Source organism: Hyperolius riggenbachi, chromosome 3, assembly GCF_040937935.1.
Source record: "Hyperolius riggenbachi isolate aHypRig1 chromosome 3, aHypRig1.pri, whole genome shotgun sequence".
Taxonomy (NCBI): Eukaryota; Metazoa; Chordata; class Amphibia; order Anura; family Hyperoliidae; genus Hyperolius; species Hyperolius riggenbachi.
Genome location: NC_090648.1, coordinates 33,732,966 through 33,877,144, shown reverse-complemented (window position 1 = coordinate 33,877,144; position 144,179 = coordinate 33,732,966). Strand labels below are relative to the sequence as shown.

Genomic DNA, 144,179 nt, shown 5'->3' with positions numbered 1-144,179 from the left:
CGCCCCCTGATGGTCTGTTTGTGAAAATCATTATATTTCTCATGTAAAAGGGGGTATCAGCTACTGATTGGGATAAAGTTCAATTCTAGGTTGGAGTTTCTCTTTAAAGAGAACCAGAGATGAAGCACCCTCTTGTATTTTACCTTATAAATCAGTGGGAACATGACAGTAAACACCTAATCTGCCCTTTGTTTCATTGTTCTCTGTGTAATCTGACTGTTATCACGTCTGATAAGAATCCCCGACTGAGAAGTCAGGCTGCTCCGTCTAGCTTTGCTACAGAAAGATTATAGCTAAGTCTGTATTCTGTGGTGTTATTTCAAGCCCAAGCCTGCCCCCTTGTGGCTTTGCTATAATGACTCAGCTATAATCATTCCCAGCAAAGCCAGATTTAATTGCTCAGTCTGGGATTCTTGTGACTGCTGTTAACAGACACTTTTAGCAGTGAGGAGGAAACAGAGAGCATGGTAAGTGTTTTCTCTAGTGTTCTTACTGATATACATGGTAAAATACACAAGGGTGCTTCGTCTCTGGTTCCCTTTAAGGGATGTTATATCCACAACATATGTTGGGCAGCCAGGTGGTCCGACTCCCGCCTTTCCTGCACAATGTATGGATCTCTTACTCTAAATTACATAAAAACCCTTAACCACATCCATGGACTGATCAGAAATTGGAAGATTTTGTCCAAAATACCACAGCTTGGTAATTTTCAGACCAATGACAGAACTCTGAAGCACTGGCCCAGAGAATGCAGAAACAGCTGTGAAGTATTTGGCCAGAGAATTTTAAAAAAAAATATTCTAACAAAAAAAAAAAATCCTTCTCCAAAATCCACTGGATGGTAAGATACCCAATTTGGTATTACACTTCAAATTCACTAAAGTTTTCCGCAAAAGGGAGAGGTTTGGTAATTTACCAAAAAAATATGCCCCAATTCACTAAGCCCTGCAAAGTGTCACTTACCAGCTGTGTAGCAGGTCAGTGGTCAGGCAGTGTATACTGTCATCCCTTTAGATGTGCTGCAGCCACCAGGGGGAGGTCTGCTGTCACTGCACTGGCTACCAGTAGAATGGAGAATACTCTTCAAGATTAGACTGCTGAAATTCAATTCCCTGCACAATCTGGGCCCTGGATACATAAAGGACCTGCTGAAGCTGCACCACACCTCTCACAACCTCAGATCAGCAAGTTCTATAAACTTGTTCACTCCCAGAGTGCACCTCAAAAAAATCTGGAGATAGAGCCTTCTGTTATGCTGCCCCTACTCTTTGGAACTCCCTGCCACACCCAGTAAAGACAGCACCATCCCTGGAGCTATTCAAATCCAGACTGAAAAGCCACCTGTTTAGCCTGGCATTTCCAGACTTATAAAATTCTTCCTCTGTACCACAATGGTCTGAGCCATGCTTATGCGCTTTGAGTCCTATGGGAGAAAAGCGCTCTACAAATATTTGTTGTTACTGTATGCCAGAATACAGATTTCCACATCTAAAGGGATGCAAAAAAAAGCATCCAAAAAAGTCACTTTCCTCTGCTTTGATACAGTCAAACAACTCACCTGATACCTCTTTGTAGGCTGGAGAATACTAAACACTTTCACACAGCAAACTGAATGCGGAAATCTTTGTGAATTGCAATTTCCAATTTACTAAAAAATATAGGGTAGGGGCAGGTGGCATTGCTTAACCCCTTAAGGACCGGGCTCAGATCTGTGCTGCATGGGCTCTCCAGTCCGCAGCACAGATCGTGTTAATGGCAGGGCGATCGGACTTCCCCCCCCTTTTTTCCCCACTAGGAGATGACCTGTGGGGAGGGGGTCTGATCGCTGCCGCATGTAGCCGAATGGTGGGGGGGCTCCTCAAAGCCCCCCCTCTGCAGCGCAATTCCTCCCTCCCCTCCTTGCATGGGCGGCGCAGGACGGAGATTCGTCCTGCGCCACCTCTAATAGGCTTCAGCCTATCACACGGTGGGGATCCCCAGCCAGGGGCCAGCAGCACCGTATTGATGTAAACAGCGGGGATTTCTTCCCCCGCGTGTTTACAGTTAGCCTGCAAGCCGCGATCAGAGGCTCGCAGGCTGTTCCCGGAGACACTCCGTGAACTGACATGGAACGGCCGCTCAAACGAACGGCCGTTTCCATATAAAGCCACTTACGACCAGCCATCGCCCATCGGCATTAGCTGGTCGTAAGTGGTCAAGAGTGCCTACAGCCGATAGCCCCATGTAAGTTTCACCCCATAATCTCTAGCTACGCTGGATGCGAACAATTTCAAGTTAATTGATTAAGCAAATGTATGCAGCTTAACATTGGACTGAGTCACCTCAGCAGGAATTGGTTCCTTATCAAACTGTATACAAAATTTGCATAACACTTAAACTCAAAAACCTGCATCTCATTGACCATTCCAATACAAAAGCATAGGTATATAGGAAGTGCTTCCAATGCTAGAACCAGGAAAGTTACCATAAAAAGTGGGCATCCTAAATAGTTTACTGTACATCACTACAGGGCCTCTTTAAACACTCCCTCTGTCAGCATTCAGTCTCTTTCCTAACAGGAATAGATTACCCAGCAAGCTCATAGGGAGTCAGAACTCCAGGGAGTGTGTAAGGGGCTAAAAAGGACCAAAAAGCCCTCTTACTAAAACATGTAAAACCAAAGCGAGTAGTAGACCAGTCAGCTGACAATTACCTGGACAGGGTTGCTGCAGGCCTGCAGGGCGTTCTGGAAGACGACAGTATCAGCAGTCTGGGAGGTGGGCTGGCAGGATTGGGGTCCCAGAGTCAGATCAGAGGGCTTCACCAGCTTCCCATTGCCATAGAAATTCCTGCTCACACTGACCACCATGACATCCTCTCCACACTGGAGGCTGATGGGAGAAGACTGGGACACTGCTTGCCTGGGGAGACCACCAAAGCTAGACCCCCACCCAGAGGGAGAACCACCTCTTCTGGAGCCAAACCCAACCACTGGGCGAGCAAAGTCCCTAGCAGAAGCTCTAGCAGAGCCCTGAGCAGGTGAGAACCTCTGGTACTCCCTCCACCAATCCTGCTGCCGCCTGTCTCTGCTCAAGGCACCATCCCTAGCACTGCCATACCCCAGCCCATAGACCAAAGTCAGGACCAGCAGCCAACTGCACCATCTACTTCCACCCAGACCCATCCTGACTGCAGGAGAAACAGCACAATGAGGGAGGAGCAGAGACCTTCTCTTTATACCCCTCCCATCAACTTATAACTCCTCCCCCTGCTCGCACAATTCACATACTGGATTATGCAAATTTAGACATCTTAACAATGGACCAATCAAATCTCTCAAGGGGAAATTCGATTGGTCCATTTTCAAGATGTAGCTATTTGCACACACAATTTGCATAATCCTGTATCAATTAGGGATGATCAATGACATGCAATTTTTTCCAAGTTGATGCAAATTTATGCAAAGTTTTATGCACATATATGCTGTGCAGTTTTAAAATGGACCAATCTAATTTAAACCCAGTTTTAAACTGATAATTCTGCGTACACACTGGCGACTATGGTCGACTATGGTCGTTTGAAACAGCTCATTAACGATCGTTCCGCCGACAATCGGGGAAAGAACTTTACCCAACGATCATTAACACGAACGACAAAAGAACGACATCGGGAAGATGAAAATATCCAACCTAACGGATCGTATCTACCGACAATCGTTACAAAACTATAGTGTGTACAGACTATGTAACCCCATACCTAAGCTAACCATTATGTGCATCTTTGCGCAGTTTTACCAAGCGTGACCCCTGTCTAAGGCCTCTTTTCCATGGACTGTTGATGGGCAGTGAAATGCCTCTCAAATGCTATCAACTGCTCACTACTGCCTGGTAACTGCTCACTACTGCCTAGTAACTGCTCACTGCTGCCTGGTAACTGCTCACTGCTGCCTGGTAACTGCTCACTACTGCCTGGTAACTGCTCACTGCTGCCTGGTAACTGCTCACTACTGCCTGGTAACTGCTCACTGCTGCCTGGTAACTGCTCACTGCTGCCTGGTAACTGCTCACTGCTGCCTGGTAACTGCTCACTGCTGCCTGGTAACTGCTCACTGCTGCCTGGTAACTGCTCACTGCTGCCTGGTAACTGCTCACTGCTGCCTGGTAACTGCTCACTGCTGCCTGGTAACTGCTTGTTGCTGCCTGGTAACTGCTCACTGCTGCCTGGTAACTGCTTGTTGCTGCCTGGTAACTGCTCACTGCTATCTGGTAACTGCTCACTGCTGCCTGGTAACTGCCCACTGCTGCCTGGTAGCTGCTCACTGCTGCCTGGTAACTGCTCACTGCTGCCTGGTAACTGCTCACTGCTGCCTGGTAACTGCTCACTACTGCCTGGTAACTGCCCACTGCTGCCTGGTAGCTGTTCACTGCTGCCTGGTAACTGCTCACTGCTGCCTGGTAACTGCTCACTGCCTGGTAACTGCTCACTGCTATCTGGCAACTGCTCACTGCTGCCTGGCAACTGCCCACTGCTGCCTGGTAGCTGCTCACTGCTGCCTGGTAGCTGCTCACTGCTGCCTGGTAACTGCTCACTGCTGCCTGGTAACTGCTCACTGCTGCCTGGTAACTGCTCACTGCTGCCTGGTAACTGCTCACTGTTGCCTGGTAACTGCTCACTGCTGCCTGGTAACTTCTTGCTGAGCACACAGCTCAACAGTTCATGGAAAAGAGGCCTAAGAGCTTAGCGATTGCGATTGCATTTTGCATTGTGAACAAAGCCATAGAGATGGTCAACTGGAATGCGAATTGTATGCAGCCTGAAAAAAAGCCAATTACAATAGGCAGGATATAGGGATGATCAATAAAATGCAAATATTTCTGAGTTTATGCAAATTTATGAACATTTGTATGCAAATATATGCAGATTGAAAATGGACCAATCAAATCCCACCCAGGTTCAAATCGATTGGTCCATTTTCAAGCTGCATAAAAACTTACATACATTTGCATAAACTCGTAAATATTTGCATTTCACTGATCATTCCTAGGCAGGAACTGCATCAAAATGGCCCAGTTCCAAGTTGCATACAAATTACTTTGAGGCTAGGAACACACTAGGCGTAAAAGGTTGCGTTTTGCTGCATGAGGCTGAGTTCACATATGACATAGAGTGAAAAAGGAGCGTGGTTCTTTTCCGTTTGCCGGGCACATCCACTAGGTGGCGATAAAACTCCACAAGAGTTGCATCTTTCCCTACTATCCATGGCGGCCTGGAGGGGCAATAGTAATTAACGCCACCTGGTGGTTGCGCCCGGCTAACGGAATAGTACCAGGAGCGTTTTATACAGGTGCGTGTGCAATTTTGTAATGCGTTTTTACTGCATTTTTGGTGCGTTTGCATTTTTTTTACGCAGATGCGTTTTTCATCTCTTTTGCATGCATTTTAATGCGTTTGTGATTTGCATATGTAAAACGCATATGCATTTTGTATGCATTTTTAATTTAAATTTATGCAAATCACTAGGAAGACAACAGGAAGTGGAAACACATCAGAAATCTTTATTTAAAAAAAAAACGCGTAAATAAAAACGGCATCACAAACACATACAAAATGTAATACATTGCGCTTCCATTGACTTTCATTATGTGCGTTTTGGACGTTGTCCTGAATAGTATGCAACAAAACCAGCGTTCTCGAAATGCATACTGTAAATCGCAGGTCTCTGCGTTTTTTTCTGCGTCCCATTGACTAACATTGCTGCATAAAATGCAGCGTTTTATGCAACCATAGCGTCTCTGCTATATGTGCACCCAGCCGGAGCGTTTGTGCGTTTTTTGTCATAATGAAGTGCGTTTTGAGTGTGTTTGTGTTTCGCACATTAGGAAGTTAACAGGAATCAAAAATGCATCATCAAACTTGTTAAACGTGTCAAACACATTAAAAACGCAATAAAACGCTATACCTCTGCGTCACCACTGGCATACATTATGTACGTTTTAGATGTGTTTGGGAAAAAATATGCAGCAAGTTCTGTATTTCAAAAACACACATTGCAGAATGCAAACATGTGTTTTTTCATGCGGCCCATTGACTTACATTATGCACATTAATGCTGGCGTTTCTGCCTAGCGTGTTCCTACCTTAAGGACTGGAATCCACTAGGAATAGCTGCAGGACTTTTAAATCACGCAAGCGCTGTGTGCAGCGATTCCTAGGCCGATTGCGACAGCGTTTGGTTCCGATTTGGAAGCACTGTACAGTAAACTATACAGCACTTCCGATTAGGGTTTCATATTTACCCAGTATCCCGACATCTGGCTTCTGTCTGTAGCCACGCCCCCTTGCAGAAGAGGTCACAGGCGCTTCTCTGATTGGTCCTAGAAATGCATCTATGTCCTCTTCCATTAGGGGGCGAGGTTACGGACGGATGCCAGATATCGGGACACCTAGTAAATATAATAAAGCTTATTTAACCACCCTGGCGTTCTGATAAGATCGCCAGGGAGGCTGCGGGAGGGTTTTTTTTAAATTAAAAAAAAACTATTTCATGCAGCCAACTGAAAGTTGGCTGCATGAAAGCCCACTAGAGGGCGCTCCGGAGGCGTTCTTCCGATCGCCTCCGGCGCCCATAATAAACAAGGAAGGCCGCAATGAGCGGCCTTCCTTGTTTTGCTTAGATCGTCGCCATGGCGACGAGCGGAGTGACGTCATGGACGTCAGCCGACGTCCTGACGTCAGCCGCCTCCGATCCAGCCCTTAGCGCTGGCCGGAACTTTTTGTTCCGGCTGCGCAGGGCTCAGGCGGCTAGGGGGGCCCTCTTTCGCCGCTGCTCGCGGCGAATCGCCGCAGAGCGGCGGCGATCAGGCAGCACACGCGGCTGGCAAAGTGCCGGCTGCGTGTGCTGCACTTTATTTGATAAAAATCGGCCCAGCAGGGCCTGAGCGGCAGCCTCCGGCGGTGATGGACGAGCTGAGCTCGTCCAGACCGCTCAGGAGGTTAACCCCCCTGGCGGTATTCCCGAGCTGTGCTCGGGCTGAGATTTAGGTGCTGGAAGCGGTAAGCCCGAGCTCAGCTGTTTTCCTGGGTCCCGCGCGCGATCAGCGCTTGCTAGCGGGACCCATGCTTCTCCCCGCAGCCACCGGGATCCCCTTACCTCCATTCTCTTTCCGGGGATCCTGGCAGCCAATCAGGACGGCTGAGCGGCGGTGTGCGGCGGTGCGGCGAGATGTCGGGCAGCGTGTTGTCATCGGGGGAGGCGTCAAATGTTAACCCTCCTGGCGGTAACCCCGAACGTAGTTTGTGTAATTTTTTGTAATTTGTGTAATTTTTTTTTTCTGAACGCAGCTGGCACTTTGCCAGCTGCGTCAGCACTTCGATCGCCGCCGCCCCGCGCTCGATCGCCGCTATCTGCGTCGCAACACAGCCCCCCCCCCCTAGACCCCTGCGCTGCCTGGCCTATCAGCGCCAGGCAGCGGCAAGGGGTGGATCGGGACTCCCTTAGACGTCACGACGTCCATGACGTCGGTGACGTCATCCCGCCCCGTCGCCATGGCGACTGGGGAAGCCCTCCAGGAAATCCCGTTCTTTGAACGGGATTTCCTGATCGCCTATCGCCGGAGGCGATCGGCGGGGCTATGGGGATGCCGCTGAGCAGCGGCTATCATGTAGCGAGCCCTAGGCTCGCTACATGATTTAAAAAAAAAAAAATAAATAAAAAAAACGGCTGCGCTGCCCCCTGGCGGTTTTTAATAAACCGCCAGGAGGGTTAAAGTGGACCCGATCTCTCGCACAGGGCAGTGCGCATGCCCTGTAGCATGCGAGAGTCTAGCCTGCCTCTATCCCCCATCTGGACCTAGAGATATAGGGCTCTATTCATAAAACCTTACCGCAAGTTTTCCGCTCAAAACAGCGGATTTTCCCGTCCATTTAGCAAAGTCGGCATTCATAAAAGCTGTTCCCGCATGAAAATCTACAATCCCCCAGCAGAGCGAGAAATTTCCGCCTTCTCCAGTGTTTTTCTAGATTTATCTAGAAAAAAGTAACAAAATGGCCATTCATAAAGATTAGAGGAAGCGGTATGAGGACGGGAAATACCGCTTCCTCTGATTTTGCGGATTACATACAAGTGAATGGGACAGACCTCCCAGAGAGAGCAGTGCACGGAGGGACTCTGCCGGCTGAAGTGTTTCCGCATGCCTTCCGACAGCTTACCGCCAGCTTTCAGCGGGAGATCTCCGCTCTTGCATCGCAGCTTTCAAGATTTCTTTGAATGACCACCCAGAAGTGTGAAATACCGCTGCGGTATTTTCCCTCCAGGAGTTTTCTCGCAACAACTTTTTTATGAATAGAGCCCACCGCCATTTGGTTCCCAACTGCTTCTGAGCTAAGTGCTTCTGCATTACTGTTACCGATTTCTGCCTGGATTTTGACTACTCTCTGCCTGCCGCTTGCACCGACCTTGGCCTGGATTTTGACTACTCTCTGCCTGGCGCCTGCACCAACCTCGGCCTGGATTTTGACTACCCTCAGCCTGCCACCTGCACCGATATCTGCCTGGATATTGACTACTCTCTGCCTGCTGCCAGCACCAACCTCAGCCTGGATTTTGACTACTCTCAACCTGCAACGACGTCTGCCTGGATTATGACTACTCTCTGCCTGCCGCCTGCACTGACCTCTGCCTGGATTATGACTACTCTCTGCCTGCCGCCTGCACCAACCTCTACCTGGATTTTGACTACTCTCTGCCTGCCACCTGCACCGACCTCTGCCTGGATTTTGACTACTGTCTGCCTGCCTTATTTGTACAGTTTCACAATTTTCTATGTATATTCATAAATTTAATTAATTGAACAAATTTGTGTTCTAGTCTTTTATTTATATGCAGAATGTCTACCAGGCTTTATTCTGTCATATTTTGGTGAGTTATGACTATTTTACACTTAGGTCCACTGCACACTAAACGGATTTAGGTGCGATCCGCCGGCCGCATCCGCCCGTAAAAACGCTTGGCTAATGTATTTCAATGGGATGTTGCACACCAGTGGTTTGAGTTTTTTTCCAAACTGCAATCGTGCCTCCTGCTGCAAGTTTGCTGTTTTCTGAAGCATTTCGTCCTCAATGTAAAGTATAGGAAAAGCGCAAACCGGTCTGGAAAACGCTAGATCAGAGCGGTTTTCCAGACGTTTTTGTTACAGAAGCTGTTCAGTAACAGCTTTTACTGTAACAATACAGTATGTGTAATCTGCTACACAAAAACGCACCCAAAAACGCTAGGTATGTTTAGAAAACGTCTCTAAACATGCCTAGAATCGCTTTGAAATCAGCTCCAAAAACCGCTAGCGCATTGCGGATCTGCTAGCGGTTTTGGTGTGCACTGGGCCTTAATCATTTTCTCTCAGTTATAACTAAAAGAAAACTGATTTTGAAAGTATTGCTTATGGTTTCCTATGGCTCAGGTCACACGTAATGTGTTTTAACTGAAATATGCACTGCCATGGAAAAAACGCATACCAACGCGTACTAATTAGTGTTGGGCGAACATCTAGATGTTCGGGTTCGGGCCGAACAGGCCGAACATGGCCGCGATGTTCGGGTGTTCGACCCGAACTCCGAACATAATGGAAGTCAATGGGGACCCGAACTTTTGTGGTTTGTAAAGCCTCCTTACATGCTACATACCCCAAATTTACAGGGTATGTGCACCTTGGGAGTGGGTACAAGAGGAAAAAAAAATTTAGCAAAAAGAGCTTATAGTTTTTGAGAAAATCGATTTTAAAGTTTCAAAGGGAAAACTGTCTTTTAAATGCGGGAAATGTCTGTTTTCTTTGCACAGGTAACATGCTTTTTGTCGGCATGCAGTCATAAATGTAATACATATAAGAGGTTCCAGGAAAAGGGACCGGTAATGCTAGCCCAGCAGCAGCACACGTGATGGAACAGGAGGAGGGTGGCGCAGGAGGAGAAGGCCACGCTTTGAGACACAACAACCCAGGCCTTGCATGAGGACAAGAAGCGTGCGGATAGCATGCTTTGTACCACCATGCAGGCATAAATGTAATAAAGATAAGTGGTTCAATAAACAGGGACCACGCGGCAACGCTAACCCAGCAGCAGCACACGTGATGGAACAGGAGGAGGCGCAGGAGGAGAAGGCCACGCTTTGTGAGACACAACAACCCAGGCCTTGCATGAGGACAAAAAGCGTGCGGATAGCATGCTTTGTACCGCCATGTAGTCATAAATGTAATAAAGATAAGAGGTTCCATAAACAGGGACCGGCAACGGTAACCCAGCAGCAGCAGCAGCAGCAGCAGCAGCAGCACACGTGATGGAACAGGAGGAGGCGCAGGAGGAGAAGGCCACGCTTTGTGAGACACAACAACCCAGGCCTTGCATGAGGACAAAAAGCGTGCGGATAGCATGCTTTGTACCGCCATGTAGTCATAAATGTAATAAAGATAAGAGGTTCAATAAACAGGGACCACGCGGCAACGGTAACCCAGCAGCAGCAGCAGCAGCAGCAGCACACGTGATGGAACAGGAGGAGGCGCAGGAGGAGAAGGCCACGCTTTGTGAGACACAACAACCCAGGCCTTGCATGAGGACAAAAAGCGTGCGGATAGCATGCTTTGTACCGCCATGTAGTCATAAATGTAATAAAGATAAGAGGTTCCATAAACAGGGACCACGCGGCAACGGTAACCCAGCAGCAGCAGCAGCAGCAGCAGCACACGTGATGGAACAGGAGGAGGCGCAGGAGGAGAAGGCCACGCTTTGTGAGACACAACAACCCAGGCCTTGCATGAGGACAAAAAGCGTGCGGATAGCATGCTTTGTACCGCCATGTAGTCATAAATGTAATAAAGATAAGAGGTTCCATAAACAGGGACCGGCAACGGTAACCCAGCAGCAGCAGCAGCAGCAGCAGCAGCAGCACACGTGATGGAACAGGAGGAGGCGCAGGAGGAGAAGGCCACGCTTTGTGAGACACAACAACCCAGGCCTTGCATGAGGACAAAAAGCGTGCGGATATAGCAGCAATGCTTTTTGCCGCCATGCAGTCATAAATGTAATACAGATGAGAGGTTCAATAAACAGGGACCGGAAACGCTAAACCATCCCAGATGTTCATCGGTCATGTTACTTGGTTGGGGTCCAGGAGTGTTGCGTAGTCGTTTCCAATCCAGGATTGATTCATTTTAATTTGAGTCAGACGGTCTGCATTTTCTGTGGAGAGGCGGATACGCCGATCTGTGATGATGCCTCCGGCAGCACTGAAACAGCGTTCCGACATAACGCTGGCTGCCGGGCAAGCCAGCACCTCTATTGCGTACATTGCCAGTTCGTGCCAGGTGTCTAGCTTCATGCCCGGTTTCAGGTCCAGCGGTGCCAGCCACAAATCCGTCTGTTCCTTTATTCCCCTCCAAATTTCCTCCCCTGTGTGCTGCTTATCCCCAAGGCAGATCAGCTTCAGCAACGCTTGCTGACGCATGCCAACAGCTGTGCTGCACTGCTTCCACGATCCTACTGCTGCTGGTGCTGGGTTAGCATTTCCGGATGAGGTACAGCTTTGAGATGCGTTGGAGGAGAAGGAGTCAGAGAGGTAGGTGCTGCTGTTGTTATCCAGCTGTTTGCGGCGTGGGCAACACCCGCGCCGTAGCAGGTGAGGAATCGCTGCCAGGCTCCACAAGGTTCACCCAGTGCGCGGTAAGGGAGATGTATCGACCCTGGCCGAACGCACTCGTCCAGGTGTCAGTGGTGAGGTGAACCTTGCAGGCAACGGCATTCTTCAAGCTTCGGGTTATTTAGCTGACCACGTGCTCATGCAACTCAGGCACTGCAGAGCGCGCAAAGTGGTAGCGGCTGGGAACAACGTAACGTGGGATGGCCACTGACATCATGCCCTTGAAGCTGTTTGTCTCCACCACTCGATATGGCAGCATTTCGCAGGCCAGAAGCTTGGCTATGCTGGCTGGCTGTTACTGCCACGGCCCGGGGGTCATTTGCTGGCAATTTCCTCTTGTGCTCAAACATCTCAGAGACAGACAACTCAACCGTAGCGCTGCACACCGAAGGGCTGTTGGTTGTTGTGTTTGATGAACACTGGGAGACCTCAAGAGCACTAGTCCGGAAAGTGACAGTGTCAGCATCGTCTGATGTTTGTGAATGTTGTGAACCACGCAATGGCTGGGCTACTGCTGCTGCTGAGGCGGGTCTGGTGGTGAGTCTGGTGAACCCAAGGGAGGCAGTGTTGCTGGTGGTACCCTGTCCTGCCGCGTTTGCCCACAGAGTGGGATGTTTGGATAGAATGTGGCGGCTCATGCTGGTGGTGGAGAGGTTGTTAATACTTTTCCCCCTGCTCAGGCGGGTCTTGCACACCTTGCAAATCGCCATGGTAACATCCTCAGTGCAGTCTTCAAAGAAAGCCCAGACTTTAACTGGCTGAGGACTCGGACCTCGTGCGTGATGTGCTGGTGCTGCTTAACCCACTGCTGGACGCTTGAGAGGTCATCCAAGTAATTATCTGGTCCTGTTCTTTTGGATCTGTGAGGGTTGTTGTCCTGGACAACATGGGCAGTATTGAGTGGGTTTTCTTGGGTGCTCCCCTGTGGCCTGTACGTGAACCGTCAGGGGAAACACCTCTTCCCTTGCCCCTCCCTCTTTCACCGGATTTCTTCCTCATTTCACTTATCCTTAAAGTACACGCTGACTGGCAGCAGTACAGTGGCAGTACAGAAATGCTATACAGTGGTGGGTGAGCGGTGTACCACTATTGTCAGCAGTGACACAGAGCACAATGCTATACAGTGGCGGGTGAGCGGTGTACTACTGTTCCCAGCAGACACAGAGTGGAAGTAAACACAATGCTATATAGTGTGGCTGAGCCGTGTACACAGAGTGGCATTAAACACAATGCTATATAGTCTGCTATATAGTCACCCCGAACAGGGTGATGTTCTGCAGAACCCGAACAGTGGCAAACACTGTTCGCCCAACACTACTGGGAGGGAACGCAGATTTTAGTACCTAAACACACGATACAACATGTTTTCCGGGGTCGGACTCTGAGGCACATACAGATGGTCCCGATCATCATCCTCATCATACAACTCTTCTCCTGAGTCTGACCCACCCACCACCTCTGCCACCCCAACATCCCCAGACACAGACCCCTCATCGTCCTCAACATTAACTTGGGATGCTGGCCTGAGCCAGACCTCCTCCTCCACATCAGGCCCCATCATCTCCTCAATGGCAGCCCTCATTAATCGCTCTGGCGACGGACTGATGGACACAACGTTCTCCTCCGGGGAGGGCTGCTGCTGACCACTGGCTGCTGGGGTGGATGTTATAGCTTGCGTGGGGCGTTGGCTGTTGCTGTTGTTGGGAGTGCTGCTCACAGCGGAGGTCTCTGGGGAACTCATGTTGAGCTCATATAGTGGTTGACGGTGAGTGGAGTATTACTGATCCCAGCAATATACACACTGACTGGCAGAGTACGCAATGCTATATAGTGTGGCTGAGCGGTGTACACAGAGTGGCAGTAAACACAATGCTATATAGTCTGGCTGAGCGAGCGGTGTACTACTGTTCCCAGCAGAATCAGAGTGGCAGTAAACAATGGTATATAGTCTGGCTGAGCGGTGTACACAGAGTGTCAGTAAACAATGGTATATAGTCTGGCTGAGCGAGCGGTGTACTACTGTTCCCAGCAGAATCAGAGTGGCAGTAAACAATGGTATATAGTCTGGCTGAGCGGTGTACACAGAGTGTCAGTAAACAATGGTATATAGTCTGGCTGAGCGGTGTACACACAATGCTATATAGTCTGCTATATAGTGTCAGTAAACAATGGTATATAGTCTGGCTGAGCGAGCGGTGTACTACTGTTCCCAGCAGAATCAGAGTGGCAGTAAACAATGGTATATAGTCTGGCTGAGCGGTGTACACAGAGTGTCAGTAAACAATGGTATATAGTCTGGCTGAGCGAGCGGTGTACTACTGTTTCCAGCAGAATCAGAGTGGCAGTAAACAATGGTATATAGTCTGGCTGAGCGGTGTACACAGAGTGTCAGTAAACAATGGTATATAGTCTGGCTGAGCGAGCGGTGTACTACTGTTCCCAGCAGAATCAGAGTGGCAGTAAACAATGGTATATAGTCTGGCTGAGCGGTGTACACAGAGTGTCAGTAAACAATGGTATATAGTCTGGCTGAGCGGTGTACACACAATGCTATATAGTCTGCTATATAGTGTCAGTAAACAATGGTATATAGTCTGGCTGAGCGAGCGGTGTACTACTGTTCCCAGCAGAATCAGAGTGGCAGTAAACAATGGTATATAGTCTGGCTGAGCGGTGTACACAGAGTTTCAGTAAACAATGGTATATAGTCTGGCTGAGCGGTGTACACAGAGTGTCAGTAAACAATGGTATATAGTCTGGCTGAGCGGTGTACACAGAGTGGCAGTAAACACAATGCTATATAGTCTGGCTGAGCGAGCGGTGTACTACTGTTCCCAGCAGAATCAGAGTGGCAGTAAACAATGGTATATAGTCTGGCTGAGCGGTGTACACAGAGTGTCAGTAAACAATGGTATATAGTCTGGCTGAGCGGTGTACACAGAGTGTCAGTAAACAATGGTATATAGTCTGGCTGAGCGGTGTACACAGAGTGGCAGTAAACACAATGCTATATACTCTGGCTGAGCGAGCGGTGTACTACTGTTCCCAGCAGACACAGAACAGTGAACAGAATGCTATATAGTGTGGCTGAGCGAGCGGTGTACCACTATTCCCAGCAGACACAGAACAGTGAACAGAATGCTATATAGTGTGGCTGAGCGGGCGGTGTACCACTATTCCCAGCAGACACAGAACAGTGAACAGAATGCTATATAGTGTGGATGAGCGAGCGGTGTACCACTATTCCCAGCAGACACAGAACAGTAAACAGAATGCTATATAGTGTGGCTGAGCGAGCGGTGTACCACTATTCCCAGCAGACACAGAACAGTGAACAGAATGCTATATAGTGTGGCTGAGCGAGCGGTGTACCACTATTCCCAGCAGACACAGAACAGTGCACAGAATGCTATATAGTGTGGCTGAGCGAGCGGTGTACCACTATTCCCAGCAGACACAGAACAGTAAACAGAATGCTATATAGTGTGGCTGAGCGAGCGGTGTACCACTATTCCCAGCAGACACAGAACAGTAAACAGAATGCTATATAGTGTGGCTGAGCGAGCGGTGTACCACTATTCCAAGCAGACACAGAACAGTGAACAGAATGCTATATAGTGTGGCTGAGCGAGCGGTGTACCACTATTCCCAGCAGACACAGAGTGGCAGTAAACAGAATGCTATATAGTGTGGCTGAGCGAGGTACACAGAGTGGCAGTAAACAGAATGCTATATAGTGTGGCTGAGCAAGCGGTGTACTACTATTCCCAGCAGACACAGAGTGGCAGTAAACAGAATGCTATATAGTGTGGCTGAGCGAGGTACACAGAGTGGCAGTAAACAGAATGCTATATAGTGTGGCTGAGCAAGCGGTGTACTACTGTTCCCAGCAGTGACACAATGACAGGGGGGACCCTGGCTAGCGTGGCTGGAGCGCGAACTACCCTGCCTGCCTACCCAAAGCTAAACCCACAGACAAATGGCGGAGATATGACGTGGTTCGGGTATTTATTTACCCGAACCACGTGACCGTTCGGCCAATCAGAGCGCGTTCGGGTCCGAACCACGTGACCCGTTCGGCCAATCACAGCGCTAGCCGAACGTTCGGGGAACGTTCGGCCATGCGCTCTTAGTTCGGCCATATGGCCGAACGGTTTGGCCGAGCACCGTCAGGTGTTCGGCCGAACTCGAACATCACCCGAACAGGGTGATGTTCTGCAGAACCCGAACAGTGGCGAACACTGTTCGCCCAACACTAGTACTAATGCACACTAACGCATAACAACTGATTTAAGAAATCGAGGCCTACAATTCTTGAAAAAAAGTTCCTGCTTTTGACTTATATTTCCAGACAGAAATGCACCGCCAGGGAGGTTAGATAAAAAGCAAAAATGCTATTGTGACCTATTGTGAGCCCAATCACCCTAGGAATCGCCGCACACAGCGCTTCTGAGATTCCTAGTGGATTCCAGCCCTTAAAGTGGACCTGAACTCTTGCACAGGACAGAAGGAAAACAAAGAAATGCACCCTGTATGTATTCAGAGAGTTTAGCCTGTTTAAGGGTCGGTTCACACTTGTTTCAAAACTGTATCCGTGACTTTGGTTTTTTTTGCCCTGCACCAAAACTGAGTCACGGATACCAATGTTAAAAATAGCGGCCATCTTCATACACCTTTAGAAAACTGAACCAAAAGGCAACACAAACACGGATCTCCCTTCACACACAGAACTTTGCACACAGAACGGATGCCAAAGCAGATTGCCTACTGTCTGCTCCTCCCCTCAGCGTCTACTTTGCGGCCCTCTTATCCAATGGAAACACACAGGAAGGAAGGAAACGTTTTTGACATATGTTTAAACGGACTGGAAACGTATGCTGCAAAAGCACAACATTTTGAAAAACGGATCAGTTTTTAGAAAAACTGATCCATTTAAAACGCATTCCAATCTGCAGCCTGACAAGTGTGGACCGAGCCTAATGCTGCTGGGTACACACGATGCAATTTCCCGCCCCATTGACGGGAAGCGATAGATTATTTCCAACATATCCGATTGGCTCTTGATCGATAAAGCGATCGATTTTGCACATATCATTAGAACATTTGTCGATCGGGTGCACTTTGGACATGTACACACAATGCAACTTCCCATTTCATCACCCATCAATCGTGCGGGAAATTGCATCGTGTGTACCCAGCATTATATTCCCCCTCATTTGTGTCTAATCACCAGTTGTAATTTGATCTCCCCCCGTGTCACATGACTTCCATGGCAGAGATGAGAGATAAGCTCATTTGAAAGCACAAGATGTTAAAGGACAACTGTAGTGAGAAGGATATGGTGGCTGCCATATTTATTTCCTTTTAAGCAATACCAGTTGCCTGGCTTTCCTATTGATCTTCTGCCCCTAATACTTTTAGCCATAGCCCCTGAACAAGCATGATTAGACTCTAATGGGCTCTATTCACAATCACACATGCGGTAAAAGATTTTTTTACCGCTATAATACCATCAGTGATAATTTCCAAATTTTTTCCACATTCACTAAACATTTTCTGCATGTTTTTCGCATGTGGGAACAATGCGTAACAAAAATTGGGAAAACATGCGTAATTACATAGTAAACATGCGGAAACAATACGGAAAAAAAGTGGACTAAAAAAATAATAATTAAAGTCCAGCAAACACAGTGCCCAAGGCTCCAGACTACATTTAAGAACCCGAGGTGGGTTCTAACAATGCTAACCGCATACAGAGGCTGGGTCTGCTTACACTGCCCAGCCTCTGTTGCTATCCAGATTCCCTCCTTACCCCCCCCCCCCCCCCCCCTGCGCTCTGCTAACCCCATAAATCACAGCCGGGACCGGTCCGGAGCTATGCAGGAGGCGGGGAGGCATGGGGGATAGCAGAGCGCAGGGGGGGGGGGGGGGGGCTTAGGGGGGATCTGGATAGCAACACAGGCTGGGCAATATAAGCAGACCCAGCCTCTGTATGCGGATAGCATTGTCAGAACCCCACCTCGGGTTTTCTTTAAGTGAATGGGAAGGGAAATATTTCACCAAGTACTTGTAGTTAAGTCAGAAATACTGCGCTCCTTTTTCTTTGTAAATTTCGTTTTTTTTGTGGGAATTACCAACTTGCAGACTTTTACCGCACTGTTTATGCATACGGGAAAAGAATGCGCACAATTTTACGCATGTGGTAAATAACCATGCGTAAAATTGTAAAAGTCAAGATGGTCTTATTTCATTCGGGAATTTACCGCAAGTGCATTTCCGCATGCAGAAAATGATTGTGAATAGAGCCCTATGAAGTCCTTAGTGCATAACATTTACACAAGTGCCTGGGATGGGCGGAGCATGCAGGACCACTACTCTATGGTTAACTCGATGGGGTGCATTGCAGGGTAGGGCTGAACTAGTCAGCACAAGCACTGCTGGCAATTGTTTTTCCTTTACCTGTTATAAAATTGCCATAAACCTTGCTTGTTGCTGCAGAAATCTCTTTGCACTTTGAGGCCTCATTCACAGGGGGACGTTGCGGAGCTGCGTTATAAACTCTTATAACGCAGCTTTCCCAGGGCCGGCCCTGGACTTTTTGCCGCCTGAGGCAAATTTTGAAAAAATTGTCGCCGCCCCCCCCCCCTCGTGGGGGGCCGCCGAGCTGGAGGGGTAGCGGGCAGGACGGGGGTATTTGACCTAGCGGTGGGGAGGGGGGTCGGACCCCCCCTCCCTCGCCTGGGTCCCCCGATCTGCGCTCCCCTCCAGCTTTAAATAGCGAGTAAGCAGCCGTCCAGCCGACCAGTAAGAGGCACGGGCAGGGGATCACTCACCTCTTCCTCGTTCCAACGTGCTCTCCACTGACGTCACTTCCTGCAACGCCGGCCACGTATAATACAGTGGGCGGCGTTGCAGGAAGTGACGTCAGTGGAGCGCACGCTGGAACGAAGAAGAGGTGAGTGATCCCGTGCCTCTTACTGTCAGCTGGACGGTTGCTTACTCGCTATTTAAAGCTGGAGGGGAGCGCAGTTCGGGGGACCCAGGCGAGGGAGGGGGGGGGGGGTCCGACTCCCCTTCCCACCACTAGGCCCAATACGCCCGTCCTGCCCGCTACCCCTCCAGCTCGGCGGCCGCCCTCCCCAGCACCCACGGACGGGCAGATGCCGCCCCTAGAAGTTTGCCGCCTGCGGCAAAAGTTTCACCCCGCCTCATGAGCGGGCGGGCCCTGAGCTTTCCGCACTGCAATGCTAATCCTATGTGACGTTCACAGTGTGACGTTAGTGTCACATTGTAACTTGTAGCGTTGTCTCTAAGGCTACTTGCACACCAAGACGTTGCGTTAGGTGCTACGTTAAGGTCGCATAACGTGCACCTAACGCAAGGCCTGGTGCTCTTCGTTGTGGACGTCAGAGTGAGCCGCATTGTGCAGCTCACTCTGGCGTCCGTGATGCCGTGATGCGTACTCTTGTGCGCATGCGGCATCACGTGGTCCCGCCGGCCAATCGCCGCACAGAGCGGCCGCTCCAGGAAGTAAACACTGCACGTCACAACGTGCAGTGAATATTAATTAGCCATGTGCCTGGCCGCTCTGTCTTAAGAACGTGCAGCGTTACATGTAACGCAACGTGGGCAATGTGAACAGCCCACTTGTGTTACATTGCTGTGCATTGGGGAGCGTTACAGACTGCACTAACGTGCGCCTGTAACGTCTTACTGTGTAAGCAGCCTAAATGCACACATTACCAGGTACAAGGAAGCATACTTTTCAATTATTATTATTATTAAGTATTTATATAGCGCCAACATCTTCCGCAGCGCTGTACATAGTATATATAGTCTTGTCATTAACTGCCCCTCGAAGGAGCTCACAATCTACTCCCTACCATAGTCATATGTCTATGTATGTATCGTGTAATGTATGTATTGTGGTCTAGGGCCAATTTTTTTTTTTAGGGGGAAGCCAATTAACTTATCTGTATGTTTTTGGGATGTGGGAGGAAACCGGAGTGCCCGGAGTAAACCTACGCAGACACGGGGAGAACATACAAACTCCCTGCAGATGTTGACCTGGCTGGGATTTGAACCAGGGACCCCAGCGATGCAAGGCAAGAGCGCTAACCACTACGCCACCGTGCTGCCCCCAATGCCTGTATGCTTTACTGTACCTACTGTATGCGACGGTAATGCAGTGTTAATGTGCGTTACCACCTTTTTTTCGCGTTGCGTTGTAACTTGACATGACAACGCAACATCCCACTGTGAATGAGGCCTGATATTATTAAAAATTGTGAAAATTAAATGGGGGCTGCTATTGATGCTTGTGGTGTACATCGTGTAGACTAGTCACATAGGTTCTAACCAGTTTTTCTGCAGGATTGATTAGCTGCACAGAGCAGGAGCCTTTGTTAATCGTTCCCAACAACCGCACTCATCCAGTAACACATACTGACACACTGTGGAATTATGTGCATATAAAAATAATGTAAGAAGACTGATACAGTGGCTGCCATTTATTCTTGCAAAATACAAAGTAAAGGTGGCCGTACATCTGGCAATTTGGTGTCAGCCAACCCATTAAATAATTATTATCGAATCTGATGAAAACAGGTGCTGCCAAAAGTATGCTGGATGGATAATTTGACCAATTTCAGGCTGAAAATGTCTCGATTGGACATGCTAAACAACAACAAAAGAATTCCATGACTGACAAAATCCACAAACACATGCTGCTAGTGTAAAGAATTAATAAATGTTTATTAAAGGACGTATCCAAAGTTATGTTAAAAACAAAGCCTGCCACTGGTCACAAACGCTTATATCATAAATAGAATATAAATACAAACATGTATCTACAATAAATACACTACCCTAGGGCAAGCTGCACAACTAGCATATGAAATACAATGATATCTGGTGGTCAAGAAAACGACTGCATCTAATATTAAATAGTTACAATAAATAAACACTCATGTTGCATGACATAGTAATGAAAGCTATTTAATGTTTTTATCTCCGAGGAAGCACCCGAGAGGTGCGATACGTGTGAGGTCAGGCCTGACACTACCGTACAGAGGTATCCTGACGTTCCTAGGTGGTAAGCAGCATTATTTTGCTCTGGCGCTCTCATGAAATATTATATATATGCATGGAGAATACTTTGGATTGAGTTGCGTCATATGCTAGTTATGCAGCTTGCCCTAGGATAGTGTATTTATTGTGGATACGTGTTTGTATCTATATACTATGCCTATTTATGATATATGCCTCCGTTTCCGACCAGTGGCAGGCTTTGTTTTTAACATAACTTTCGATACGTCCTTTAAAGCGGTATAGTCACCATAAAAATCAAATTTCAACAGCAACTGGTCTGAGTGTATTAAGTGATAAAGATGCTAATCCTGCATTCAGAACTTTTTCTGCTGTTATGGTTTGGAGTTATCACATACTTTAGGAGCACTGGCCCTAGTGCCAAACAGTGGCAAAAAGTTGAATGCTGGGAGTTATTTTGAATGCTGGGAGTTCTTTTTATCTATAATATATTCCTCCTCTTCCATTTATTTCCCTGCCTAGCTGATCACTTGTTTACAAGCAAGGCTGAGGTGACTCAGTGATTGGATGTGTAAATAAAAAAAAGACTCTGAGAGGAGGGCAGCTAATGAATACACAATGAGCAAGAGAAGGGAGGGGGGGAAACAAGAGTCAGGGAGGATATGATGTCAGCATTAGCTTGGCAAAATGGCCACTGCCTGCAATAGGATTTTCTGCTTTTCCTTTATAAAATCCACAGGAATCATTACGTGGATAGCACAATACATCTGTTATGTAAGTAGAAGTAGTATTTATCTACTTATATATGTGGTTTTTTATTACTAGGTTAGCATGGGTGTCACTTGTTCTTTAACATTTATTAATTCTTTATACTAGCAGCATGTGTTTGTGGATTTTGTCAGTCATGGAATTATTTTGTTGATGTTTGGTATAGATTCATTTCCATGACCATGGATTGTTTTTTGTTGCTCTATTGTTGTGTATATTACTCGATCGGACATGCTGGGAAAACTCAGGCTGACGCATTCGATAGGGTGCGTGGTGGTAATACAAGAAACGAAACCCCTGCTGTCCTTCCCAAATGACATATGTGCCCCCCCCCAAGTTCTCGAGCATTAAAGAAAACCTGTAACTAAAAAAAGTTCCCCTGGGGCGTACTCACCTTGGGTGGGAGAAGCCTCTGGATCCTATCGAGGCTTCCCCCGTCCTCCTGTGTCCCACGGCGGTCTTGCTCTGGCCCTCCGAACAGCGGGGATGTAAATATTTACCTTCCCGGCTCCAGCGCGGGCGCAGTATCGGCTCTCCGCTCGGAGATAGGTGGAAATAGACGATCGCTGTCGGTCCGCTCTACTGCATCAGCGCAAGTCTCCTGCACCTGTGTAGTAGAGTGGACCCGACAGAGATCGGCTATTTCCACCTATCTCCCTGCTGAGAGCCGCAACAGCGCCCCCGCTGGAGCCAGGGAAGGTAAATAAATCAGCGCTTGTCAGGCTTGTCGAGGGAGGATTGCGGGATGCTTCTGGGAGCCAGCGCTGGATTGCCTGCAGCTACAGGGGAGGGGGAAGCCTCATTGGGACCCTGAGGCTTCCCCCTCCCGAGGTAAGTACCCCCCAGGGGACGTTTTTCTATTTTTTATTTTATTACAGAGTCTCTTTAAGATACTTTACCTGCCACAGCCACTAGCGTCTACCGCTGTGTCCACCGTATTTTTGCATTTGGGCCCCACGTAACTACTGGCCTAGGGCACGTGGGGCGCATGTGTGATGTCACAAACGTGCCCCACCTGCTATAACTCTGCCAACCACATGGGGCACCAATGCAGAAGTACGGTGGACAGGTAAAGTATCTTAATGCACTGGCACCGGGGGACACATAGAACATTGGGAGGGGCGTAGCCGGGGGTGGCTAGGCGTCGTCGCTAGGATGATTCCCTAGAGATTTCATGCTGACATTGATCGGGAATCGGCCTGTGGTGTATGGGCAGCCAACAGATCTCTCCGATCAGATTCCATCAGAGAAACAGCCGTGTCTTGGTCGATCAGCTGCCAAAATCGCTTGATATATGGGCACCTTAACATGAGTTCATTGTCTTTTTCAGAACATAACAGTAGTTTTCTTTTAAAAAGGAACGTTACACAAAAATAGTAGTAGGGGCAGGGGGGAAGGGGGGGGGGGGGGGGAGAAGAGGGGGGGAGGGGCAGGGAAAGAAATCAATTTATTGCAAAGCGAGAAGTTAAAAAAATAGAAATAGTAGATAGATCAAGAGATGATTGATACACTCTGTGTAATTAGGTCGTGTTTTTTGATCCATCGTGAACCGGCAGGTCCATCATCTTTACTTCTGGTAGACATAAAAAAAAATTAAAAAAAATTTAACTGCTCATGCTTGCAGGTTTTTAATGGCCACAGCTACAGCAATAACAATAGAGTATTGTAGCATGTTAGCCATCAGTAAAAGCAAAAAGTTTTGAATAGGGATACTACCATTTATTGGCTAACTTAAAGCCAATGTGTACCGATTAAAAAAAAAAGTCAGATACTCACCTAAGGAGAGGGAAGGCTCGGTCCTAATGAGCCTTCCCTCTCCTCTCCCGGTGCCCGGTGGATCCTCCGTTCAAATCCCCCGCCGCGTGGGACTTCAGAAGTCTTCGGGAGCACTCGGGCTCCCGAAGACGGGCCGCTCCATACTGCGCATGTGCGAGTGCCCACTATGACGCACTCGCGCGGGTCTATGACGCACTCGCGCGTGCGCAGTATGAAGCGGCCCGTCTTCGGGAGCCCGAGTGCTCCTGAAGACTTCCGAAGACCCCCGCAGCGGGGGATTTGAACGGAGGATCCACCGGGCACCGGGAGAGGAGAGGGAAGGCTCATTAGGACCGAGCCTTCCCTCTCCTTAGGTGAGTATCTGACTTTTTTTTTTTAATCGGTAACCATTCACTTTAAAAAAAATGTCAATAACTTGCAGTTACAGTGGAATTCGATTATATTCATTTTCCTGGCTGGACATTATGATGATTCCGATGACCATTTTTCATTGTTATAATGTATCTTTTTTTGTCATCATTGTAAAATGGCTGATGTGAATGTCCTCTCCAGGTCCCTGGGCTTAGCCTCAAGGACCAACATTCTTGTCACCCCAGAAGATGAGTGGTCCGCGAAGTGGGACGTGATGGCCTCATCACGTACAAGCAGTATCTCATCCTCATCCATCGGCACTCGTAGACTATAGCGAATCAGACGTATGTTGGGCTGCTTCTCCGCCACCTCTTGGTAATTACGGAAAAACTGGGCATAGATCCACACCAACAGCAGAATCACCAGCATCTGGGCTAGAATAAGGAAAATGCCCAACATATAGAGGATTAGGTGAAGGAAACAGCAATTTTTAAGAATTTTGTACTCCAACCAAGACATGCCATGTGCTTTTGCATGGGACTCTCTTGCCGGTGGCATGGTATATGACGAGGATGCTTCTAACCCTGTAGAGGTCCTAAAAGATGTTGCTGTGGTAGTGGTTGGCACAAGAGCAGATGTTCTAAAATGCTTTTGGGTCGGCACAAGGGTGGTCATCAGCAATGTACTGGGTTCTTCCTTTGTCTCCAAATGATGGCTAGTTGATTGGTGAAGAGCAGATGTTGGATTTAGGGTCAGAGGTGGAGCAGAAGTAGATGCTGATACTTCTGGGGTGTCCGAAGTTGTTCTTTCTCCAGAAGTTGTAGTTGTAGCAATTGATGTTGAACTTTCGTCAGTGGTCAGCAGCACAGGTGTAGTCATTTCCTTGACCACTGGTGGTAATACTGTGGTCACTGTATGTGTTGTCAAAACCTCAGTTGCCAATGTTGTCTCTGGCCTTTTTGTTGAGGTCATGATTAGCGTGGTCACTTCCCCAGCTGCTGTAGTTGTAGCAACTGATGTTGTACTTTCTTCAGTGGTCAGCACAGGTGTCATTTGGGCTGTTGTCCATGTCAGCATGGTTGGAAAGGTGGTCATTTCTGTTTCTGTGGTGGTTTGCATCAGAGTTTTTGATGGTACAGTGATCACACCAGCGCCCGTGTCACCTCTACCTTGTCTTTTGCAAATGGACATATCATAGTATACAAGTAGCATTTTATTGCTGCAGACTAGATCATTCTTAACAGGGTTTCCATCAACCATTTCATAGATGTTATCCGTATTCTCCTTCACCCAACCCTGTAAATATTGGAGGGCACAGTTGCAGAGCCATGGGTTCTTGTCAAGATACACATAAAATAAAAACTCCTGTTCTTGAAAGAAGTCTTCTGGAATGTTTGTCAATCGGTTTCCTGTCAAGTAAAATTTTGAAAGCTGTGTAAGACTCGAGATGAGATTGTCTGAAAGTTGCCACAGCTGATTGTATGATAGGTCCAAGACTTCGAGCTTCTCCAAGTCTTTGAAAGCCTAACGAAAGAAAGGAGGAACAGTTGTTTTTTTCCTCAAAGGAATTGGATAAAATAATTCACATTTTTATTCATATTTAGTAAACATTTGTTTAAAATATTCTTGATAAACTGAGAAGAGGTTAAAAAACCTTCTTGCAGCTGTCATTGGGAGGTTACAGGAAGTGCTTGAGTACGGAATTGGGCCCTGAATTTTACCTTGTATAATAGAACTGGCAAGGGCCATGCTGTTTACCTTGTTTGAGGCTTGAGGCCTAATAAATTCTCTAATTATTTGAGGTTGTCACATGAATGGGATATTGAAGGTGCAATAAGAAGTGGATAGTATGTGATTGTGGTGTTCAGGGGTGAGCTAGGAATATCCCCAACGCGCTACTAGACCCTGGCGGTCATTGCGGCCACCACCTTCCATGTCTCACTCTCTCTATGTGTGTGAATGGGCCATGCCCTGATCTAGCGCAGACCAACACTGCCTATCCAAGCATCCCAGCTGTCATGGTGCCCCCAGAGGGGGTGTGTAGAGCCTTAAACACACCCCTACAGTTGCACTTAGTGATAGGAATTCCGGCTCTTCTCAGAGAATCGGCTCTTTTGAATCGGCTCCCATTAAAGAGCCGGCTCTCACGGCTCTCAATCGGCTCTTCATTAATTATCACTAGACACCACTCAGAATCGGAGTAAAAGCCCCGCCCCCGTCTCCATGACAACTCCAGACTGCTTCTCTGACTGGTGCAATCCCTTCTGCTACTGCTCTGCTCCGCCCCATACACTCCTACAAGCTGCGAGAGGAGGACTACATCTCCCAGCATGCCTCAGCGCCCTTTATTACAGACCAAAGCAGGGCTGTGTGGGGCGGCTGAGGCATCGGCTCTTTTGAAACTGAGAACCGGCTCTTGTCGTTCACAGCAAAGAGCCGGCTCTTAGAGGCGGCTCGTTCGCGAACGACCCATCACTAGTTGCACTCCTCAGTCTCCTATTGGTTAGCATGCAAGAGTGTTATTGAGTCCATGGTGACTGGAGTAAACAACACTCTCTTAGTCGCTAAAGTCATAGATGACCGTCCTTGATGATCAGGGACAGGGAGCCTGCAACCAATGGTCAGGGACCCTGTGTCAGGCTGGTACATAATGGAATGCTATATGCCTGTACCATCCGGGCAGCCAGCGTGTACCGGAGGATCGTGCGTCCGCCATGCATGTATGCTGACACCGGTAAACGTGTACACATCCTGCAAAACCTGCAAAACCTGAAAGCAGGTGTGTGGTGATGTGCTGGTCTGGACCGGGACATGGACACAATAACACTCCTGCCTGCAAACCAATAGGAGACTGAGGGACTGCATAGGCACAGGAAGTGATATTCCGGATGTGATGTCACGGGTGGCTTGCCTTGCATGAACATGCTCCGTCCTATCCCTGCTACTGTCACTCACAGTGCTGGTTTGTCGCTAGATGCACGGCCTTTGGTAGATGCAGATCACACACATATACTAGCATATGCATGCGAGACATGGGAGGTGGGGACTGCACACGCCCAGTGGGTGGGGCTTGCTACTGGCTTTCAGGTATTTAACCTGCAGCCTGACAGTGGCTACTCAGCTCTGACCAGGGCTTTTTTTTCTGCTGTTAGGAGACTTTGCTATGTGGTGGCAGGTGAAGGGATGTAAATAATTGTTGTTTTGCACAGTACACTGTTTTTTGCACTTCCTGATGAAGCACTTTGGGGTGAAACATGTTGAAACTTAGTGTCCCTGTAAATATTGTGCACCTTTTTTTCCTATGGCTGAGTAAAAACATTGCTCTTAAAGCTGGCTGACTATCCATTGACTATTGACTGGAACTTTAGCTAAGGGTTTTCTCTTGCACCCACGGACAAGTGCATGGGGACAGCTGCTGTCCTATAGGGCATTGGGGCCCAGTGACACGGATACACAACTAGAAGTCACACGGCATATACTGCACACTTTACAGCGGTGCATCGTACTGATATTGTCAGCCCGATGATACAGGTGATTGATAGATCTTACTTTTAGTCATCACGTTGCTACACCCCTCCCATATGCACCACCAGTATTAAACCAAACCCGGGATACGCATTTTATTGAATAAAATATACTTAATGTAAAGAGACTCTGTAACATCAGAAACATCCCCTGGGGGGTACTCACCTCGGGTGGGGGAAGCCTCCGGATCCTAATGAGGCTTCCCACGCCGTCCTCTGTCCCACGTGGGTCTCACTGCAGCCCTCCGAACAGCCGGCGACAGACCCGACTGTAAATTCAATATTTACCTTTGCTGGCTCCAGCGGGGGCGCTGTGGCTGCTCTCGGCTCCGAAGTAGACGGAAATACCCGATCTCAGTCGGGTCCGCTCTACTGCGCAGGCGCCGGAAACTTGCGCCTGCGCAGTAGAGCAGACCCGACGGCGATCGGGTATTTCCGCCTACTTCGGAGCTGACAGCCGTGAGAGCGCCTGCGCAGGAGCCGGGAAGGTAAATAATGACGTAATTTTGCACGGAGGGCTGCATCGAGACCCCTGAGGGACGGAGGACGGCGTGGGAAGCCTCATTAGGATCCGGAGGCTTCCCCCACCCGAGGTGAGTACCCCCAGGGGACGTTTTGACGTTACAGTTCCTCTTTAATGTACAGAATTAGGGGTGTCCATAGGACCACATTTTGTAGTTGTATTTACCTAGTATGCTATTTGGGATATTTGCACAATAGAGTAGGTAAGAGCGAAAGAGATTAGAATCAGACTCACACCGCCAGCGATATGCTCTTTGAGTGCTATGGGAGAAAAGCACTTTACAAATGTTAGTGTATTGTATAAAATCGGTCAGCATGTAGCAGAGTTTAAAAAGGAGCATTTCCACTATCCTGTGGAATCCATGCCACAAAGAATTGGGGCTATTTTGAGGGTGGAGGAAGATCCTACCCAGTCCTGGAAAAGTGTTGATAATAAAGTGCTTAGTGAGTGCATATGGGTTCAGCAACGTGCATAGTTCCCTTAGATGTGTTGCAGTAGAGGTCTGAGATGTACAATTAAATAAACAGCACATTTTACTTAAAGAGAACCTGTACTGAGTAAAAATATTTAAAATAAACACATGAGGTAACTTCTAATGAACATTACATAGTTGCCTTGCCATCCGTTCCTCTCAGAAGCTCACCATTTTCTTCTGACAATAATCCCATCCAGTTCTGACAATATTTTGTCAGATCTGAAATATATCAGTTGCTGTCAGTAAAATATCAGTTGCTGTCAGTTATAGCTGAGAGGAAAACGGATGTACCAGGTAATGTTCATGTTTCCCTATGGCTCAAGTGGGCGATGTTACAGTTTAACTGTGTGCTGACCAGAAAGCTGTTATGGGGTAATGGCTATTTTCAAAATGGAGGACGGAAATTTCCCTTGATCATAGTGAACAAATAGGACGCGGGACAGGAGAAAGACACTGAGGAGTAGACTACATGGAAGGTAAGTATGACTTGTGTATGCTTATTTTGACTTTTATTTTCAGTACAGGTTTTCTTTAAAGAGGGATCCCACTTCAGGTTTGATAATTACCTAAATAGAGGGAAGACTTCGGATAGCATAAAACCTTCCAATCCCTTCATCTAACCCAATGTAGCTATTCAATCCACTCAGTCAAATAGCTGTTTGTAAATACTGGGGTAATGGGTCATCTTCGGAATTACTCACATTCTCAAGTAGTTTAGAGGACGAGTCCATCCTTTTCATTGAGCATGCGCCAATCTGAACTTGTGCATTGTACAACTTGGTGGGCATGTAAGCAGTTCCGAAGATTACCCATGTACTTTACTAAGAGCTGTTCGGTGGAGGAGCTACACAAGAGGATGGTGCTGTAAGGATGAGCTTGACGGAGTATCAGGAAGGCTCTATGCTACCTAGAGCCTTCCCTCTACTTAGTTAAGTATCAAGTCTGAAGCGAGTTTCCTAATTTCAGGTTTACTTTAAGATCACCTCTTCTGAAATGGAGTTGATTTTGTTCTTCTGGAGTATCAAATATTCCAAGTTTTTCAGTCCTTTAAAATCTGTATCCTCGATGCTGGAGATAAGGTTGTTGGTCAAGTCAAGCTTGGTCAGGCTGGAGAGGCGAGACAGATCTGGGACACCCTTGAGTGAATTGTTGGCCAGGATGAGTTCTTTTAACATGACTGGAAGGTCCACCTGAAAACTGGTCAAAGAATTGTCAGACAAGTCCAGCTCTTCTAGCTGCTTCATACTCTTAAAGCTGGAGGTGGAGACTGACTTCAAGGAGTTAAATCTCAGGATGAGGACGGCGGTGTCCGGGGGTATTTCCTTCAATGGGATGTTGGTTAAGTCAAGAGAAGTGCAAGACGTCTCCTGCTTGCCCTCGCTGTTCTTCTCTGTGACACAAGAGGACTGAGAGAAGACTTTGGCGGCAAAGAAGAGGGTAAGGAACCCGTATAGAAGCACAAGACCCGTCGTGCCCATGGTGATCTTCCAATGCGTTAAAACAAGGCTACTGTAAGAAAAACAGATCAATAATTGGGGAGATGTTTGGATAGATAGTTAGAAAACATTATAGCCCTGTAGTTAATGCACCATCATTATTTATTTCCTGTACAGCTGTAACTTAAAAGGGCACTATGGCAAAAATTTAAAAATTTTAAATATGCGCAAACATATACAAATAAGAAGTATGTTTTTTTTCCAGAGAAAAATTAGCCATAAATGGCTTTTCTCCTATGTTGCTGTCACTTACAGTAGGTAGTAGAAATCTGACAGAAGTGACAGGTTTTGGACTAGTCCATCTCTTCATGGGGGATTCTCAGGGATTTATTTAGTTTCAAAAGCACTTTGTGAAAGGCAGTTACTCTGTCCAACTGCCAAAAAAACTGTGTAGTGAGCAGGGAAGCTGACCACCATCATTGTTTAAATCCTTTTTAGGTAATATCTTTATAAATAAGAAAAGCCTTGCTGAGAATCCACTATGAAGAGATGGACTAGTCCAAAACCTGTCAGATTTCTACTACCTACTGTAAGTGACAGCAACATAGGAGAAAAGTAATTTATGGCTCATTTTAGGTCTCGTTTCCACTATTGCGGTGCGGAATCGCCTGGATTCCACCGCTGATGAAATCGCATGCGGATGCGATTCCCCATGCGTTTTTTGCCGCGAATTCGCATAGGTGAGGGTATATGCGATTTTAACCATGTCACTGCCTGTGTGAATTTACATTGGTACCTATGCGAATTCGCGGCAAAAAACGCATGGGGAAAACGCATGCGATTTCCCTATTAAATACATTGCATGCGATTCGCATGCATTCCACTCGCAGGCAAATTCTGCGGCTCTTTTGTGCGTTTTTTCACCGCTGAAAAATACGCACCTCAAGAACGCTACAGTGGAAACAGGCCCATCCACTTGCATTACATGTGCGAATCCGCATGCGTTGGACGCATGCAGATTCGCGATAGTGGAAACGAGCCCTGACTCTAGAAAAAAGTCTTTTGTCATTTGTCTGTTTGCCCATATTTTGAATTTTACAATTTTTCACCATAATGCCCCTTTAAAGGGGAACTGAAGAGAGAGGTATATGGAGGCTGTCATGTTTATTTCCTTTTAGATAATACCAGTTGCCTGGCAGCCCTGCTGATCCTCTGCCTCTAATACTATTAGCCATAGCCCCTGAACAAGCATGCAGCAGATCAGGTGTTTCAGACTTATAAGTCTGATCTGACAACACTAGCTGCATGCTTGTTTCTGGTTTTAATCAGATACTACTGCAGAGAAATAGACCAGCAGGGCTGCCAGGCAACTGGTATTGATTAAAAGGAAATAAACATGACAGCCTCCATATACCTCTCTCTTCAGTTCCCCTTTAAAGGCAACCTAAAGAGAGGCTTTTATGTTTATTTCCTTTTAAGCAATACCAGTTGCGTGGCTGTCCTGCTGATCTCTTTGGCTGCAGTAGTGTCTGAAGCACACACCTGGAACAAGCATGCAGTTAATCCATTTGGGACAATTAGGCGAGTAATAGGGGAATGGGATTTATATTTTATATTGAAAGCATATTTCGCGCTGTGAATAAGCTTGACTGAGCTGAGATTCTAGACAAAGTTTCTTTTTATTGTTTAACCCTCCTGGCGGTTTGTAAAAATCCGCCAGGGGGCAGCAAATACGTTTTTAAAATTTTTTTTTTTTTTTCATGTAGCGAGACGAGGTCTCGCTACATGATAGCCGCTGCTCGGCGGCATCCCCCCAGCCCCTCCGATCGCCGCCGGCGATCGGAGATCAAGAGATCCCGTTCAAAGGGATCTCTTGGAGGGCTTCCCCCGTCGCCACGGCGACGGGGCGGGATGACGTCACCGACGTCACCGACGTCATCGACGTCGTGACGTCAAAGGGGACTCCGATCCACCCCACGGCGCTGCCTGGCACTGATTGGCCAGGCAGCGCACGGGGTCTGGGAGGGGGGGCAGCTGCGGCGACGCGTATAGCGGCGGATCGGCGGGTAGCGGCGGCGATCGGACACTGCACGCAGCTAGCAAAGTGCTAGCTGCGTGCAGCAAAAAAAAAATTATGCAAATCGGCCCAGCGGGGCCTGAGCGGTGCCTCCCGCCGCTGCCCGTGCTTAGCACGGGCTTACCGCCAGGGAGGTTAAAAAGCATTTCTTGGAAAGAATAAATGCAAACAAGCAAGTCAGCCTGCCTACTCATGTGCTACTATTCTGGCAGCTGGACTGTGCCATTGTCATTTAAAGGGAACCAGAGATGAAGCACCCTCTTGTATTTTACTTTATAAATCAGTGGGAACATGACAGTAAACACCTAATCTGCTCTTTGTTTCATTGTTCTCTGTTCAATCTGACTGTTATCACCTCTGATAAGAATTCCCGACTGAGCTCAGTCTGGCTTTGCTATGGAAAGATTATAGCTGAGTCTGTCTCCTCTGGTGTCTTTTCAAGCCCAAGCCTGCCCCCTTGTGGCTCTGCTATAATGACTCAGCTATAATTATTCCCTGCAAAGCCAGAATGAACGCTCAGTCCGGGATTCTTATCACAGATGATAACAGACACTTTTAGCAGTGAGGATGAAACAGAGAGCATGGTAAGTGTTTTCTCTAATGTTCTTATATGTATAAGTATATATGGTAAAATACACAAGGGTGCTTCGTCTCTGGTTCCCTTTAAGGAATGTCTTTGAAATCCTGAGAATCCCGCATGAGGAGACGGACTAGACTAAAACCTATAAGTAGGAGGTTCAGCGTTTGTACAATATAATGCCTGCTGTGACAGCTACATAGGAACTAAAATGTGTAGTTTTTCACCACAGTGCTCCCTTAAATAAAGTTTTCTTCTGTACAATAATTAAAGTGAGATTATACTCCCAAGATTAAAATTTCAGTAACTACAGTTACATAAAAGAACATTTGATAAACATCTGAAAGCATTCCCAAGTATTCCCTGTGTGTAAAATGTGTGGAGGACATTGTAATTGTGACGAGGGACACAGAGACTAGTATGGGCGGGAAGAATACCCGGGTAAGTAAAGCTGCACTACTTTCTTTCCCCGTCATGTATCCCTTAACAATATTTTCCATGCTCCCACCACCAGGGGGCGGCCTGCTTCTCTGCCCCCACCCCCACATGTGCACAGAGCAGTATCTCTATTTGTAATCCCAGGAATCCAATAAATCCCAGGACACCTCTTCAGCTTCTGAATAAAACACATTAAACTGGTGGGATAGAAATGCCCATGTCGAAATAGTGGAGGTTTTAAGTATAGGCATGCCAGGCAGATGCTTAAAGAGAACCAGAGATGAAGCACCCTCTTGTATTTTACCTTATAAATCAGTGGGAACATGACAGTAAACACCTAATCTGCCCTTTGTTTCATTGTTCTCTGTGTAATCTGACTGTTATCACGTCTGATAAGAATCCCCGACTGAGAAGTCAGGCTGCTCCGTCTAGCTTTGCTACAGAAAGATTATAGCTAAGTCTGTATTCTGTGGTGTTATTTCAAGCCCAAGCCTGCCCCCTTGTGGCTTTGCTATAATGACTCAGCTATAATCATTCCCAGCAAAGCCAGATTTAATTGCTCAGTCTGGGATTCTTGTGACTGCTGTTAACAGACACTTTTAGCAGTGAGGAGGAAACAGAGAGCATGGTAAGTGTTTTCTCTAATGTTCTTACTGATATACATGGTAAAATACACAAGGGTGCTTCGTCTCTGGTTCCCTTTAAGGTGACACTGGGGGTGGGGGGAATAGTAGTTTTTAACACCTAATTGTTTATCATGGCTACTATGCTGCACAAAGGAGCCTTGAATAGTATAGCTATGATATGGCACTTGCTAAACAGTCTCTACAGGTTAAGGGATTGGGGCAGGGCTTTGGGGGACCTCCGGGTTCCTACACCCATTCCTTCCAAAACAAGGGCCCCTCTCTCTCTTTCTCCAGAGCAGGTGTTTTCCTGGGTAGAGGAGTCCTGGTGGCCACACTTATTTAATGACATTTTTGACAGATGGGCCTCCTTGGCCACCCACCACGGGGAAGGAGGTTTGAATGGGAGTCCCATCAAAGTTTTTCTGTGGCCCCCGCCATGTCTTGGGAGGGGGTGTGTCTTTTCCCATACAAGTTTTCACAATAAAATTGCTCAGCTTGTGAGATATGCAGGGCCGGGTCTAGTAACAGTGGGGGCCCCCAAGCAAAGTTAAACCAGGAGCCCAATGACAGACCCCCCCCTTTCCTAAAGCAGAATTAGGGGCCCTTTGTTTCTGCCCAATTCTCCACCCCTGCCCCGAACCAGCTGCCAGGTTCCCCCAGGTCACCCCCCCCCCAACTCAATTGTGTTCCCCGTGGCCCCTGCAGAGCCTTTAGCAGAGTAGCGACTCACCTGTCCCGGCAGGCGTGTTCCTCCATTGGTCCATGGCTACATACGATCCCATCTTCATCCTCCATGGATAGGGGAGTCGTGGTGGCCACACTTGTTTAACGGCATTCTTGACAGATGGGCCTCCTGGCTGAGGGGCCATCACGGGGCAGGAAGTTTGACTGTTGGGAGGCCCATCACAGTTTTCCTGCGGCACCCCATGTTGTGTGAGGGGGCGTGTCTTTGGTCCATGGCTCCGTACGATCCCATCTTCATCCTCCCAGGGCTGCCTCTCCTCCGTGACTCGATGCATGTTATACATAATAACCTCGAGTCAGATGCAGCCAGCGGTGGATGAAGACAGAGGAGCATGGTTCCATGGCCTGACAGAGTACAGCGGCCACTGGGAAAGGTGAGTGGTTACTCTGCTGAAGACTCCACAGGTGTCCCGGAGAGCAGTTAAGTTGGGGCGGGGGTGACCTGGGGGGTCCAGCAGCTGGCTTGGATCCTGGAGCATTAGCCGAGGTTGCCCATATGATAGCACTGTCCATGGAGGTATAATATGCCCCCTTTTGCTTCCTGCTACTCATTTCAGCTCATATCCAGGGGTGTAACTACAGCAGCAGCAGCAGCGAGTGACCACAGGGGGGAGCCGGAGCTGTGAGGGGTGCCAACTAATACGTCACTCCCTCAGATAAAGGGTTCCATCCATCAGTTCAGATGTTTTTGTGGCTACACTTGTTATAGGTGCGTGAAGACTATGATGGACATACCTTGCAAGATTGAACGCCCAGAGTATGAGGGTCACCAGGGGTAGACAGTTGGAAGGGTGTGAACACTGGGGAGGCATTAAAGCTTTGCAGGCGGGCCCCACAGGGGCGTTGCAAGGATCCTAAGAGATCAGGGGCACTTTTGGGCACTCCAGCCAGAAAATGGGTGTGACCATACACCAGAATGTGGGTGTGGTCATGGGTGGAGCCAAATTTACCTGAACTTACAGCGGTATAAGTAGGCCTGCCCAGAAAAGTTTTGTATGAAGCCCCCTCTCCATTAATACAAAAAAAAAAGTTCAGCATATCACATAAATAGGCAGAGTTACCTGGCCTCTGTGCTGGCTGGTCTGGCTTTCTGCTGGGAGGGCTGACCTGCTGCCAGGTTGTCTGGCAGTCCCTCCATCGCATACCCTGTCCTTCTAGTGGACCCCCTCCCATTTTCCCACGGCCTCCCATTGAGGCACCACCTCTCCCAGCATGCCCCCATACAGGCTCCACAGCTATATGGGTGTCCTCACTGTTCCTGCCCCCGACCCCACCCCCAGCAGAGTAGCACAGTGGGCGGAACTACTCATATCCTCCGTACACTTTCCAAGTCTGGAGACATCTTCTGTAGCTGGTGATAATCCCCGTAGCTTCTGAGAATCAGATATTTGGAGCTCTAGTGTCTGATTCATTCTCAGATACTAGGGGGAGAAGCTGGGAAGGGAAGATGGCCCCTATTCGATTCACTTTTCCTCCCAAGTTTTCTCCTGGGATATATTTTTTCACCTTCTTTTTAAAATACTGGAACTTTTCATCACTCTGCATTTAAAAAGTACCAAAAAGGAGGTGAAAAAGTACTGCCAAAATTATTTTGAGTATTTTCTTCCTGGGTGGTGGCTTAAAAAAACAGTATTGATAAGGTGCAGTGGCGTAGCTAAGGAGCTGTGGGCCCTGATGCAAGTTTTACAATAGGGCCCCCCAAGCAATCTATACATAACAATTGATATAGCGCACCAAAACCTGCCAATGGCAACTATAGTGTCAGAGGTGCAAGAAGGGGATGGGGAACAGCTTGTTAATGATCACTACTATTCAAAGCATCTATAGAAGTGATTATTATGATCACAGGACCAATAGAGAGCTAATACTGTAGTTGAGGGAGGGCCCTTTGGGGCCCCTCTAGCCCAAGGGCCCCGATGCGGTCGCTACCTCTGCACCCCCTATTGCTACGCCCCTGATAAGGTGGGAAAATATCACAAAGGAGAAAACTTTGGAGTGAACTGAATAAAGGCTGATGTCTTGCAGAATATGGAGATCAAGCAACTCTGCCTGGGGGACATCCGGGGCACCCCAGAATAGGTCCGTCTTTGGGGCTAGCAACGCCCCTGAGCCCCCATGATTTGTAGTTATGCCACTGCCCCATTACTTGGAATTTTTTTCTGAGGAGGTGACTGCTGTACACCGATGTGAAATAAATACCACAAAGCGGCTACTTCTATCTGACTGGCAAGCAATGGCATTTCCTTCGATGTGTGGAGGTCCTTATTCTCCGAGCACTTTGGGTGAAAGCTAAGGTTAAGCAATGCTGAAGTTATTACAACGCGCTGTACTCACCTCCCTCAGAAGAAGATGCTGTGGACTGGTGGCGAATGATGATGCCTCTTGTTTGTGACTTCTTATGCACTTCACAAGATGACCTCTTATCTTGACTGTCTGCTGTTTCCTGACCCTCAGTTCATCGCATGAGTTGGGGAAATGGCTGAAGTTCTATCTCTGAGGCTTGCGGAACCTTGTCACTCCTGTGTCAAAGCCGCAGAGCAAAAAAACAAAAACGGCTTTATGTAGGAACTTAGATGTTTCCATGACAGGGCGACTAGGACATTTTCTCTACAGAAAATTGTCTGCTTTTCATTTTGGCCAATTCGCAGTGTCTTCATTCCATCCCATCCCATTTCTTTGTATCTTAAAAACTAAGCATACATCTAGAACTGATAGTTTCTAGGACACCTGTAGCTAGCTCGTAAAAACAAGGAACACCAAGAGCCCCAATAGTGTAATATGTACTGGTAAATGGTTACTAGATAGAGTAAATATTAACACTCACAAACCAGGGTTACCATTAGGCAAGCACTGTAAAGGCAGGTGGGGAGATTTTCCTGACCCCACTCAGGAATAAGAAGTCGCTCTCTGTAGATGAGAAAAAAGGGGGTTCAACCCTCCACCCAGGGTGGACTCAATATTATGCAGGAGAACAGAGGCGCCAAAAGGATAAAAGGAAGCTAAATGAGCTAAAAAAACAAATTCTTGGTAAATAGAGGAGGTAGTGGTGGACTTACCTCCTCCAAGTAGACACACAACGACTGTAGTAAAGACAGTCAATATATTTTATTTATGAACTCCAAATATGCAACGCGTTTCGCAGGTTTGATCCCGCTTCATCAGGCAATAACAACGGAGAAATAGCATATGTGGTCAGTAGAAGAGCCAGGCACCTCTGTGTAGCTAGCTCATGTTACTGAGCCATGTAATCCAACATGCGGTTGGCTGTTTCAGGCTATTTGGCATTCATCAGGGCAAGTTATAGGTTGATATAGCTCTGTGGCTCTGGGCAGTACTTATAACTAGTACTGGAGAACAGCACCTACAGCCACAGGGTCATAAGGGGCTCAACTTCCTACCCTCCCGCCAATAGATACCACTCTCCCCTATGGATCAAGTGTTGTTGTATCCACATATACTGTATGTGTGGAGTCATGGTGCTTGCTTTTTATGGGATGGCCTGTAGGGTCGAGGTGGCCACAAGTGTTCTATAACTTCAGGCAGATGGGACTTATTTTTGGAATAGGGCTTATATTTCGAGCATCCTTAAAAATCCTTAAAGAGACTCTAACAAAATGTTCATCCTTTTTTCTTGTATCCTATAAGTTCCTATATCTGTTGTACTGTTCTCTGTCTAACTGCAGCCTTTTCTAGTTGCACTGTGGCTGTATTATCTCTGTTATATGATCTAATCTCCTCTCCTCTGTCGGGCTGAGGCAGTCAGGCTGGATTGTGTTGTGCTGCTTGTGATTGGATAGAAGCTATACACACCCTCTCCAGGCCCCCTGCACACTCTGTATGACTCACACACTGACCTACTCTCAGCGTATCACTTGCTATGTCTTTTGTTTGTAAACACTGCCTAAAAATGGCAATTACAAGCCAGGATCGCAGCAGGGAGTGGCAGAAACAGCACAGAGGGGCCTATGAGAACATAATGAATTGAATGGTATGCTTTTTATTGTAAGAATTTTAGAGCTCTCTAACTTGGCATCAGTGTATGTAAGAGTCCTGTCACAGCCAGTATAGTGCGTTGCCTTTTAATGCGTAGTGTAGAACTATGTGTTAAAGAGGAACTTTAGCGAAAAGGGTGAAAAATAAATAAATACATTGAAAATTTAAAAGTTAAAAATAGAAGAAAGATAAAAAAATGACTGATATTCGGCATGTAATGTTGTTCATATTGTTTGATCCACAATTACTCTGCATATAATCATCTTTACTATTGGCAGACATGAAAAAAACTAGACAGCACCAAACCAACTGCCATTACTTATAACCACACCCACTAACAATGCGATAGGCTAAAAGATTGTTTTCTTTTTTTAAATAGATATGTAGTATATATGCACAGAGGTTGCTTGTCTGGTAGTTGGAAACAGCTGTCAGGGCCTGTTTCCACTAGACGCAGATTGGATGCAGAAAAACTGACTCCAATAAAAGCCTATGGGCCTGTTTCCTCTAAACGCAATTTTTCTGATGCAGATTTTCCCCTAGGAATTCATTGGAATCACTATTTCTGCATCCATTCTGCATCCAATCTGCGTGTATTGGAAACAGGCCCTTATTTCCCACAATGCAATGCAATGAGGTTCACAGACAGCAAACTGAGGGCCCTTTTCCACTAGCAATCGCAATCACAAATCACAAACGCCAGCGATTGCGATTGCGATTTTTCATTAATTCTGTTATGCGATTGCGATTTGCATTGCATTATCATTGTAAAAATCGCTCCAGCAAGCGATTGCGATTTGCGATTAGCGATTTCCAAATCGAATCACTGTAGTGGAAAATACTTCTCGTGATTTCTATGATAAAGTAACAACTCTAGCGATTTAAAAATCACTAGCGATTTGCGATTTTGCGATTCAGCAATCACAATCGCTCTAGTGGAAAAGGGCCCTCAGGACCTATCACACTGTGGGAGGAATATCAACCATACAGATCGCCTCCCCCAGATGATCTAGTCGAGAAAAGGTAAAGCTTTCTCATGGGAAAGGGGGTATCAGCTACTAATTGGGATGAAATTCTATCCTTTCTTACAGTTCCTCTTTAAAGGGACTCAGAGATCAAATACAAAATATATACATACCTGGGGCTTCCTCCAGCCCCATCCGCCTGGATCGCTCCCATGCCACCGCCCTCCGGTGCCCGCAGCTATGAGAACCGGGTCCCGTCACTGACGTCATCGGAGCCAGCCTACGCAGGAGAAGTGCGCCCTCTACGTATCTCTCCAGCGGCTGCTGGAGAGATACGCAAACAGTGCACTTCTCTTACGCTAGACTGGCTCCGAATGATGGCAGAGACGGGACCCAGTTCTCATAGCTGTGGGCAGCGGAGGGCGGTGGCATGGGAGCGATCCAGGCGGATGGGGCTGGAGGAAGCCCCAGGTATGTATATATTTGTTTTATTTTTTTGATCTCTGGTACACTTTTTTTTTTTTTTTTTTCAAAACTTTTTATTGAGTTTGCTCATAGTGGAATATAAAGAACAACAGTTAGCAATAATAGCAAGATACAAATGAGACAAACTATACATTTTCTGTTTTCACCCTCCCTTAACCCCTTAATCCCCCCCCCCCCCGAAATTCCTCCCCCCACGAGTCACTTTTTAGGGTAATTCTCCCGTATTCTATATCCAATTAGGTTGGGAATTTAGCGTCTAGTAGGTACTTTCAAAGCACCTAGAGTTTCTCCAATGTCCTCCAAGCAATACCAAGAAGTGTACATAAAGTCTCTGGTACACTTTAAAGTGGATCCGAGAAAATGTTTTACTCATTGCATAGAGGTGTTCCTTTCATATAGTTTATAGGGAATTCCTCAAGACAAATACTTTTTTTGTTTTGTTTTAATACTCGAATTCCCTATAAACTAAACAAGCCTCGCCCACAGCTCCAGTGCCTTGGCACTTTGAGACAGATGTAGCAAGGGCTTATGGGTGCTCAGTCTGGGCAGGAGGAGGAGGTGTTACTAGCCAGAGATTTCAGAGGCAGAGGGGAGGAGGAGATGGGAGTGAAGTTTTCACAGGCTGAGGGCTGGAGTTGCTATCAGCTTGCCTGTGTAATGTGACAAGCAGAGCATGGCTGCCCTTATTGTATCACAGGAAGAAATAATCATATACTGTTGAAGCTGTTTGCAACTAGATTTGCTGTGCAAACGATCTAAATTTTAGATAAGATATAAAGACAAGTTACTTGTTATAGTTAGTTTTTCATCTCAGATCCGCTTTAAAGGGGGCCATGTTTACTTCGTAAATGTAATGCAGTGCAAGTTTTGCAAACAGCAGATATCTGTAACCTAAATTAATGTCCAGCGCTGCATAAAATGTTGGCGCTTTATAAATACAAATAATAATAATAATAATTCATCATGATGTGTAGGATCGGTACTGCACTACTACAGAAATAGCTGTGTGTTGTGTTACAATGCAACTCAGCACAGTGCCCTAGCGAGCCGTTCCTCTCCAGCAACCGTGGACACAGGGGCTTCGGGAGACCAAGCATGGACACAGGGGCTTCGGGAGACCCTTTTAGTTAGTATAAACAATTAATAGTCACCAAGCTTTTAAAGTTCATATTTATTGGACAGGAGCCTTTCAAGCCTTCAAATACATTGAATTCATGCCTATTGTAATTTCTGTCTTCTGGCAAAAGCGCGGGAGGCAGTTCTGGCGATCCAGACAAAGATCCTGGAACCTATAACGTAGTCTGTGAAGATCAGATCTAGCAGGTACATCTGGAAAACAATACAGACACATCAGGGATCAATGTCAGCCATGCACAGCTTTTTACGGGTGATACTAGATTAAGACAAAAAAGAAAGACAAAGACTTATATAGCGCTTTTCTCCTGCCGGACTAAATGCGCCAGAGCTGCAGCCACTAGGACGCGCTCTATAGGCAGTAGCAGTGTTAGGGAGACTTGCCTAAGGTCTCCTACTGAATATGTGCAGCTTACTGAACAGGCAGAGCCAAGATTCGAACCCTGGTCTCCCATGTCAGAGGCAGGGCCCTTAAAGGACTTACGAGGCCAAAGTCCTTAAAAAAGTCAAGAACCTGGAAGATGTTTATAAGCACAGAGGACGCCGTCCGCGCCCTCCGTGCAGTTCCGCCGGGTCCCCTTCCTGAAATCGCCCCCCGTGCCGATCGCGACCCTGCAGGCCGGGTCGGGCTCTCATGCCGCTCCTAATATGGCCGCCGGAGCTGGCCGCGGCTGCGCAGTCCGCATTGCCCCGAGTGCGGCTGCGCAGCTCTAGGGCCAACCCCTCTGAACCACGCACTGTAGCTTACTAGCTGAAAGCTTACTTTTTTTTCTTTTAAATTAGCCACTAAGCTAGACCTTGTATTTTACAGACAGGAAGCTTTGAATCAGGATAATAATGCTTAGCTGTTAAGATAAGGAATTATACACACAGTGTTTTTGTCCCTCCTGCCTCTTCCCCCTCCCCTTGCTTGTAGTAGTGAGACACAGGCTAGGGGCTGGAATGATTTGTCTGTGATCTGTCCATGCAGGAGCAGCTTGCTAGTAAGTAAGGGTTAAAGCATGGTAAATGGTGGAAGCAGCAAACGGTCAATTTAACATTGGAGGAGATATACTTATTTGATAATATGAATGAATAAAGATTAAAGCATGTTAGCAAACTAGCCAAATACCATATTTTTCAGACCATAAGACTCTCCTGACCATAAGATGCACCTATGTTTAGAGGGGGAAAAAACAGGGGAAAAAATATATGCTAAACCTGGTGCATCCATGGTGAAGGGGCATCTTTTGGGTTATGCCCCGTTTGTACCTCCTGCCCCCTTGTACCTCTTGTGTCCTCCTATGTTCCTCTTGTGTCCGTCTCTGTTCCCCTTGTGTCCTCCTCTATGCCATTTTGTGTCCCTCTGTGTCCTCTGTTTGTCCTCCTGTGTCCTCCCCTGCATGGGCACAGTACATGGAGTCCCTGCTCTGCTCAAAAGCCTCTGAGCTTTGTTTGTGATGTTTACATTTGGTTCATATCATGGCTGAACTAGCTAGCCTTAATTTTATCGCCCAAGTAAAGCAAAAAATAATATAAAGCTCGCCATACAAACATCTATTAAGTTGTATCATCCGTTTGAGATTACTCAAGCCCCTGACGAGTCAAATGGTTGACGAAACCAGTAGGGGGAAGCAGGGCCGGGCCAAGGCAGAGGCTGAAGAGGCTCCAGCCTCAGGGTGCAGTGTAGGAGGGGGCGCACAATTCATTCAGCTGTCATTCCCAACTGTGTTTGAAGCACAAAGAAATAAGAAAAGGGCATACATAACAGTGACTGCAAGCCAGTTAACTAGAGATTAAGGTTGGGGGCCCTGGGGCGCCTCTTAGTCTAATAGCAATCAGTGGGTAACGGCTGGGGTGGGAGGTATGTAGGGGTGCAATTTGCTGTCTCAGCCTTGGGTCCTGAAGGACCTTGTCCCGGCTCTGGGGGGAAGGGAGGAGAGAAACATGCTGGAGGAACACAGGATAACAGCTGCGGTACGCCACGGCATGAAGTGAACCAGAGAGCCGGTGACATATGATTTGCTTTTAAAAGAGAACCCGAGGCGGGGTTCTTACATCGCAATCCCCACACACAGGTTGGGTCTGTCTATAGAGCCCAGCCTCTGTTGCTAGTTAGTTTCCTCCAAAGCCCTCCCCCCTGCGCGCTGTCAGACCCCATAAAACACAGCCGCGCTATGCGGCTGTGTTTACCTCATGAATGTCATGTCTTGGCTGCTCCCCCGCCTCCTGAATCGCTCCGGTCCCCGCCCGCGTCCCTTCCATCCAATCAGCGGCGAGGGAAGGGATGTGGGCGGGGACCGGAGTGATTCAGGAGGCGGGGGAGCGGCGAGACTGACAGTAGTGAGCTAAACACAGCCGGCTGCGACACGCTGCGTGTCGCCAGCGCGGCTGCTTTTAATGGGGTCTCGCAGCGTGCAGGGGGGGGGGGGGGGGGGGCTTTGGAGGAAACTAACTAGCAACAGAGGCTGGGCTCTATAGGCAGACCCAGCCTCTGTATATAGATTGCGATGGAAGAACCCTGCCTCGGGTTCTCTTTAAAGATTCAGTTATATGCACATGCATTCATTTTATATTTCAGATAAAAATTGGTTTTACACATACTAGTTTTCTGTTTCAAAGTACTGTGCTGCAATCCAACAGAGATGGACTTTTAGTTGTGAGAATAAGCTGCTTTCAAAGAATTGTGGTGTCTGACTTTATGGAGATAGCTTTTTGAGAAATGACAGAGGAAGTTTTGCCTACTATTCGAGGGATGTATTTGCAGTGTGACAGAGGGGGTTATTTGTAGTGCAGTCCGCTGGACTATACCATTTTGAACTGTGTCATTGAAGTGACACTGAAGTGAAAAAAAAGTATGACACAATGAATTGTATGTGTAGTAATAGCAAAGAAAAAAGTCTCATATTTTTACCTTCAGTTATATACAGTAGCTTTTTTTTTTTAACATTGCATGATTCTCTAATGTTTGCAGTTAAGAAACCAAACCCTAATGACCCTTTGAACTTCCCTACAGTAAGACCTTATTTGAACCTGTCTCTCGCTGTTTCTTTAATGTATAAGCGCTTCAGAAAACAGGACTGTCTCTGACCCAAGTTGGGTGGAAGAGCTCAAAGAAGCACTTTTGCATCAATAACAACTGAAGTTCTTTTTTCTTTAACTCTTCCTGCACTAGCGACATGAGAACCTTTTCTTTGCTTCTTATGTTCCATCTCAGCTGTACTACACATAAAATTCATTATCACATAAGTTTATTCTCGCTTCATGATTGCATTAGGGACTGAGTGAAGCACAGCCTAGATTCAGTGTATTGTGTCATCAGTGTGATGTGCAGCGTTCTGCCTCCAGTGCAAGAGTCGGGGGAGAAAGAGGAATGGGCTTTGAGGTCATGTGACCCCAAAGATTGGGATCTTCAAAGGGTATGCAATTTTTTTATTTTAACAGGTAATTTACTCAAGTTGTCTGGAGCTATGTTAGTGGAATTTTTTTTAAATCTTGGGCAATTAGTTGAATCTTGTTTAAGTGTTGGACAGCATAGTGGTGTAGTATTTAGCACCTTGCAGTGCTGGGTTCCCCTTTCGAATCCCATTCAGAACACTATCTGCAGGGAGTTTGTATGTTCTCCCCTGTCTGTGTGGGTTTCCTCCAGGCACTCCATGTTTCACCCCACATCCCAAAAACATACAGCTAAGCAGGCATAGACTTACCTCCAAGTAGCCTATAGAAACAGATGTCCTGGCACCTTAGACTTTGCCCTTTAGGAGTCTACAACCCCCCCGCTGAACCGCACTGCAAGTGTGCTGGCTGGCCCAGCTGTCCCTTATCCCTTACTTCCCTTGCCCATCATAGGTAGCTACAGGTGCCCCTTAGTATTAGATACCTAAAAGTACCCTCAAGATTAAGTAGCTACAGGAACCTCAATATTAAGTAGTTAGAGGTGTCCCCAAGATTAGGTAGCTAGAGGTGCCCCTGTTTGAAGGGAGATCTCTTCAGTTGAATGCCAAGAGCAGGGTGAGTAATCTCTTATTTACTATCTCATCATCAGGACTCTGCATAGGGAATGAGGGAGGGAGGTGCTAGGGGAGGGAAGTGGGCCACCTTTCCATCATCAGGCGCCTGTAGGCATGTGCCTACAGTGCCTTATGGTAAAGCCAACCCTACAGATAAGTTAATTGGTTCCCCCCTAAATTGGCCCTAGACTACGATACATACACTACACGATACATACATAGACATATGACTATGGTAGGGATTAGATTATGAGCCCCTCTGAGGGACAGTTAGGTGACAATATACTCCATACATCGCTGTGGAAGATGTCAGCGCTATATCAATACTAAACAATAATAAGAAAAACACTAATAGTTGGAGGAGTTGCTTCCAGCAGCTCATCTTAGGAGGCCTCCATGAAGCTGGCGGACGATTCAGAAGCCATGTTGTACCTGGATGGCGTGGACGAGACAGCCGTTGTTGCGGTGGGTCAGGCCTACGGTGTTCAGAGCCTCCCGGGCAAAATCATCGGACGTCTTCACGAGGAGGTTAGCTTTTACATTTCCCGACATGTTGGTGGAGACCGCAAGTGGCATCACACTCTGTGGAGAGAGACGCCAACAGCTATCAAGTCCACAGTGAGGCAGCACTGAGAACAACCGCACCTGTGTTAGGCAGAGACTTAGGTGCATTGCTTCTCCAGGCTGAATACACCCAAAAACTCTGGTTAACAAAGAAATTATGTGTATGTTAATAAAAGGAAACCTGGAGTGGAAGGGTTATGAGTGGTACTATTGCTGTCTTGCTTTTAAAGCAGCAAGGACAGCCATACTATCCCAGGAAAAAAACACACATATAAGTAGATAAATAGTTGTTCTACTTACATATATGTATTGCACGGTCCACGTTTTCATTTCAGTAAATGTTATATTGTAAATAAAGAGAAAACTGTTCCAGGCGTTTTCCATCTTCACTGCCTCTGACTGCCAATCTTGATGTCATTTCCTCCTTTACTTTTTGTTCCCTCCTACCTGAAATGGTGTATTTATTGCAAACCATCCTCCCCACTTAGCTCTGTACTATACTAGAAACGGCATTGCCCTGTCCAGCTTGCTTTGTAAACACATGTGAGCACAGCAGCATAGATCGTGTTTCAGCAGCTTCTGCAGAGGGCTGTGGTATTTCCCTTCTCAACCTCGTGTGACTCTGAACTGCCCTCAGCCAATCAGTGAGGAGCAGCAATGTGGGAGGGGAGATAACAAGCTTCCCTCTCTCCAGCAATGTACGAGAAAAGAGCCAGGCCGACTGAGATAAGATTTAGTACAGCAGACACATTTATGATTATATTGAATGTTTGCAATGCAGAGTCAGGATGTAGACTAAATAATAAACACAGAGCAGTGGGTAATTGGAATTTGATTTTATGGCTGACAATCCCACTTTAAAGGACTTACGAGCCCAAAAGAGGGAAAAAAATGTCTTTACCTTTGTGAATTTGTAACGCACGGAGGACGCCATCCGCGCCCTCCGTGCAGCTCCGCCGGGTCCCCGCTGCTTTTGTCCCCCCCGGCCGGACCCCGACCCCACAGCCCGGGTCGGGCGCTCCTTCCTCCACAAATATGGCCGCCGGAGGAGGCCGCGGCTGCGCATTCCGCACCGCCGCGAGTGCGGCTGCGCAGCTCTAGGACCTCCCTCCCCGTTCCACGCTACGTAGCGTGGATCGAGGAGGGAGGACCTAGAGCTGCGCAGCCGCACTCGCGGCGGTGCGGACTGCGCAGCCGCGGCCTCCTCCGGCGGCCATATTTGTGGAGGAAGGAGCGCCCGACCCGGGCTGTGGGGTCGGGGTCCGGCGGGGGGGGACAAAAGCAGCGGGGACCCGGCGGAGCTGCACGGAGGGCGCGGATGGCGTCCTCCGTGCGTTACAAATTCACAAAGGTAAAGACATTTTTTTCCTCTTTTGGGCTCGTAAGTCCTTTAAGCAATATTTCTTGCCTAGCTATAAAGGTGACCATACACTCATAGATGTTCTCCAGATTCAACCACCAGATAGATCCATCTCTAGATTTTGATCTATTACTGCCAGGCCCGGATTTACATCACAGGAGCCTATAGGCGCAGATGTCCTGGCACCCTAGACTCCGCCCCCTCCATAAACCTTCAAACCCACAAACTGCACCGCAAGGGTTCTGGCTGTACCAACTGTCCCTTCTCTCTTATTTCCTTTACCCATCATAAGTAGCTATAGGTGCCCCTTAGTATTAGGTAGCCAGAAGGACACTCAATATTAAGTAGCTAGAGGTGCCCCCGACTGAAGAGAGATCTCGTCAGTGGAATGCAGAGAGCTGGGTGCTCTGCATAGTAAAGGAGGGAGGCACTCGGGGATGGGAGGGAGCCGCCTTTCCATCATCAGGCGCCTGTAGGCTTGTGCCTACTGTGCCTTATGGTAAACCCGGCCCTGATGACTGCCATACACTTCGAAATAAAATCTATTCAAAATCTGTGGAGCCGCCACCACCTGATTGGGCCCCCAGGTCTCCCCAAATCTAATCTGCTCTCCCTGGGGCCATTCAGAGTGTTGGCAGTAGAGTCACACATTACACTGACAACCACGTGGGACACACAAGTATGTAAGGAAGAGTGCGGAGATGGAGCCAGTAGCGGACACCGACAGGTAAAGTATTCATCGCTCGTCCCGATATCTCATGCCGTTAACGTTGCAGCACTTTGGCCCGTCGTTTTGCAGCATGATTGATCGATATCTTCGACCAATTTCAGCCCTGAAGTTGATCACATGGGCAAGCGGGCATGCTTTCGGCGGCACCGATTTTGATCTGATTTGATTCTAATCATCAAATCGGATGGTCGGTCATATCGCCTGATGTATGGCCACCTTAAAGAGAAACTCTGACTACGAATTGAACTTTATCCCAATCAGTAGCTGATACCCCCTTTTACATGAGAAATCTATTCCTTTTCACAAACAGACCATCAGGGGGCGCTGTATGACTGATATTGTGGTGAAACCCCTTTCACAAGAAACTCTGAGGACAGTGGTACTCCTGGCAGTTTCCTGTCTGTGAATCTTGTTGCATTGTGGGAAATAGCTGTTTACAGCTGTTTCCAACTGCCAACAAAGCATGCAGCAGCTACATTACCTGCCAGCAGTAAAAATGTCACCATGTGATAAATGTCAGAATGTAAATCAGGGATTTAAAAGATTTTACAATGGGTAAACACTGACTAAATCATTTATACACAATTATTGTAAAAATGAAGCACTTTTTTTTATTATATTATTTTCACTGGAGTTCCTCTTAAAGTTTAGCTCCTATTTACAAATCACCACTATTTTCCAAACAGCCATCAGTGCAGAACAGTGAGGTGGCCACCAGCAGTGTATATCAAGAGGTGCTCAATGCAGAGGCGTATCTACAGGGGTACAGATACGGCATGTGCCATGGGCGCCTGGTACCGGGGGCGCTGCTCCATAGCATCCTTGATGTTCTTCCATACAGATACTAGTTTTTATCTGGGGTACATACTGCTGCCAGGCCCGGCCCTAGACTTTTTGCCGCCTGAGGCAATCTTTAAAGAAATCAACGCCCCCCCCCCCCCCCCGTGGATGTAAGGGGCCGCCAAGCTGGAGGGGATAGTGGGCAAGGAGGGGGTATTGGGCCTAGCGGGCGGCGTAGCAGGAAGTGACGTCAGTGGAGCACACGCTGGAACGAGGAAGAGGTGAGTGATCCCCGTCCGTGCCTCTTACAATAGCCGCAGCAACGTAACTTTTTAAAGCTGGAGGGGAGTGGAGGACGGGGGACCTCCCCGCCGCTAGGCCCAATACCCCCTTCTTGCCCGCTATCCCCTCCAGCTCGGGTGGCCCCCCACACCCACGGATGGGCAGGTGCCGCCCCCCCAAAAGTGCCACCTGAGGCAAAAGTTTCACCCCGCCTCATGGGCGGGCCGGCCCTGACTGCTGCCTGGCTCCATCTTTTAGGGAAACAAGTTGCCTAACCTTTATTTGGGAGATATTTACAGGATGGCCCATTCTTACAGGCCATGCCTCACTTCAACTTGAACACAACCAATTCAACCGATTTGGAGGGTGCACACCCTCCCCTCCCCACCCATACAAACACACACCCTACCCTCCCCCCCCATACAGACACACACCCTCCCCTCCCCACCCATACAGACACACACCCTCCCCACCCATACAGAAACACACCCTCCCCACCCATACAGAAACACACACTCCCCTCCCCACCCATACAGACACACATCCTTCCCTGGGGGATGATTTCAGTCTTTGCCATAGGCACAGTTTTCCCTAGATACACCTCAATGCACTCATTCTAACAACGTACCATGTGGACTTACCTGCACATCAATCCCCAACGGACTATACTCGAAGCTCAGGCTGCGGGTGAAGAAATCCATGCAGGCCTGCAGGACACAGAGAGAGACGAGGATGTGAATCTGCCCCGCTATTGGGAAGGTGCTGAATACAACAGAGACAGAGTTGTGATCTTGAAGGGGAAACGTCTTCCTGATACAGCGCTGCATGCCAAGGCCAACAAAGCCAGTGTGCAGCATTTGTGTGTGGTGGAGGTGCGATCCATTCTCATACATAGAAAGCAGGCCCGGATTTATATCATAGGAGCCTATAGGCAGGGCCCCCAACCGTCCCGTTTTCGGCGGGACGGTTCCGATTTTGGGTGGCCGTCCCGCTGTCCCGCGCTGCCCCCCCCCCCCCCTTTGTCCCGGCCGCTGGGGAGAGAGGGGGGAAAAAAAACCCGATCGAGGCACCAGCCCGGGGATGCGTATGCGGCATAGATGCCCGCCGCTATTAAGCTTCTCCCTCCCTCCCTCCTAATGTGCCCCCTTCCCCTCCGCAGAGTAAACAAATGTGCAGCGGAGCAGGCTGTAACTTTACCGTTGCCTCTCTGCTGCGTACTGGGATCCCATCTGCTCTTCTCGCGGCTTCCTGTCAGGTTTAGCCAATCCTGTCAGGTTTAGCCAGGATGCAGCGGCTTGCTGTCAGGAAGCCGCGAGAAGAGCAGATGGGATCCCAGTACATAGGCAGCGGAGAGGCAACGGTAAAGTTACAGCCTGCTCTGCTGCACATTTGTTTACTCTGCGGAGGGGAAGGGGACACTGGGGGCACATTAGGAGGGAGGGAGGGAGAAGCTTAATAGCGGCCGGCATCCATGCCGCATACGCATTCCCGGGCTGGTGCCTCGATTGGGTTTTCTTTTCCCCCCTCTCTGCCCACCCACGGCCACCCTCACCACCCTCCTCCCCCTCCCCCCCCACCCACTGGCACCCTCCCTTTCGGGAGTAATTAATAAAAAAAATTTAATTAAATAAATAAATAAATAAATAGTGGGCGTGACTATGGGGTTGGGGGTGTGGCCAGGGGTGTGGCCTAAGTGTCCCGCTTTCGACACTTAAAATGTTGGGAGGTATACTATAGGCACAGATGTCCTGGCACCCTAGACTCCACCCTCCGTGAACCTATAAACCCCTGCTGAACCACATTACAAGTGTGCTGATTGTCCCAGCTATCACTTCTTCCTAAGGCCTCCTTTCCACGGACTGTTGAGCTGTGTGCTCAGCAAGCAGTTACCAGGCAGAAGTAAGCAGTTATTATGCAGCAACAAGCAGTTACCAGGCATCAGTGAGCAGTTCACTGCCTATCAACAGTTTGTGGAAAGGAGGCCTTACTTCCCCTGCCCTGGGTATGTAACCACATGTGTCCCATAATACTGAGTGCTCCTCTGGCTACATAGAATTAAAGTGGATCCGAGATAAACTTTTATTCATTGCATAATTGTGTTCCTTTCATATAGTTTATAGGGCATTCCTCAAGCCAAATACTTTTTTTGTTTTGTTTTAATACTCTAATTCCCTATAAACTAAACATGCCTCGCCCACAGCCTTTCAGAGAGCCTTAGCACTCAGTCCCAGGTAGCAGGGGCTTATGGGAGCTCAATCTGGGCAGGAGGAGGAGGTTACTAGCCATTGATTTCAGAGGCGGAGGGGAGGAGGGACTGAATTTACACACAGGCAAGCTGATAGCATCTCCAGCCCTCAGCCTGTGACAATGTGACAAACAGAACATGGCCGCTGTCATTGTATCACAGGAATAAATAATCATAAACTGTTGAAGCTGTGTGCAGCTAGATTTGCTGTGTAAACTATCTAAACTTTAGATAAGATATATAGACAAGTTAATTGTTATAGTTACTTTTTCATCTCGGATCCGCTTTAAGTAGCTAGAGTGCCCCCGACTAAAGGGAGATCTTGTCAGTGGAATGCAGAGAGATGGATGAGTAGCCTCTCATTTATGGTCCACGTGAGTTGGTAAGGAGGAAGGAGACACTCGAGGAGGGGAGTGAGCCACCTTTCCATCATCAGGAGCCTGTAGGCACGTGCCTATACTGCCTTATGGTAAATCCGGCCCTGATAGAAAGGGGGTCCCTCCACGACCAGCAATGGCACTGCGCATTGTGTACAGTGTTGCACCGCAAGTAGTGTGAACAGGCCAGTCACATCAGGCTATGCCACCTCAGCAGCTTTGTAGTAACAGTGTAGCAAACTAACCAGCATGACCCCAAAATAACATAATTAAGCAGACAAGTCCAAATCAGATTCACTATTTTATTTTTGTGTTTTTAGGACTAGCTTGGCATGTGTAGCGAATTTGGTGGCTATTTACCCATTGGATCCCCAATATAGCAGGAGATGGAAATGGCCTCTTGGTCAGTCAGTAAGTTGGATGTAGAGGGACTGCAACCACCACCAAGACAGGTCATGTAAATACTTTCTTATATGTTTCCCTAGGTTACTCTGCATGGGGGGCTTGGGGAGAACTGGAGAGACTGCTGGGTGGGAAAGGGGTTACTAGGTGCCCTCACATAGGGCTCAGGGCAATATCTCTGCTGGTCAAGATTCTGTAGTGTATGTACATTTCAAGGAGAAGAGACACACTTCTCAGGGTAATAAGGTGCTCTTTTTGGATAGAGAAGAAAACTGGTCCATAGGAAGTGAAAAGGACCTAAACTAGGGCGAGGACATTCGACACCATTTATCACCGACATACAGTAACTACAACACTGATTTATGCACCTTCAGATGGGCAACTTAAAGGAAACCTGTAATGACTTAAAAAAAAAATAAAAGAGTTTCACTTACCTGGGGTCTCTGCCAGCCCCCATCCCGTCGCCCCGTACCAGGTTTTCTCATACCGCGCCTCTGCAGGGCGCAAACAAGGACGGGCGTGGCCAGGGCCGCACAGGCGCAGTGGCCTTCGACTTGCATAAACAAATAAAGAAATGTATCTGTGGCGGTGGACCGAAGGATCTTTCCGTGGCGGTGTGGGCACAGGGAGTCTGCAGAGGGCTGGCAGATGCCCAAGGTAAGTGAAAGTCTTTTCTTTTAAAGAGACTCTGAAGCGAGAATAAATCTCGCTTCAGAGCTCATGCTAAACCACCGCTATAGCGCCGCTAAAGATTCAGTTTTAGCTTTTTTACAGGTACCGGGGGACCCCTTTAAAGTAATTTCAGGTTTCCTTTAATTAAAGAGGCACTATAATGACATGTAGCAGAATGCAGTAAATTATTCAGGCGGAAGCCTAGGCGTGACATCACAGTGTGGGCGGGGTTACAAACCAATATACACCAGTATACAGCTATAGGAAGTGTTTCTAATGCTGAAACCAGGAAAATTACTGTAAAAGTGTGATGTCACGCCTAGGCTGATTAGCTATATGCCCTGCTTCTCCCAGTGCACTCTGTTTCTTTCTATTCAGCTCAGAACACACTAAACACAACCATTCCTCAGTGATGCACCTGCCAAAAGTAAAGATGTCACCACCAGCAATACATTTCTGAATGCAAATCGGGGTGAGGAAAAAGTTCACAATGGGCAAACACTGACTAAATAATCTATAAATAAATATTGTAAAAAAAAATAAAATAAAAAAAAAAGCAATTTTTTAAATTCTGTTATTTTTACTGTAGGTTCTCTTTACTTACTAAATATACCCGAAGATAAACCAAGTTTTTTTTGGCCAAAAATGCCCTCTTGTCAAACCTTGGTTTATGTTCAAGTCAATATACAGTAGAATGTTTCCCCCGAGTGTCCTCCAGCTGCCACTAGTGGCTGTGATGGTGTTGGTTAGATCCTCCCAAGAGACCCTTCTCTCTTCCAGCTTGGTCTCCTCCTTTCACTCTCGCATCCAGGACTTCTCACGGGCGGTCCCTCTCCTTTGGAACTCTCCCCCACAGCCTGTCCATCATGTTCCGAGCCTGGAAACCTTCAAAAGTACTCTAAAAACACACCACTTCAGACAAGCCTATACGATGCTATAGGTACCATTGATGGTTCAGTGCCTCACCTATTAAGCCCTGTGTCTCCTTCCCTATTGTTTCCTCCCCACAACCCTCTAGATTGTAAGCTTGCAAGGGTGGGACCTCCTCCAAGTGTTTGTTATTCTGCTGTAATTTACTATATGAAAGTTTATCAATTTTAGTAATTTCTAAATTGTCTGGATGTCCTGACTGTACAATGTCTTGAGCTTCTCGTGCATATACTGTATGTTCTCCAATGTTTGTTTTGTACTCTGTACTGCGCTACAGAAGATGTTGGCTCTATATAAATAAAAAGTAATAATAATAATAACGATCATACCTTAGTGCCACAGTACAGGGAGTACCTCGGGAAAGGGATAGCTCCGAGCCCAGATGATATGTTTATTATTAGGCCTTTCTTCCTGGGAAGAGAAAGGAAGGTGGTGTCATTTTTGTTTGTATGACCTGCCCTGAGAACCAGCTCACAGGATGGTTAAACCTATGGTGACCAGGCGTCCCGCTTTAGTCGGGACACATCCTGGGTTCGGGGTCCCCGGTCCCAGGTTGCAAAGTGTCCTGGGAAACGTCCCGGCCACAGGATTCTGGACACCGTGCGGGAGGGTGCGGCCACACGGCTACTCGGCCGCATCAGCCTCAGCCCCAGCCTGCCTCCCTGCCCACACACCAATAGATCGGCCGCATGGCCGCTTTAGTTCCACCCCCCCACCTACAATGCTCACTCTCCCTGAAGCCGGGTATGCGTATGCGGCGCATACTTCCGGTTCTGCGTTCCACATGGACCGCAGGAACCGGAAGTAAGTTAAAGGCGCGTGACTCCCAGCAGAGCGACCACTCTCCCTGCCCGCCTGGCTACTTCTACTCCCGCTCCCTGCGTCCTGGCTACCTATACCCCATTCCCTCCCAGCCCGCCTGGCTACTTTTACCCCCGCTCCCTGCGTCCTGGCTACCTATACCCCAATCCCTCCCTGCCCGCCTGGCTACTTTTACCCCGCTCCTCGGATGGCTACCTATATCTACTATGCTGTATACTGGCCTGGGACACCTACCTAGTTTCCTATTGGGACACCTAGCTACCTATGGGGGCACCTACCTACTATGCCTAGCTACCTATACTGGGACACCTACCTATGCCTAGTTACCTATTGGGACACCTACCTATGCCTAGCTACCTATACTGGGACACCTACCTATGCCTACCTACCTATTGGGGCACTACCTATGCTTGGTTACCTATACCGGGGCACCTACCTATGCCTAGCTACCTATACTGGGACACCTACCTATGCCTAGCTACCTATTGGGGCACTACCTATGCTTGGTTACCTATACCGGGGCACCTACCTATGCCTAGCTACCTATACTGGGACACCTACCTATGCCTAGCTACTTACTGGGGCACCTACCTACTATGCCTAGCTATTCATACTGGGACGCCTACTTATGTCTAGCTACCTATTGGGGCACCTACCTATGCCTAGCTACCTACGGGGGCACCTACCTACTATGCCTTGCTACCTATACTGAGACACCTACCTATGCCTAGCTACCTACGGGGGCACCTACCTACTATGCCTTGCTACCTATACTGGGGCACCTACCTATGCTATGCCTAGCTAGTAGCTACCTATACTGGGACACCTACCTATGCCTAGCTACCTATTGGGGCACCTACCTATGCTTGGCTACCTATACTGGGGCACCTACCTATGCCTAGCTACCTATACTGGGACTCCTACCTATGCCTAGCTACCTATACTGGGACCCCTACCTATGCCTAGCTACCTATACTGGGACTCCTACCTATGCCTAGCTACCTATACTGGGACCCCTACCTATGCCTAGCTACTTACTGGGGCACCTACATATGCCTAGCTACCTATGCTGGGACACCTAATAATAATTCTTGCATATCATGTGTCGGAAGTAGGGGTTGTTGCATATCATGTGTCAGAGGTAATGGTTCTTGCATTTAATGTGTCGGAGGTAACGGTTGTTTCAGTTTATGTGTCAGAGGTAACGGTTGCTGCATTTATTACTTGATGGCCAAAGTTGGCTACATTTGCTGCTTTCGGATTATTGTTACAGCATTTGACGTTTTGTTGTCTCATGATTACTAAATGGTATGCTAATAAATAGCATCAGTTTCTGCTGATTTATCATCTGCACATCCATGATGCAAATCTTCTGTCATGGCAGAAACACTGCTTCCTTATGTGTTTGTGGAATGATGTCTAATTACCCTTAGGGCTCGTTTCCACTAGTGCGGTGCGGAATCGCCGCGGAGGAAAAAGCATGCGGGTGCGATTCCGCATGCGTTTTTTGCCGCGATTCTGCATAGGTAAGGGTACGTGCGATTTTAACCATATCACTGCCTGTGTAAATTAACATTGATTTTTATGCGGAATCGCATGCGAAATCGCGGGGAAAACCGCATGCAAAAACCGCATGCGATTTCCCTATTAAATACATTGAATGCGATTTGCATAGCGGTGTGCGGGGAGCGAATTCTGACGGCTCTGCCCTGCAGATTTTCCCCGTACACAAAAACGCTCCGCACAACGCACAAGTGGAAACAGGCCCATCCACTTGTATTGGCTGTGCCACTATAGTGGAACGAGCCCTTAGAGTCACTTTGCCTAACTGTTGTGGGAAGAAACTCTGACCTGCCGCCTCACTGTTATGCGTTACATTACCGTTAGCTCCGCCCACATGACGTCATTACCAAGCCCATTTTTTGCCGCACTGACGTAACTTAGCACCTATACTGTCCCAGGTTGGGCCCAGGAAAATCTGGTCACTGTATTAAACCACATAGCTGACCATTGGTTCTTTTGTCAAACAACTGTTCATCAACTGCCACCTCCGATTCCATGAGTGTAACAAACTGGCCGCGTGGGGAGTCCAGACTGGTGGTTGTTCAGCAGTTGTATACTGGATGTCTAGCGGCTGGATGAAAACCCCTGGATGCAACATCTGATGCCCACTGAATAGAGAGGAAGGAGAGATAGGAGCCAGGGATACTGAGAGAGAGAGAGAGAGCGAGACAGAGAGAGAGAGTAAATAGGAAGAGCGTATGTGTCTTTGGGGAAAAAGGTTAAAGAGGACCTCCATCCAATAGAGAAAAATCCGTCTGCGCTGTTGTAATGAAAAGTTATATTTACCTCCGGAGTCTTTTCCCACAAAGCCGCCCCAAAGACCCCGCATCACTACACTTCCGCCCAGAGCAGGGACAAGGTCCTCCAGCACCCAAGGCTGAGACATCAAAGTGCACCCCTCCATCCCTCCCACCCCAGCTGTCACACACTGATTGCTATTAGTCTAAGACGGCCACAGGGCCCACAACCTCCCCAACACCTTAATCTCTAGTTATCTGGCTTGCAGTCACTGCTATGTATCCCCTTTTCTTATTTCTTTCTGCTTCATACACAATTAGGAATGACAGCTGAATGAATTGTGCACCCCCTCCTACACTGCGCCCTGAGGCTGGAGCCTCTCCAGCCTATGCCTCGGCCCGGCCCTGCAAGTTCCGCCGCTTCGCTCCACCTTCCTTCTCTCCTCCGAAAAAACGCCCGGCAATTTACTGCAGTAAATAGCTTGGTGTTTTTCTCGGAGGAGAGAGGGGAGGCGGGGCCAGGCGCAGGAAGTGGAGTGAGGCAGGGTCTTCGGGGCTGCTTGGTGGGACAAGACTCCAGAGGTAAATATAACTTTTCATTACAGCAGCGCAGACAGATTTTTCTTTTTTGGATGGAGGTCCTCTAAGTAGAAATGAGGGTGCCTAAGACTGAGAGAAAGTAAACAGGGAGAGAATGGGGTGAGAGGGGCTGGGTAAATAGGCAGAGAGTGGGGAGTTGGGGGGGGGGGAGTAAATAGGGAGAGATCAGGGAGGCCCAATACAATTCTAGAATTCCTGGTGATTGTTATGTGATGTGTAATTGGCATGGCTCAGCTACCACTGCACCGCTCACCCAACAGTGTGACAGAAAACTGCTTTGGACATTTTTGTCTTGTCCAGAGTTTTTCTCTTGTTTCAGTTAGTGAATTAGATGTGAGTGGTTGATTAACATGTTAACTTATCATCTGATTTACCCAGATGATTCGACATAGGGATCATCTTGCAATGGTGCTTCCTGCAATTCATTTCTTTTCTCTTTTTTTTTGCTACGTAATGTAGCAACCCTCCTGCACCCCAAACTTTGTATCCACCTCCCCGGTGCTGGAAATCCTGGGACTGCACCACACATGTGGCGGTAAGGTCCAGAGTAGGGGAGGAGCAGAGGAGTTTATGGTAGAATCTGGGAAGCCCCTTTAATAACAAGAGGATCCCCAGATCGAAACAGAACAAACGGCGCAGGGAGATCCCCCATAAATCACAGCCGCGCTGCCGACACGCAATGTGTCACAGCGGGTTGTGTTTATCTCTGTACTGTCAGTCTGCCGCTCCCCCCACCTCCTGCATAGCTCCTGTCCCCGCCTGCATCCCTTCCCTCCCCGCTGATTGGAGGGAAGGGACGCAGGCAGGGACCAGAGCTATGCAGGAGGCGGGGAGAGCACGCAGAGTGACAGTACAGATGTAAACACAGCCCGCACAGCGCGGCTGTGATTTCTGGGGCCTTAGCAGAGCGCAGGGGGAACTTAGGGGGGATTGAAATAGCAACAGAGGCTGGGCAGTATAGGCAGACCCAGCCTCTGTACGTGGATTGCATTGGCAGAACCCCGCCTCGGGTTCTCTCTAAGGCTATAGAGGCACTCAGACAGTGATTTGGGCTCCGTACAAAAACAGGAAAAAGTTAATTTCAAAACAGCGTCATTCGTCCGCCAGTACTAGTTGGCAGCTGAATTGCATCTTCCCTCCAGCGTACACGGCGGCCTGGAATAGGGGAATGGTAATTAACGCCGCTGGGTCTTCTGCATGAACAGGGTGAGCTTTTTTTCTCGGCTTCAACCCTCGCACAAATCTCCCGGTGCCATTTTTCCATGTATACCTCTCAAATTTCCATCTCTTCCCGGATCAATAGGTGGAGGAGGTCATTTTTGACAGGATGAAAAGCAAAAGGCTTCATTTTTTTTTCTAGTCACACTTTTCAGTTTGTATATTTTTTCTTCTGTAACCTTTTGTCTTCTTTTGTATACTTCTATTTTCTAATGTCTCCTTTTTTTGTATTAATTTTTTTATTGCTGTAAAAATCAATTGAACTTTGCACCAGAGAGATGACAGCATCACCTGGAAACCTTATAAAATGCATGCTGACTCTGATTTTTTTCTAGATTAGATAACACAATCTTTCTTAGAGGTTTCTGGTTTCCCCCTTCCGATAATACAAAACAGACATCATTACCTCACCACCATTCTCGGGAGCACAATGCGAGTCATCTACAAACACAAAACAAATTGCAGTAATTATGCAGAGCTGAGACATTGGGGGAAATTATTAAAGAGGAGCTGTCAGCCATACTATCTCAGAAAAACCCCCAACACATATATAAGTTGATAAATACTTGCTCTACTTATGTATTGCACTGTTCACCGTTTGACTTTAGTGTTTTTTATACAGTAAAAAAAGAGAAAATCCTTATTAGCATTTCCCATTTTAACTGTGGCTATTTTGAAGCCAATTCTGATGTCATTTTCTCCCTCACTCTCCTCTGCCTGATTGTGTATGTATTGCCCACCCTCCAGTATAGAAAGTGCATTGTCTCAGCATGAGAAATATTGGCCAATCAGAGAGAACCAGGGGCGTGGGAGGGGAAATCAGAAGGGAAAGAGGCTTCAGCCAATCAGGCTGCATTAGTTAAGTCTGAGGGGAAGTAGAGAAGCAAAATAGGACAACCCAGCATGCCCTGCGACTTCATTTGTGCGGCAACGTACCAATTAAGAGTCAGGTAAACTGGGGAATGATCATCTATCAACAAGAAAAGTAATAGTGATTTTAACTTTTGGAATGCCTGGTTACCATCCTTATTACTTGTTTACCGGATAAAAATAAAGAATTGATTTTTGATTTTATGCCCGACATACACAACCAATTTAGCCTTTTGGACATGACTGTCACGTCCAAAAGGCTGGTGCTGCGGTGGTGCCCCCATGCCGCCCCCCGTTAGCCTGGAGGTCAATGAATTGGAACATAGTTATTCATTGATCTAATTTCCAATTTATTGATCTAAGTCCCCTGTAGAAAAACCGACAGCTTCTCATCAGAAGCCGCGGTCTTTCTGAAAAATATATATAGTTCCTGTAAGCGAGTGTGCTCACTCACAGGATAGAAAAGCAAAAAAACCACTGTGGCCATCTTGTGGCCAAATACATGCACATACATTTTTATCACAAAAAGACACAATAAATTACATTTAAAATTAACTGTTTACCTCCCACAGCCCAAAAAAAACCCACATAACATTTTTCACATTAAAAAAAAATAAAAAAAATCCAATTTAAAAAACAAAACAAAACCATAAATAGTTACCTAAGGGTCTGAAGTTTTTTTTAATATGCATGTGAAGAAGGTATACAACTAATATTTTTTAAATGATAAGCTTGTAAATAGTGATGGACGCAAAACTAAAAAAATGCACCTTTATTTCCAAATAAAATATTGGCACCATACATTGTGATAGGGACATCATTTGAATGGTGTAATAACTGGGACAAATGGGCAAATAAAATACGTAGGTTTAAATTATGGTAACATGTATTATTTTAAAACTAAAATGGCCGAAAACTGAGAAATAATGCATTTTTTCCATTTTTTTCTTAATATTTTTTTTAAAATGCATTTAGAAAAAATAATTTTTAGCAAAATGTACCACCAAAGAAAGCCTAATTGGTGGCGGAAAAAACAAGATATAGATCATTTCAGTGTGATAAGTAGTGATAAAGTTATTGGCGAATGAATGGGAGGGGAATATTGCTCAGATGCATAAGGTGAAAAATGACTGAAGGCTGAAGTGATTAAAGAGAACCAGAGATGAAGCAACCTCATGTATTTTACCTTATAAATCAGTGGGAACATGACAGTAAACACCTAATCTGCTCTTTGTTACATTGTTCTCTGTTTAATTTGCCTGTTATCACCTCTAAGATAAGAATCCCGACTAAGCAGTCGGTCTGGCTTTGCTACAGAATAATTATAGCTGAGACTGTGTTCTTTGCTGTCTTCAAGTCCAAGCCTGCCCCCTGCTGGCTTTGCTCAGGAATCATTATAGCTGAGTCATTATAGCAAAGCCAGACTCAATGCTCAGCCCGGGATTCTTATCTCAGCTAGATAACAGACACTTTTAGCAGTGAGGATGGAACAGAGAGCATGGTAAATGTTTTCTCTAATGTTCCCACTGATTTCTATGGTAAAATACACAAGGGTGCCGTGCTTCGTCTCTGGTTCACTTTAAGCAAGACAGCATCTGACTGGCACAGATCTATTGCAAATCAATCAAGTCAATATTTGTGTATCATCTGCTTTAAAGGAAATCTTTAGGGCTCGTTTCCACTGTAGCGGTGCAGAATCGCCTGGATTCCACCGCAGAAGAAATCGCATGCAGGTGCGTTTTTTTACGCGTTATTTTACGCGATTACGCATGCGATTTCGCATAGGTTAGGCTATGTGCGTTTTTAACCATGTCACTGCCTGTGTTAATTTACATTGGTTCCTATGCGGAATCGCATGCGTAATCGCGTAAAATAACGCGTAAAAAAACGCATGCGATTTCCCTATTAAATACATTAGCGGCGATTCGCATGCATTCCACTAGCAGGCGAATTCGTTGGCTCTTTTGTGCGTTTTTTCACTGCTCATAAAAACGCACCACGCAAACGCTACAGTGGAAACAGGTCCATTCACTTGCATTACATGTGCGAATCTGCATGCGTTGGACGCATGCAGATTCGCGATAGTGGAAACGAGCCCTTAAGAAAAAAATCCCCCTGGAAGATACTCACCTGGGGGGAAGCCACTGGATCCTAATCAGGCTTCCCCGTCCTCCTCCGTCCCGGTGATCCAGAGCATCGGAGAGGTAAATATTTACCTACCGCAATCCTGCACAGGCGCAGTAGAGCGGACCTGATCGGGCTAGGTTATTTCAGGGATGGTTGTAGTCAGCCAACTTCGCTACGCTGGAACTACACGTAGTTTTACGCAATTACGCTTCGCCAAACTACGGCTTCGAAATCAGATATTCGCTTCGTATGCATTTCGTAGACTACGCGTTAAAATACGCAATTACGCGTAGTGCGAAGCGTAGTGTATGCTGATGCTTATGCCCGTATGCAGAACATTTTATGCATTAATTCCTCCGTAAATGCTGACACTGGGAACTCTTCTATGCATACATTCCCCTTTCCAGTGTGTAAATATGTAAGCATACAATCGTACGCGGAAAATTAGAGAGTAATGCATTCTTAGTTCACTATTCAATACACATGTTAACTACGCATAGTCGGCGTAAGCTATGCGTAGCGGTACTTCGCTATGCGTAAATTCGTAAGCGTAGTTTTGAAACTTCATCTACGAACTACGATGCGTAGATGCGAATTACGATGCGTAAATTCGCACTGCCGTAGTTTCTGCTCATCCCTGGGTTATTTCTGTTGGAGCCCATGGGAAGCCGCTATTGCAACTGCACTGGTGGCGGGAAGGTAAATATTGCCGCGCCTGCGCAGTGTTTGTCGGCGCTTGTTTGGGGGAATTTTCAAGGGGGAGCCAGCGCAGGATCCCCAAGTCTATAGTCATTAGGACCCTGAGGCTTCCCCCCCACACCCGAAATAAGTACCCCATAGGGGCTGTTTTTCTTTATTACAGGTGTACTTTAAGGCAAACCTGAAGTGAAAAAAAAAACATATGATATAATGAATTGTTGTGTAGTACAGATAATGAATAGAACATTAGTAGCAAAGAAAAGGGTCTCGTATTTTCATTTTCAGTTATCTAGCTTTTTATTTTTTTTAAACAACATTGCATCATTCTGTCATATTTGCAGTTTATAAACCACACTCTGTCTTTTAACTCCTTGCCGACCGCTCCATGCTAATTGGCGGGAACGCGGCGGCAGCCCCAGGACCGCTCCACGCCGATTGGCGTGAATGGCCTTCTATGGGGGTAGCAGGAGTTTGCGCGCGCATCTCCTCTTGGAACTCCCAGCGACGATCGCCGCCTGTTGGACGGCGAAACCGCCGTCTATAAACATTGTACAGCGCTGCGATCTGCACTGGGGACAGCCGTTGTGCGGCCCTGCAGCTTGGCATTAAAGCTGCAGTGGCCAATTAGTAAAAAATGGCCTGGTCACTAGGGGGTTTAGCACCGCGGTCCTCAAGTGGTTAAGCTATAAAACAAAGCAGAAATAATGACCCTTTGACCTTTCCTGCAGTAAACCCTTAGCTGTCTCTCATTGTTTCTTGGTTTAAGTGCTTCAGAAAACAGGACTGTATTTCACCCAGTGGTGGGTCACATAGCTCAGTGAAGCCCTTTTCATAGATAACAACTGAAGTTTTTTAACTCTTCCTGTACTGGAAAGCAACATGAGACTTATTTTCTTTGCTACAAATGTTCTATTTATTAGCTGTACTACACATACAATTCATTATCTGATTTATTTTCACTTCAGTATCGCTCTAAGGCTTATAAACACTAATCAATGTTCCTGTCAGATTAATTTCTAGCATGTCCGATCTGCTTCTGATCGAGAAAAGGATCGATTTTATGGAGTTCTGATCTCAAAATCTATTTATTCTGTGAACGTAAAGTCAAACAAAATTGGTCATTCTATGTTAAATGGTCTAGGGCCCTTCATACTGTTTGGCCTGGAGCATCTTTGGAGAGATCACATTTAAGGGATGCAGGGGCAGATTGCGATCCTTCTGGGAATCGTGTACAGTACTCTATTACGGTACTCAGGGCCGGTTTAAGCAACAATGGGGCCCCAGGGCAAAATAAACCTGGGGGGCCCCCCAACTGATACCCCGGAACAAAAATCAGCATTAAGGGACCTTTTTTGCAGCTGGTATAGTCAGGGTGTGAAGCCCCAATCGGTTGGAGCTCCACCTTCTGGCTACCCCAGCCTGCATGGGGGACAAGGGGTTAAAAAGTTTCAGGAGGGGGGACCCCACAAAAAAATGCCAGGGATCTTCATACAGCCATATTGCGGCTGTATAGCAATCCCTGGCCAAAGCGCTGCGGCTGCGTATGGACCTCCTGGAAACCCCGTCAGGAAATGTATTGCTCTTTCTTTTGATACATGTAAAATCACACTACCATTAGGTTTGCTACTAAAAGTGACATTTACCGTATTTAAGGCTGCTTTCACAGTGAGACGTTACAGGAGCACGTTAGAGCAGCCTGTAACGCAGCCCACCGCACAGCAATGAAAAATCAATGGGCTGTTCACAGTGCCCACGTTGCGTTACATTGGAACGCCGCAGGTTAAAAGAAAGTGCTGCATGCTGTGCGTTATACCTTAGACTGTAGCTCAGTGATGTTGGAGGAGACGGTCTCCCCTCCTCCACCGCGGCCAGCCACATGGCTAATTAATATTCACTGCACGGTGTGACACGCAGTGTTTACTTCCTGGAGCGGCCGCTATGTGCAGCGATTGGCTGGCGGGACCACGTGATGCGAATCACGTGGTCTCCGCATTGCACAGCACAAAAAAGGCGCAACAAGAGCTGCATAACGCGGCTCTTGGTAGCGTCCTCCTCCAGCACCACTATGCGTTGCGTTAGGGGCACGTTATGCAACCTATAACGTCCCCTAAAACGCAACGTCCTGATGGGAAAGCAGCCTAAAAGTATACTTTTTTCCTTCAAAACTTTAAAATCGATTTTCTCAAAAACTATAAGGTCTTTATGAAAAATGTTTTCCTCTTATTCCCAGTGATCTCCTTAACATATCCTGCAAGTTTAGGGTTTCTAGCATTTAAGGTGGATTTTCTATTAACCGTTAAAGTCGGCGGGTTTTTAAATGTGTATTTTTTTTTCCTTTGAAACTTTAAAATCGATTTTCTCAAAAACTATAAGGTATTTTTGTAAATTTGTTTTTCCTCTTGTAGTCACTGTGGGCCCCTACAAGCTCTGGGGCCCTGGCGCAATTGCCTCCTTTTCCTCTATGGTAGCGCTGGCCCTGACGGTACTTTGATATTTAGGAGGCGGCAGCGCATCTTCCTACTTGAGTGGCTTCTTACTACAGCTTTTCATGTAATATCTGGAAACAAAGGATACAACATACCTGCAGCATTGACTGTGCATTGCAGTTTAACATATCAGTTATCCCCTAAAACAGAAAACAATAATGTCAGTTAAAGCAAGTATTATAACTACATACCGTACTATTAAAGATTAAAGAGGAACTCCAGTGAAAATAATGTAGTGAACAAAAGTGCTTAATTTTTACAATAATTATGTATAAATGATTAGTCAGTGTTTGCCCATTGTAAAATCTTTTAAATCCCTGATTTACATTTTGACACTTATCACATGGTGACATTTTTACTGCTGGCAGGTGATGTCACGGGAAGGAGATGCTGCTTGCTTTTTTGGCAGTTGGAAACAGCTGTAACAGCTGTTATTTCCCACAATGCAACAAGGCTCCCACAGTGTGATGTCAGAATCATGGCCCTGACATCACACTGTGGGAGGGGTTTCACCATCAGCCATACAGCGCCCCCTGATGATCCATTTCAAAAAAGGAATAGGTTTCTCATGGGAAAGGGGGTATCAGCTACTGATTGGGATGAAGTTCAATTCTTGGTTACGGTTCCTCTTTAAATTGATACGCTCTGGACTTACAGGGGTTACATCACAACTATCTGCAAAACACAAGTTTGCTGTCTTCAAACAGAAAGTATTGGTAATAATTCAGGCTGGAGTGAGTATATGATGTCCCACAATGCATCACTGCTGAATATGCAAATCATCATTTGTTGTTCCTGTAAACTAGCCACACCTCCAGATCTGCTGGAATACAATGATGCATACCTCCCAACTTTTTGAGATGAGAAAGAGGGACACTTAAGCCACGCCCCTGCCACACCCTCATCACACCCCTAGTCATACATACCATAAAGATTTCATAAGAAAAATATGTTGTTTTATCTTTAAACCACACTGGTCCTCTCTATCCTGGTTCACTTTCCTTCATAGTAACATTTACAAATTAGTAACATATCAATTTAAAGGATGGGAATAAAGTTTAGAGTCAAACACATTTTTTAGAAGAGAAATATATATATTTACATAGAAAGAGGGACATAGTCCTGAAAGAGGGACAAATGAGGAGGAAAGAGGGACAGGGCTCCCAAAGAGGGACTGTCCCTCCAAAAGAGGGACAGTTGGGAGGTATGAATGATGTATCAGCTTGTTAAAGGTTTATCTGAGTTTGATTAAAGAGAACCAGAGATGAAGCATCCCCCCCAACTGAGAAGTCAGGCTGCTCCGTCTAGCTTTGCTACAGAAAGATTATAGCTAAGTCTGGCTTCTGTGGTGTTATTTCAAGCCCAAGCCTGCCCCCTTGTGGCTTTGCTATAATGACTCAGCAATAATTATTCCCTGCAAAGCCAGATTTAATTGCTCAGTCTGGGATTCTTGTGACTGCTGACAGACACTTTTAGCAGTGAGGACGAAACAGAGAGCATGGTAAGTGTTTTCTCTAATGTTCTTACTGATATACATGGTAAAATACACAAGGGTGCTTCCTCTCTGGTTCCCTTTAAACAGACCTTTTATACATTTGTCATTTAAAGTGCACTTAATGATTGACTGTGACTTGAATTATCTGGATTTTCTGGAGCTTCTTTGGGCCAAACCATTTCCAGAGACTTTGGCAGTGTCATTCTCTATTGCATTCCTTTGCAAGCAACTGTTGCTATTCCATTATTGCCATAGCTGTGAGTTCAGATGCTATGACCTATCTGTTAAAACATATTGCTAGAATGTAAATGTTTAAAGAGGAACTCCAGCCTAAACAAACATGTCATTAAGTTACATTAGTTATGTTAATTAAAATAGATAGGTAATATAATCTCTTACCCACACTGTTTTAAAAGAACAGGCAAATGTTTGATTTCATGATGGCAGCCATCTTTTTGGTTGAAAGGAGGTGACAGCCAGGGAGCATGAGACACAGTTCCAACTGTCCTGTGTCCTGATCACCCCTCCCAGTTTTCTTTGATTGGTGGAGCTTAGTTAAAAATGCAGCAAAAAATGATGCTTTGGTAAGAAAAACAAAGTTCTGATGCTGTGAAACTGTGAAAGAAACACCAAGCCTTTTCAGTTCTGCTGAGTAGATTTTTAGTCCGGAGGTTCACTTTAATTTTATCTTTATTACTGAGCCTCCGGAGTCCGGATCCAATAAAATTGCTTAGCATTATACTGCTGGTTTATATGGATCACTGGAGGTTGTGGGTGTCACCAGAGTTGGACAAGAGCAGGGCCCATCTAACACAGCTACACCCAGGCAGGCGCACAGAAGGGGGCTCGGGGTGTTCAAGCCCAGCCCTAGGCTGGATGGAACCCTAGGCCCTTCCATCAGACTTATTGCGAGTGTGGAGTCTGTGGTGGGGAGTGGACTGGAGGGTTGCAGCAGACTTGCAATAACTAACTCACTGGTCACCGACAAATGCAGGGCCCAGTCAGCATAGGCATCAACAAGCAGGAAGTTCCATGAAGCTTGGCGTCTCCATGGTGTTATGTAGCGTTGTTGCCAGCCTGACGTCGTGACAGTGGAGCCGTGGCTGCCAAGGAGACAGAAAAGAGGAGGAGCGAATGTGTGGCCACTGGTGACAGGTCTGACTGACTCCACACCATTGAGCCAGCCCCTCTGTGACTGAATGTGTGTGCCAAGCGGAGGGGCTCGGGGGATGGTGCAGGGGAGGGGGGGCGAGGGAGTTGGCCCCCTTTCTGAGTCTTTTAAGGACTCTCTGCACAGCCCTGACTACACATACGGGTTTTGCTACATCTGAAAAACAGTACCTGATACTTACTGGTATTTCTAAATTAATTAACACTCCACCAGGTCTCTAGCAGGGAAATCAACACTGTTGTCACCCTCCCAGGAGAGGAGGCCAGCAAACATCACCCCAAAAGCCCTGAATTTAGGTGCAACCTCACTTTGATCACACACTGGGGTCGAGTCGTTAAAGAGAAACCGTGACCAAGAATTTAACTTCTTCCCAATCAGTAGCCGATACCCCCTTTTACATGAGAAATCTATTCCTTTCCTCAAACGGATCATCAGGGGGCTCTGTATGGCTGATTTTGTGGTGAAACCCCTCCCACAGTGTGATGTCAGCCAGTGGCGGACACAGCCAGCAGTGGGCCCCTGTGCAAAATTGTAATTGTGGGCCCCCCATGACCTGCGGCGCGCGTAGCGCGCCGCGGCAAAATATGGCCGTGGCTACAATTCGCGCGCCGCGGCAAAAATTAGTGGATAGAACCTGCGGCGCGTAGCGCCGCGGCAAAAAAATGGGCGTGGCAATGACCGGATGAGGGCGGAGCTAACTGTAACTTAACGCGAACCCGGGGTGAGGGTTTATTTCCTTTTAAACAATACTAGTTGCCTGGCGGCCCTGCTGATCTATTTGGCTGCAGTAATAAACTGAATTACACCAGCAACAAGCATGCAGCTAATCTTCTCAGTTCTGACAATATTGTCAGAAACCCCTGACCTGCTGCATGCTTGTTCAGGGTCTATGGTTGAAAGAATAAGAGGCAGAGGACCAGCACGGCAGCCAGGCAAATGGTATTGCTTAAAAGGAGAGAAATATGGCAGCCTCAATATTATTCTCACCTCAGGTTCCCTTGAAAAGTGCAACGCAAAGACAGTGGGCCCAAGTTTTGGTGACCCTTTCCCCAGAAAATTCACATAATTGTGCAGGTTTTCTCAAGAAAATACACATATATGCCCAGAAAATACGTGCAATCATGTCAGCAGATATGCCCAGAAAATACGTGCAATCATGTCGGCAGATATGCCCAGAAAATATGTGCAATCAAGTCGGCAGATATGCCCAGAAAATACGTGCAATCAAGTCGGCAGATATGCCCAGAAAATACGTGCAATCAAGTCGGCAGATATGCCCAGAAAATACGTGCAAACAAGTCGGCAGATATGCCCAGAAAATACATGCAATCAAGTCGGCAGATATGCCCAGAAAATACGTGCAAACAAGTCGGCAGATATGCCCAGAAAATACGTGCAATCATGTCGGCAGATATGCCCAGAAAATACATGCAATCATGTCGGCAGATTTGCGAAGAAAATACATGCAATCATGTGGCAGACCTGCCCAGAACATACACCTGCTAATATAAATAAAACAAAAACATTTACTCACCTGCAGCAGCAGACCTCCTGTCCCAGCCTCCATCCGGCGCGCAGCTCCCATGGGTGGTTGGGTGGATAGGTAGCCTAGTGGGTGGGTGAGTGGGTGGGTGGGTTGGTAGCCTGGTGGGTGGGTGGGTGAGTGGGTGGGTTGGTAGCCTGGTGGGTGGGTGGGTAGGTAGCCTGGTGGGTGGGTGGGTAGGTAGCCGGGTGGGTAGGTAGCCTGGTGGGTGGGTGGGTAACTAGCCCGGTAGGTAGGTAGGTAGGTAGCCCGGTGGGTGGGTAGGTAGGTAGCCTGGTGGGTGCGTGGGTAGCCGGGTGGGTGGGTTGGTAACTAGCCCGGTAGGTAGCCGGGTGGGTGGTTAGGTAGGTAGCCGGGTGGGTGGTTAGGTAGGAAGCCTGGTGGGTGGGTAGCCGGGTGGGTGGGTAGGTAGGTAGCCGGGTGGGTGGTTAGGTAGGTAGCCGGGTGGGTAGGTAGGAAGCCTGGTGGGTGGGTAGGTAGCCGGGTGGGTAGGTAGGTAGCCGGGTGGGTAGGTAGGAAGCCTGGTGGGTGGGTAGGTAGCCTGGTGGGTGGGTAGGTAGGTAGCCTGGTGGGTGGGTAGGTAGCCTGGTGGGTAGGTAGGTAGCCGGGTGGGTAGGTAGGAAGCCTGGTGGGTGGGTAGGTAGCCTGGTGGGTGGGTAGGTAGGTAGCCTGGTGGGTGGGTAGGTAGCCTAGTGGGTGGGTTGGTAACTAGCCCGGTAGGTAGCCGGGTGGGTGGTTAGGTAGGTAGCCAGGTGGGTGGTTAGGTAGGTAGCCGGGTGGGTGGTTAGGTAGGTAGCCGGGTGGGTGGGTAGGTAGCCTGGTGGGTGGGTTGGTAACTAGCCCGGTAGGTAGCCGGGTGGGTGGTTAGGTAGGTAGCCGGGTGGGTGGTTAGGTAGGTAGCCGGGTGGGTGGTTAGGTAGGTAGCCGGGTAGGTAGCCGGGTGGGTAGGTAGCCGGGTGGGTAGGTAGCCGGGTGGGTGGTTAGGTAGTTGGGTGGGTGGTTAGGTAGGAAGCCTGGTGGGTGGGTAGGTAGCCGGGTGGGTAGGTAGCCGGGTGGGTGGTTAGGTAGTTGGGTGGGTGGTTAGGTAGGAAGCCTGGTGGGTGGGTAGGTAGCCGGGTGGGTGGTTAGGTAGTCGGGTGGGTAGGTAGGAAGCCTGGTGGGTGGGTAGGTAGGTAGCCGGGTGGGTAGGTGGTTAGGTAGCCGGGTGGGTAGCTATCCGGGTGGGGGGCCCGACTCCTATCCTCCCTCCCTCCCTTCCTTCCTCACCTCGGGGGGCCCCCTCCCGATATGCGCGGCGGGAGAGCGAGCGGCAAATGCAGGAAGTCTTCAGGGCTCTCCAGGCATCCGCTAGAGGCCCAGCCGCTGAGTCTCCAATATGTCTCCAACTGGAGACATATTGGAGACCAAGCGGCTGGGCCTCTAGCGGATGCCTGGAGAGCCCTTCCTGCATTTGCCGCTCGCTCGCTCTCCCGCCGCGCATATCGGGAGGGGGCCCCCCGAGGTGAGGGAGGGAGGGAGGATAGGAGTCGGGGGGCCCCCCGGGAATAAAATAATAAAAAAAAAAAAAAAATATATAAAAAAAAAAAAAAATACTTAATGGGCCCCTGAAGAAAACGGAACTTCAGGGGCCCTCGTGCGGCGGCACGGCCTGCACGGCCGTATGTCCGCCCCTGATGTCAGCGCCTCACAGCTCTGAGGTCCTGACATCACACTGTGGGAGCCTTGTTGCATTGTGGGCAATGCCAATAACAGCTGTTTACAACTGCCAAAAAAGCAAGCAACATCTCCTTCCAGAGACATCACCTGCCAGCAGTAAAAATGTCACCATGTGATAAATATCAGAATGTAAATCAGGGAGAGGAAAGATTTTAGAATGGGCAAACACTGACTAAATCATTTATTAATAATTATTGTTAAAGTTAGGCACTTTTTTTATTACATTATTTTCACTGGAGTTCCTCTTTAAACTGCGCTGCTTTAGCTTAATGAGTGGAGCGCAAGTTATGCGCACACTACGTGCGTTAGTACAGCGTAGCGTGTGCTGCTAACTTACTCGCACTCCTTTTAAGTAACTGCCACTCCACTAAACCAGCCCTGAGCCCTGGTGGGTCCAGTGGCGTGATCCCCGCACTTTGATTGGCCCAATAGGCTGCCTGTTAAGTGACAGGCAGCCTACTGGGCCAATCAAAGTGCAGGGATCATATCAATAAAAGCCACTGGACCTGCCGGAGCTGAAAACAGGTTCAGTGGAGTGGCCATTACTTAGAAGGAGCACTGCACTACCGCGCATAGCGTACGCATAACTCACGCTCCTCTTATTAAGCTGCACTACTTTAGCAGCGCAGCTTAATGAATCAACTGCACGGTCCCTAGATCACAGGCTATGTGGCCTTTAGGGATTGGGGTCCTAGACAACTACTACTAATTACTAGAGCCACCTAAAATGCTTCTTACCTTGCTTAAATCACTAACATCAAGAAAGCACTTGTATCCCTTAAATGCCATTCCAACATTGTTCACTGGAAAAGAGAGCACTTAATCAGTCATTCCATATCATTCTGTATCTCATAGATCCCAGCGCTGTCTGATCCCGTCCTGATCATAATATCCAGTCACCTCTCTACATTATAGATCCCAGCTCTGTCTAATCCCATCCTAATAATATCCAGTCACCTCTCTACATTATAGATCCCAGCTCTGTCTGATCCCATCCTAATAATAATATCCAGTCACCTCTCTACATTATAGATCCCAGCTCTGTCTGATCCTGTCCTGATAATATCCAGTCACCTCTCTACATTATAGATCCCAGCGCTGTCTGATCCCATCCTAATAATATCCAGTCACCTCTCTACATTATAGATCCCAGCTCTGTCTGATCCCATCCTAATAATAATATCCAGTCACCTCTCTACATTATAGATCCCAGCTCTGTCTGATCCCGTCCTGATAATATCCAGTCACCTCTCTACATTATAGATCCCAGCGCTGTCTGATTCCATCCTGATAATAATATCCAGTCACCTCTCTACATTATAGATCCCAGCTCTGTCTGATCCCGTCCTGATCATAATATCCAGTCACCTCTCTACATTATAGATCCCAGCACTGTCTGATCCCGTCCTGATAATATCCAGTCACCTCTCTACATTATAGATCCCAGCACTGTCTGATCCCGTCCTGATAATAATATCCAGTCACCTCTCTACATTATAGATCCTAGCCCTATCTGATCCCATCCTGATAATATCCAGTCACCTCTCTACATTATAGATCCCAGCGCTGTCTGATCCCGTCCTGATAATATCCAGTCACCTCTCTACATTATAGATCCCAGTGCTGTCTGATCCCGTCCTGATAATATTCAGTCACCTCTCTACATTATAGATCCCAGCTCTGTCTGATCCCATCCTAATAATATCCAGTCACCTCTCTACATTATAGATCCCAGCTCTGTCTGATCCCGTCCTGATCATAATATCCAGTCACCTCTCTGCATTATAGATCCCAGCACTGTCTGATCCCGTCCTGATAATAATATCCAGTCACCTCTCTACATTATAGATCCCAGCACAGTCTGATCCCGTCCTGATAATAATATCCAGTCACCTCTCTACATTATAGATCCTAGCCCTATCTGATCCCATCCTGATAATATCCAGTCACCTCTCTACATTATAGATCCCAGCGCACTCTGATCCTGTCCTGATAATATCCAGTCACCTCTCTACATTATAGATCCCAGTGCTGTCTGATCTCATCCTGATAATATCCAGTCACCTCTCTACATTATAGATCCCAGCGCTGTCTGATCCTGTCCTGATAATATCCAGTCACCTCTCTACATTATAGATCCCAGCGCTGTCTGATCCCGTCCTGATAATAATATCCAGTCACCTCTCTACATTATAGATCCCAGCGCTGTCTGATCCAGTCCTGATAATATCCAGTCACCTCTCTACATTATAGATCCCAGCGCTGTCTGATCCCATCCTGATAATATCCAGTCACCTCTCTACATTATAGATCCCAGCGCTCTCTGATCCTGTCCTGATAATATCCAGTCACCTCTCTACATTATAGATCCCAGTGCTGTCTGATCCCATCCTGATAATATCCAGTCACCTATCTACATTATAGATTCCAGCTCTGTCTGATCCCGTCCTGATAATATCCAGTCACCTCTCTACATTATAGATCCCAGCGCTGTCTGATACCGTCCTAATAATAATATCCAGTCACCTCTCTACATTATAGATCCCAGCACTGTCTGATCCCGTCCTGATAATAATATCCAGTCACCTCTCTACATTATAGATCCCAGCGCTGTCTGATCCCATCCTGATAATATCCAGTCACCTCTCTACATTATAGATCCCAGTGCTGTCTGATCCTGTCCTAATAATAATATCCAGTCACCTCTCTACATTATAGATCCCAGCGCTGTCTGATCCTGTCCTGATAATATCCAGTCACCTCTCTACATTATAGATCCCAGCACTTTCTGATCCCATCCTGATAATAATATCCAGTCACCTCTCTACATTATAGATCACAGTGCTGTCTGATCCCATCCTGAAAATATCCAGTCACCTCTCTACATTATAAATCCCAGCGCTGTCTGATCCCATCCTGATAATATCCAGTCACCTCTCTACATTATAGATCCCAGCGCTGTCTGATCCCATCCTGATAATAATATCCAGTCACCTCTCTACATTATAGATCCCAGCGCTGTCTGATCCCATCCTGATAATAATATCCAGTCACCTCTCTACATTATAGATCCCAGCGCTGTCTGATCCCATCCTGATAATAATATCCAGTCACCTCTCTACATTATAGATCCCAGCGCTGTCTGATCCCATCCTGATAATAATATCCAGTCACCTCTCTACATTATAGATCACAGTGCTGTCTGATCCCATCCTGATAATATCCAGTCACCTCTCTACATTATAGATCCCAGCGCTGTCTGATCCCATCCTGATAATAATATCCAGTCACCTCAGAGACTATTAGTACCCAAAATTCCGATGTCTAGGTCTTTCAGGGCCTCCTCTATCTGGGAGTAGATTTCTTCTCCTCCTGTGAAATCTGCTTGGACGATCTTGACTTTACGTCCACTTTGTTGCTCTGTAGAGATATAGGATTGACTCATAAATTTGAATCCAGAGAGTAGTTTTGGAAGGAGAAAAAGGTAGTGGTAAATAATGTTCGCTCTGGTGGGGAATCTTGATATGATATGCAGATCGTTAGAATTTTCCTGTTGTCATGTCTTGGAGCGGATCCACACATCCACCCTTGCTTTCACAAAGGACCATCGAAGTGAATACTGCACTGTCTGCTCCCATTGTCCATTTGTGGTCCAGCTGAAGTGGGGACTTAGTCTTACGGGGCCTGTGCTCCTAGATGGACCTCTGTAGCAGGATCATTACGTAAAACCAGGGAGCCCCCTTGTAAAAGTGTATTTTGCCCCAGGTTATACTGTACCAACCAAAGAGACAACCCCCTCCACCTTTTCTACCTGCTCTGTCCTTACTAAACACACTGTATCCCTCAAAATTGGCTATCCAATCATGGCTTTCATCCATGCACGTCTCTGTTAATTCCACAACGTCGACTCGTAACCTTTTCTACCTGCTCTGTCCTTACTAAACACACTGTATCCCTCAAAATTGGCTATCCAATCATGGCTTTCATCCATGCACGTCTCTGTTAATTCCACAACGTCGACTCGTAGCCTTTGTCAGTCAGAATTAACTCTAGTGCATCCATTTTATTAGCAAGGGTTCTAGCATTGGTTACCATGCACTTCATATTTTTACCACCACATTTTCCAATTTTGGTTACATTTAACGGGCTACATGAAGTCTTAACAACTTCCTTACTCTTTACTCTGTCTCCGTCTCCCTCTTTATCCCCTATAATGTTAGGTTCCCACTGCCTATTTATCCTAACTTGTCAACATATTGAGACTTTGGCCTCAATTCACTAAGCATTACCGCATTTGGAAATGCAGACATCAGCTGATTTTACCGATCACTTTGCCAAATGCCAATTCACTAAACAAAATTACCGACTAGTGAGGTAAATTAGCGGCTTGTGCAGTAAATACCTCAAGAAATGTTCAGAAATTGCAATTTGCAAAGATTAAAGCATTCGGTAAATCAAACAACAGTGTTTGGTATTTACCTCCAGCCAGAGGTGTCCCAGCCACCAGGCAAGGACAGACAGTGGCCTGGAGCGCCGGGTGGGGGAGAGGTGCCGCCACGGGGAAAGTGCATACCTTTCCCCTCCAGACTGTGCGACCCCTGTGGTTAAAGGGACTCCGAGCTCATAAAAAAAATGAAAGTTGTACTCACCTGGGGCTTTCTCCAGCCCAGTGCTGGTCGGGAGGTCCCACGACGGCGTCCTGGCTCCTCTCCTACTCCCCGATCCGGAATGGCTGACAGGCCGCAGCCCGGGCGACACTCGGCTGAGTGTCGGGCTGCTCCTTCCGCGTATGACGCGGATGACATCACACGCCGGCCGCCTCGCGTCATCACGGCGGCCGGCGTGGCAGTACTGCACATGCGCGATTAAAGCGCGCATGCGCCGTACTGCCACGCCGGCCGCCTTTTCCGGTGAATGCTGGCCACATTACGATTATTTTCCGGTGAACGCTGACCACATTACGGTTATTTTCTGGTGAACGCTGGCCACATTACGATTATTTTCTGGTAAACGCTGGCCACATTACGATTAGGGAAGGAGATAGGCGGCACCTTCATACTGTCCTTTACTGCTGACCCATACACGCGTGCAAGTTTCTCGGGGTTCCCATTGCATGGGCCCCGTATGTAAGTTTTGTTTTTATGCTATTTTTAAGCTGTTTTTACTATGAAAACTCTATATTAAACGGTTTACACTTAGAGTTGCCTTTTGTTTGTTTTTTATGATGTTTACTGATATCCATTCGTGAGAGGAACCATTGCTGAATTGGTGGGTCCTGGACAGACTGTTGCTTCCTGATGTCCTACCAAATCGTTGATACAACCTTATAATGTGGGTTGTCACCAGCTGGTAAGCCTCTTTCCTTTTTTGGGTATTCATGATTGCAGAGCTGTGCCGTGACCCCAATATTTATTGTGGTGGAGATTTACCTGCTTTTATCCTTTGTTGAAGACTCGTCTTTTGTTTTTGGACTCTGCGCTGAGCATATATAATTTACACATTACGATTATTTCCCGGTGAACGCTGGCCACATTACAATTATTTCCTGGTGAACGCTGGCCACATTACGATTATTTTCTGGTGAACGCTGGCCACATTACGATTATTTCCTGGTGAACGCTGGCCACATTACAATTATTTCCTGGTGAATGCTGGCCACATTACGATTATTTTCTGGTGAACGCTGGCCACATTACGGTTATTTTCTGGTGAACGCTGGCCACATTACGATTATTTCCTGGTGAACACTGGCCACATTACGATTATTTCCTGGGGAACGCTGGCCACATTACGATTATTTCCTGGGGAACGCCGGCCACATTACGATTATTTTCTGGTGAACGCTGGCCACATTACGACTATTTCCTGGTGAACGTTGGCCACATTACGATTATTTTCTGGTGAACGCTGGCGACATTTTGATTATTTTCTGGTGAACGCTGGTGACATTAGGATTATTTTCTGGTGAACACTGGCCACATTACGATTATTTTCTGGTGAACGCTGCTCACATTACAATTATTTTCTGGTGAACGCTGGCCACATTACGATTATTTTCTGGTGAACGCTGCTCACATTATAATTATTTTCTGGTGAACACTGGCCACATTACGATTATTTTCTGGTGAATGCTGGCCACATTCCGATTATTTTCTGGTGAATGCTGGCCACATTCCGATTATTTTCTGATGAATGCTGGCCACATTCCGATTATTTTCTGGTGAATGCTGGCCACATTCCGATTATTTTCTGGTGAATGCTGGCCACATTCCGATTATTTTCTGGTGAATGCTGGCCACATTCCGATTATTTTCTGGTGAACACTGGCCACATTACGATTATTTTCTGGTGAATGCTGGCCACATTCCGATTATTTTCTGGTGAATGTTGGCCACATTCCGATTATTTTCTGGTGAATGCTGGCCACATTCTGATTATTTTCTGGTGAATGTTGGCCACATTCCGATTATTTTCTGGTGAATGTTGGCCACATTCCGATTATTTTCTGGTGAATGCTGGCCACATTCCGATTATTTTCTGGTGAACTCTGGCCACATTCCGATTATTTTCTGGTGAATGTTGGCCACATTCCGATTATTTTCTGGTGAACACTGGCCACATTCCAATTATTTTCTGGTGAATGTTGGCCACATTCCGATTATTTTCTGGTGAACACTGGCCACATTCCGATTATTTTCTGGTGAACGCTGGGCGCATTACAATTATTTTCTGGTGAACGCTGGCCGCATTCCGATTATTTTATTGTGAATGCTGCCCACATTACGATTATTGTATGGTGAATCATTGCTGCGTTATAATTATTTTCTGGTGAATCATTGTTGCATTACGATTATTTTAAGTGAATCAATGCTGCGTTATGATTATTTGCTGGTGAAAGATTGCCGCATTACTGTTATCTTATGGTGAAACATTGCTGCGTTACAATTATTTTCATCAGGGGAACCACACGGGGGGGGGGGGGGGGGGGACGGTGTGGGGAGGGGGAGCTCTGCCTGCCCCAGCAGCAAAATCCACGACCAAGAAAGTTGTGGATTTTGCAGGGGGGATTTGGGGGGTATAAACCCCTCGTTTAGCCACGGGGATGCGACGGTTTAGCACTAGCTATACAGTAATAACATGCTTTAAGACTCGCTTCAGAGTCTCTTCAATGTCCCTCAACACTTTTTTTTTTTAACACATTCAAAAGAAAAAAAGATGTGTGGCTCAGAGGAGGAAAACTTTATTTATTTTTTTTACGTTTGTCTTTAATACATTAGTACAGACTACCCAGCAAGCTCATGGTGACCCAGAACTCATTGGAGTGTGTGAGGGGATACAATGGTCCAAAAGCCCCCTTACTAAAATGCAAGGAAAACAAAAGTTTGCCTTCTTAAAACAGAAAGAATTTGCGATAACTCAGGTTGGAGTGAGCTTGAGATGTCTCCCAGTGCATCACTGCTGAATATATGCAAATTAACCATTGTACCCTTAGAAGCTAAACACACCTCCAGAACCGCTGGAATGCAATGATGTGTCAGCTTGTTAATTTGTACAGAGCCAGAATAATCCAACATGCATACAGACTGTTTCGGATTGGTTGATCCTCATCAGTGCATGGCATGGATTATTTTGGCTCTATGGAGTAGGACTTGGTTAACCACTTAAGTCTATCTGGATGGATCTATCCATCCAGATAGACTGTGCTGCTCCTGCTGCCTGAGGCGCGCGATTGCGCTCGCTCCCGCTGCCTGCCGTTAGCCCCCTGATCAATGAATGGGAATATACTTCCCATTCATCGATCTAAGTCCCCCGCAGAAAAACCGAAGGTCTCTTATCAGAGGCCGCGGTCTTTCTGCGAAACATTTTTTTTCCCCATCCTCTTTCTGGGTTCCTGGAAGCAAGATCGTTCGCTTCCAGGACTTATTGACTGTGGCCAAATAATGAACTACACCCACATACATGTTTTATTAAATAATTACATTATATTACATTTAAAATTAGCGGTTTACCTCCCACACCCAAAATTACCCAAATAAATTTTTTCATTAAAACAAAATAAAAAAAATTACAATTAAAAAACAACAACAAAAAAACAACATAAATAGTTACCTAAGGGTCTGAACTTTTTAAATATGCATGTCAAGAGAGTATTTTTAAATTATAGGCTTGTAAGTAGTGATGGACCTAAATTTAAAAAATGCACCTTTATTTCTAAATAAAATATCGGCGCCATAAATTGTGATATGGACATCATTTAAACGGTGTAATAACCAGGACAAATGGGCAAATAAAATGCATGAGTTTTAATTACGGTAGCATGTATAAATTTCAAACTATAATGGTCAAAATCTAAGAAATAATGATTTTTTTTCCATTTCTTTCTTAATCTTCCTGTTAAAATGGATTTAGAAAAAAATAATTCTTAGCAAAAGGTACCACCCAAAGAAAGCCTAATTAGTGGCGGTAAAAACAAGATATAGATCAATTAATTGTGATAAGTAGTTATAAAGTTATTGGCGAATGAATGGGAGGTGAAAGTTGCTCGGATGCATAAGCTGAACAACGCTGTAGGCTGAAGTGGTTAATTTGCATATATTCAGCAATGATGCATTGTGGGAGACATCCCGAAGCTCACTCTAACCTGAATTACCGCAAATACTTTCTGTTTTAAGCAAGCAAACTTTTGTTTTCTTTAATACATTAAGTCTTAAATCCTTACCGATCTCCTCTGCAACTTTCTGAAGCTTTTCCAAAGTCCGACTGAGGATGACGACGTTGAATCCCCTCTTGGCCAGCTGTGGAAGAGAGAGTACATGTGTTATGGGGTGAAGGGAGGTCAGAGGTATAGCTCATGCCGGTTGTGTACACTTACCTCATGGGCGTAGGATTTTCCTATTCCATCTGTCGCTCCTGTGACCACTAAAGGGAAGACAAGAGAAGGTTTATTATTCTGAAGACTTAGGTTTAGAGTACGTTCCGGAAGCCCATGAGCAGCAACCACCGAATCTGATCAGAGAAAGATCTGTTAATCTTCCTAATAATCCTAACATTTGTATAGCACTTTTCTCCTGCCGCACTCAAAGCGCTCAAGAGCTGCAGCCACTAAGGAGCTTACTCAAGAGGCCACTCTGCAGTGTTAGGAAGTCTTGCCCAAGGATTTCTTACTGAATAGGCACTGACCCTGGCAGATGTACGGTAAGTATCAACAGTCGAGTGAGCAGGACACAGATCAGGTCATACACAGAGTAACAATTAGGTTGGAGGATCAGGCAATCGGGTAGTCGGGAGTGCAAATCAAGTCGGTACACAGGATATCTATACCGGCTCAGAGGATCAGGCAATTGGATAGTCAGGAGTGTAAATCGGGTCAGTACACAGGAGATCAATACAGGTTAGAGGATTAGACAGTCGGATAGTCAGGAACGTAAATCAGATCAGTACACAGAGTAACTATACAGATTCGAGGATTAGGCAATCGGGTAGCCAAAGAACGTAATCAGGTCGGTACACAGAAAATCAGAGTAATAATAATGCTGAGCACAAGGAGACAAGCTCTACGTCTAGCAAGCCTAGCTTTCGCAATAATCGTGCCTGTCAGGAACCAGCCCCGCGGCAAGCCTGCAGATACGGTTCCCGACTGCGGGTTTGACCAGATCGAGAGGGAGGCAGCCTTATTCAAGCTACAACAAGGTTGTCGCCCCTCAAAGCACTTCTCACTGCCACCACTAGCTGCTGCTAGACATTTCCACGATTCTCACTCTGCTGTTCAGTGATCTGTACACAGTCCGCATTTTCGTATTTGGGTCCTCTTTGCGCTTTAGGCCGAATACGGGAACGCCACGCACACACACACACAGTACAATCGTACAGTAGCATGGCACAATCAGGCACGAAACTTGTAACGCAAGGTACACTGCAGACTCTTTCTAGGCTATGAGCGTTAGCTTAGTACAGCAGAAGTCAAACTTATTAAATAAAGATTTAATATTCCAGAAAAAATTGGAACAATGCAGAAAATAATATATACAAAAGATTTACAAAAAAAAAGTAAAAATTACAAAGGATAAAAGTTACAAAGATACACAAGGCAGTTTGCATAAAATAAATGGGAATAAACGTTACCAGCATATAGATCTGAGCGTTGTTTGCGAGGAGAACGCAGTTCTGGTCAGGAACCAGGATAGTCCTAGCGTGTTGCTATCGCCAAAGAACTACCAGTTGTGACTATCCTAGCTGATGTTTTATAGCAAAATTTGTGGCCCGGGGCCACTCAAATGTCCAGATCCAGAAGCCTGTCATATTCTCTCTGGCTGTGACACGCAACTTCAAAGGTTTTTCCTGTCCCACTTTTGATCTTTGCCGACTTCAAACACTCAAACGCTTCCAGCCCAATATTCAGACCACAGGTAAAATTGTATCTTAACACACATCAAAGGGACTTCCCTACTCCAGGTGACAATTTGAGTAAGGCTTCCTTCCTTCAACATTCCAGCAGGCTGTCATATGTAAATTCCAGAGTTTCCTGTTAGCCTTTGAAGCTCCCAGACTCAGTCGGTCCAGATTTGTATATTGAGATAATGGGCTGTCTGCATATACACAGAGTTCAAAGCCATGCAGACACAGACTATCCTTCGCCCCATGGCTGTAATTAGCAGCTTCCAGGGGAACTGAATGCAAATGTAGTTTTCATTGACATACACATCTGAAGTAGTACACAGCAGACAGAAAAATGAAAAAATATGGCTTCTGTATTATCCCAACATCATAACTAGCTGCTATATCATGACAGGCACGGCGTCTCCTGAAGGCTTAAAAAGGCAGAGTGACATCAGCTCCGGAATGCACGCCGCCGGCTAGCATAGGCCGAGCATGCACTGTTCGTGCGCCGCTTGGAACGCACACGCCCGGCGGAAGAGGAGTCTGTGGAGCGCAAGCCGGAAGAGTCAGGGAGATCGCGGTCGCGCGGATCAGGTAGTATCATTACACATAGACAAATAAGAAGTACATAGTTACATAGTTACATAGTTATTTTGGTTGAAAAAAGACATATGTCCATCGAGTTCAACCAGTACAAAGTACAACTCCAGCCTGCTCCCTCACATATCCCTGTTGATCAAGAGGAAGGCAAAAAACCCTTACAAGGCATGGTCCAATTAGCCCCAAAAGGGAAAATTTCCTTCCCGACTCCAGATGGCAATCAGATAAAATCCCTGGATCAACATCATTAGGCATTACCTAGTAATTGTAGCCATGGATGTCTTTCAACGCAAGGAAAGCATCTAAGCCCCCTTTAAATGCAGGTATAGAGTTTGCCATAGCGACTTCCTGTGGCAATGCATTCCACATCTTAATCACTCTTACTGTAAAGAACCCTTTCCTAAATAAATGGCTAAAACATTTTTCCTCCATGCGCAGAACATGTCCTCTAGTCCTTTGAGAAGGCCTAGGGACAAAAAGCTCATCCGCCAAGCTATTATATTGCCCTCTGATGTATTTATACATGTTAATTAGATCTCCTCTAAGGCGTCTTTTCTCTAGACTAAATAAACCCAGTTTATCTAACCTTTCTTGGTAAGCGAGACCTTCCATCCCACGTATCAATTTTGTTGCTCGTCTCTGCACCTGCTCTAAAACTGCAATATCTTTTTTTGTAATGTGGTGCCCATTACTGAATTCCATATTCCAGATGTGGCATTACTAGAGAGTTAAACAGGGGCAATATTATGCTAGCATCTCGAGTTTTTATTTCCCTTTTAATGCATCCCAAAATTTTGTTAGCTTTAGCTGCAGCAGCTTGGCATTGAGTACGATTATTTAACTTGTTGTCGATGAGTACTCCTAAGTCCTTCTCCAAGTTTGATGTCCCCAACTGTATCCCATTTATTTTGTATGGTGCTAGACCATTGGTACGACCAAAATGCATGACTTTACATTTTTCAACATTGAATTTCATCTGCCATGTATGTGCCCATATAGCCATCCTATCCAGATCCTGTTGCAATATGACACTATCTTCCTGAGAGTTGATGATTCTGCACAATTTTGTATCATCTGCAAAAATAGCATCATTGCTCACTACTGCATCTACTAGGTCATTAATAAATAAATTGAAGAGCACAGGACCCAGTACAGACCCCTGTGGGACCCCACTGCTAACAGTCTCCCATTTTGAGTATGATCCATTGACCACAACTCTTTGTTTTCTGTCCATTAGCCAGTTCCCTATCCATGCACACAGACTCTTCCCCAGTCCTTGCATCCTCAACTTTTGCACCAGACTTTTGTGGGGAATAGTGTCGAAGGCCTTTGCAAAGTCCAAGTATATCACATCTACAGCATTCCCAATATCCATATTAGCATTCACTACCTCATAAAAGCTGAGCATGTTAGTCAAACAGGACCTGTCTTTAGTAAACCCATGTTGATGCTGAGAAATAAGATTATTTTCTACTATGAAGTCATGTATAGTATCTCTTAGTAACCCCTCAAATAGTTTGCATACAACTGATGTTAACCTTACAGGTCTATAATTTCCTGGATCTGATTTTTTGCCCTTCTTAAATAATGGGAAAACGTGGGCTGTACGCCAATCCGCTGGGACTCTGCCAGTTGAAAGAGAGTCACAAAAGATAAGATAAATGGGTTTATCTATAACTGAACTTAATTCCCTTAGGACCCGAGGATGCATGCCATCAGGGCCAGGTGCCTTGTCTATTTTTAATTTATTTAGTCTTGCCTTCACTTCTTCCTGCATTAAGTATTTAATATTACAGTTAGAAGATTGAGACTCTTCCGCCTCTGTAATTTTCAACAGTGCTGTTTTTTTTGTGAAGACAGAAGCAAAGAAAGCATTTAATAACTCTGCCTTACCTTGGTCATCCACCATTGAGTTCTCACCCTCATCCTTTAGGAGTCCTATACAGTCAACCTTTCTTTTTTTAGAGTTGATGTACTTGTAAAACTTTTTTGGGTTAGATTTGATATCCCTAGCGATTTGATTTTCAGCTTCGATCTTTGCCAGCCTAATTTCTTTTTTACAATTTTTATTGCACTCCTTATAATTGCTTAGTGCAGCCTCGGTCCCCTCCTGTTTTAGGACCTTATAGGCATTCTTTTTCCTCTTCATTTTATCCCTAACCTTTCTATTCATCCATAGAGGCCTTTTTTTATTCCTAGACATTTTGTTTCCATATGGGATATACATACTACAATATTGATTGAGAATAAGTTTAAAGGGAACCAGAGACGAAGCACCCTTGTGTATTTTACCATGTATATCAGTAAGAACATTAGAGAAAACACTTACCATGCTCTCTGTTTCCTCCTCACTGCTAAAAGTGTCTGTTATCAGCAGTCACAAGAATCCCAGACTGAGCAATTAAATCTGGCTTTGCTGGGAATGATTATAGCTGAGTCATTATAGCAAAGCCACAAGGGGGCAGGCTTGGGCTTGAAATAACACCACAGAATACAGACTTAGCTATAATCTTTCTGTAGCAAAGCTAGACGGAGCAGCCTGACTTCTCAGTCGGGGATTCTTATCAGACGTGATAACAGTCAGATTACACAGAGAACAATGAAACAAAGGGCAGATTAGGTGTTTACTGTCATGTTCCCACTGATTTATAAGGTAAAATACAAGAGGGTGCTTCATCTCTGGTTCTCTTTAAAAGCTTGCCATTTCCCTTCAGTGTCCTCCCCTTGTAGTACATTATCCCAGTGCACCAAACTTAGTGCCTGCCTAATTTGATTGAACTTTGCTTTTCTAAAATTCATAGTTTTAGTGGTGCCCTGTAGCCTATCAGATCAAACGTTATCATGTTGTGATCATGTTGTGATCACTATTTCCCAAATGTTCTTGAACATTTGGGAAATTAGAAATTTGGTCTATTAGAAATGATCAGATCCAGTAACGCATTCCCCCTAGTTAGTTCCGTTACCATTTGATTCAAGTAATTGTCCTGTAGTGCTGCCAGAAATCTGCTGCTTTTACCAGAATGGGTAGCCTCAATACCCCAGTCAATGGCTTCAATTCATCAAGCATTACCGCATTCGGTAATGCTGAAAACAGCTAAGTTAACGGAGCACTTAAGAAAATGTTAATTCATCAAAGCTGTTACCGAATGAGAAGCTTAAATGACAGAGCAATGAGATAAATTACTGACTTGTGCTCAACACATGTCAGCAAATGTCAGTAAATGTTAATTCATCAAGGTTACCACATTCGCTAGCACATTCAGTGTTTACCTCCAGCTCTCCCCTGTCGTTACAGGCTTCCAAAGCCTTCTGTGTGAATGTTTTCATGATTAACAGGAGCAGGCAGCCAATAGAAACAGCCCCTGTTCTCCTGCAAGTGCCGCTGATAGGTCACACAGGCTTCTCCACACAAGCTTCCAGACCCCCCAGGCAGTGAGCAGAGAGAACGGGACAAAAGATATCCCCAGATTCCCTTCGGTGGTGTAACCCTTTGAGTCCCTGTTTGAATATGCAAAGATGCAAGTGGTGAAATCACCAAGCATGGCATTTGTAATGTCTCCAGGAAGTTTATCTACGTTGTGGCAAATAAGTAAAATGTTAAGAAAGACTGATGGACAGATTCAGAGCAGCAGAGGCAGTATAAGTAACAGTAAATATAACACGTTTACATGTAAAGGGATGTCTGGATGCCTTCTATTGTAATCAGCTTGTAACAACACAGAGACATTCCAAGCTGCTCTGCACCACTCTGCTGTTATCTAACAGCCTTTGATGAACTGAAGCCGTAGTCAGGCCCGCCATCAGGGGGGGACATCCGTGACTGCCGTCACGGGCCCGGGCCTGCAGGGGGGCCCCATCCCCGCCGCGGCCCTAGCGGGTGCCGCCCGACCGCCGCTCAACCTCCCCTGGCCGCTGCTCCCTCCATCCCTCTAGCCGCGTCAGACCCCGATCAGGCGGCGACAATAGTGCGGGCGCTAGGACCCAGCGCCCGCACTGATATGCGGAAGTGACGTCACTTCCGCATATAGAGCGGGTGCGTCCAGCGCCCGCTCTTACTGGTCGGGTCGCCGCTGATCTTGAGGTCTGATGCTGCTGGCAGCCTGGCAAGGTAGGGGAAGCAGCGGTGGCGGCTGGGGGGGGCCTCCCTGTCACTCACTCCCTAGCTAAAGGGCCTCCCTGTCACTCACTCCCTAGCTAAAGGGCCTCCCTGTCACTCACTCACTAGCTAAAGGGCCTCCCTGTCACTCACTCACTAGCTAAAGGGGCTCCCTGTCACTCACTCACTCCCTAAAGGGCCTCCCTGTCACTCACTCACTAGCTAAAGGGGCTCCCTGTCACTCACTCACTAGCTAAAGGGGCTCCCTGTCACTCACTCACTCGCTAAAGGGGCTCCCTGTCACTCACTCACTAGCTAAAGGGGCTCCCTGTCACTCACTCACTCACTCGCTAAAGGGCCTCCCTGTCACTCACTCACTAGCTAAAGGGCCTCCCTGTCACTCACTCACTAGCTAAAGGGCCTCCCTGTCACTCACTCACTAGCTAAAGGGGCTCCCTGTCACTCACTCACTCGCTAAAGGGCCTCCCTGTCACTCACTCACTAGCTAAAGGGCCTCCCTGTCACTCACTCACTAGCTAAAGGGGCTCCCTGTCACTCACTCACTAGCTAAAAGGGCTCCCTGTCACTCACTCACTAGCTAAAAGGGGCCTCCCTGTCACTCACTCACTAGCTAAAGGGGCTCCCTGTCACTCACTCACTAGCTAAAGGGCCTCCCTGTCACTCACTCACTAGCTAAAAGGGCTCCCTGTCACTCACTCACTAGCTAAAAGGGGCCTCCCTGTCACTCACTCACTAGCTAAAGGGGCTCCCTGTCACTCACTCACTAGCTAAAGGGCCTCCCTGTCACTCACTCACTAGCTAAAGGGGCTCCCTGTCACTCACTCACTAGCTAAAGGGGCTCCCTGTCACTCACTCACTAGCTAAAGGGCCTCCCTGTCACTCACTCACTAGCTAAAGGGCCTCCCTGTCACTCACTCACTAGCTAAAAGGGCTCCCTGTCACTCACTCACTAGCTAAAAGGGCTCCCTGTCACTCACTCACTAGCTAAAGGGGCTCCCTGTCACTCACTCACTAGCTAAAGGGGCTCCCTGTCACTCACTAACTAGCTAAAGGGCCTCCCTGTCACTCACTCACTAGCTAAAGGGGCTCCCTGTCACTCACTCACTAGCTAAAGGGCCTCCCTGTCACTCACTCACTAGCTAAAGGGCCTCCCTGTCACTCACTCACTAGCTAAAGGGGCTCCCTGTTACTCACTAGCTAAATGGGCCCCCTGTCACACTCACTCACTCCCTAAAGGGGCTCCCTGTCACTCACTCACTAGCTAAAGGGGCTCCCTGTCACTCACTCACTAGCTGAAGGGGCTCCCTGTCACTCACTCACTCCCTAAAGGGGCTCCCTGTCACTCACTCACTCACTCCCTAAAGGGCCTCCCTGTCACTCACTCACTAGCTAAAGGGGCTCCCTGTCACTCACTCACTCCCTAAAGGGGCTCCCTGTCACTCACTCACTCCCTAAAGGGGCTCCCTGTCACTCACTCACTCCCTAAAGGGGCTCCCTGTCACTCGCTCACTAGCTAAAGGGGCTCCCTGTCACTCACTCACTCCCTAAAGGGGCTCCCTGTCACTCACTCACTACCTAAAAGGGCTCCATGTCACTCACTACCTAACCTGGGGGTCCCTGTCAGAATCCAGGTGAGAGGTGTCTACCATAATAAGGGGGCATTATGCCTATTTATGTGAAATGCTGTCTATTTATGTGCCTCATGTCTGCTGAATTTGTCTTGTTGGGGGCCTAATGATTGAATTTTTACTTGTTGGGGGCCTCATGATTTGTTGGGAGCCTCATTGCCTCAAGATTGCTGAATTTGTCTTGTTGGGGGCCTCATGATTTGTTGGGGACCTCATGATTTGTTGGGGGCCTCATGATTGCTGAATTTGTCTTGTTGGGGGTCTCACGATTGCTGAATTTATCTTGTTGGGGGCCTCATGATTGCTGAATTTGTCTTGTTGGGGGCCTCATGATTGCTGAATTTGTCTTGTTGGGGGTCACATGATTGCTAACTGCGAGACTATGGGAAAAGCTGAATCATTACCATATGAGACAATAGCATTAAACCTACTTTTTTAGTTTTTTTAAACAGAAAATAAAACTGGGAGGTTCTAAAAAAATGATGGAGCACTTCCTCCTTCCGGCTTGAAGGAGGAAGTGCTCGATATCGAGGCTTGCAACGCGTCCATTCGGAAACTTGCACCTCGTTGAAACGCTGGGCGGAGAGCGGCTTTCTGGGTAATTAACCCCGCCGCATCTAGCCGCTCAGCTGTGGCAATTAGGCAATTAGAGCTAACTTGAATCACGAGTATCCACCGTGGTTATTCGTGATTAATTTGTGGACAGCAAGCCTCCAACTAGCTCTGCCAACATGTAATGGCTACGCACATTTCTCAGTTTGGGGGGGGGGGCCCGGACTGATGATTTGTGAGGGGCCCCAAAATTTCTGATGGCGGCCCTGGCCGTAGTACTTCGGTAACTTAACGAACCTCTACCACACATGGGAAAATATTGATGAATTAGCACAGTGAAGTGTAAAATACCGAATGCGGTATTTTAAGGACTGGGGTTTTGTTATCGAACACCCTTTGATGAATTGAAGCCAATGTCTGGAAAGTTGAAGTCGCCCATAATTATGACCTCATTTTTACCTGCAGCTTTTTCAATCTGCTGTAGTAATCGCAGTTCTGCAGCTTCATTAATAAGAGGTGGCCTGTAGCATACCCCAACAAGCAATTGGCAACTTTTATTTCCACCATGAATATTTACCCAAACGGACTCCACATCTTCGCAATCTTCTTCCATCTCATTGTTGAGGACAGCTGTAAAAGAATTCTTAAGGGCTCGTTTCCACCATAGCGAATCCGCATGCGTCGACGAGATGCGGATTCGCTTGTTACACTGAAGTGGCCGGGGCTGTTTCCACATGTGCGGCGTGCGGGAGCGATTTGGCGGCGGGCCAAATCTGCACGACGGGACCCACAGAATTCGCCTGCGTCGGGAATCCGTGCGAATCGCCGCTAATGTATTTAATAGTAAAAACGCATGCGTTTGTTACATGCGTTTTTACCCGCGATTTCGCACCCTTTTCAATGTTATTTTGCTCTGGCAGTGTCATGGTTAACCTGCGGAAACATCCGCATGCGTTTTTTACAAGCGTCGGAATGCCGGCGAAATCGCGTCACAACAGTGGAAACGGGCCCTAACAAAGAGACAAACCCCTCCACCTTTTTCCCCTGTTCTATCCCTTCTAAACACATTGTATCCTTTTACCCACTTAACGACCGCCTAACGCCCATAGGCGTCGGCGGGTCGTTAGTGGTATAGCATGGAAATGGCCGCTCGATCGAGCGGCCTTTCCATGCTAGTTCATGGAGACTGCTTCCGTGAACAGTGTGCGAGCCGTCGATCGCGGCTCGCACGCATAATGTAAACATGCGGGGAAGAAATCCCCGCTGTTTACATCACACGGCGCTGCTGCGCAGCAGCGCCGTGACGTAGATCGGCGATCCCCGGCCTCTGATTGGCCGGGGATCGCCGCATTCTGATTCGCCGGCATTGATTCTAGGCGGCGCAGGACGGATCTCCGTCCTGCCTTGCCCATAGGAGGAAGGGGAGAGACGGAAGGGGACGGAGGAGGAAATTCGCTGCGGAGGGGGGCTTTGAGGAGCCCCCCCCGCCGAACGAACGGAGCCGGTGGCGATCAGACCCCCCCAGCAGGACATCCCCCTAATGGGGAAAAAAGGGGGTAAGTCGGATCGCCCAGCCTCCTTGCTGATCTGTGCTGTGGGCTGTAGAGCCCACGCTGCACAGATCAGCGAAATCACCCCTGGTCCTTAAGTGGTTAAATTAGCTATCCAGTCATGGCTTTCATCCATCCATGTCTCGGTTATTCCCACAATGTCATAGCCTTTGTAATTCAGAATGAACTCTAGTTCGTCTATTTTATTTGCAAGGCTCTGAGCATTGGTTACCATGCACTTTATATTTTTACCACCACATTTACCAATTTTGTTTACATGAAATGGGCTACTTGAAGTTTTACCAACCTCCTTAATCTTTATACTGTCCCCACCCCCCATAATGTTAGGTTCCCACTGTATTTTTACCTTATCTTGTCTACATACAGTGGTGTGAAAAACTATTTGCCTCCTTCCTGATTTCTTATTCTTTTGCATGTTTGTCACACTTAAATGTTTCTGCTCATCAAAAACCGTTAACTATTAGTCAAAGATAACATAATTGAACACAAAATGCAGTTTTAAATGATGGTTTTTATTATTTAGTGAGAAAAAAAACTCCAAATCTACATGGCCCTGTGTGAAAAAGTGATTGCCCCCCTTGTTAAAAAATAACTTAACTGTGGTTTATCACACCTGAGTTCAATTTCTGTAGTCACCCCCAGGCCTGATTACTGCCACACCTGTTTCAATCAAGAAATCACCTAAATAGGAGCTATCTGACACAGAGAAGTAGACCAAAAGCACCTCAAAAGCTAGACATCATGCCAAGATCCAAAGAAATCCAGGAACAAATGAGAACAAAAGTACTGTAATTGAGATCTATCAGTCTGGTAAGGGTTATAAAGCCATTGCTAAAGCTTTGGAACTCCAGCAAACCACAGTGAGAGCCATTATCCACAAATGGCAAAAACATAGAACAGTGATGAACCTTCCCAGGAGTGGCCGGCCAACCAATATTACCCCAAGAGCGCAGAGAAAACTCATCTAAGAGGCCACAAAAGATCCCAGGACAACATCTAAAGAACTGCAGGCCTCACTTGCCTCAATTAAGGTCAGTGTTCACGACTTCACCATAAGAAAGAGACTGGGCAAAAGCGGCCTGCATGGCAGATATCCAAGGCGCAAACCACTTTAAAGCAAAAAGAACATTAAAGCTCATCTCAATTTTGCTAAAAAAAACATCTCAATGATTGCCAAGACTTTTGGGAAAATACCTTATGGACCGACGAGCCAAAAGTTGAACTTTTTGGAAGGTGCGTGTCCCGTTACATCTGGCGTAGAAGTAACACAACATTTCAGCAAAAGAACATCATACCAACAGTAAAATATGGTGGTGGTAGTGTGATGGTCTGGGGTTGTTTTGCTGCTTCAGGACCTGGAAGGCTTGCTGTGATAGATGGAACCATGAATTCTACTGTCTACCAAAAAATCCTGAAGGAGAATGTCCGGCCATCTGTTCGTCAACTCAAGCTGAAGCGATCTTGGGTGCTGCAGCAGGACAATGGCCCAAAACACACCAGCAAATCCACCTCTGAATGGCTGAAGAAAAACAAAATAAAGACTTTGGAGTGGCCTAGTCAAAGTCCTGACCTGAATCCTATTGAGATGTTGTGGCATGACCTTAAAAAGGCAGTTCATGCTAGAAAACCCTCAAATAAAGCTGAATTACAACAATTCTGCAAAGATGAGTGGGCCAAAATTCCTCCAGAGCGCTGTAAAAGACTTGTTGCAAGTTATCACAAATGCTTGATTGCAGTTATTGCTGCTAAGGGTGGCCCAACCAGTTATTAGGTTCAGGGGGCAATTTCTTTTTCACACAGCTCCATGTAGGTTTTGAGTTTTTTTTCTCACTAAATAATAAAAACCATCATTTAAAACTGCATTTTGTGTTCAATTATGTTATCTTTGACTAATAGTTAACGGTTTTTGATGAGCAGAAACATTTAAGTGTGACAAACATGCAAAAGAATAAGAAATCAGGAGGGAGGCAAATAGTTTTTCACACCACTGTATTGAGACTTTATCCTCCCGCCTCCCCCCAGATCCTAGTTTAAAATCTCCTCCAACCGTTTAGCCATCTTCTCCCCCAATGCAGCTGCACCCTCCCCATTAACCACTTGCCGACCAGTGGCTTTCTGGCTGATCTGTGCTGCGTAGGCTCTCCAGCCCGCAGCACAGATCAGGTTTTAGCCAGGGCGATCAGACTTACCCCCTTTTTTCCCCACTAGGGGGATGTCCTGCTGGGGGGTAGTGTTGGGCGAACAGTGTTCGCCACTGTTCGGGTTCTGCAGAACATCACCCTGTTCGGGTGATGTTCGAGTTCGGCCGAACACCTGACGGTGCTCGGCCAAACCGTTCGGCCATATGGCCGAACTAAGAGCGCATGGCCGAACGTTCCCCGAACGTTCGGCTAGCGCTGTGATTGGCCGAACGGGTCACGTGGTTCGGACCCGAACGCGCTCTGATTGGCCGAACTGTCACGTGGTTCGGGTAAATAAATACCCGAACCACGTCATATCTCCGCCATTTGTCTGTGGGTTTAGCTTTGGGTAGGCAGGCAGGGTAGTTCGCGCTCCAGCCACGCTAGCCAGGGTCCCCCCCAGTCATTGTGTGTCACTGCTGGGAACAGTAATACACCGCTCGTTCAGCCACACTATATAGCATTCTGTGTACTGTTCTGTGTCTGCTGGGAACAGTGGTACACCGCTCGTTCAGCCACACTATATAGCATTCTGTGTACTGTTCTGTGTCTGCTGGGAACAGTAGTACACCGCTCGTTCAGCCACACTATATAGCATTCTGTGTACTGTTCTGTGTCTGCTGGGAACAGTAGTACACCGCTCGTTCAGCCACACTATATAGCATTCTGTGTACTGTTCTGTGTCTGCTGGGAACAGTAGTACACCGCTCGTTCAGCCACACTATATAGCATTCTGTGTACTGTTCTGTGTCTGCTGGGAACAGTAGTACACCGCTCGTTCAGCCACACTATATAGCATTCTGTGTACTGTTCTGTGTCTGCTGGGAACAGTGGTACACCGCTCGTTCAGCCACACTATATAGCATTCTGTGTACTGTTCTGTGTCTGCTGGGAACAGTAGTACACCGCTCGTTCAGCCACACTATATAGCATTCTGTGTACTGTTCTGTGTCTGCTGGGAACAGTAGTGCACCGCTCGTTCAGCCACACTATATAGCATTGTTTACTGACACTATATAGCAGACTATATAGCATTGTGTGTACACCGCTCAGCCAGACTATATACCATTGTTTACTGCCACTCTGATTCTGCTGGGAACAGTAGTACACCGCTCGCTCAGCCAGACTATATACCATTGTTTACTGACACTATATAGCAGACTATATAGCATTGTGTGTACACCGCTCAGCCAGACTATATACCATTGTTTACTGACACTCTGTGTACACCGCTCAGCCAGACTATATACCATTGTTTACTGCCACTCTGATTCTGCTGGGAACAGTAGTACACCGCTCGCTCAGCCAGACTATATACCATTGTTTACTGACACTATATAGCAGACTATATAGCATTGTGTGTACACCGCTCAGCCAGACTATATACCATTGTTTACTGACACTCTGTGTACACCGCTCAGCCAGACTATATACCATTGTTTACTGCCACTCTGATTCTGCTGGGAACAGTAGTACACCGCTCGCTCAGCCAGACTATATACCATTGTTTACTGACACTATATAGCAGACTATATAGCATTGTGTGTACACCGCTCAGCCAGACTATATACCATTGTTTACTGACACTCTGTGTACACCGCTCAGCCAGACTATATACCATTGTTTACTGCCACTCTGATTCTGCTGGGAACAGTAGTACACCGCTCGCTCAGCCAGACTATATACCATTGTTTACTGACACTATATAGCATTGTGTGTACACCGCTCAGCCAGACTATATACCATTGTTTACTGACACTCTGTGTACACCGCTCAGCCAGACTATATACCATTGTTTACTGCCACTCTGATTCTGCTGGGAACAGTAGTACACCGCTCGCTCAGCCAGACTATATACCATTGTTTACTGACACTCTGTGTACACCGCTCAGCCAGACTATATACCATTGTTTACTGCCACTCTGATTCTGCTGGGAACAGTAGTACACCGCTCGCTCAGCCAGACTATATAGCATTGTGTTTACTGCCACTCTGTGTACACCGCTCAGCCACACTATATAGCATTGCGTACTCTGCCAGTCAGTGTGTATATTGCTGGGATCAGTAATACTCCACTCACCGTCAACCACTATATGAGCTCAACATGAGTTCCCCAGAGACCTCCGCTGTGAGCAGCACTCCCAACAACAGCAACAGCCAACGCCCCACGCAAGCTATAACATCCACCCCAGCAGCCAGTGGTCAGCAGCAGCCCTCCCCGGAGGAGAACGTTGTGTCCATCAGTCCGTCGCCAGAGCGATTAATGAGGGCTGCCATTGAGGAGATGATGGGGCCTGATGTGGAGGAGGAGGTCTGGCTCAGGCCAGCATCCCAAGTTAATGTTGAGGACGATGAGGGGTCTGTGTCTGGGGATGTTGGGGTGGCAGAGGTGGTGGGTGGGTCAGACTCAGGAGAAGAGTTGTATGATGAGGATGATGATCGGGACCATCTGTATGTGCCTCAGAGTCCGACCCCGGAAAACATGTTGTATCGTGTGTTTAGGTACTAAAATCTGCGTTCCCTCCCAGTAGTGTTGGGCGAACAGTGTTTGCCACTGTTCGGGTTCTGCAGAACATCACCCTGTTCGGGGTGACTATATAGCAGACTATATAGCATTGTGTTTAATGCCACTCTGTGTACACGGCTCAGCCACACTATATAGCATTGTGTTTACTTCCACTCTGTGTCTGCTGGGAACAGTAGTACACCGCTCACCCGCCACTGTATAGCATTGTGCTCTGTGTCACTGCTGACAATAGTGGTACACCGCTCACCCACCACTGTATAGCATTTCTGTACTGCCACTGTACTGCTGCCAGTCAGCGTGTACTTTAAGGATAAGTGAAATGAGGAAGAAATCCGGTGAAAGAGGGAGGGGCAAGGGAAGAGGTGTTTCCCCTGACGGTTCACGTACAGGCCACAGGGGAGCACCCAAGAAAACCCACTCAATACTGCCCATGTTGTCCAGGACAACAACCCTCACAGATCCAAAAGAACAGGACCAGATAATTACTTGGATGACCTCTCAAGCGTCCAGCAGTGGGTTAAGCAGCACCAGCACATCACGCACGAGGTCCGAGTCCTCAGCCAGTTAAAGTCTGGGCTTTCTTTGAAGACTGCACTGAGGATGTTACCATGGCGATTTGCAAGGTGTACAAGACCCGCCTGAGCAGGGGGAAAAGTATTAACAACCTCTCCACCACCAGCATGAGCCGCCACATTCTATCCAAACATCCCACTCTGTGGGCAAACGCGGCAGGACAGGGTACCACCAGCAACACTGCCTCCCTTGGGTTCACCAGACTCACCACCAGACCCGCCTCAGCAGCAGCAGTAGCCCAGCCATTGCGTGGTTCACAACATTCACAAACATCAGACGATGCTGACACTGTCACTTTCCGGACTAGTGCTCTTGAGGTCTCCCAGTGTTCATCAAACACAACAACCAACAGCCCTTCGGTGTGCAGCGCTACGGTTGAGTTGTCTGTCTCTGAGATGTTTGAGCACAAGAGGCAATTGCCAGCAAATGACCCCCGGGCCGTGGCAGTAACAGCCAGCCAGCATAGCCAAGCTTCTGGCCTGCGAAATGCTGCCATATCGAGTGGTGGAGACAAACAGCTTCAAGGGCATGATGTCAGTGGCCATCCCACGTTACGTGGTTCCCAGCCGCTACCACTTTGCGCGCTCTGCAGTGCCTGAGTTGCATGAGCACGTGGTCAGCTAAATAACCCGAAGCTTGAAGAATGCCGTTGCCTGCAAGGTTCACCTCACCACTGACACCTGGACGAGTGCGTTCGGCCAGGGTCGATACATCTCCCTTACCGCGCACTGGGTGAACCTTGTGGAGCCTGGCAGCGATTCCTCACCTGCTACGGCGCGGGTGTTGCCCACGCCGCAAACAGCTGCACCGCCGTCCCTCCCACTGGATAACAACAGCAGCACCTACCTCTCTGACTCCTTCTCCTCCAACGCATCTCAAAGCTGTACCTCATCCGGAAACGCTAACCCAGCACCAGCAGCAGTAGGATCGTGGAAGCAGTGCAGCACAGCTGTTGGCATGCGTCAGCAAGCGTTGCTGAAGCTGATCTGCCTTGGGGATAAGCAGCACACAGGGGAGGAAATTTGGAGGGGAATAAAGGAACAGACGGATTTGTGGCTGGCACCGCTGGACCTGAAACCGGGCATGAAGCTAGACACCTGGCACGAACTGGCAATGTACCCAATAGAGGTGCTGGCTTGCCCGGCAGCCAGCGTTATGTCGGAACGCTGTTTCAGTGCTGCCGGAGGCATCATCACAGATCGGCGTATCCGCCTCTCCACAGAAAATGCAGACCGTCTGACTCAAATTAAAATGAATCAATCCTGGATTGGAAACGACTACGCAACACTCCTGGACCCCAACCAAGTAACATGACCGATGAACATCTGGGATGGTTTAGCGTTTCCGGTCCCTGTTTATTGAACCTCTCATCTGTATTACATTTATGACTGCATGGCGGCAAAAAGCATTGCTGCTATATCCGCACGCTTTTTGTCCTCATGCAAGGCCTGGGTTGTTGTGTCTCACAAAGCGTGGCCTTCTCCTCCTGCGCCTCCTCCTGTTCCATCACGTGTGCTGCTGCTGCTGCTGCTGCTGCTGGGTTACCGTTGCCGGTCCCTGTTTATGGAACCTCTTATCTTTATTACATTTATGACTACATGGCGGTACAAAGCATGCTATCCGCACGCTTTTTGTCCTCATGCAAGGCCTGGGTTGTTGTGTCTCACAAAGCGTGGCCTTCTCCTCCTGCGCCTCCTCCTGTTCCATCACGTGTGCTGCTGCTGCTGCTGCTGCTGCTGGGTTACCGTTGCCGGTCCCTGTTTATGGAACCTCTTATCTTTATTACATTTATGACTACATGGCGGTACAAAGCATGCTATCCGCACGCTTTTTGTCCTCATGCAAGGCCTGGGTTGTTGTGTCTCACAAAGCGTGGCCTTCTCCTCCTGCGCCTCCTCCTGTTCCATCACGTGTGCTGCTGCTGCTGCTGCTGCTGCTGGGTTACCGTTGCCGGTCCCTGTTTATGGAACCTCTTATCTTTATTACATTTATGACTACATGGCGGTACAAAGCATGCTATCCGCACGCTTTTTGTCCTCATGCAAGGCCTGGGTTGTTGTGTCTCACAAAGCGTGGCCTTCTCCTCCTGCGCCTCCTCCTGTTCCATCACGTGTGCTGCTGCTGCTGCTGCTGCTGCTGGGTTAGCGTTGCCGCGTGGTCCCTGTTTATTGAACCTCTTATCTTTATTACATTTATGACTACATGGCGGTACAAAGCATGCTATCCGCACGCTTTTTGTCCTCATGCAAGGCCTGGGTTGTTGTGTCTCACAAAGCGTGGCCTTCTCCTCCTGCGCCTCCTCCTGTTCCATCACGTGTGCTGCTGCTGGGTTAGCGTTGCCGCGTGGTCCCTGTTTATTGAACCACTTATCTTTATTACATTTATGACTGCATGGTGGTACAAAGCATGCTATCCGCACGCTTCTTGTCCTCATGCAAGGCCTGGGTTGTTGTGTCTCAAAGCGTGGCCTTCTCCTCCTGCGCCACCCTCCTCCTGTTCCATCACGTGTGCTGCTGCTGGGTTAGCATTACCGGTCCCTTTTCCTGGAACCTCTTATATGTATTACATTTATGACTGCATGCCGACAAAAAGCATGTTACCTGTGCAAAGAAAACAGACATTTCCCGCATTTAAAAGACAGTTTTCCCTTTGAAACTTTAAAATCGATTTTCTCAAAAACTATAAGCTCTTTTTGCTAAATTTTTTTTTCCTCTTGTACCCACTCCCAAGGTGCACATACCCTGTAAATTTGGGGTATGTAGCATGTAAGGAGGCTTTACAAACCACAAAAGTTCGGGTCCCCATTGACTTCCATTATGTTCGGAGTTCGGGTCGAACACCCGAACATCGCGGCCATGTTCGGCCTGTTCGGCCCGAACCCGAACATCTAGATGTTCGCCCAACACTACTGGGGGGGGTCTGATCGCCGCCGGCTCTCTGCGCTTTGCGGGGGGGGCTCTTCAAAGCCCCCCTCCGCAGCGTTTTCGGCGCTCCCTGGCTTCCCGTCCCTCCCTCTCCCTCCATGGCCTGCGCAGGACGGTTATCCGTCCTGCGCATTGAAGGATAGGCTTCAGCCTATCATATGCCGGCGATCCCCGGCCAATCAGAGGCCGGGGATCGCCGATCTGGCTTACGGCGCTGCTGCGCAGCAGCGCCGTATGATGTAAACAGCGGGGATTTCTTCCCCGCGTGTTTACATTTTGCCGGAGAGCCGCGATCGGCGGCTCTCCGGCTGTTCACGGAGACAGCCTCCGTGAATGGACATGGAAAGGCCGCTCGAACGAGCGGCCGTTTCCATGGAAACTTGCAGACGACCAGTTTACGCCAATCGGCGTTAGCTGGTCGTCAAGAGGTTAAGGTGCAGCCCATCCCTGCTGTAGAACCTGTAGCCGACTGCAAAGTCTGCCCAGTTCTCCAGGAACCCAAACCCTTCCTTCCTACACCAATTTCTCAGCCACGTTTTTTCCAGAGTAAAATGAGACATAAATTACTTTTCTCCTATGTTGCTGTCACTTACAGGAAGTAGTAGAAATCTGATGGAAGCGACAGGTTTTGGACTAGTCCATCTCTTCATAGGGGATTCTCAGGGATTTATTTATTCTCAAAAGCACTGAGGCTGCTTTCACGCGTACGTTAAAAAAGGGCGCCGGGAAAAAAGGGCGCAGGGTTTTAAAAGATAATCATGAATAACGTTTAAAAAAAATTTGTGTTATATTTCGTTTAAAAATAATGTTTTATAAAGTTATAAATCATTAAATAATGTGTATAAAATCGGCAATTTTAAAAACGTTAATCTTCCCTGTTTAAAAATTGAAATTTATAATAACGTTTTATAAAACATTAATAAGAATTTTACTAAAGCTATACCTAACCCTACTCTCACACAGAACCCTCCCTGTACCTATCCCTAACCCCTAGACCCCCCTGTTGGTGCCTAACCCTAAGACCCCCCTGTTGGTGCCTAAACCTAAGACCCCCCCTGGTGGTGTCTAACCCTAAGACCCCCCTGTTGGTGCCTAAACCTAAGACCCCCTGTTGGTGCCTAAACCTAAGACCCCCCTCTGTTGGTGCCTAAACCTAAGACCCCCCTGTTGGTGCCTAAACCTAAGACCCCCCTGTTGGTGCCTAAACCTAAGACCCCCCTGTGATAAGCATTAATAACGTTTGAAAAAAATATGGTGCGGTTTTTGGTGTAAAAATGTAAAAAAAAAAAAAAAATTGTACGGTTTTTCGTTTAAAAGTAATGTTTTAAAAAAAATATTGTACTGTTTTTCGTTTAAAAATAACGTTTAAAAAATTATAAATCATTAAATAATGTGTAATCATGAGAAACAGCTATAAAACATTAAAAGTGTCCGGGCGCCGCTTTTAAAACGTTATTTTTCTCCGGCGCCCTTTTTTCCTGTTGGGCGCCCATTAAACGATATTTATTATGGGAGTGAATGGCGGCGCCCTTTTTGTCCACCTGCCTCATGCGCCCAAATTTCCTGCTTCCGCTTTCACAGTTAGACGTTACAGGCGCACGGTAGTGCAGCCTGTAACGCAGCCCACCGCACAGCAATGAAAAATGAATGGGCTATTCACAGTGCCCACGTTGCGTTACATTGTAACGCAGCAGGTAAAAACAAAGTGCTGCATGCTGTGCGTTATAAGCGGCTAAGCCGCGCTAGACTGTTCGCACATGCTCAGTGATGTTTGTAACGCAGCAGGTAAAAACAAAGTGCTGCATGCTGTGCGTTATAAGCAGCTAAGCTGTGTTAGACTGTTTGCACATGCTCCGTGATGTTGGAGAAGGAGGTCTCCCCTCCTCCTCCGCGGCCAGCCACATGGCTAATTAATATTCACTGCACGGTTTGACGTGCAGTGTTTACTTCCTGGAGCGCCGCTCTGTGCGGCGATTGGCTGGCGGGACCACGTGATGCTGCATGCGTCCAAAAGTACGCATCACAGGACGCATGAAGAGCCGCATAACGCGGCTCAATCTGACGTCCAGCTTCAACCCCACTATGCGTTGCTTTAGGTGCACATTATGCGACCTTAACGTAGCATCTAAGTGGGGAAGAAGCACTTAGTGAATGGCAGTTGCTCTGTCCAACTGCCAAAAAACTGTATAGCGAGCAGGGAAGCTGGCCAGCATCAATGTTTAAATCCTTTTCCGGGAATATCTTTATAAAGAATAAAAGCCTTGCTGAGAATCCCCTATGAAGAGATGGACTAGTCCAAAACCTGACGCTTCTGTCAGATTTCTACTACCTACTGTAAGTGACAGCAACATAGGAGAAAAGTAATGTGTGGTTCATTTTACTCTGGGAAAAACGTACTTCTTATTTGTCTGTTTGCACATATTTTAATTTTTACAATTTTTCGCCACAGTGCCCCTTTAACCAGTACACCATAGCTCCCAGCTGTCCCTCTTTTGGAGGGACAGTCCCTCTTTGGGAGCCCTGTCCTTCTGTCCCTCTTAACTCCTCATTTGTCCCTCTTTCAGGACTTCGTCCCTCTTTCTATGTAAATATATACATTTCTCTACTAAAAAAACGTGTTTGATTGACTAAACTTTATTCACATTCTTTAAATTGATATATTACTAATTTTAGAAATGTTACTATGAAGGAAAATGCACCAGGATAGAAAGGACCAGTGTGGTTTGAATTATAAAACAACATATTTTTCTTATGAAATCTTTATGGTATGCATGACTAGGGGTGTGGTGGGTGCGTGATCAGGGGTGTGGCAGGGGTGTGGCTTACGTGTCCATCTTTCTCATATCAATAATTTGGAAGGTATGGTACACTATCCAGCCACTTCAGTGCAGTATATTGCAGTCTATAAGCATCTGTTGGCTGCTCATACACTGCAGGACGATTCCCGAACAATTTCAGCATAAAATCTCTCTGGAATTAGCCTTGTGACTCCACCACTGCCGCCTGCCCAACACTGCCGCTGTCATGCGCCCACCCAGTTGTAATCTTACCTGTTCCAGCTGCCGCGACTGTCCATCAGCTCCCGGTCTCCCCTGAGTGCCACGTCACATGCAGCAACCACATCTCAGAAGAACAAGGCTGTTTGACAGAACTGACAGGTTTTGGACTTGTCCACTCTCCTCATGGGGGATTCTCAGGGTTTTCTTTCCTTTCAAAAGCATTTCCTGAACAGCAGTTGCTATTAAGTCTAACCGCCAAAATAGTGTGCAAGTGAGTGGTGGTGGTGGGGGGGGGGGGGGGGGGGTTGGTATCTACTTACTATTTTGGCAATTAAACTGTCATTCAGGAAATGCTTTTGAAAACCAAGAAAACCCTGAGAATCCTCCATGAGGAGATGGACTAGTCCAAAACCTTTTCGGCTGTTTACATTTTTTGCTGGAGTAGTCCTTTAAAGTAAAGGTGAAATAGATCTTCCAAACCACTTCCAGGATTTCAGCCAGGTGACTCCGTATTTTCTATAAAGAAAGGTGTTTCTTTCCTTCTTCAGGCTGGTAGTGTTTTCCTGTCCGGCCTTCATATAGTTACTTATTCATAAGTAATTTCAATTGGACCTTAACCCATGTAGCCCCATAAACATAAACAGCACTGGGTTTCACTTCGGCTATATTCCAGAGGTGCGCTGGCTTCTCAGAAATGTGACTGAATCCAGAGGCAGATACGGCTGACACTGGGCAACTTTGCAGAACCAGCCAAGTGGGTAAATAATGGTAAACAGTTACCAATCGCTGTGCTGGCCAGCATCAAGGGCGTCGCTGGCCCCAAAGATCAGTGGCACGTGCCCCGGATATATTCTGGGGTGCCCCATATGTTCCCCAGGCAGAGTCAGCTGTGGTGCCTCAATGGCTTTGGTCTTCTGTCAAATGGCGTTGGTCTTCTGCAATGCTTCCCCGAGCGGCGCCAGGCATGTGTGACATCACACATGCACCACGTGGGAGCTGTGATGCATCAATCAATCAATATGCTGGGTGCTGTGGTCATGGCCGGATTTCAGGCAGGGCCTCATAGGCCATGGCCTAGGGCACCAGGAAGCAAGGGGCAGGCTGCAGGCTGGCACACTTATGCAGTCAACCTGCCAACATGTGAACTGCAGCAGTCAGGCAAGTGTCTGGAACTCAGGGAGTGAAGGGGAAGCAAACATGGGCCTCTTATTGTCTGTGACCTGAGCTGTCACTCATCACTTTTCGAGTCCTCCACCAGCTCCAACCTATCAGAGCGGAAAGTATAGATTTGACCCATAAATGGAATAAAAATTATTAATCATTCCAATCACTTCAATCCAATCACTTTAAATGAACCACAAAACAGACTAATAAAACAACTGACAATTGGTCGTTTGTAGTCAACTGGCACCATAAACACTGTTCAATCCAATCAATTGGAAGGTTGATTAATCAGTAAAATTGCATCGTTAGATACATTGATTACTGGGATCAATAAAAGTATGTCTGTGGAGGGGATCTGCTGTTAGTCAGGGGGCGGCTGGTGATAGTGACCTTGGGTGGTAAAATGTACAAATCCGGCCCTGTTTGTGTTGCCTCTAGGAGTCTAGGTGGGCATACTGGGTGCTGTGCTTCCATGCTGGGCACTGTGGTGCCTTTATAGGGGCATGTTGGGAGCTGTGGTTCTTCTATGGGGGCATGCTGGGAGTTGTGGTGCCTCACTGGAAGGTCAGTGGGAGCATGAGAGGGGAATGCTATAGGGGAACTGCCAGATAACCTGCCAGCCCGACCAGCAGAAATCCAGAAGCCAGGTAACGGTTTAAATGACGCTACCTATTTATGTAATATGCTGTATTTTTTGTATTAACGGAGAGGGGCAGGCCTACTTAGACCACTGTTAAAGAGGAACTCCGGTGAAAATAATATAATAAAAAAAAGTTTTGTTTTCATTTTTGCAATGATTATGTATAAATGATTTAGTCAGTGTTTGCCTATTGTGAAATCTTTCCTCTCCCTGATTTACATTCTGACATTTATCACATGGTGACATTTTTACTGCTGGCAGATGCTGTCAGTGGAAGTAACTGCTGCTTGCTTTTTTGGCAGTTGTAAACAGCTGTAAACAGCTATTTCCCACAATGCAACGAGGTTCACAGACAGTGGTCCTGACATCACACTGTGGGAGGGGTTTCACCACAATATCAGCCATACAGAGTCCCTTGATGATCCGTTTGTGAAAAGGAAAATATTTCTCATGTAAAAGGGGGTATCAGCTACTGCTTGGGATGAAGTTCAATTCTTGGTTATGGTTTCTCTTTAATTTCATGTAAATTTGGCCCCACCCCTGCCCACACCCATATTCTGGTGCGTGGCCACACCCATTTTCTGGCTGGAGTGCCCAAAAGTGCACCCGATCTCCTAGCAACGCCCCTGGCCAGCATCTCGATCTGCTCACATCATGTATAAACGCGCGATGCAGGAGGTGAACGGGGCAGTAGAGCGAGAGGTGAGTGGTGAGAAGAAGACGCACATGGTTGGAGCACCTGGAGGAGGTGAAAGAAACACTCCTAACACAGCACATACTGTATATGCTGCAAATACTGGGCGGGGGAAGCATACCAGGACACAAGGGAGGAGCCACGGGACACAGGACCATACATCCTGGGACAGTCCCGGCCAAATCGGGATGGATGGGAGTAGGTTCACAAAATTATCCCGGGCTCACCTTGCAGATGCCCTCCCACCGGTAGTGGCCAATGACCAGCCCCCCCACCCCTGTGTGAGCTATGTGACTTCCTGGTCCCACCGCCTCGCGTCTCCTCTTCCTCCCGACAGCCACTCATGCTGTATGACATGATGTCACATGATTGTGAACCGTGTATGCAGCACAGAGCAAGTGGCTGCCATGAGGAAGAGGTCAGATAAACCAAGTCAGGTAACAAGGTGCTGGACATTTCGGTGCCACTCTAGACTATAATGTGTATTATGGCTATAGCAGCACTACAGGTCTGTAAATCAATCTTGAAAGAGGGACAAATGAGGAAGAAAGAGGGACAGAGAGATGTGGTTCCCAAAGAGGGACTGTCCCTCTAAAAGAGGGACAGTTGGGAGCTATGCTGATTCAATCCCATCAATTCATTCAAGCTGTGCCAAAATTGTGTGAGGAGGACCTTTGCCCTCCATACTGAAGATCAACATCCCTGTTCTATACGCAGGAAGTCTGCACATATATAATATACGCATTAATGCAATAGCGTGAATCCCTGATGTCAGAGAAGGGCGTGGTCCATCCTAATAATGGGACTTCTCTCTTTCTCTCTTTTTTTCAATAGGCCCGAGTGTTTTTCTTGCAATGCAGGTATTCAGTGCACTATATGCAGTTCAAGGTTCATTAGTATCTGTACTGTGCCTCTAGTTCATAGTGTAGTTGTTTGTTCAGTATGTAGATAATTTACAATCTGGTTGATTCACAGAGCAGGACCATCCCGTAACCAGAGCTGGGACAAGGTCCTCCAGCACCCAAGGCTGGTACACCAAAGTGCGCCCCTCTATCCCTGCCACCCCAGCCGTCACACACTGATTGCTATTAGACTAAGAGGGCCACAGGGCCCCCAACCTCCCCAACACCTTAATATCTAGTTATCTGGCGTGCAGTCACTGCCATGTATCCCCTTTTATTTTGTTCTGCTTCATACACAATTAGGAATGACAGCTGAATGAATTGTGCGCCCCCTCCTACACTGCGCCCTGAGGCTGGAGCCTCTTCAGCCTATGCCTCGGCCCGGCCCTGCCCGTAACACAAACTTCTCAAAAATGTAACTTAAAGTAGAGCTGAGCTCTTGCACAGGACAGAAGGAAAACAGAGAGAAATGCACCCTGGATGTATTTCGAAAGATTAGCATGCCTAATTCCCCCTCATCTGTGTCTAATCACAAGTTGTAATTTGATCTCCCCCGTGTCACCTGTCTGCCATGGTAGAGATGGCAGATAAGTTCATTTGAAAGCACAGGCTGTGAACAATATGTCTGCTTCCGTGAATCAGGAAGTAGAAACTGTGCAGATTTATTTCAGGATTTGTATCAGCTGTAACAAAGACATTTTTTAAAAGTTATTATGCTGGTGCTTATCTTTTAGAGCTGAGAGGATGTTCTGAGTTCAGATCCACTTTAACAACTTGAGGACCACAGTGTTAAACCCCCCTAAAGACAAGGCCATTTTTCTTGAAATTGGCCACTGCAGCTTTAAGGCCAAGCTGCATGGCCATACAACTCAGCACACAAGTGATCCCCCCCCCTTTTCTCCCCACCAACAGAGCTCTCTGTTGGTGGAGTCTGATCGCTCCCCCAGTGTTTATTTTTGTAAATAAATATTAATTTTATTATTTTTAAAATATCACTTTTTTTTTTTTTTTTTTACCCCCGCTTTCTCCCTCCCTCCCTCCCCCCACCAGCCAATCAGCGTGATCGGCTGTCATAGGCTTCAGCCTATGACAGCGGATCACTTCTGCATCAACAGAGGGGACAGCCGTGTCACACCGCTGTCCGCAGTACATCGCTGCCGTAGATCGCAGAGCTGTAGAGCCTAATTACACTGCGGTTTCGGCGTCTAACAGTCTCCGAGCGGCGATCACCGCTGAGTGACTGAAGACCGAGCGGATCTAGCCCCATAGAGAGTCGTTCACAGCTTCCCATGCTGATTTGATAATGGCATGCATGAGCGCAGCCATACTGCACCTGTGCAAGTTTGGTCGCGCCTGCACACTAGCCGTTACTTTACAGGCACGGCCATATTTGCACCTGCACGGTGTGGCCACGCCTGTACATGGTGGTAACAATCAGAACATATCGACAAGCTCTTGTCTGATATATCCAAGCTTGTAAAAAAAAGAAAAACAGCAGGGGAGATATATCAACGTATTACCGACAGTTTTTTCTTCTTAATCTGTTCTAACCAACAGGGAGAACAGTTCTGCATGATAATAAGAACCTTCTTAAATCCTAGGTAATAGTGGCAGTTTAGTATGAATTTCTAGAGCTGCACTACAGTTAAGAAAAGTGCAAATCCATCCCTAAACTGTCGCAGATTAAGAAGTGCTTGATAGCAGTTCTACAGATGTAGAACTGCAGGCTAGACATGATTTATGTGGTGCTCCTCCCCCCTGCTGAATTCCTCTTCAGCAGCAGCTTATGCTGCTATCAATACAGCAGATGTATTGGTTACCTCAGCGACATCAATTCCCCTCACACACTGCACTGTCTGAGAGACCTTCCTAGCTCCTCCTATTTTACAACAGTTTTAGAAGGAATCTGCACTAATGATTTCTTAAGATGTCTGAGACCGTTCTGAACGGATTTCTAAAAACCTACTAATATTTTGTCTCAGACACTCTTGAGAAATGTCCCCCACAGTGGGCCAGATTTATCAAAACATTACCAACGTTTTTTTCTTCTTACACAGTTCTAACCAGTAGGGGAACTGTTCTGCATGATAATAAGAAAATTCTTAAAACCTATGTAATAGTGGGAGTTTAGTGTGAATTTCTAGAGCTGCACTACAGTTAAGAAAAGTGCAAATCCATCCCTAAACTGTCACAGATTAAGAAGTGCTCAATAACAGTTCTACACAGCTTGTGCAGACTAGGCATGATTTGTGAAGTGCTCCGCCCCTTGCTGCCACTTGTCCTGTGAAGCTGTTCTTTGCTTAACCCTTCCAGTGCTGGGCATTGATGCAATACAGCAGATGTATTGGCTACCTCAGCAACGGCAATTTCTCTCACACATTGCACTGTCTGAGAAACCTTCCTAACTCCTCCTATTTTACAACAGTTTTAGAAGGAAACTGCAATATTTAGTGATTTCTTAAGATGCCTAAGACAGTTCTGCAAGGATTTCTAAAAACCTACCAATATTTAGTCTCAGACACTCTTGATAAATGTCCCCCAAAGACACCAGGAGCCCAATCTCGTGAAAAACCATGGAGGCAAATGGTAAATCGATGTAGGATGTACAGATATACTTACAAAGGTGGGTTGCAGAGAATGCAAGCATGTGGGAAAGCACCATCCCCACTTGGCCTTTGTGGAGGGATAAAGTGGTAGCTGCTCCAAAATCAAGAAAGGTTTGACTTCACTAGAAGTGAGGTGTAAAAGTAAACCCCTCAACAGAGGGTTACTAATAGTACTGGGGAGGTATAGGAGGCATCCAAGGTTTAGTTTATCTGAGGTGCACAGGGCTGATATCTATCTGGTTCCCCCAGGCACTTGAATTTGACCTGATGAAGTGGCCCTTCACAGCGAAACGTGTTGTCTGATGTGCACAATTAAATTTGGTCTTTACTGAAAATGCTGCATTCTTGAATGTGACGCCCTTTAAGGTAAGAGTGACTTACCATTTGTCATATAAGATAAACTATACCTTTGGCGCCTCCTATACCTCTCTAGTCTGATATGTGCTCATGATCATCACTTACGTAAAACAGAAACAGAAGGCCAAGATAATGTAAAATCATAGGCTGATATTGCCCTCCACCTCCGCCCGTGACAACCGACCAATCAGTGCTTCCACCATGCACAAACAGGCTACCACCGGTGACTGTTCACTCCCCCAATGTGCCCGCACTCACCCTGGCGTCCTCCTTTTTGCAGCGGAGGTAGGATTAACAGGCATGTGAGTAAGGCCTCGTTCACATTGTGTGCATGTGGAAAACGCATATAACGCAGGGAGAAAACGCATATGAAAAGTTTGTACGCGTTTTTGTAATGCGTTTCTGTGCGTTTTTGGTCCTCATGCGTTTTTTTCTTCTTCTATTTTTTTCTTTTGTCACGCCGGAAATTCACTACACTTCCGTCGAGAAACGCGATTCCCGAAACGCCGTTTTACTGCACGTACATTGACTTGCATTAGCATGCGTTTGTGCACGCAACGCACAGAAATGCATGCAGCTATGCGTTTCAAACACGCGTACGTTTGAAACGCAGCTATGTGAACGAGGCACATAGAAAATCATTGATTTTTATGTACCTTTACTAAACACACACCCCACGCGTTGTTGAAAAGCGCACAACAACGTGTGAAGTGTGAACGAGGCCTAAAGTAACTAGCATGTCCCTCTGCTTCCACAAAGCTGTCTCCCACTAAAACTTAGAAAGGCTCCAAATAGTGTAAAACCAAATTCAATAAAAACTAATAATTAAAAGTTTGCACTCACGAGAGTCAGTGAAATTGAGCGTATAGAAAATGTGCAGAAGATTTCTGGACGACCGCTCAGACAAGCGCTGCTTCAAGATCCCCGCCACTCTTGTGCCAAGACTCCACTTCTGGTCACACGCCATGTAGCTCCTCCCTACATCTTTCATCAGAGACTGAGTCATTAGGGGCTGACGTCACATGCAGAACCGGCCTCTAAGTAGTAACAGCTTAAACACGCCTGCTCTACCTAAACCCTCCCAACCCCATTCAGCAGGAATTAATGGGTTTACCCGCATTTCGAAGCATATAGCTTAGCTAAGCAGTCTACCTCCCATAAGATGATCAAACGTACATAGATTACCTCAGAATAGCATACAATCTTTTACATCATACAAATATTTATTTATATACTGTAAAAGGAAAAAAGCATTGAAAGATAAATGATCAAATAGACATATAAAGATCAAATAGACATATAAAACACGTATAGTGTAGCTAGCTATTACGGTACTAAAAAAACAATTTATGTCAAGTTCAACAGTCATGCCCGCAGGTTTGGAAGTTTCAAGAAAATATATCCACTTAGTTCAGGGCCGGATTTACCATAAGGCAGTGTAGGCACGTGCCTACAGGCGCTTGGTGATGGAATGGCAGCTCACTCCTCTCCCCAAGCGCCTCCCTCCATCCTTCCCTATGCAGAGTTCTTAAGCGAGTGTAGATGAGAGGTTACTCACCCTGCTCTGGGCATTCCACTGATGAGATCTCCCCTCAGTCAGGATTACCTCTAGCTACTTAAAGAGACTCCGTAACAAAAATTGCATCCTGTTTTTTATCATCCTACAAGTTCCAAAAGCTATTCTAATGTGTTCTGGCTAACTGCACCACTTTATACTATCACTGTCTCTGTAATAAATCAATGTATCTTTCCCCTGTCAGACTTGTCGGCCTGTGTCTGGAAGGCTGCCAAGTTCTTCAGTGTTGTGTTTCTGCTATGAACTCCCCCTTCCAGGCCCCTCTATGCACACTGCCTGTGTATTATTTAGATTAGAGCAGCTTCTCTCTTCTCTCTTATCTTTTACAAGCTGGATAAATAGTCCTCTGAGCTGGCTGGGCTTTCACATACTGAGGAATTACAGACAAGGGCAAAGCTGTTTGCAGGAAGAAAAGAGCAGCCTGAAACTTCAGTGCATGGGGGAAAGAAACACACAAATGATCTCTTGAGATTCAAAAGGAAGGCTGTATACAGCCTGCTTGTGTATGGATGTATTTTTCTATGTGTGGACATACTGTACATCAACCTACTTCCTGTTTTGGTGGCCATTTTGTTTGTTTACAAACAAACTTTTTAAAACTGTTTTTAACCACTTTTAATCCGGCGAGGAGCGGCGAAATTGTGTCAGAGGGTAATAGGAGATGTCCCCTAACGCACTGGTATGTTTACTTTTGAGCGATTTTAACAATACAGATTCTCTTTAATACTGAGGTTCTGCTAGCTACCTAATACTTGAGGGCACCTCTAGCTACTTAATATTCTGGCTACCTAATACTAAGGGACACCTGTATCTAGTAGCTACCTGTGATAGGAAAGGAAGTAAGGGAGACATGACAGCTGGGACAGCCAGCACACTTGCGGTGCGGTTGGCTGGGGTTTGTAGGTTCATGGAGGGAGAGATATAGGGCGCCAGGACATCTCTGCCTACAGGCTTCTGTGAGGTAAATCCGGGCCTGACTTTTTTAGAGATCTTGTGGACCCTTTTACAACCTCTCCGAGGGGCCACAAGTCTCTCTGTACCACAAAAAGACACATACTCAGGATTACTCTGTTGAACAGTTGAAAACACATCGCCAAGCTATGCTACTCAAACCCCTTTCTATTAGTGGCTATATGTTCTTCAATTTGAGCTTTGAGCGATCTGGTGGTGCGGCCCACATATTGTAGACTGTGCACACTCCAGATCACATACACCACATGTGCAGGGTTGCAAGCTATACAATTATCAATCTTAAAAACTCTCTGATTAGAAAGGGATTGAATACTGCTTATTCTACTGCTATTAGATTCCCTGCATCCCCTACAGGCTCTACAGGGATAAAAACCTGAGGTCTGCCACCCCATAAATTGGAGTTTGGGTGGAGGGGCTACGCAACTGACTTTTGGGTGCACGCCTCTATATGAAGGTGAGTTTAGGGGCAGGGCTGGATTTCTGGAAAGGCCACAAAGGCCCGGGCCTTGGGTGGCTGCAGCCTAGGGACGGACCTGGACCTGAAAGAGGGGTTGCTACAAATGAAAGTGGAGGCTGAAAATGGGAAGCAACAGCTGTTTATAGCTGTTTCCAACTGCCAAAAAAGCAAGCAGCATCTCTTTCCACTGACATCACCTGCCAGCAGTAAAATGTTACCATGTGCATGGGCGCCCGCAGAAAATTTTCCAGGAGTGGGGCAAAAATGAGGGGGTGGGAAGGGGGTGGGCAGGAGTCATGCCAAAAAATGGGCGTGTCCATGAACCACGATGTGGGTGTGGTCACATGTGGAGCCAAATTTACATGAACTTAGCCATGGTGGGACATTAGCCTAGGGCTATGCTAGGGATTAGATTGCGAGTGCCTCCGACACAGGTACCTCCCAGGTTAGGTAGTGACAAGGAAACTTAAGCCATGCCCCCTGTGTGGTATTAAGCCACACCCCAGATTTTGAAGGAGGGTGCCAGTGAGTGGGAGAGGGTGACAATGGGCAGGAGGGGGGTGCCAGTGGGTAGGAGGAGGGTACCAGTGTGTGGGGAGGGCAGCAGAAAGGCAGAGAGAGAGAGAGACTGCAAAGAGACACAGCTGAGAGGGAGAGTGACAGCAAAGAGAGAGAGAGCAGAAAGGCAGAGAGGGACAGCAGAGAGGCAGAGAGAGAGAGAGAGAGACAGCAAAGAGAGAGAGAGCAGAAAGGCAGAGAGGGACAGCAGAGAGGCAGAGAGAGAGAGAGAGAGAGAGAGAGAGAGAGTGACAGCAGAAAGGGACATTAGAAAGGCAGAGAGAGTATAGTTGCCCCCAGTATAGTTAGTATAGTTGCCCCCAGTATAGTTAGTATATTTGCCCCCAGTATAGTTAGAATAATTGCCCCCAGTATAGCTAGTATAGTTGCCCCAGTATTAGTATAGTTGCCCCCAGTGTAGGTAGTATAGTCACCCCCAATATAGCTAGTATAGTTGCCCCGTATTAGTATAGTTGCCCCCAGTATAAGTATAGTTGCCGGCAGTATTAGTATAGTTGCCCCCAGTATTAGTATAGTTGCCCCCGGTATGGGAAAAGCTTGGAAGGAGGGACAGCAGCAGGGAGGGGGGCCCCTCCTTCTGGCGCTTCCCCACTCCAATTTAGCAGCGGCAAACAGAATTAAGCATCAGCAGGCGGAGAGGAATTACTCACCTTCTTCCTGCATTCCAGGCGATGGCGCGCAGCGTCATTGTCACGTAACACTGGTCTCCTTCTTCTCAGCCGCTCACTGTGCTTCCGCTAATCAGGAAGCACAGAGCGGTGGAGAAGGCGGTGACCAGTGTGACGTGACAATGACGCTGCGCGCCATCACCTGGAATGCAGGAAAAAGTTGAGTAATTCCTCTCCGCCTGCTGATGCTCGATTCTGTTTGCCGCTGCTAATTTGAAGGGGGGGAAGCGTCAGAAGGAGGGGACCCAGGTGAGGGAGGTGGGGGGGGTCTAACCCTCCTTTTGTGTTGCTTCCCCCTCCTGCGGGTTCGGGTGGCTGGGGGGGGGGGGAGCGGCTGGCCGGGGAGGGGGCGCATGCCCCATTTTGCCCAATGTGCGGACATCCATGACCATGTGATAATGTAAATCAGGGAGAGGAAAGATTTTACAATGGGCAAACACTGACTCAATCATCTATACATAATTATGGTAAAAATGAAGCATTTTTTAATTACATTATTTTCACTGGAGTTCCTCCTTAAGATGGGATGACCAGGGGGATCTATGGGGCTTATGTGCACTTTGGGCATCTGAGATAACATTGGGGGGGTGACCCGTCACAGGCGGCAGTTTGTGCATAGTGATGATCGTACTCGGCTAATTACGATTACGCAAAATTTCACGTACATTTTCGCAATTACGATTTGTAAATTCAGTTGATTTCGTATAGTCATTGGTAATTTCGCGTAAAATTTAAAATACATGCACATTGACACCAAAATTGCTACATAAGTTAAGGAGAATACTGGGAACAAGTTAAAAAAAAATTCCAAAAAGATCTTGTAGTTTTTATGAAAATCGATTTTAAAAATGAAAAGAAAAAATGGGTTTGAAATGCAGAAAAATTACCAAAAACCATTTTTCTTTGCATTTTTTAAAGCTTTGTGCATCTTTTAGTGTGCACAAAGCTACTTAAGGGGCACTAAGTTCAGATAAGGCACACTAACCTCAGATACGACACACTAACTCAGATAAGGCACACTAACCTCAGATAAGGCACACTAACCTCAGATAAGGCACACTAATCTCAGATAAGGCACACTAACCTCAAATAAGGCACACTAACCTCAGATAAGGCACACTAACCTCAAATAAGGCACACTAACCTCAGATAAGGCACACTAATCTCAGATAAGGCACACTAACCTCAAATAAGGCACACTAACCTCAGATAAGGCACACTAACCTCAGATAAGGCACACTAACCTCAAATAAGGCACACTAACCTCAGATAAGGCACACTAACCTCAGATAAGGCACACTAACCTCAAATAAGGCACACTAACTCAGATAAGGCACACTAACCTCAAATAAGGCACACTAACCTCAGATAAGGTACACTAACCTCAGATAAGGCACACTAACCTCAGATAAGGTTAGCGCTGTAGTTTGTGCCCACTAAGTGATAAGGCACACTAACTGGCTTAGTGCCGGTTAGTGAATCAAGGCCTTGGTCTCCCAGAACGGATCAGTGAATAATGGCGCACATCCCCTATGCATAAAAATGGCGCCGCATTAAAAAGATACGCTTATCGCTATTTATCGTTAGTACTGCATAATAATGGCGCACAGGGAAAAAAGAAGAAAAACGGCACACACTAACGTTATTTATCAATAGTGGCACACAGTAACGTTATTTATCAATAGCGCCGTTCATATGCCAAACAGCAGATGTTATTGTGCACAGTAACGTTATTTATCAATAGCACCCTACATAAGCCAAACTGCAGACGTTATTTAACTGCAAAACGGTGAATGGATTTAATGTAACACTGTCAAAAATTCTAAAGATGTTGCAGATCGAGGATTTAAAAAAACAATATTAACATTAATACACTGTGACTGTGCAGGACTGAAGTTTTTTAAAAAAAAATCATAACGATATTAATGTTAGCTAATTTGTACCTTTAAAGTACAGTCATCTTAACGTTAACTAACTATAATACATTTGTGCAGGATCGGACTGCGCACTGCATTACATTTTAAATATAACCAAAATGTATTATACTGCAATGTGTTTATATGTAAATATGAGTGATTTCAAAATAAAAGATAGCAATTAATCCAGTTAAAAATAATAACATTAAATGAAGACTACTATCAAGAGAATTAGAGTTATCAATATCAATTCAAAAGTTATTCAACGTTTTTAAGGAGACGATTTCTTAACAGTAATTAACTATTAACTGTTAACGCTAAATAACAATAAGCGGAAGACAGATTAGCGGCATCACCGTGCGCCATTATTCGCAGGCGCCATTTTCATATGGATCCCTCCCAGAAAGCTCTGAGGTGTGAGAATTTGGCATAGCTAATCAGCCTAGGCTAAACATCACAGGGAGGGCGGGTTTACATACAATATACAGCAATATATTGATATAGGAGGTGATTCTGATGCTGAAATTAGCAGAAAAGTGGGTATCCTGGATAATCTACTGCATTCCACTATATGTCACTACAGGGCCTCTTTACAGACAAGTGAGCAGATAACAGGTGCAACATTTGAATGTGCCTGTGTCTTATATTACAGCATGATGCAACTTTGTGAATCACTGCCGATGTACTATATATACATAGGACTGCTGCATATGACTATAATACAGTGCAGGTAAGTGACAGTGGTGTAGAGACACTGACCTGCCCAGCCTCCGTACTCCCGGAGGTCCTTCCTCCACCAGCGGGACAGGATGTGGACTCGGACCCCCCTCAGCAGTGTGTAGAGCTGGGTGAGGAGCAGGTAGGACAGAGCCAGGTACCCCAGCAGGGTGAGCCCCGGGTGCAGCACACAGTCCATCCTCTCAGGTGTCCGGCCACTGTCACTGCACTGAATTATACTGCATGGAAGAGAGACTCTTGCCCCTCCCACAGGTGATTATACCTTATCTCATCCCACACCCTTCTCAGTCATCTCGGTCATGTATAACTAGAAAGGGTCACAGTCAGCCTCTACAGCCTTGACTATGACTCTTATGGTTAGAGTCATTATCATTCTGAACTGAATTCTTCCCCCAGCGAGCTGCGGTTCTGCTGCTCATGTGCTGCAGCGTGTGGCCATGCACAACACTCAAGGGGCACAGGTTAAGAATAGAGATACCGCTGTGGGAAATGTGTGTCAGAGGGCGCAAACATTGCCCGTCCCTATATCATACACTCAGCGTACTACAAACAGCTCCTGCTGTCCCACAAACTCCCTCCCCCAGTCCTATGTCAGGGCTGCCTGCTGTAGGACGACACCTGAAGGTAGAAGGATATGGAGGCTGCCATATTTATTTCCTTTTAAACAATACCAGCTGCCTGGCTGTCCTGCTGATCCTCTGCTTCTAATACTTTTAGCCATAGACCCTGAACAAGCATGCAGCAGATCAGGTACTCTGAGGGCCGGCGCACACCTAAAGGCGCTAGTGTAATCGCTTTTTGAGAAGTGTTTTTTCAAGGCGATTCTAGTCATGTGCCTAGCGATTTTCTATTTATACCTTTTTGGAGTGTTTTTGTGTAATTTTTTCTCTTTTTTTAGTGTTCTTGTTTTGTAACAAAAATGCTTGGAAAATCGCTCTGATCTAGTGCTTTTCAGAGCAATTTTCCAATTTCCTATACTTAACATTGAGGCTGAATCGCCTCAGAAATGCTGCAGGACCCGCTTTTGCGTTTGGGAAAAAAATCACATTGCTCTGGTGTGATCCATACTAGTGTTGGGCGAACATCTAGATGTTCGGGTTCGGGCCGAACAGGCCGAACATGTCCGCGATGTTCGGGTGTTCGACCCGAACTCCGAACATAATGGAAGTCAATGGGGACCCGAACTTTTGTGCTTTGTAAAGCCTCCTTACATGCTACATACCCCAAATTTACAGGGTATGTGCACCTTGGGAGTGGGTACAAGAGGAAAAAAAAATTTAGCAAAAAGAGCTTATAGTTTTTGAGAAAATCGATTTTAAAGTTTCAAAGGGAAAACTGTCTTTTAAATGCGGGAAATGTCTGTTTTCTTTGCACAGGTAACATGCTTTTTGTCGGCATGCAGTCATAAATGTAATACATATAAGAGGTTCCAGGAAAAGGGACCGGTAATGCTAACCCAGCAGCAGCACACGTGATGGAACAGGAGGAGGGTGGCGCAGGAGGAGAAGGCCACGCTTTGAGACACAACAACCCAGGCCTTGCATGAGGACAAGAAGCGTGCGGATAGCATGCTTTGTACCACCATGCAGTCATAAATGTAATAAAGATAAGTGGTTCAATAAACAGGGACCACGCGGCAACGCTAACCCAGCAGCAGCAAACGTGATGGAACAGGAGGAGGCGCAGGAGGAGAAGGCCACGCTTTGTGAGACACAACAACCCAGGCCTTGCATGAGGACAAAAAGCGTGCGGAGAGCATGCTTTGTACCGCCATGTAGTCATAAATGTAATAAAGATAAGAGGTTCAATAAACAGGGACCACGCGGCAACGCTAACCCAGCAGCAGCAGCAGCAGCAGCACACGTGATGGAACAGGAGGAGGCGCAGGAGGAGAAGGCCACGCTTTGTGAGACACAACAACCCAGGCCTTGCATGAGGACAAAAAGCGTGCGGATAGCATGCTTTGTACCGCCATGTAGTCATAAATGTAATAAAGATAAGAGGTTCCATAAACAGGGACCGGCAACGGTAACCCAGCAGCAGCAGCAGCAGCAGCAGCACACGTGATGGAACAGGAGGAGGCGCAGGAGGAGAAGGCCACGCTTTGTGAGACACAACAACCCAGGCCTTGCATGAGGACAAAAAGCGTGCGGATAGCATGCTTTGTACCGCCATGTAGTCATAAATGTAATAAAGATAAGAGGTTCAATAAACAGGGACCACGCGGCAACGCTAACCCAGCAGCAGCAGCAGCAGCAGCACACGTGATGGAACAGGAGGAGGCGCAGGAGGAGAAGGCCACGCTTTGTGAGACACAACAACCCAGGCCTTGCATGAGGACAAAAAGCGTGCGGATAGCATGCTTTGTACCGCCATGTAGTCATAAATGTAATAAAGATAAGAGGTTCCATAAACAGGGACCACGCGGCAACGGTAACCCAGCAGCAGCAGCAGCAGCAGCAGCACACGTGATGGAACAGGAGGAGGCGCAGGAGGAGAAGGCCACGCTTTGTGAGACACAACAACCCAGGCCTTGCATGAGGACAAAAAGCGTGCGGATATAGCAGCAATGCTTTTTGCCGCCATGCAGTCATAAATGTAATACAGATGAGAGGTTCAATAAACAGGGACCGGAAACGCTAAACCATCCCAGATGTTCATCGGTCATGTTACTTGGTTGGGGTCCAGGAGTGTTGCGTAGTCGTTTCCAATCCAGGATTGATTCATTTTAATTTGAGTCAGACGGTCTGCATTTTCTGTGGAGAGGCGGATACGCCGATCTGTGATGATGCCTCCGGCAGCACTGAAACAGCGTTCCGACATAACGCTGGCTGCCGGGCAAGCCAGCACCTCTATTGCGTACATTGCCAGTTCGTGCCAGGTGTCTAGCTTCATGCCCGGTTTCAGGTCCAGCGGTGCCAGCCACAAATCCGTCTGTTCCTTTATTCCCCTCCAAATTTCCTCCCCTGTGTGCTGCTTATCCCCAAGGCAGATCAGCTTCAGCAACGCTTGCTGACGCATGCCAACAGCTGTGCTGCACTGCTTCCACGATCCTACTGCTGCTGGTGCTGGGTTAGCATTTCCGGATGAGGTACAGCTTTGAGATGCGTTGGAGGAGAAGGAGTCAGAGAGGTAGGTGCTGCTGTTGTTATCCAGCTGTTTGCGGCGTGGGCAACACCCGCGCCGTAGCAGGTGAGGAATCGCTGCCAGGCTCCACAAGGTTCACCCAGTGCGCGGTAAGGGAGATGTATCGACCCTGGCCGAACGCACTCGTCCAGGTGTCAGTGGTGAGGTGAACCTTGCAGGCAACGGCATTCTTCAAGCTTCGGGTTATTTAGCTGACCACGTGCTCATGCAACTCAGGCACTGCAGAGCGCGCAAAGTGGTAGCGGCTGGGAACAACGTAACGTGGGATGGCCACTGACATCATGCCCTTGAAGCTGTTTGTCTCCACCACTCGATATGGCAGCATTTCGCAGGCCAGAAGCTTGGCTATGCTGGCTGGCTGTTACTGCCACGGCCCGGGGGTCATTTGCTGGCAATTTCCTCTTGTGCTCAAACATCTCAGAGACAGACAACTCAACCGTAGCGCTGCACACCGAAGGGCTGTTGGTTGTTGTGTTTGATGAACACTGGGAGACCTCAAGAGCACTAGTCCGGAAAGTGACAGTGTCAGCATCGTCTGATGTTTGTGAATGTTGTGAACCACGCAATGGCTGGGCTACTGCTGCTGCTGAGGCGGGTCTGGTGGTGAGTCTGGTGAACCCAAGGGAGGCAGTGTTGCTGGTGGTACCCTGTCCTGCCGCGTTTGCCCACAGAGTGGGATGTTTGGATAGAATGTGGCGGCTCATGCTGGTGGTGGAGAGGTTGTTAATACTTTTCCCCCTGCTCAGGCGGGTCTTGCACACCTTGCAAATCGCCATGGTAACATCCTCAGTGCAGTCTTCAAAGAAAGCCCAGACTTTAACTGGCTGAGGACTCGGACCTCGTGCGTGATGTGCTGGTGCTGCTTAACCCACTGCTGGACGCTTGAGAGGTCATCCAAGTAATTATCTGGTCCTGTTCTTTTGGATCTGTGAGGGTTGTTGTCCTGGACAACATGGGCAGTATTGAGTGGGTTTTCTTGGGTGCTCCCCTGTGGCCTGTACGTGAACCGTCAGGGGAAACACCTCTTCCCTTGCCCCTCCCTCTTTCACCGGATTTCTTCCTCATTTCACTTATCCTTAAAGTACACGCTGACTGGCAGCAGTACAGTGGCAGTACAGAAATGCTATACAGTGGTGGGTGAGCGGTGTACCACTATTGTCAGCAGTGACACAGAGCACAATGCTATACAGTGGCGGGTGAGCGGTGTACTACTGTTCCCAGCAGACACAGAGTGGAAGTAAACACAATGCTATATAGTGTGGCTGAGCCGTGTACACAGAGTGGCATTAAACACAATGCTATATAGTCTGCTATATAGTCACCCCGAACAGGGTGATGTTCTGCAGAACCCGAACAGTGGCAAACACTGTTCGCCCAACACTACTGGGAGGGAACGCAGATTTTAGTACCTAAACACACGATACAACATGTTTTCCGGGGTCGGACTCTGAGGCACATACAGATGGTCCCGATCATCATCCTCATCATACAACTCTTCTCCTGAGTCTGACCCACCCACCACCTCTGCCACCCCAACATCCCCAGACACAGACCCCTCATCGTCCTCAACATTAACTTGGGATGCTGGCCTGAGCCAGACCTCCTCCTCCACATCAGGCCCCATCATCTCCTCAATGGCAGCCCTCATTAATCGCTCTGGCGACGGACTGATGGACACAACGTTCTCCTCCGGGGAGGGCTGCTGCTGACCACTGGCTGCTGGGGTGGATGTTATAGCTTGCGTGGGGCGTTGGCTGTTGCTGTTGTTGGGAGTGCTGCTCACAGCGGAGGTCTCTGGGGAACTCATGTTGAGCTCATATAGTGGTTGACGGTGAGTGGAGTATTACTGATCCCAGCAATATACACACTGACTGGCAGAGTACGCAATGCTATATAGTGTGGCTGAGCGGTGTACACAGAGTGGCAGTAAACACAATGCTATATAGTCTGGCTGAGCGAGCGGTGTACTACTGTTCCCAGCAGAATCAGAGTGGCAGTAAACAATGGTATATAGTCTGGCTGAGCGGTGTACACAGAGTGTCAGTAAACAATGGTATATAGTCTGGCTGAGCGAGCGGTGTACTACTGTTCCCAGCAGAATCAGAGTGGCAGTAAACAATGGTATATAGTCTGGCTGAGCGGTGTACACAGAGTGTCAGTAAACAATGGTATATAGTCTGGCTGAGCGAGCGGTGTACTACTGTTCCCAGCAGAATCAGAGTGGCAGTAAACAATGGTATATAGTCTGGCTGAGCGGTGTACACAGAGTGTCAGTAAACAATGGTATATAGTCTGGCTGAGCGGTGTACACACAATGCTATATAGTCTGCTATATAGTGTCAGTAAACAATGGTATATAGTCTGGCTGAGCGAGCGGTGTACTACTGTTCCCAGCAGAATCAGAGTGGCAGTAAACAATGGTATATAGTCTGGCTGAGCGGTGTACACAGATTGTCAGTAAACAATGGTATATAGTCTGGCTGAGCGGTGTACACAGAGTGTCAGTAAACAATGGTATATAGTCTGGCTGAGCGGTGTACACAGAGTGGCAGTAAACACAATGCTATATAGTCTGGCTGAGCGAGCGGTGTACTACTGTTCCCAGCAGAATCAGAGTGGCAGTAAACAATGGTATATAGTCTGGCTGAGCGGTGTACACAGAGTGTCAGTAAACAATGGTATATAGTCTGGCTGAGCGGTGTACACAGAGTGTCAGTAAACAATGGTATATAGTCTGGCTGAGCGGTGTACACAGAGTGGCAGTAAACACAATGCTATATACTCTGGCTGAGCGAGCGGTGTACTACTGTTCCCAGCAGACACAGAACAGTGAACAGAATGCTATATAGTGTGGCTGAGCGAGCGGTGTACCACTATTCCCAGCAGACACAGAACAGTGAACAGAATGCTATATAGTGTGGCTGAGCGGGCGGTGTACCACTATTCCCAGCAGACACAGAACAGTGAACAGAATGCTATATAGTGTGGATGAGCGAGCGGTGTACCACTATTCCCAGCAGACACAGAACAGTAAACAGAATGCTATATAGTGTGGCTGAGCGAGCGGTGTACCACTATTCCCAGCAGACACAGAACAGTGAACAGAATGCTATATAGTGTGGCTGAGCGAGCGGTGTACCACTATTCCCAGCAGACACAGAACAGTGCACAGAATGCTATATAGTGTGGCTGAGCGAGCGGTGTACCACTATTCCCAGCAGACACAGAACAGTAAACAGAATGCTATATAGTGTGGCTGAGCGAGCGGTGTACCACTATTCCCAGCAGACACAGAACAGTAAACAGAATGCTATATAGTGTGGCTGAGCGAGCGGTGTACCACTATTCCAAGCAGACACAGAACAGTGAACAGAATGCTATATAGTGTGGCTGAGCGAGCGGTGTACCACTATTCCCAGCAGACACAGAGTGGCAGTAAACAGAATGCTATATAGTGTGGCTGAGCGAGGTACACAGAGTGGCAGTAAACAGAATGCTATATAGTGTGGCTGAGCAAGCGGTGTACTACTATTCCCAGCAGACACAGAGTGGCAGTAAACAGAATGCTATATAGTGTGGCTGAGCGAGGTACACAGAGTGGCAGTAAACAGAATGCTATATAGTGTGGCTGAGCAAGCGGTGTACTACTGTTCCCAGCAGTGACACAATGACAGGGGGGACCCTGGCTAGCGTGGCTGGAGCGCGAACTACCCTGCCTGCCTACCCAAAGCTAAACCCACAGACAAATGGCGGAGATATGACGTGGTTCGGGTATTTATTTACCCGAACCACGTGACCGTTCGGCCAATCAGAGCGCGTTCGGGTCCGAACCACGTGACCCGTTCGGCCAATCACAGCGCTAGCCGAACGTTCGGGGAACGTTCGGCCATGCGCTCTTAGTTCGGCCATATGGCCGAACGGTTTGGCCGAGCACCGTCAGGTGTTCGGCCGAACTCGAACATCACCCGAACAGGGTGATGTTCTGCAGAACCCGAACAGTGGCGAACACTGTTCGCCCAACACTAATCCATACCATTCAAATACATTAGCCAAGCGCTTTTCAAAGCGCTCAGAAGCACTCTAGGCGTGCACCAGCCCTAACTCAGGTGTTACTGGAATAGCCCTATGCTTGTATGTTCAGACATTACTTATGCTAGAAGATCAACAGGGTTGCCAGGCAACTGGCATTGTTTACAAGGAAATAAATATGGCAGCCTCCATATAGTGTTGGGCGAACACCTGGATGTTCGGGTTCGGGCCGAACAGGCCGAACATGAGCCAGATGTTCAGCATGTTCGGCCCGAACCCCGAACTCAATGGAAGTCAATGGGGACCCGAACATGCCGCAATACGGCCCCCCTATGGGGTCGCAGGCATAAGGGGGGAGCATGCCCCGATCGCGGGGGGGGGGGGTCGGAAATTCCCCCCACCCCCTCCGCTAGCGCTCCCCCCTCTGCCCGCTTCCCCATAACAAAAGTTTGTTTAAAGTTAATACTAGTACCGGTGGCTGGCTGCTGGCAGCAGGCGGTTCAGCGGTAGTACCCGTCACGCGTACCCTCGTATGCGTCATCACGTAGAGGACGTGAGGTCAGAGAAAGGGCGGAAGTACCACAAGTGTACTACCGCTGAACCGCCCGCTGCCCGGCCTCAACGCGTCACTCTCCTAGGCGGACTTCTCCTCCTCACTCACTCCACTGCCAGGCCAGCAGCCAGCCACCGGTACTAGTATTAACTTTCAACAAACTTTTGTTATGGGGAAGCGGGCAGAGGGGGGAGCGCTAGCGGAGGGGGTGGGGGGAATTTCCGCCCCCCCCCCCGTGATCGGGGCATGCTCCCCCCTTATGCCTGCGACCCCATAGGGGGGCCGTATTGCGGCATGTTCGGGCGAACAGGACCCTGTTCGGCCGAACAGGGGCCCTGTTCGGCGGGCATTGAATAGTTCGGGCGAACCCGAACTAAAAAGGCCGAACACCATCAGGTGTTCGGCCGAACTCGAACATCACCCGAACAGGGTGATGTTCTGCAGAACCCGAACAGTGGCGAACACTGTTCGCCCATCACTACCTCCATATCCCTCTCACCTCAGGTTCCCTTTAAAGGACACCTGAAGCTAGAAGGATATGGAGGCTGCCATTTTTATTTGTATTTCTTTTTTTTTAGCATTACCAGTTGCTTGGCTGTCCTGCTGGTCTCTTTGGCTGCATTATTATTGGAATCACATAGCTTCCAATTGTCCCTCTTTCGGAGGGGACAGTTTGGAGCTATGGGAGGGTCCATCTTTGTTAATCCGTCTGTCCCTCTTTCTCCCTCATTTGTCCCTCTTTCAGGACTGATGTACAAATCAGTGTAAATATATGTATTTTTCTACTAAAAATGTGTTTAACTAACTCTAAACTTTATCCCTATCAATTAAATTGATAGTTTTTCTTATGTTTAAATGATGAAATGAAGAACTAATGATGATAGAAGGGACTGATCAACATCAGTTTGAATGATAAAACTTGGGACTTAACCTATTTTAGTTCCTGGACGTAGAAACTACGTCCAGAACCCATGCGTGCTCCCGCGGCCGATCGTGCGCATGCACGCGCGCTCCCGGCCGCGGTTCGTTAGCCAGGCAATCACTGAATCGGGCTATGGTGCCCGATCACCGATTCCTCTCCCCCGCTGAAAAAGCGACAGCTTCTCTCAGAAGCTTCGCTTTTTCTGGCTGAAGCATCCCCCATGCGTCTCTCTAAGCGTATGGTACGCTTAGAGTGACATTATGTAAACAAACTCATGGCCGCCATCTTGTGGCCAAAAAGTAAAACTACAACTAAAAGTAAAAAAAAATTAAACTCAACACACATTTACATTATAAAACTATACTTTACATCCCACCCTCCCAAAAATACCCAAATAAAATGTTTAATATAAAAAAAAAAAACATTACAATAATAATAAAAAAAAAACCATGTAAATATTAACCTAAGGGTCTAAACTTTTTAAATATCAATGTAAAGATGAAATATTTCTATATTTTTTTATTTTAAACTTTTAAATAGTGATAGATGCAAAACGGAAAAAATGCACCTTTATTTCCAAATAAAATATTGTCGCCATACATTGTGATAGGGACATAATTTTAATGGTGTAATAACCAGGACATATGGGCAAATACAATACGTGAGTTTTAATTATGGAGGTGTAATGGTCTCTGGGGAGGCAGCTGCGGGAAATAGTACTGCCGCCGCAGCTGCCTCCGACTTCCTGCCTGGTAGTGTTCCCGTGTCTCGGGCGTATAGCACGCCGAGAATGGGCTTGTCAGCTGCTCATAGGGTTGCTGTATCGCGTGCGCGCGCACAGACAGGACCTTCATGCGGGGAGGAGGCGCGTCAGCTTACCGGCCGGTCGGCTGACGTCAGAGGAGACTCTCGCCGCTCCTCATTGGCTTAGAGGAGGGGGCGGACCAGAGGAGTCTCCTCTGCCTTAAAAGCCAAGAGGCTTCACTCACAATTTGTCTGCTGTTGCGAATACCTCGTGTGAGCGCTCAGACCTTTGATAGCTATAATTATAATTCATTGAAAACTGTATTATTTGTGTATGACTCTGGCTTGTTCTGACTTCGCTCCTTCTTCCTGATTCTGTACCTTTGCTCATCTGATCTTGTTGCCGACTCTGCCTGAATTAACCTTCCTGTCTCTGCCTTCCGATTTGGTACCTGATCTGCCTGTCTGTTGCCAAACCGATCTGTCTGACTACTCTACTCTCACCAGAGGGCCCTTGCTCTGGTGAGGGGTTTTCTTACTGTTAGGACCCACCAGCTCCTCTGGTGGGGTCTCCTTCCAATCAGTGATTACTGTTGCACCAAGCACTATTCATTGCTAATAGCTATCCGTTCCCCCCAGCTCCTCTGGTGGGGTGCTGCTTCTTATCAGATACTCTGTTGCCCCTGGCATTATACTCCGTCAGTAGCAGGGGCGCCGCGAGGCATAAAGCGAACCAAGCGGTCGCTTGGGGCCTCAAGATCGTAGGGGCCTCGGCGGCTCAGTGACGTCGGCGTGACGTCACTGTTTTCCTGCAGCCCCGCGGGGCTGGCAGAGCAGAGTAGGGCAGGGCTACGGGAAGATGGTCGCTGCCGAAGCCCTGCTCTGGAGACTATTTATGCTTCCAGTACAGGGCTTTGGGTGGCCATCTTCCCGTAGCCCTGACTCAATCAGCGCGGGAGATTGGAGGAGGGAGGGAGCTCCGTGGGAACTGCGCGCCTGAGGAGCCGGCTAGGAGAGGAGACGGGGAGAGAAGACTTCTGCCAGTGCCAGGTGAGTAAATTCTTTTCTTTTTGCAGCTCTGAAAATGTGGCCCTAATTGCGTTTAATATCTGCTGAACTGTTCCCTAATTGTGTTTGATTTCTGCTGAACTGTGCCCTAATTGTGTTTGATTTCTGCTGAACTGTGCCCTAATTGTGTTTGATTTCTGCTGAACATTGCCCTAATTGTGTTTGATTTCTGCTGAACTGTGCCCTAATTGTGTTTGATTTCGGCTGAACTATGCCCGAATTGTGTTTGATTTCTGCTGAACTGTGCCCTAATTGCGTTTGATTTCTGCTGAACTGTTCCCTAATTGTGTTTGATTTCTGCTGAAAATGTGCCCAAATTGCGTTTGATTTCTGCTGAAATGTGGCCCTAATTGCGTTTGATTTCTGCTGAAAATGTGCCATAATTGCGTTTGATTTCTGCTGAAAATGTGCCCAAATTGCGTTTGATTTCTGCTGAAATGTGGCCCAAATTGCGTTTGATTTCTGCTGAAATATGGCCCAAATTGCGTTTGATTTCTGCTGAAATGTGGCCCAAATTCTGTTTGTTTTCTGTTGAAATGTTGCACAAATTGCGTTTGTTTTCTACTGAAATGTTGCACAAATTGCGTTTTTATTTTCTGGTGTCTGGGGTAACTGTTGCTGCATTTATTATTTAATGGTCATAGTTGGCTATATTTGCTGTGCTACGGTTAAGCTCCGCCCATACAATGTCATGGCCAAATCCATCTGTCGGCGCGGCGCGCTGCGCGTGCCTCAATCACCCCCACATCCATTTTCCCCGCAAACAGCCCCGCCCCAATCCGCCCTCCAGCTCCACCCACATGTCATGGCCACACCCACTTATGTGGGATAGCCACACCCATTTTCCGCCGCGGAAGCGCGCCGCAGGATAGGGCCACTTCCTACAGTCCGCTTGGGGCCACAAAAACCTTAGCTGCACCCCTGGTCAGTAGCTATCATACCACTCCTCTAATATACCTGTATTACTGGTGATTCTGCAGATTACTGTATAATCAGGTATATTACTGATTATTGGTTATACTGCAGATCACCTAATAATCAGTAGTCTGTTCTTGCTGACGCCAATCGTTACAGGAGGCATGTATTATTTTAAAACTGTAATGGCTGAAAACTGAGAAATAATGCATTTTTTTCCGTTTTTTTCTTATTCTTCCTGTTAAAATGCATTTACAGTAAAGTGGCTCTTAGCAAAATGTACCCCCCAAAGAAAGCCTAATTGGTGGCGGAAAAAAACAAAATATAGATCAGTTCATTGTGATAAATAGTGATAAAGTTATAGGCTAATGAATGGGAGGTGAACATTGCTCAAGTGAAAACGACGAACGCGAATGGGTTAAGAGGCACATATACAAAATAAAGGCAATGTTAATTAAAACACCAAACACAAGAATTGGATAAAATTGGCTAAGCACTGTTTATTGCGTTTTTTTAAGTAAAGTTGTTCGATATTTATTTATTGAAACACTTCAATATTAACCACTTCTCTACCACAGTTTTTTCCCCCTTCAAAAGCTCTTCCCATTTATTTGCTAATAACTTTATTGCTACTTATCACACTGAAATTATCTATATATTATTTTTTGCGGGACAAACTAGACTTTCTTTGGGCAGTACTTTATGTTAAGAACTATATTATTTTATATGCATTTGACAGGGAAGAAAATGAAAAAAATCACTATTTCTCAGCTTTCAGCCATTGTAGTTTAAAAATAAAATGTGCTATTGTAGATAAAACAGACATTTTATTTGCCCATTTGTCCCGGTTATTACAATGTTTAAATTGTGTCCCTAGTACACCACTATGGGCAACTTTTACCGCTAATAAAGGCAATAGCCTACGTCAGTCCGAAGATACTGCCAGAAGGGTGGGTGGGAGGGAAATCGCAGCTTGTCCTGACAGACACTGAGGAGAAATCACAGCATCAACTGAGCTGTGACAGGAGATCAAAGTTCATTGGCTGCTGATAACCCCACTCCCTCTGACAGCTGCCAATCAGGATCAGAATCACTGATGTCTCCTGCCCAGATACAGCAGCCTCAGTAACAACACCAGAGCCAGCCCCTGAAAGAGAAAAGGGAAAGCAGTATCAAAGGCACACAGAAACACAGAGTATATAAAGGGCCGGCTTTGAACTTTTCACCACCCAAGGCAAATGTCACCTGCCGCCTCCTTTCAGAATAGGTGGCCAGATGACCCCTCCCCTCCTTCCCTCTAGTATAGGTAGCCTGATGACCCCTTCTTCTACCCCTCCAGTATAGATAGCCAGATGACTCCCTTAATTCCTCCCTTTCAGTACAGCTCGCCTCCACACCACAGCAGCCATCAGTGTCACTCACTTCTCTGCTCATATCCAGTGTAGAAGCTTCCTCTTCCCCTCCCCCTTCAATGCTGCCAAAGTTCGTAGCCGCCCACCACAACGCCAACATGCACAGAGAGCGAGGTGGCCACTGCACAGGTGGCTGGCAGTAGATTCCCTCGGTCAGGTGCTCATCTGATCTCCCTGCATTGCAGCATTTGCAAGCTTGCAAATGCTGCACCAGTTTAGTTTGCTGCTCTGGTGTCCTTCCTCCTGTGGTGCCCTAGGCCATGGCCTAGACGGCCTTGGCCTGAATCCGGCCCTGAGTATATACATAGTCCCCAACCATCCCGTTTTCGTCGGGATTCTCCCGATTTGGGGGGGCTCTCCCGCTATCCCGGTAAGAGCCCCCCAAGTCCCAGGCGGCTGTCAGTATTGACAGCCGCCCGTAGCAGGAGGAGAGCAGCGCAGGGGAAGGAGAGCGGTGGGCAGCGGCGGAGAAGGGGGCCATCTCCCCCCTTCTCTCACCTTAGAGTGCTCTGCCTCCCTCGCTGTCCCCTCCGATACTGTGTGTGGCGGCGCTTGGCAGCGGGCGAGACTTACCTTCCGTGTCGCTCCAAGCACCGGCCGGAAGTTCTGGTGCCGCAGCCTCTGAGTAGTGGCAAATCATTCCGCGCCGGCGACGAGTCCAGACGAGACGGAGGAGACACGGAAGGTAAGTTCCGCCCCTCTGCCAGCCACCGCACTTCGTTCCGGAGAGGAGAGCGAGGGAGGGAGAGCACCTTAAAGCGGAATATAACCCTGCATTTCAACTTTGCTCTAAAACATTATTTACAGTATATTATATGCAACCAGCATTTTTTTTTTTTACTAGACCAGCATTGGAAGTGTTACACAGGGCTTTAAAGTTCCTTTAGATTTCTGCAGACGCATCCAAGAGATACATTTTGTTTACAGAAATGTATCTAAGTGTTTTATGTGACTCATCTCTCTGACTGAGAAGGAGCTTGGAGGACTGCCAAAGAGTGTGTAACTGTTTATCAATAGATACATAGAATGTAACAATCTGAACTTCTGCATATCTCTCCACGGAACTTGAAACGTCTGTGTTTAACCCTTCCAATGCTGGTCTAGTAAAAAAAAAAAATGCTTTTTGCATATAATATGCTGTAAATAATATTTTAGAGCAAAGTTGAAATGCAGGGTTATATTCCGCTTTAAGGTGAGGAGAGGGGGGGAGATGGCCCCCTTCTCCACCGTTGCCCACAGCTCTCCCTCTTCTCTACGCTGCTCCCCTCCTGGGGGGGGGGGGGGATACCTGGCTACCTATTCTGGGGACATATACACCTGCCTACACATACTGGCCACATATACCCCCTGGCTACATATACTGGGCACATATACCCCCTGGCTACATATACTGGGCACATATACCCCCTGGCTACATATACTGGGCACATATACCCCCTGGATACATATACTGGGCACATATACCCCCTGGCTACATATACTGGGCACATATACCCCCTGGCTACATATACTGGGCACATATACCCCCTGGCTACATATACTGGGCACATATACCCCCTGGCTACATATACTGGGACATATACATCCTGCCTACATATACTGGGACATATACCCCTGCCTACATATACTGGGACATATATCCCTAGCTACATTTACTGGGACATATACACCTGGCTACATACACTGGGCACATATACCCATGGCTACATATACTGGGCACATATATCCCTGGCTACATATACTGGGCACATATACCCCTGGCTACATATACTGGGCACATATACTGGGCACATATACCCCTGGCTACATATACTGGGCACATATAACCCTGGCTACATATACTGGGCACATATACCCCTGGCTACATATACTGGGCACATATACCCCTGGCTACATATACTGGGCACATATACCCCTGGCTACATATACTGGGCACATATAGACCTGGCTACATATACTGGGGACATATACCTCTGGCTACGTATACTGGGGACAACTGGCTGTCATTATGTGCATGTACTGGTGAAAAGCTGTCTCTTATGTGCATTTACTGGTGAAAAGCTGTCTCTTATTATGTGCATTTACTGGTGAAAAGCTGTCTCTTATTATGTGCATTTACTGGTGAAAAGCTGTCTCTTATGTGCATTTACTGGTGAAAAGCTGTCTCTCATTATGTGCATTTACTGGTGAAAAGCTGTCTCTTATGTGCATTTACTGGTGAAAAGCTGTCTCTTATTATGTGCATTAAGTGGTGAAAAGCTGTCTCTTATTATGTGCATTTACTGGTGAAAAGCTGTCTCTTATTATGTGCATTTACTGGTGAATAGCTGTCTCTTATTATGTGCATTTACTGGTGAAAAGCTGTCTCTTATGTGCATTTAATGGTGAAAAGCTGTCTCTTATGTGCATTTAGTGGTGAAAAGCTGTCTCTTATGTGCATTTACTAGTGAAAAGCTGTCTCTCTCATTATGTGCATTTACTGGTGAAAAGCTGTCTCTTATGTGCATTTACTGGTGAAAAGCTGTCTCTTATGTGCATTTACTGGTGAAAAGCTGTCTCTTATGTGCATTTACTGGTGAAAAGCTGTCTCTTATGTGCATTAAGTGGTGAAAAGCTGTCTCTTATTATGTGCATTTAGTGGTGAAAAGCTGTCTCTTATGTGCATTTACTGGTGAAAAGCTGTCTCTCTCATTATGTGCATTTACTGGGGAAACACTGTCTGTCATTACGTGCATTTACTTCATATTTTTTTTATGTAACTACATTAGCTGGTATAACTACATTACAGTTAGCCCCACCCACGGGCAGGGTATATGAGGGATATATTTATTAAAAAATATAAAGGCATCAATATTAAAAAAAAAATCTTCAAAAAACGTTATGGTAGGCGTGACTTGGGGGTGTGGTTAGGGGATGTGTTTGGGGTGTGGCCTGTGTCCCGATTTCTAATTTTAAAATGTTGGGAGGTATGGTATATATGCCCACAGAGACATATATACATATTTTCTATGGTCACAAAGTCCCAAGAGGCCTTTGCTTAATGGTTATTGCCCAGGCCTTACAGCATCTTTTGATTCTGAATTCGGTTATTTTCTGTTAGCCGAGCTCAACCTCTAGGTGGTGATAAAACTCCAGCAGAGTTACATCTTTCCCTACTATCCATGGCAGCCTGGAATAGGAATAGTAATTATCGCCACCTAGCGGTTGACGGAAAAGTACAATGAATTATTTGTGATATGCATGACTGGGGCATGGTGGGAGCGTGGTTAGAGGTGTGGCACGGGGATGTCTTAACCACTTGAGGACCATAGTGGTAAACCCCCCTAAAGACTAGGCTGTGTTTTGCATAATTGGCCACTGCAGCTTTAAGGCCTCTTTTCCACGAACTGTTTACAGGCAGTGAAATGCCTCTCAAACTCTCACAACTGCTCACTACTGCCCGGTAACTGCTCGCTGCTGCCTGGCAACTGCTTGCTGCTGCCTGGTAACTGCTTGCTGAGCACACAGCTCAACAGTTCGTGGAAAAGAGGCCTAAGGCCAAGCTGCAGGGCCACACAACACAGCACACGAGTGATTTCCCCCCCCCCTTTTCTCCCCACCAACAGAGCTCTCTATTGGTGGGGTCTGACCGCCCCCCCCCCCCCCCCCCCGTGTTTATTTATTTTTTTTATAAATATTAATGTGTTTTTTTATTATTATTATTTTTTACTATTTTTTAATATATTTATTTATTTAAAACCCTCCCTCCCCCCAGCAAGCCAATCATAGCGAACAGCTCTCATAGGCTTCACCCTATGCGAGCTGATCGCTCTCTTCAGTGGCGGACACAGCCAGCAGTGGGCCCCTGTGCAAAATTGTAATTGTGGGCCCCCTATGACCTGCGGCGCGCGTAAATTAGTGGACAGAACCTGCGGCGCGTAGCGCCGCGGCAAAAAATGGGCGTGGCAATGACCGGATGAGGGCGGAGCTAACTGTAACTTAAAGCGAACCCGGGGTGAGGGTTTATTTCCTTTTAAACAATACTAGTTGCCTGGCGGCCCTGCTGATCTATTTGGCTGCAGTAATAAACTGAATTACACCAGCAACAAGCATGCAGCTAATCTTCTCAGTTCTGACAATATTGTCAGAAACCCCTGACCTGCTGCATGCTTGTTCAGGGTCTATGGTTGAAAGAATAAGAGGCAGAGGACCAGCACGGCAGCCAGGCAACTGGTATTGCTTAAAAGGAGAGAAATATGGCAGCCTCAATATTATTCTCACCTCAGGTTCCCTTGAAAAGTGCAACGCAAAGACAGTGGGCCCAAGTTTTGGTGACCCTTTCCCCAGAAAATTCACATAATTGTGCAGGTTTTCTCAAGAAAATACACATATATGCCCAGAAAATACGTGCAATCATGTCGGCAGATATGCCCAGAAAATACGTGCAATCATGTCGGCAGATATGCCCAGAAAATATGTGCAATCAAGTCGGCAGATATGCCCAGAAAATACGTGCAATCAAGTCGGCAGATATGCCCAGAAAATACGTGCAATCAAGTCGGCAGATATGCCCAGAAAATACGTGCAAACAAGTCGGCAGATATGCCCAGAAAATACGTGCAAACAAGTCGGCAGATATGCCCAGAAAATACATGCAATCAAGTCGGCAGATATGCCCAGAAAATACGTGCAAACAAGTCGGCAGATATGCCCAGAAAATACGTGCAATCATGTCGGCAGATATGCCCAGAAAATACATGCAATCATGTCGGCAGATTTGCGAAGAAAATACATGCAATCATGTGGCAGACCTGCCCAGAACATACACCTGCTAATATAAATAAAACAAAAACATTTACTCACCTGCAGCAGCAGACCTCCTGTCCCAGCCTCCATCCGGCGCGCAGCTCCCATGGGTGGTTGGGTGGATAGGTAGCCTAGTGGGTGGGTGAGTGGGTGGGTGGGTTGGTAGCCTGGTTGAGTGGGTGGGTTGGTAGCCTGGTGGGTGGGTGGGTAGGTAGCCTGGTGGGTGGGTGGGTAGGTAGCCGGGTGGGTAGGTAGCCTGGTGGGTGGGTGGGTAACTAGCCCGGTAGGTAGGTAGGTAGCCCGGTGGGTGGGTAGGTACGGAGCAGTGCTTTTCAGCGCTGCTAGATTTGGGCGCAGCCGGCGCCTTCATAGACTTCAATAGGAATCATTCCTATTTAAGCGCTCAGTGAGTAACGTCGGCTCCGTCAGAAGACAGAGCCGAAGTTGCTTAAAAACATAATAATTCGGCCTCCAGCAATCGCTGGAAGCCGAATTATTTCATTCCCCTACTATCCATGTCGGCCTGGAGGGGGAATAGTAATTTAATCGGCCCGGACTTGTGCAGAAGCAGGATCAGCCATATAGCGCTGTATCCTGCGCCCAAGTCTACCGGCGCCGACTTCAAATGTACGCGGGTAGGTAGGTAGCCTGGTGGGTGCGTGGGTAGCCGGGTGGGTGGGTAGGTAGCCTGGTGGGTGGGCTGGTAACTAGCCCGGTAGGTAGCCGGGTGGGTGGTTAGGTAGGTAGCCGGGTGGGTGGTTAGGTAGGAAGCCTGGTGGGTGGGTAGCCGGGTGGGTGGGTAGGTAGGTAGCCGGGTGGGTGGTTAGGTAGGTAGCCGGGTGGGTAGGTAGGAAGCCTGGTGGGTGGGTAGGTAGCCGGGTGGGTAGGTAGGTAGCCGGGTGGGTAGGTAGGAAGCCTGGTGGGTGGGTAGGTAGCCTGGTGGGTGGGTAGGTAGGTAGCCTGGTGGGTGGGTAGGTAGCCTGGTGGGTAGGTAGGTAGCCGGGTGGGTAGGTAGGAAGCCTGGTGGGTGGGTAGGTAGCCTGGTGGGTGGGTAGGTAGGTAGCCTGGTGGGTGGGTAGGTAACCTGGTGGGTGGGTTGGTAACTAGCCCGGTAGGTAGCCGGGTGGGTGGTTAGGTAGGTAGCCAGGTGGGTGGTTAGGTAGGTAGCCGGGTGGGTGGTTAGGTAGGTAGCCGGGTAGCCGGGTGGGTGGGTAGGTAGCCTGGTGGGTGGGTTGGTAACTAGCCCGGTAGGTAGCCGGGTGGGTGGTTAGGTAGGTAGCCGGGTGGGTGGTTAGGTAGGTAGCCGGGTAGGTAGGTAGGTAGCCGGGTGGGTAGGTAGCCGGGTGGGTAGGTAGCCGGGTGGGTGGTTAGGTAGTTGAGTGGGTGGTTAGGTAGGAAGCCTGGTGGGTGGGTAGGTAGCCGGGTGGGTAGGTAGCCGGGTGGGTGGTTAGGTAGTTGGGTGGGTGGTTAGGTAGGAAGCCTGGTGGGTGGGTAGGTAGCCGGGTGGGTAGGTAGGTAGGAAGCCTGGTGGGTGGTTAGGTAGTCGGGTGGGTAGGTAGGTAGCCGGGTGGGTAGGTAGCCGGGTGGGTAGCTATCCGGGTGGGGGGCCCGACTCCTATCCTCCCTCCCTCCCTTCCTTCCTCACCTCGGGGGGCCCCCTCCCGATATGCGCGGCGGGAGAGTGAGCGGCAAATGCAGGAAGTCTTCAGGGCTCTCCAGGCATCCGCTAGAGGCCCAGCCGCTGAGTCTCCAATATGTCTCCAACTGGAGACATATTGGAGACCAAGCGGCTGGGCCTCTAGCGGATGCCTGGAGAGCCCTTCCTGCATTTGCCGCTCGCTCGCTCTCCCGCCGCGCATATCGGGAGGGGGCCCCCGAGGTGAGGGAGGGAGGGAGGATAGGAGTCGGGGGGCCCCCGGGAATAAAATAATAAAAAAAAAAAAAAATATTAAAAAAAAAAAAAAAAGTACTTAATGCCATGGGCCCCTGAAGAAAACGGAACTTCAGGGGCCCTCGTGCGGCGGCACGGCCTGCACGGCCGTATGTCCGCCCCTGGCTCTCTTGTCCCCAAGGGGGACAGCCGTGTACATGTAAATAGACGACAATCACGCCGTCTAACAGTCTCCTGAGCGGCAATAGCCTCTCAGAGACTGAAGAGATGGCGGAGCACTGCCCCCCCGAGCAGGACATGCGCACGCAGCCTGCGAGCGATCTCCTGCAAAATGCCGCCCCAGGACTTGATGCCAATTGACGTTAGGCGGTCCTGGGGCTGCCGCCGCGACCACGCCCATTGGCATGGGTCGGTCTTTAAGTAGTTAAAGAACACATCTAAGATTTCTAAAATCAGATTTGCTTACCTGAGGCTTACTCCAGCCCCAGAAGCCAATGTGTCCCTCGCCGCACCTCCGCTCCAAGCTGGTCTCCCAGGGTCCCTTCCGTAGCAGCCGGCCTCTGCGCATCCACATACTTCTGCACCGCGCAGTGGCAGGGTCAGCAGCTGCTACAGAAGGGACCCTGGGAGACCAGCTTGGCGCGGAGCTGCGGCAAAGGACACATTGACTTCTGGGGCTGGAGGAAGCCTCGGGTAAGTAAATCTGATTATTTTAAAAATCTCAGATGTATGCTTTAAAGTGTTTCCCCATCTCATCTCAAAAAGTTACTTACTTCTGATATATTGGGGAAGGGGCACCATGCTCCTTCATTGGGATATTTGGAAAGAGATGTGTGCAGGGCCCTTACTTGAGATATCAGGGGCGTAGCAATAGTAGGTGCAGAGGTTGCAACCGCATCGGGGCCCTTGGACCAGAGGGGAGACTCGAGGGACCCGCCCTCAACTAGAGTATTAGCTTTCTGCTGGTCCTGTGCTCCTAATAATCACTTCTATAGATACTTTGAATAGTGGTAATCATTAACAAACTGCTTCCCATCCCCATCTTTAGAGTGACCAGACGTCCCAGATTGCCCGGGACGCGTCCCGGATTCGGGGTCCGCTGTCCCAGGCTGCATGAGGTCCCGGGAAACGTCCCGCTTTCAGCAGCAGGACGTCCCGGCCTCGGGACTCTGGCCACTCTATCCTCATGAACTGGCAGCGGCATCTATAGACGCCGTGCCAGTTTACTGCCCGCAGCCCCGCTCCAGCCTCCTTCTTCCGGTGTCTGTTCCGACACCGGCAGGCGAGCAGGGCTACGGCAAGATGGCTGCCGGAGCCCTGTACTGGAGACTATTTGTGTCTCCAGTACAGGGCTTCGGGCGCCATCTTGCCGTAGCCCTGTCAGCGCGGGAGACGAGCAGGAGCCAGGAGGAAGGTGGTCCCGGGAGCAGCGCGCCAGAGGCCAGAGACTTCTGCCAGGTGAGTAAATGCTTTCTTTTCCAGGTGAAATGTTTGCCTGCATTGCGTTTCTTTTCCAGGTGAAATGTTTGCCCGCATTGCGTTTCTTTTCTGGTGAAATGTTTGCCCGCATTGCGTTTCTTTTCTGGTGAAATGTTTGCCCGCATTGCGTTTTTTTTTCCAGGTGAAATGTTTGCCCGCATTGCGTTTCTTTTCCGGGTGAAATGTTTGCCTGCATTGCGTTTCTTTTCCAGGTGAAATGTTTGCCCGCATTGCGTTTCTTTTCCAGGTGAAATGTTTGCCCGCATTGCGTTTCTTTTCCAGGTGAAATGATTGCCCGCATTGTGTTTATTTTGTACTGACATGTTGCCTATTGCGTTTATTTTCTGGTGTCCGGGGTAACTGTTACTGCATTTATTATTTAATGGTCATAGATGGCTATGTTTGCTGCTTTGTGGTTACAGTATACTATTAGCATCACACACAGTTTCTGCACACCCATGATGCAAAGTCTCGTTTGTCCACATCATGGCATAAACACTGCTTTCTTATGCCTCGCTGTTACATCATTACGTTAGCTCCGCCCATACAATGTCATGACCACGCCCATTTTTCACCGACCGCCCCCCCCCCCCCAGTCTTCGTCGCTGCGCGCTCCTCAGTCCTCCCCACTTTTCGCCACAGCGCGCTACGCACGCAGCCCCCCCTCCCCGGTTGGACCCACAAAAATATGGTCACACTACCTTCTTGCACCTCAGACACTGTAGTTGCCATTGGCAGGTTTTGGTGCGACGTATCAATTGTTATGTATAGAGTGCTTGGGGGGGCCCCATTGTAATAGTTGCATCGGGGCCCACAGCTCCTTTGCTATGCCACTGTCTGGGACATGGCAGGTAGCTGCCTAATTAAGGTATCTGATTTCACAGCATGCAATTAAACTGCAGTTATACAATCTCAGAACAATTGAGAAAGAAGGAGATTAATCACAATTAAACATAACTCATTTGTTATGCTAAAGGAATGTATTTTACTTCAGTTTTATAAAAATGTGTTTGATAACAGATGATCTTTATAAGCAATCAACTCCTAACGCAGCTCTATCCTTCCAAAAAGAGCTTTGTTGCCGGTGCTCTCTGCTGGTTCACCACTCCTGCACCACAATGTGACAACTTGTATACATAGAAGGAGGCACGCCACAGGCTCGAACTTGTGTTCTGTTTATTAGCACTGTCTGCGCACTACATGTTTCACCCTGAAGAAGGGCGACGCCTCGAAACATGTAGTGTGCAGACATTGTAAAAAACAGAACACAAGTTCCAGCCTGTGGTATGCCTCCTATGTATACAGATCTTTAGAAGCATACTGATAATGATTTAGGAGAAGTTATACAATATTGTGTAAATGTAGCTGTCAGCACAAACTACTGTAACCACCACAAATTCTATACAGGAGCTGTTCATTAGCAGTAATTATAGAAATTACTGTAAGGATCCCTCCTGTAGCATATTCTGTCCATTGCAGTGGAGCTGCAAACGGACAGTTCTGACTTCTCTGCTTGCATTCGGTTGTGCATTCGCAATGGGTCTCATTGTCATTTGCAATCGCTCTGCTGTTCTGGGCAGCTCAGGATGCTGTCATCAATTCACCAATTGCTTGTTGCAGTTGGGCTGTGGCTATATAGCCCTGGATTTCCTGCATGCATGTTTTTACATAATACTGCATGTATTTCTTATGGGGGTCGTTTGCATTCACAGACAGCTAGAAAATGGTAATCAAGCCAGCTCAGGATTGAGTGATTACCATACAGCTGTGTTGAGATTTGCATACCTGCATCCATTGGCTGATGCCAGCATAAAAGTCTGCCTCCCATTTCATACCCCGCCCGTCATAGTGGTCAGTACGCTGATCTACTGGGCACCTTGTTACTCTGTATAGTTCTGTTATTGTAGTTCTATGCGACCTTATTACTTGTGCTTTAGCTAGTTCCTGATAAATATATATGCAGACTTGCTAATATATATTTATCCATTAGTTGAGCCGTTTGTTATTTTTCTTATTATTGTGTATTGCCTAGTTCCATGCTTGACGGACGTTTGCTGCATCCGCAGTGGGTCAGTGAAGTCCCTTATCCTGATAGCTTGGATTCTGCCATCACCACGTTGGTGACTGTAGTATTCCTGCTACTCTAGTTTCTGGGAACGTAACTATATGCTGCAGTTGCTATTAGTTACGTTCTATCCTGTAGTCTTGCCTGTGTGGATGCTTGCTGGTGACTGTTGTTAGCCTGCTTGCTCTGCTTCTGTGGATGTGACTGTGAGCTGTGGTTGCTACTAGTTACGCACCAATCTATAGTCCTGTCTTGTACCTGTCTGAATGCTTGCTATCGCAAAGGCAGCGCAACATCGCACTGCGCTGCCATTGTGTCTTATTTGTAGCGATATCGGAAGCCCAGAGCTGCAGTTGCTCTGGGCAACCTGTGTAGCCTCTTCCATTATTCAGCTACCAGCCTTGTTGCTCTGGGTGGTCAAAGTTTAACCCCCAAGCATTACACTTGTGATTTGTAAACAGACAGTATTGCTTATGCACATTACATATACACTGTTTATCCAGGAGCCACACTGAGCATGTGCATGCATAAAAAGGGAAATCATATCTTAAGATGCATAAATAACTTGTGAGGCCACATTTGGAGAGGAGCAGTTGAAAAAGTCATGGCTAAATTGTTATTTATCGATATATGTGGGCATAATTGTTATTTATCGTAATATAGAAAGCCGTTATGCTATTTAGCAGGTGGCTGCAATTAAATTTAAATTTATTGTATTATTGGTAGCAGTGATCAGGGGGGTGTTAGGGTTAGGCACCACCAGGGGGGTCTTAGGGTTAGGCGCCACCAGGGGGGTCTTAGGGTTAGGCACCACCAGGGGGGTCTTAGGGTTAGGCGCCACCAGGGGGGTCTTAGGGTTAGGCACCACCAGGGGGGTCTTAGGGTTAGGCGCCACCAGGGGGGTCTTAGGGTTAGGCACCACCAGGGGGGGTCTTAGGGTTAGGCACCACCAGGGGGGGTCTTAGGGTTAGGCGCCACCCAGGCACCACCAGGGGGGTCTTAGGGTTAGGCGCCACCAGGGGGGTCTTAGGGTTAGGCACCACCAGGGGGGTCTTAGGGTTAGGCGCCACCAGGGGGGTCTTAGGGTTAGGCACCACCAGGGGGGGTCTTAGGGTTAGGCACCACCAGGGGGGGTCTTAGGGTTAGGCGCCACCAGGGGGGTCTTAGGGTTAGGCACCACCAGGGGGGGTCTTAGGGTTAGGCACCACCAGGGGGGGTCTTAGGGTTAGGCACCACCAGGGGGGGGTCTTAGGGTTAGGCACCACCAGGGGGGGTCTTAGGGTTAGGCACCACCAGGGGGGGGTCTTAGGGTTAGGCACCACCAGGGGGGGTCTTAGGGTTAGGCACCACCAGGGGGTCTTAGGGTTAGGCACCACCAGGGGGTGGTTAGGGTTAGGCACCACCAGGGGGCTTGTTAGGGTTAGGCACCACCAGGGGGGTCTTAGGGTTAGGCACCACCAAGGGGGTCTTAGGGTTAGGCACCACCAAGGGGGTCTTAGGGTTAGGCACTACCAAGGAAGAGTTCTGTGTGAGTAGAGAGAGGTTAGGTTCAACATTATCGGTAAATTTACTGATAATGTAATACTGCAATTAAATCATTATTTACCATTTTTTGTTATCGATTTTGTTATTTAACATTGCACTTAAATTGTTATTTACCAATATTGCTAGAAATATCAGTATTTAACGTTGCGTCTAAATTAGCTTGCGACTTTTTCAAATGTATGCCATCTGGAGTATGGAATACAGTGTTGGGCACCACACTATAGAAAGGACATTGACCTTCTGGAACGGGTACAAAAACGGGCAACTAAATGAATCACAGGGATGGAAGATCTCACTTACCAAGAAAGGTTGGACAAACTGGGCTTATTTATCTTGGAAAAAATGGCTACAGAGGTGAATACATCAGAGGGCAATACAAAAGATGAGCTTTCTGTCCCTAGGGTTGTACGACGGACAAGGGGATATAATGTGCGTGTGCAGGGGGTGTAGCCGAAATTTTAAGCTATTGTTTAGATTGTAAGCTCGCAAGGGCAGGGCTCTCTCCCCCTTTTGTGTCTTGGAAATCATTATACATTTTATTCATCATGTTACTTTTTATCACTGTCATTACCAATTCTGTATTTTGTATCATTCTTTGTATTTTGTCACTAATTATGTATCTTGTATATTAGTGTACACCAATGTCTGTATTATTATGTACCCCATGTTTGTTTCTTACTTTGTACAGCGCCACGGAATATGTTGGCGCTTTATAAATTAATAATAATAATAATAATAAATAATAGAACAATATTTTTTTTTCCCTTCCTCTTTAACATACTGTAAAATAATAAATATGTTAAAATAACGGTAATAAAATCACAAAATATTGTCAATCACAATAAAAAATTTAAATATAGTTAGTCATAATAAGCATAATAAAACATTGGTAAATATTACAGATATTTTACTACAACTACACCTAACCCTAAGACCCCCCGGTGAAGCCTAACTTTAAGACTTCCCTGGTGGTGCCTGACCCTAAGACCCCCTGGTGATGCCTAAACCTAACCCCCCCCCCCCCCCCTGGTGATTAGTGTTGGGCGAACAGTGTTCACCACTGTTCGGGTTCTGCAGAACATCACCCTGTTCGGGTGATGTTCGAGTTCGGCCGAACACCTGACGGTGCTCGGCCAAACCGTTTGGCCACATGGCCGAACTAAGAGCGCATGGCCGACCGTTCCCCGAACGTTCGGCTAGCGCTGTGATTGGCCGAACGGGTCACGTGGTTCGGGCCCGAACGCGCTCTGATTGGCCGAACGGTCACGTGGTTCGGGTAAATAAATACCCGAACCACGTCATATCTCCGCCATTTGTCTGTGGGTTTAGCTTTGGGTAGGCAGGCAGGGTAGTTCGCTCACCAGCCACGCTAGCCAGGGTCCCCCCCAGTCATTGTGTGTCGCTGCTGGGAATAGTAGTACACCGCTCGCTCAGCCACACTATATATATATAGCATTGTTTACTGCCACTGTGTACCTCGCTCAGCCACGCTATATATAGCATTGTGTTTTCTGACACTCTGTGTACACGGCTTAGCCTGGCTATATAGCATTGTGTGTACTGCCACTGTGCACCTCGCTCAGCCACGCTATATATAGCATTGTGTTTTCTGACACTCTGTGTACACGGCTTAGCCTGACTATATAGCATTGTGTGTACTGCCACTGTGCACCTCGCTCAGCCACGCTATATATAGCATTGTGTTTACTGCCACTCTGTGTACACGGCTCAGCCAGACTATATAGCATTGTGTGTACTGCCACTGTGCACCTCGCTCAGCCACGCTATATATAGCATTGTGTTTACTGCCACTCTGTGTACACGGCTCAGCCAGACTATATAGCATTGTGTTTACTGCCACTCTGTGTACACCGCTCAGCCACACTATATAGCATTGCGTACTCTGCCAGTCAGTGTGTATATTGCTGGGATCAGTAATACTCCACTCACCGTCAACCACTATATGAGCTCAACATGAGTTCCCCAGAGACCTCCGCTGTGAGCAGCACTCCCAACAACAGCAACAGCCAACGCCCCACGCAAGCTATAACATCCACCCCAGCAGCCAGTGGTCAGCAGCAGCCCTCCCCGGAGGAGAACGTTGTGTCCATCGGTCCGTCGCCAGAGCGATTAATGAGGGCTGCCATTGAGGAGATGATGGGCAGGGGCGCCTCTAGCCATTTTGTCACTCCAGGCGAGAAAACCTGTGGTGCCCCCCCCCCCCCCTCCACTAATGCGTCAGCATTTCACCAGAAAGTAATCGTAATGCGTCACCATTTCACCACAGTCAGTGACATGACTATGTACTCTGTACAGTGCTGCAGAAGATGTCAGTGCTATATAAATACATAATAATAAAAATATGGTATGACATTAGCCTATGACTATGGTAGGATTAGAGTGTGAGCTCCTCTGAGGACAGTCAGTGACATAACTATGTACTCTGTACAGTGCTGCAGAAGATGTCAGTGCTATATAAATACATTATAATAATAATATGGTAGGACATTACACTATGACTATGGTAGGATTAGATTGTGAGCTCCTCTGAGGACAGTCAGTGACATAACTATGTGAAGACAGAGACATGATAACAGCACTATGAAATTAATGCACTATAATCTACCAGAACCTGAGCTGAACCCAAAGAGAGGGAAGCCTTAGGATCCTATTGAGCTTTTGAGGCTTCCCTCAGTGTCATCTGCTCTCCCACTACCAAGTGCAGACTCCACATCTGGGTTGCGCTATTCTTCTGCGATGAGCATGGCTATGCATGTGCAGCTCCAGCTTACTGCACATGCGTGGCGGCCGCGCTGATGCCAGAAGAGGAGAGCAGCTGCGCATGGCAAGGGGGAGACCGCAGAACGCAGAGGGAAGCCTCAATAGAATCCTGAGGCTTGCCTCTCTTTTGCTAAGTATCTTTCTGAACTCGAGCTTCAGCTCAGGTACACTAATACAGGACAATAAAGGCCCATACACACGTCTGATTTTCGCAAACGACCCATCATTTTTGGACGTCAAATTGGGTGTGTGTACAGTCTGTTGTTCAGCTGATAAGACTGGACTTGAGCGATCCGCTTGGTGGATCGCTCAGGTCCAGTCGATCGCTCACATCCAAACGACGGGTCGTTTGCGTAAATCAGACGTGTGTATGGGCTTTAACTAAGTTATTTCATGAGATAAAGGAAAGTGAGAAAAAGTGAAAGACACAGCAGACTGGGAGAGAAAGCAGGTAGACAGAGGGCAGTACGAGATGGCAGAGAAAGATGCATTAAAGTAGGAGAGTGTCCTAAGAGTGGTGAGGTAGAGGAAAAAGATTGGGGAAAAAAATAGGAGGGAGAGATGCCAGAAAATGGAGAGTCAGAGTGAATGTGGGAGAGAAAGCTGTCTCTCACCACAGGTGGTCCTGTTTTACAGGGTCAGATTGAAGCACTGGGAGGGGGGTACATAGGGAGGGAGGAGGGGTAGAACATATGGAGCCAGAGACTAGCAGGACAGTCACAGGGAGTTCAGACACAGCATTGTTTCAGCCAGCTATCACTACAGTGCATGTAAACAGTGAGTGTACCTTATTTGGTGCTTCCCTGCTCCTGACACTATGGCTGCCATCATTCTTACCAGGATGCATGCAGAGAATAGCTGACCAGATGCAGGACACAGCTGATCTCTCCCCACCTCCTGACATCATGCTCCCCGTGCAGCTCTGTCCCTCAGGCAGCCCTCTGAGCCCTGTGATGGCATCTGTGCACGGCTGATCTCTCCACCACCTCCTGACATGCTCCCCGTGCAGCCCTGTGATGGCATCTGTTCAAGTCGTCACTGATGCCTGGGTCTTTAAAATTCCCGGGGAATGAGAGGGGCGGACACACAATCAGACAGAGCAGGAAGCTCTCTGGTGCTCTGTGTGACACATCCTTCCCCCTGGGCGGAGCAACGGCACTCCCTCGTTCCTGGCTGTCCTCCTATGATGCGGAGGGGGCGGGTGGGCGGGCGGGCGGACTTCTCCCCTGCAGCCGAGTTGGCCATCCCCTTCTCCCTCCTTCATTGCGGAGAACAAGAACAGCGGCAGGTAATACCGCTGAGCTCCCGCGGCTTAAAGGGGCCATGCCGAGGGAGCATAAAAGGCAAAAAATTGCGCCTTTGAACTGGATGGCGCTGTAGGCGAATTGCTGTAGTGCCTGTGCCCAAGGGCGCCCCTGATGATGGGGCCTGATGTGGAGGAGGAGGTCTGGCTCAGGCCAGCATCCCAAGTTAATGTTGAGGACGATGAGGGGTCTGTGTCTGGGGATGTTGGGGTGGCAGAGGTGGTGGGTGGGTCAGACTCAGGAGAAGAGTTGTATGATGAGGATGATGATCGGGACCATCTGTATGTGCCTCAGAGTCCGACCCCGGAAAACATGTTGTATCGTGTGTTTAGGTACTAAAATCTGCGTTCCCTCCCAGTAGTGTTGGGCGAACAGTGTTTGCCACTGTTCGGGTTCTGCAGAACATCACCCTGTTCGGGGTGACTATATAGCAGACTATATAGCATTGTGTTTAATGCCACTCTGTGTACACGGCTCAGCCACACTATATAGCATTGTGTTTACTTCCACTCTGTGTCTGCTGGGAACAGTAGTACACCGCTCACCCGCCACTGTATAGCATTGTGCTCTGTGTCGCTGCTGACAATAGTGGTACACCGCTCACCCACCACTGTATAGCATTTCTGTACTGCCACTGTACTGCTGCCAGTCAGCGTGTACTTTAAGGATAAGTGAAATGAGGAAGAAATCCGGTGAAAGAGGGAGGGGCAAGGGAAGAGGTGTTTCCCCTGACGGTTCACGTACAGGCCACAGGGGAGCACCCAAGAAAACCCACTCAATACCGCCCATGTTGTCCAGGACAACAACCCTCACAGATCCAAAAGAACAGGACCAGATAATTACTTGGATGACCTCTCAAGCGTCCAGCAGTGGGTTAAGCAGCACCAGCACATCACGCACGAGGTCCGAGTCCTCAGCCAGTTAAAGTCTGGGCTTTCTTTGAAGACTGCACTGAGGATGTTACCATGGCGATTTGCAAGGTGTGCAAGACCCGCCTGAGCAGGGGGAAAAGTATTAACAACCTCTCCACCACCAGCATGAGCCGCCACATTCTATCCAAACATCCCACTCTGTGGGCAAACGCGGCAGGACAGGGTACCACCAGCAACACTGCCTCCCTTGGGTTCACCAGACTCACCACCAGACCCGCCTCAGCAGCAGCAGTAGTCCAGCCATTGCGTGGTTCACAACATTCACAAACATCAGACGATGCTGACACTGTCACTTTCCGGACTAGTGCTCTTGAGGTCTCCCAGTGTTCATCAAACACAACAACCAACAGCCCTTCGGTGTGCAGCCCTACGGTTGAGTTGTCTGTCTCTGAGATGTTTGAGCGCAAGAGGAAATTGCCAGCAAATGACCCCCGGGCTGTGGCAGTAACAGCCAGCCAGCATAGCCAAGCTTCTGGCCTGCGAAATGCTGCCATATCGAGTGGTGGAGACAAACAGCTTCAAGGGCATGATGTCAGTGGCCATCCCACGTTACGTGGTTCCCAGCCGCTACCACTTTGCGCGCTCTGCAGTGCCTGAATTGCATGAGCACGTGGTCAGCTAAATAACCCGTAGCTTGAAGAATGCCGTTGCCTGCAAGGTTCACCTCACCACTGACACCTGGACGAGTGCGTTCGGCCAGGGTCGATACATCTCCCTTACCGCGCACTGGGTGAACCTTGTGGAGCCTGGCAGCGATTCCTCACCTGCTACGGCGCGGGTGTTGCCCACGCCGCAAACAGCTGCACCACCGTCCCTCCCACTGGATAACAACAGCAGCACCTACCTCTCTGACTCCTTCTCCTCCAACGCATCTCAAAGCTGTACCTCATCCGGAAATGCTAACCCAGCACCAGCAGCAGTAGGATCGTGGAAGCAGTGCAGCACAGCTGTTGGCATGCGTCAGCAAGCGTTGCTGAAGCTGATCTGCCTTGGGGATAAGCAGCACACAGGGGAGGAAATTTGGAGGGGAATAAAGGAACAGACGGATTTGTGGCTGGCACCGCTGGACCTGAAACCGGGCATGAAGCTAGACACCTGGCACGAACTGGCAATGTACGCAATAGAGGTGCTGGCTTGCCCGGCAGCCAGCGTTATGTCGGAACGCTGTTTCAGTGCTGCCGGAGGCATCGTCACAGATCGGTGTATCCGCCTCTCCACAGAAAATGCAGACCGTCTGACTCAAATTAAAATGAATCAATCCTGGATTGGAAACGACTACGCAACACTCCAGGACCCCAACCAAGTA

The 144,179-nt window shown here is 47.5% G+C and overlaps 2 protein-coding genes across 2 annotated transcripts; both read right to left on the bottom strand.

Annotated features, from left to right (window-relative positions):
* Positions 1 to 23,773: 23,773 nt before the first annotated feature.
* LOC137562014 (platelet glycoprotein Ib alpha chain-like) lies at positions 23,774 to 29,608 on the bottom strand. The gene is made up of 2 exons (XM_068273357.1): positions 29,114 to 29,608; positions 23,774 to 25,132 (listed from the first exon to the last, which is right to left on the bottom strand). The coding sequence occupies exons 1-2, from the start codon at positions 29,606 to 29,608 to the stop codon at positions 23,774 to 23,776; spliced, it is 1,854 nt and encodes a 617-aa protein (XP_068129458.1).
* An 11,020-nt stretch (positions 29,609 to 40,628) lies between these two features.
* LOC137562535 (very-long-chain 3-oxoacyl-CoA reductase-B-like) lies at positions 40,629 to 113,536 on the bottom strand. The gene is made up of 11 exons (XM_068273965.1): positions 113,323 to 113,536; positions 78,857 to 78,903; positions 78,704 to 78,779; positions 73,294 to 73,404; positions 70,723 to 70,787; positions 64,155 to 64,199; positions 58,284 to 58,318; positions 53,267 to 53,348; positions 48,953 to 49,018; positions 45,028 to 45,177; positions 40,629 to 40,801 (listed from the first exon to the last, which is right to left on the bottom strand). Exons 1-11 carry the CDS (start codon positions 113,477 to 113,479, stop codon positions 40,691 to 40,693), a joined length of 945 nt encoding a protein of 314 aa, XP_068130066.1. The 5' UTR covers positions 113,480 to 113,536; the 3' UTR covers positions 40,629 to 40,690.
* Between the last annotated feature and the right edge of the window lie 30,643 nt (positions 113,537 to 144,179).

Excerpts from the sequence above, each read along its gene's own strand:
- LOC137562014 (XM_068273357.1), bottom strand. The coding sequence starts at position 29,608 with ATGGGCACGACGGGTCTTGTGCTTCTATACGGGTTCCTTACCCTCTTC. Across the intron at positions 25,133-29,113 it reads TCAACTCCATTTCAGAAGAG|GCTTTCAAAGACTTGGAGAA; the intron begins GTGATCTTAAAG and ends TTCTTTCGTTAG.
- LOC137562535 (XM_068273965.1), bottom strand. The coding sequence starts at position 113,479 with ATGGACTGTGTGCTGCACCCGGGGCTCACCCTGCTGGGGTACCTGGCT. Across the intron at positions 78,780-78,856 it reads GAAAATCCTACGCCCATGAG|CTGGCCAAGAGGGGATTCAA; the intron begins GTAAGTGTACAC and ends TCTCTTCCACAG. Across the intron at positions 70,788-73,293 it reads CCTAGACATCGGAATTTTGG|TGAACAATGTTGGAATGGCA; the intron begins GTACTAATAGTC and ends TCTCTTTTCCAG.